Here is a 102,605-nt window from a genome sequence, read left to right as displayed (position 1 = left end):
GGGTAAGGCCCCTCCTCCGCAGGCGTCAGCCACACCCGGAGCCAGGTGTGGCCGCTGGCTCTCCGCCTGGTGCCCAGTGCATGGAAGCAGCCCCGCAGCCCTTGCCAGGCTCCGGGGGCAGCAGGGCCCCCGAGAACCACCCGAGCTTTGGAAGTGGCACCAGGTGCCCAGCTCCACGCTCAGCTCCCCACTCAGGCTTCACCTTGACGAACCTGCCCCAAGCTCCTCCCAGAACCCCGGGGGCCATGCAGTCCACGCGTGGAAGTAGGAGCCAGAGAGGTGCTTTTAATAGCTGATACTATTGCTTCTGCTGATCAAGTGTCTTAACATATTGCAAAATAGAACCAGGAAAGAGGTAGAGTTGTCGGGAATTGGAAACCCTGCCTCTTGTCCACCCCTCGCTCTGAACTGAGGCTGGGCAGAGCCCCCTTCAGTGTGGCTCGCACCCGGGCCGCCTCCCTGCCCCACGGATCCCTGGGCGGTGGGGGTGGGGGTGACCATCTCCATGACGGGCACCATGGAGAGCTGGTGGTTGGTCCACACGAGAGGCTCAGGGCAGCGGGCCGAGTGCAGTGTGTGGAATGGAGTGTGGGGCTGGGGCAGAAACCTGAGGTGGGGGGGGTGCGGGGGGGGTGGGGGGAGCTGCCAGGAGCTGGGTCCCAGCCGCCCTCTTCGTGGCGCTGAGCTGGGACACTGTGCTGGGAGGAGTGGGTGCTGCACCGGGAGCTGCTTCCTCTGGCCGAGCCTTGGATCTGGGTTTGGAGCCGCTCAGCCACTCGGGTGCCCCTCTGCTAGTTCAGGCCGCCTTCTTTCTCCTTCCCGCCTTCTTCCTTCAGGTTCTCGGCCACCAGCTTCATCTGCTGTTGAGAGAACACAGGGTGAGCCACGCTGGCCGGAGGGTGGCACCTCGGTGCTGGCAGGGTCCCCCCTGCTGCAGGAGGCCCTGGGCAGCGTGTTCCTCCGTGCATCGAGGCACCCGAGATGCTGTGGCCCCCGATGCGCCCCAGGCCTCCTGGAAGCGCCTGGCCCCTGTTTCTGACCGGACGAGATGGGGCCCAGGCGGGCGGGTGGACACGGGGAGTCAGCTGGCGGGATTCTGAAGGTACCGAAAGGAGAAGCAGCCGACCTGACCTGCTTCCGGGACCCGGGATCCGAGGAGGCAGCGGGGGGACTGAGCGCAGACAGACCAAGTCCCCGCTCTGCCTCTTGAGCCGAGCGAACGTGGCCTTTGACCTCTGTGAGCTGGTGCCACGTCTGCCCTGGGGCAGAGTCTGCAGGTGGCTGTGGGGACTCCCGTACACAGGTCCCTGGTCCAGAGCAGAGGCCCCCAAACAGCGATTTGACTAGCCCTTCGTCCCTACAGCCACAGCGCCCAGCACCCCCATCCAATGCCACGGGAACAACCTATGCAGCCCCCCCCCCCCCCCCCGGCCCAGCCAGGCTCAGAGGGAGGGGCCTGCACCCGGGGTCGAGCTACCTGGGGAGGAAGTCCTGCGCTCCACCTGGGGCCCCGCAGGTCCCAGCCTCCTCTGTCCCAGGGGTGCTGCCAACAGGACTACCAACTACTCTGGGATTTCGCTTAAAACACGGGCAGAGATTTTTGATAACAACTGTTCATGGGAAAAGCAGAACTCGGAGACCAACTGCTGGTGCTCTGGGAACCCCGCTGCCCCTTTTGGAGCCCGTGTGCCACGTGGAGCTGGACGTGGCACCCGCTCCCTCGCTCTCGGGGGAGGAAGCCCTTCCACAGACTGTGAAGCAAAGCCTCGGCCTCTTCACCCCGGTCCCCCTCTCAGGAGGCCCCACTTCCCGGGGCCGGCTCTGTCTCCACAGGGCGGTGCAGAGATGGGCTCCGGAGGCTGACCCCCTCCATCAGGGTTGAGGGGACGGCCACATGGAAGCTGGGTCCAGTGGATGGCCTGTGATGGGAAGGGGACCGGGCGGGGTCACGGGGACCAGTCTGCAGGCAGGGCAGCGTTTCCGCAGGCCGAGAGCAGAGGGTGGCATGAGAGCAACACTGGCCTCAGGACGTGCCTGCCCCCTCCCCAGGGACCGCAGCCACACTGTGGACGTGGCTTCAGCCTGACAGGACGATGCAGACCGTGGAAATGGCTCACAAGCCGGACGGAGAAACAGAGCTGCGTGCCCCAGTCTCCCAGGAGCGACTGCGCGTCTGCGCCTCCTGTCACTCACTCCCTGTCCGCACCCAGCCCATTCGGCCTGTCAACTACTGAGGTGAGAGATCCCCAGAAAACGAACATTCAGCCGATCTTCGAGGCCTTAAAAAGTCATTTTTTCATGAGAGAGAATATAAATCTATTTCCAGATTTGACAGGTAACCGTAAGACGTTGTTTAAATTGACTAAACTAGAACCATCCCCAGCTTGTCCCAGAGTCTTCCAGCCGCCCTTCCCCAGCGTTCCACACGGGGAGGAAGATCAATATGGGTTGGATCAAACGTGTTCCGATTTAAAGGCGCCTTGGAGGCTCTTTGTGAGGTGCAGCTGCTCCCTCCCCCCCGTCTGCGTGGGTGGCTGCGCTGGGAGCCCCTGGGCATCAGGCAGCACTCCGGGAGGGGCCTCCGCTCGCAGCGGCTGGGGGATGGGCCCGTTTGATGGGTTCTCCCCCCGGCACCACCGGCCCAAAGGGTCTTCAGGGGAACTTTGTGGAGTTGCCCCTTCTCTCAGACCCAAGGTTGGCCCGGAGGAGGCACTCAATCAACACCCTCTTCGCTGGGCTCCTCCTCACCTGCAGTGCCTGCCTGCGCAGGGCAGCTCCTAAGAGGATGGGCATGTCAGGAGCTCACAGGTCATCTACACTGAACTGCGCTGCTCACAGCAAAGGCAGGACGCTGGCCACAGCTCTCCCAGGCCTCAGGCCAGGTGCCAGGTGCCAGGCTCCGTCTGCACAGAGCATGCCTGCACCCCGGCCCCTCCTCCCGCCCTAGAGCAGGGCTGCTTGGAAGCCAACCAGTGATCAGTTGTGTGTTGGGCCAAACCTCCCCAGCCCCTCTCTCCATGGCTGGGCCCCAAAGGGAATGTCACCCGGGGCCTTCGCCAGGCTGTGGGAGGGACTGGGGCTTGTCCCTCTGCGTCTCTTTTAAAACAATTTAGGATTCTTAAATTAAAACCTCCTTAAACATAAGCAGGATAACGGCGCTCACTTCTTTCCTACAAAAAGCATCAGATGGAGAATAAATTCTCCCCAACTCATGACTCATTAAACACTCATGTTCCAAATCACTCTCTAAACAGCACAGACTGATTTTTTGCATCATTATTAGTAATGATTATAATAGGAACCTAGTCACTAAGTGTTGGCCAAAGCGCAGCTGAACCTGAGCGCATGCGTAACTATACACACCTGTTCCCCGTGGAGGAGGAGGAGAGAGATGGTCTGAGACCTGGGATGCTTCCCCAGACCTGGGCAGCCCTCCCCTCCCAGGCCTGGGCAGACCCTCCCTGGCCGGGCCACAGCCAGCACCGGAACACCCATGCACAGCACTCAGGAGGTCACGACCAATCGTTGACATCGTTACCCAATTTGAAATCTGTTAGCAACTACTCCGTTACCCCTCCCCCAGAGCAACAGCGACCTACAGAGGGTCTCCATCTGTGCCTTCCTCTCCCTGCTCACTGCGGGCCTCACTGCAGCTGGCTCTCTCAGTGGCTGGCCAGGAGCCTGGCTGTCCTGGGGCAGCAGCTCAAACAGGAACTGGCTTCTCTGGCCAGTTCAGTTTCAGCATCAATGCCTGGGGCCCCGGGCCTGCCCCGCCCCTCCTGCTAGTCTCAGGTGCACCGGCCTGCCTGTGGCAGAGTGACAGAGCGTGAATCCCCAGCCCCTACATCTCCAGCCCCCTCCACTGGGATTTAAGGGGCCTGGGGTGTGGCCTGGACACCAGCGTTTCTGCCAGCTCCTCCGGGCGACTCTATCCCGCAGGTGGGTGAGCCCGGCCTGAAAGGCGGCCTCTTCTCCAGCTCTGCCCAGAGGAGGAGGCCGGGCAGATGGGAGCTGATGGGGGCCCCCCTCCCGCACGACCGTGCCCATGCACCGGACAGGCACGAGCAAGGCCTCCTGGCTGTGGCCCTGACCAGGCTCAGTACCGTGTCTGAGGTCATGCAGCAGAGTTGGCGCAGAATTAGGCGAGGGCCCGGCAGCGCAGGTGAAAGGGGGAAGTAAAGAACAGGCCCCCAGAAGTACCATGTTCTGACAAAGACCCTTTTGTTGGTTAGATCTAGGGGCAGGTTTGCCTCAAACGGCAGTATTCTGACATATCCTAACGGAACGCTACAAACGCCAGCTCTGCCCGGGCCGGCAATGCCCGCGGAGCAGCGGTGGAGGGCAGGCGGGCAGAGCAGTCCCTCGGGCTGTCCTGGGAGGGACAGCCGCCGCCTCTCCCGCTGCAGGGGTGGCCTGGTTCATTTTAATGTTTGACAAAACGTAAAGACTTGCTGACAACCAAACGTGCTGGTGCTCTGAGGCCCACCTCCCCACCCCTGCGTCCCCATCTCAGGGGCCACTCCCACCTGGCTACTCAGACCAAAACCTCAGGTCTCCGTGGGTGCTCTGTGCCCAGACTGGCCCTGGGTCCCGTGGACAACACCTGCCAGGCACACCCCAGGCCCCTCACCCCCCACCCCCACCCTAGAGCTGTCGCCTCCGTTAACTGAACCGCCTCCCAGACTCCCCCATGCTTGTCCAACAGCAGCTTAAACCACGTTTTAATTCAGGCCCAGAACGTGCTGCAACACAGGCTTCCACAGGCTCTGGGCTGGAAGTTCCCTAATTTTCTCTGTAGTGGCGTCACCTGTCACCCCCTCTATTTTAATTTTTTTTTAAATATATTTTATTGATTTTTTACAGAGAGGAAGGGAGAGAGATAGAGAGCTAGAAACATCGATGAGAGAGAAACATCGATCAGCTGCCTCCTGCACATCTCCCACTGGGGATGTGCCCGCAACCCAGGTACATGCCCTTGACCGGAATCGAACCTGGGACCTTTCAGTCCGCAAGCCGACGCTCTATCCACTGAGCCAAACCGGTTTCGGCACCCCCTCTATTTTAATCCCTGCACTCCATCCATACTGTCTAGGATTTTTTGTTGTTAATCCTCACCTAAGGATATCCCGCCCTTCCCCCCCCCCCCCCATTTTTTTTTAGAGAGAATGGAAGCGGAGAGACAGAGAGGAAAAAAAACACATCGATGAGAGAGAGAGAGAGAGAGAGAGAGAGAGGTTGATTGATTGCCTCCCGCACATGCAGGGTATCAAGCCTGCCGCTGAGGTAAGTGCCCGTCAGTCCACGGGCTGACGCTCTATCCACTGAGCAAAGCAGCCAGGGCACTATGTTTTATTTTTTCCTGCTTTAAATGCTCTGTCCCACCTAGTGTGGCACCTCCCTCCGAGAGAGGCGCCTAGGGCAGCTCTGACAAGGGGGTGGGGTGGGGGTGCTCTATAAATACTTGTGGAGGCGGGACCACCAAGCGTCGGGCCTATCGCAGCACCGGAGAGGTTATGACTGGGCGGTGCCCTGATCATGGTAGGATGGGCAGGTCCGGCTCCTTGCTGTGGGTAAGTAAGTGGGACACAGCCATGTTCTCCGAGTCAGTGTCGTTCTCTGGACGACAGATTTGTCTGCCACACGTATGGGGTCATAGAGACACCCGGAGCGTGCACTTTATGTCAGAAGTTCCAGGGTTTCAGAGCTCCCGACAGTTACCTGCCCTGGCAACAACGCAGGCCTGGCCCCAGCCCCAAAGACTCACTCAGTGGGGCCTCAGGGCCTCAGGGGTGGCTCTGGCGAGGGTGAGGGTGTCTGCAGTTACAGCTGGAGGGAGGAGGAGGAAGGAGGAAACTCAGGGGCCATCAGGAAGGTGGTCAAAGTATCAGCTTGGGCCCAGCTGGAAACGATGGCTCCTCCAAGAAGATGGAGACCCAGCTGCAAGACGGGGGCGGGCGGCTCGTGCAGCCGGTGCGATGCCCGTGCTCACGAGCCCAGCACCTGCACGAGGTCATGACCTGCACCAACTGGCCCTGGGGAGGACCGCGTCAGCTCAGCTTCTAAGCAAACATTTCATGTCGACTTTTTAAGTAAGCGTTGGAGCCCTGCGTGCTCTGCATGTCTGGGTTTCAGAGCAAACTTTTCAAAAGCAGACGTGAACCTTCCCAGGTGCCTTTGGGGATGCAAACTGCTCTCTGAGGAGAGAGGGGCCCCAGAAGCCCGAGGTTTGCTTTCCGACCACTTCTAGTGCCTCTGGGGCAGGGAGCCGGGGCGACTGATTGGCTACAGCGCTGTTCAATCTGAGCTGTTAATCATGACTACCTGCCAAAGCTACAGGCCATGAGGTTCCACGGGGGGCTGGACACGCTGAACCCCGAATGCGAACGGAAAAAGACAACGCAAAGCTGACGAGAGAGGGAGCCGCCTCGCTGGGCCTGGGAAACGTGACGAGGTGCCAACAGCCTCCACCAGAGCTGCTGCTCACCTGTCCTTTTACACCCCTCCGTGGGTGCTGGCATTTTCTCGAAGCCATGGCACCCTACATGCGGTCCTTTCCATCGACCCAAAATACATGTGAGATCCAAAATACACTAAGCAGCCGACGTGGCAGCCCTTCCCGGGCAGCCCCAGGTTTCAGCAGCGGAAGGACACACGCCATCGATGGTGCCCGCAGGCTGTGAGACTCCGTAGGTGTGTCCAGAGCGCCAGCACCGGGCTCCACACGGGTTCCTCTGTGCCCGCTTCGTGGGAATCTTGCTACGTTCCTCCCAGCTTGCCATGTCCTGCATTTCTAATTGTCCTTGTGCATCGCAATGTTTTCCTCCTGCTCTGTTGACATAACTTTTAATGTCGATTATACCTCATTATCTTCCTGTTACTTACATTCACAGTGGCCAATAGCTAGATCACATTACATGCCAGGCACTGTTCTAAATGACACATTCATCAGATCCTCTGCTCATATTCGCCCTGGGAGAGACATGCCATTATCACTTTAAAGATTAGAGATGTGAGGCACAGAGAGGCTGAGAACCTGCCTGAGGTCACACAGCTCACACAAGGTTTGAGTCCAGGCTGTCAGTCTCCAGCGCCTGAGCGGCCAACCTCGCCTCAGGTGCATCCAGGTGCTGTTCTGGGTTTGTACTGTCATCACCGCACCCAGCTATCCCCGGGCCACCTGTGCTGCGAGACTCTGATTCACACTCAGCGGGGCCACACTGCCATCTTGTAAGGGTTTGCCGGGACTCTCTGGATTCTTGGTGAGGCTTCAATTTTTGTCTTGTCCCACCCAGCTCAGGTTTTTGTGTTTCTCCTATATCTCTAAGTCAAGCGAGTCTGGGGCTAGAACACACCACACTAACCCCTAACCTGACATGAAAGCACAAATTTCAGCAAGAATTTAAAACTCCAGAAAGTTTAGGAGTTAATTTTAGAAATCATTTTTGCCCTAGCTGGTTTGGCTCAGTGGATAGAGCATGGGTCTGCGGACTGAAAGATCCTGGGTTCGATTCCAGTCATGGGCACATGCCTGGGTTGTGGGTTCAATCCCCAGTAGGGGGCATACAGAAGGCAGCCAATCACTGATCCTCTCTCATCATTGATGTTTCTCTCTCCCTCTCCCTTCCTCTCAGAAATCAATAAAAATATATTTTTTAAAAAAAAGAAATCATTTTCCCCCTTAAAAAAAGGCTTCTAAAGGGCACAAAAACAAGAAAATGTGGAAAATACAGTGGAAGTTAGTTGGAAAAATCACAGATGGGAGAACTGCTGAAACCCGGAGAAGAGGTAGCGATGGGGGACTGGTGTGGGGACATCTCCAGCGAGAAAAGCGTGAAGAGCAGGAAGCCTGACGCTGACGACCGCGTGCCATGGACTAAACACGTAAAGGGGAGCAAATGCTAATACATTAACCAGGAACGAGGAACGTTCCAGAAGGATGTCTCCTTCATTAGACGCGAGAAAACTGGTAACAGATGTTACTTAACGCAGCTGAACTGAGTGGACGCATTTTGGAAGCACACAGGTGTGAATGCGGAGAACGGGAACGGTGGGCTCCGGGTGCCCGGGGACCCGAGGCCAGGCCTGGGAGAAAGGTGCTCGCACTCAGGGGCCCGGGTCCGTGTGGCCCCCACCGTGGAGGATCAGGTCAGAACGCAGACAGAGTCTGCAAAACGGAATTGCAATGGGAAAGAAAAAGAATCAGTGTCCCCAAGATCAAAAGCAAGCTATGACGAATTGCAAGGAAGTAAAATAATGTAAATACATAAGAACGGTGACAGACACTTTTGGTAGGGATATCGGCCATGGTCGTCATGACCACATAACTAAGAGGGTGGCATAGGCCAGGGGGAGGAAGACACAGAGGGGATGTCCCCCGAGGGCAGGACGAAAAGACTGACGAAGGTGACACCAATTCTGGCTGAGAAAGGGGGAAGCATTTCACATATACATGCAAATAATCATGTGAAAATAGCACATGATCAGCTGGTCCCAAATCAGAGAGAAAATGACCAGTTTCTTTCACTCTTCAAGGCGCCTCTCACTGGAGTGACCAGCTCTGCAGGGGAGGGGTCATCTCGCAGTGGATGCAGGAGAAACTCCTCTGTCCAGGCTCCCTAAGATGTGGTGCTGGGCTGTTTATCAGAAGAGAGGGAGGGGGGCAGTCTGATTGGTCACCACCAGCCCGTGAATGGGCACATCCAGTGATGTTACCCGGATGCTGACACTGCCCAGATCACCCAGACGACCAGCCACATCTGGGCTGCAGGGGGCACCCCCGGGACAGGACTTTCTCAGCATCTCTCGCTCAGGAGTGGCCACTCTTGTTGATCTGCATGTTGGCAAAGGCCCAGGAGGAAGGGTGTGCCGGGCCCTGAGGCCATCACGCCCTTCCTGTCTGTGAGCTCAGGAAGGGGAGGGGCAGCACTCTGCTCTCACAGCCCATGGGCTGAGGTCAGGGCCAGCAGGGTCCCGTGGGAGATGAGCCCAGAGAGGGTGGTGGCCAGCCGAGGCCGAGATGGCCATCTGGTCAGCCTTCATCTCTAATCGGCCTGTTTGGTGGCAGGCACCAGAGCTCCCCGAGCGAGCACAGCCTGCCCCCGCAGGGGTCCCCTGAGTCCTGTGGTCCGCCAGCGCTGGGCTCGCAACCCCAAAGAGAGTTCAGCCACACCCAGGGGACACGTCTGCCCCTTTTCCTTGCGATCCAAAATTGGATGTTAACTCTCCTCGGAGGAAAAGGGCACAGCCTCGCCTGGGAGGAAGACATGTCTCTCTTCAGACATGTGAACTGCAGGTCTTGGAGAGCAAAGAAATCCAAGACCCTGGTGTGATCAGAACACAGAGCTGGAAGAAGAAATCCGAGCATTCGTGGCTGACACACGAGTGCAGTCCAGCCAAACCCCAGCAGGTTTCTCCTGAGGGGTCTGCGCTTAGGGGAGACCTGGCCGGTGCGTAGGTGTCAGTATCAGATGAGCTGAGACCGGGTTTTCCAAACTGCAGTGATCAGTTTCACGGAGATTAATCATGGGGTGGCCTCCCAGATCATGACGCACATGTCCCTCTCTGCCTTGACGAGTCGCGATCCCAGGATGCCAAGGAGGGACGCGGAGTCAGGGTGAGGCCCAGAGATGGCGTGTGCAAACCAACACGCTCATCCCAGTTTCTGACCATATTCCAAGGTCTCTTTGGGTTTTTTCTTAGGCCCCACATGCACGGGGAAACTTAGATTTGGGTTCTTTTTTTTTTTTTACAGAGAGGAAGGGAGAGGGATAGAGAGTTAAAAACATCGATGAGAGAGAAACATCCATCAGCTGCCTCCTGCACACCCCCTACTGGGGATGTGCCCGCAACCAAGGTACATGCCCTTGACTGGAATCGAACCTGGGACCCTTCAGTCCACAGGCCAGCGCTCTATCCACTGAGCCAAACCGGTTAGGACTAGATTTGGGCTCTTTAGGTGAGGACAGTATTATTAAATCCAGCTGTGTTATTTAAAAAATAGTGAATTCAGGAAGCGAATAAAAGCTAGGACTACAGTGCTGTCGTTCTAGCCACGTAACACATCGGCGGCGTGTGCCAAGCAGGAGGAGCCGACGGAATGCACTTGATAAGGCTCCGAACCTCACAGCGGAAAGGGAGCCTGCCCAGTGCCCTCCTCACTCCGGCTCTGCTGGTTCTAGTCCCTGCTCCCAAGTCTCTACGCGTGAGAGCAGCAAGGGCTTCCTCCTCTGCTCCCATCACACACTTTTCAGCACCTGGAAAGCTCTAGAAAGATGGTGCCTAGCCCCTGCGACCAGTGTTCTCTGCAGTGCGACCTTTGGGGAAGAGATCACAGTGGCCCTGTAGGGTAAGCCGTTGGCCAGCGCAGGCCCGCGGCGGCCGTGCGGTTTCCAACCCAAAGGCATGATTGCTGAGTGCCCGAACCCTACCTTCTTGCTTCACTACCAGAAACAGGAGCTGAACCTGGTCATCGGTGTTGAGTTAAACATGCCTTCAAATATTTAGTTCTTCCTCTACCATGACTTCTGTTTTCTTGTGTGCAGCCAGGAGAACGGAGAGCAGGAGAGGCGAGCTACGTGCTAACAGGGAGTCACCTGGTGAAAGCCATGAAATAGATGGATGTTGCCTGTTGCCCTGAATGGCCTGCAAGTCGTTCTGTGATGAGGAGACAGAATACGCTGTTTTAGGAGCACGTGGCCAGGGTTTGGTGACGTCATTCTGCGTCACCAAGCAAAGCCCAGAGTTGACGCAGTTAATTTAAGTGGCTCTGGATGGGGAAGCAAACCAACATCTCCATGAGTTGTGTTGGCAAGTCCAACAACCAAGCTTGCACCCAGTAAACACTCGTGCAGTTGTGCCCGGATGGGGGTATGTGCCTACTGTGCCCTTGGAACCAAGCATTCCAGTGAATTCCCTGGCAAAGCCTGTGGAGAAACGCTCTTACTTATGTTGGCTTAGTTAACAGGGCACGGGAACCACTGGGAGGGAAGGTCCCATTCTTGTTTTCAGGAAGGAACTGGCCTCAGCACAGACGTCCTCAGTGTGTTAGGGAAGTAGGTCACTCCCGCAGCCAAGGGTCCCAGGCGGGAGGAAGCGAGGCCGTCCACAGGCGGAAAACATACTCGACGGAAAGGGAACCGAGCAAAGCAGTGAGTCAGAGCCGAGAGGCCGCCACACAGGCAGAGGGCAGCTACTTCCAAGCAAAGCCCGCAGCAGGGGCGAATGCCACCACCAAGCATGACAGCAGGGAGAAGGGACCTCGGCCAATTCTCATTCCTGCCCTCCAGGGTTGTTCTTCCCCTCAGGAAAGGAAGTCCCCACTGAGCCCGCCTGGGTGATCGACAACTGGCCGACGATGCTGCCTGCTGTGCAGAGCTTGCAGCAGGCCCTGAGCGGTGCGGGAGACAAGGGCCTCTGGCCACCAGGCTGACACACCTGGATGAGACCCTGAACTCACCTCTACCGACTCCCCTGCCTCAGGGCCTGCGCAGGGAGCTCTGGGGAAATCCCAGCTCCTCCTGGGAGCCCCGCCCCAGACCTGCTCAAAGCCAATCTGCACTGAAAAGACCCAGGGACAGGCACCTTGGAGGTGGAGACACCACTCCGTGTGCCCAGAAGCGGCTGGAGCCCTCACTTATCAATACTCTATACCAAGAGCAGCCATGAATATCTCCCACTCCTGCCAGGCACCAGCCGTCCTCAGAGCCCCTCGAAGTAGGGCTTGGGTCCAGCAGCCAGAGGTGCAGGGCTGAGGGGCTGGTAAGGGCTAGGCAGGAGCTCAGTGGGGAAAGAAGGCAGCAGTGAGTGATTCTACTTGGGACCAGGGGGCTGGGGGCCATTGGGCTGGGGTTAGGGAGCTGGGGGCCCGGGGGACGGGAGTCAGGGGGCTGGGGGCCATTGGGCTGGGGTTAGGGAGCTGGGGGCCAGGGGGATGGGAGTCAGGGGGCTGGGGGCCATTGGGCTGGGGTTAGGGAGCTGGGGGCCAGGGGGATGGGCGTCAGGGGGGTGGGGAGGGGAAAGGCTGAGGAAGGGGGGAAGCATTGACTGAGAACCATCACCATCACTGAAAAGGGCTTTCTGATCAGTGACTGTGTGACGCCAAAGAATGCAGGTGGCGGAAAAATCCAGGGAAAGGGATTGGGGTAGAGGTGGCCACGGCTGAGCCCCTGGAGGCCTGGGGTCGCGCCCCTATGTTCTGAACTGTGCTCTCTGCAGAGGCCTCTGGTTACATAAGCTTCTTGGCAGCCTCGCTTCCAGCTCGTTTGAACTTGCAGCCAAGGAGACAGGCCTGCTTTTCTCACATGGACTTCATTTGGTCAGATTTCTTTGCCTCTTCTTTTTTGTGACTGATTTTTAAAAACCAATGAAATGTGAAACCTTCAGTTTATTTTGATTAAATGTTAACTTCTCCCTTTTTACCTTTTTTATTAAAAAAATATATTTTTCATGTTTTTATAGATTATTTAAGAGAGAGAGGAAGGGAGAGGGATAGAGATAGAAACATGGTGGATGTGAGAGGCACATCCATCAGCTGCCTTCTGCACACCCCCTACTGGGGTCAAGCCCCAACCCAAGCATGTGCCCTGACCAGTTATCAAACCGTGACCTCCTGGGTCATAGGCTGATGCTCAACCACTAAGCCAAGCCTGCTGGGCTAACTTCTCCTTTTGACCTTCATCACTGAAGTCTTCATCCAGCGCAGCCCACCTCCTTTCCATCTTTTCTTTGCGTCTTCATGTCATGACTCTCCCATTGGGGGTGCACTTTTCTGACCCTCGGAGCTCACTGCAAACACTAACCTATCAGAACAAGATGCATTCCCTTCTGTTGCCGCTCAGTGCCTTCCCACCACCCAGCTCAGTGCCTTCCTCTGCTTCCTCCTTCCTGGAGGGGTAGGACCCCCCTCCCCCAGTTCACTCGAGAAGTCACAAATGCCAGGTACTTTGTCAGGCCCCCCAATAGCTGGGCATGAGCTAATAACTAAATCCTGGCCAGTGGGGCTTGAGGGGAAACCTGCTACGGCTTTGGGCAAGGATTTTCTCCCTAATATAGAGACTTGTGACCACCGTGAAAAGCCAACATCCTGGAAATGTCTGGGTGGGGAACTAGAAAGGCCTACCCAGTCCCTTCATGATGTCACGGGCAGTTCCCCAAACCTGGGCAGGCCTGTTTAGGGATTGATTGTCACACTGCCCTTCAAGTCCACTTTAATAACTGTTCTTTATATGGGAGCAACCCAGAAATATCCCAGGCTCTGAAAGTTTCTGAATCTCGTCATTCTTAGGTTCTCCTGTAAGTGACTGGGCACCTTCTCAACTAAATGTGTCAGATCTGCTGTTTCCAGTGCTCGGTCTGAAGGTTCTGTCCGGGCCAATGGTTTTCTCCCGTGAATTATAACTTAAGGGTCTCTTGATCACTTCTGACAAGTCCGTTCTCCTCGTGTATCGTGGTACTTTGTACTGGTTGTTACACAACAACATCCGAAGCCTCCCTTGGACCCCACAGCGTGCTCCCTGACACTCCATGCAGCTACTGGCTCCCTTTCCTTTTGGTTATAGAGCCTCCACCCCCAACACAGACAACACCAGGTCTCCCTCCCGTGCTCCGACCTCAGCAGAGAAGCAACCTGAGTTCCCTCCTGTGAGCGGAGCCCCCTGTGGCCGGCTCAGCCCTTGCTCCCTCCTCCCTTTCCAGCTCTCTCCCTCTCACCTGCCTTTTCCAGTGTGAGGCCATCTCCACCCCCACCAACCCTGAATTATTCTGTCCATACACAGGCCTGGGGACCGAGCTAGTCGAGCAAGAACACTCCGGGGGAGGCAAAGGTGTGGGCACTCACAGGGCTTTATAACTGTTGTTTCCATCACACTTCATTTTCCTGAGCCAGGGGAGGTTCAGGGGGACTGGGAGGGCTGGAAGTGCTGGCAGATTTGCTCTCACATCTTAGAAACAGGTGCCAAAGCGGCACCATCCTCCCTGCCTGGCGGCGAGGACACCGTGGCCGCTGTGGGCAGGAGCAGGCTTCCTGTGACCTGGGAATGTTTCTGCTTGTCCAGCTCCCCCTGGCGAGTCCAGATTTACCCTCAGTGGGAAGCCTTCTGGTCAGACACACGGCACCAGTAGCTCCGAATTTTCCTTCTCCCTTGTGTCGCATTCTTCCCCTCTCGCCTCCTGACCGAGGCCTTCCCAGGATGTGTGCTCTCCCGGCTCCCTTCTTGGATTTTTTCCATCCTGCGCAGGAATGTTTAATCCCCTCCAAAACGTCAAGGCTGGGCCTTCTTGGCTAGCAAGAACACCAGCTAGAATTTATAGAAAACAACGACAAAACAAACACCCCTTGTGCTCGCGTGTGTTTTCACGTTTGATGGACTCGCTGCCCATGCTGGCGACACAAACCAGGAGGCGATGCCCGCGCACGGAACGATGCCGCCGGGGTGAGAGAAGGCGCCTGGGGCACTGGCCCTTCTCTCTCATTCTCGGTCTTGCCCCCCTTACAGGTGCAGCAACTGACTGCAGCTCGAGTTCTGTCAAACTTTTCCCTGTTCCCACTTTACAGAAATTTCTCCACCTTTTTTAAGTTAGCAGATGGTACACTTTCTTATTCTCCAACATTTTAAATGGATTTATGCTTTTCTTATATTTTCAATTGTTTAAAAATATAGGATTTGGAAGAGGCAGGAGTAAACGGAGTATGTGAGCTAGGAAGTCCTAGCCAATGTAATAAGTGTTAGGGATGTGTGGACTCGCGTTCCCACGGAGCCGTGCCCAGAGACAGCAGGCAGAACTGGACACATGGACACGCCAGCTGGTGATGCTGCCCGAGGGAACGGGCTGGCTGGGGGCTGGGCAAGTCCGAGCCTCTGTGCTCTCTCCCGTCCTGTCTGTGAAACCTGATGTCTGTAGGAGACCAGCTCCAGCTCCAGGTTCTGTATAGGGAGCCAGCGTGGCTGGGTGGGGAGCAGGGATGCTGTTACCTGCAAGGCAGGCCTGCAGATTTTGCAAAGAACTTTTCTTTCCCTTCATCATCTTTCAGGATGGTCTCCAGCCTGCCTCTGTCTGTTTTTTAGAACCGAAGTACATCCGTATGTATGTCAATGTCTAGTCCAGTACCTACAGTACGAGGTTTTTAAAAACAATATTGAGAGATTCTGTTTCGTCCTAAAAGCATCTACAATCTTGGTCCCGCACATTTTTATTCTATTTGCTTATTTATTTTTAGTTTCCATAGTATTTTCCCCCCAAGTAAATGCTGCAGCATTTACAGAGGAACTGCCAGGGCGAAATACCAGGAACCAGCAGTGGCAAACGCCCACTTCCCAGCATCTGTAGTCATTCATGGTCCAAAGGAGGACGGAGTTCCATTTCCAAAAACAAAGAAAAACTCTAAGATTTCAGGTTCCCGTCGAGGCTAAAGTCCTGCCATTAAATCACTCTGCATGAAGACACATTAAAGCTTTTGAAAGGAGGGAAAAGGCAAACACAAAAATACGGCGCAAATACAATTCACGCCTCTCTTTTGTTAATGGGTTCTGCTTCCGCTCGAATCCTCGCTAATTCTGTCTGGCTGTTTACACACATTTTTAATTTGTTCAATCATTTCACAGACCAGCAGTTTCACGGTCCGATTCGTTTCAGGCAAAATGGACGGTTACAAAACATCCCAGACTGTTCTCAGGTTGGAAAAACGAGTGAACTGAACTTTCGACGATGCTACACGATGGCTCTTTTGTTCTAAGTACGGAACGGAGTCCTTCCCGTGCGTGGAAAAATGGCCAGGATTATGTAACAGATGTGATACGTAAGGTGAGTACAACATCTCCCTCACAGGCTCAGACGCGTCCAAGGGCCGTCGTTGGCAGATGCAGGTTTGGGTGCGCTTATGCTCCGCGAGTGCCGGGCTCGGGCACTGCTATGCCATCTTCATCTGCACAGTGGCTCCGAGAAAGTGGCGCCCTAACCCCCGTTTCACTGAGGAGGAGGAGGGCTCTGAGAGGGAGGTACCTGTGCCCACAGAAGCAGGTGCACCAGCCGGTTTGTCTCGAACACCCCCTGCTGGCCTCGTTGATGGTGGTGAGATAACTGTCATTTCAAGTGGGAAGCCAATGCCCTCCCACAAACCATCACCAAGACTCGGCCGCCATCTCCAGAGGGTTTAGTTCTGCTCCAGGCAACTCCAAGGCAAACCGCCTCCTTCCACATCCACCCAGGATTCCACACGCCTCCCCTGTCCACCCCCAGGGGGTCTGCGGAGCCTCCGGTTCATCCTGCTCAGTGGTGCCGTCTGCTGTTGGCCAAGTTCTTCCTCCGCTCGCTGCCCAACCTGCACGCTGGACCTTGCCAACAGTGAGTGCTCAGCACAGGGGGGGACCCTGAGCCATGGTTCTCAAAGTGTGCACAGAGGCACCCCGCAGCACTGCAGAGAAGTCGCGGGGGTCACAAGAGATTTTCAATGTTCCAGAGAAACACAGCACACTCAGCAGCTGTCAGATGGCAGGCAAGAGCCCGTGACAGTTAGCCTTCCTCCACACCTGTGCCTGACTCCTCCCTCTCCATCAGTGCCGAGGGAGAAGAGCCTCAGCTGGTCTTGACCTGGGGAGAAGGAAGGCACGGGGCTGGGCTGGGCGCCACAGCGAGCTGCTTGAGCAGCAGGAGGGCGGGGCTGCTCCAGCTGTGGGGAGAGGGAGAAGCAGGTGTGGCCATCACCGCACGGGGAGGGAGCGGGGTGGTTGGAGCTGCTGGACAGGGGTGCCCCGTGCCCTGAGATTGAAGGAGCATGTTCCTGTACTGCACACCCCTCCATCCTTTTCTGAACCCGAGGTGAACCCTCAGCGATGTTTTAGAGGAGCCGACTCCGTTCCATGTAGGACCTGCCAGCTCACCTATGAACTTAACTGCAGACCACCCCGTGCTGCACTCCAAGCAACTGACTTATCACAGAACCTTTCAACTTAATCAACACTGACTGAAGGCCCCCAGCCCCCAAACGATCCCCGTGCCCTGGTACCCATGGCTCGGACAGTCCCTCTGCCCGAGCGAGAGTGGAAGCTGGGACTTGCTGCTCATCAACAGACTGTGGTCAAGTGATGGGATGTCACTCCCGTGCGGGTTACAGTATATGACACAGGGCGAGGGATTCTGTTGTTGCTATATTTTCATCAGCTACTTTGCCAAAGGTGATTACTACTTCTTTGGGCCTGAGGGGAAGAACAATTTCCCTCTAATTTACTTCAAGTGGCACAGTAGTTACGGTGAAATAATTATGTTAATCATTCTTGAAAGTGTGCTGTGGAAAGGAGGGGAAAAGAAACCAGCACAGTGAAGTGGGGGCCCAGCAGCGTGAAAGCAGGCCAAGCCCAGGCTGCCACTGCGACAAACACGAACCCCTTCCCCTCCCCGGTGCGGAAACGCAGCTCTCAGGGGAGCAGAACGAACCCACCTGCCATGGCAACCGCTCAGGGCCACCTTCCGGCACCCCGACCCAGGCCTGCAGCCGGGCACAGGGTGACGCAGAGCTGCTGCCCCCGGGAGCTGCATGGGCCGCATCCTGAGCAGGCTGCACGGTCCAGCCGAGTCCGGGCCTTCGCTCCCCAAAACACCCTGGAAACACCATGAGCACATAATGTGCAGATGTGTGCACACCCCAGCTCATGTACACGCCTGGGATGCTCAGTTAAACGGACCAGGACCGCATTTTCAGAGGCAGCCTCTGCAACAACGCTCTGAGCCCCGACGGAAAGCTTCGAGGCCAAACAGGAGCCGTCACCACCTGTCCATCACTAATTTTCAACCACAGCCACACTGTTGTGCTGACAAGTTATTAGCACCGGGAGAACTGTCTCTAGCACACGTCCGACTGGCAGGAACACCGGTTATCAGTGACAGGGAGGGGCTGACGTGACGGATCATGCATGGGACAGCCAACTCCGGACGGCCCAGATCTGCAGAAGGCCCACTAGAGACAGGGGTGTTGGAAGTCTCCCCCAAGGCAAACCACTTCCTTACACCCCTGGTTACCCACAGAGCTGGGTCGTTAAAAAGTTCAAATTAATTCACAATGCTACAGCAAAGAGATGATGCGACATGGACTTCCATTTACGACATCCCTGACTCACTCCTGGCCACGGGAACACGCATTGTTGGGGGGGAGGGGGGGAGAGCAGCCAATCACGTGACTACCCTGTGAGCCCCTCTGGGAGGAGCCGGAGGTCCGCCTACCCTGCAGGGTGCACCCAGTCTCCCTGAGAAGGGCTGCCCTGGAGAACCAGGCACCTGAGGGATCGCCTGGGCCGGGGCCTCAGTTCAGTGATGAGGACAAAGCAGAGGGTCTGAGACCTGCCTGAGCTGCCATGGCTGCTCCGAGCCAGAGTTCAGGCTGGAACTCGGGCTGTTGGTTAAGGGCCCTTGGGCAATCAGTGCTTTGATTCGCTATTACGCTTAAACACAGCGATGAGGAAAACTGGAGAGGGTAGATACAGTCCGACTACAATGTTAACTCAGAACTGACTACCCTAAGGATCAGAGGGAGGCACCACCATGGGCCGTATCTATGATACCACCTTTTTGTCCGGTGATTTTCCTGTGGGAGAGACTGGCCTCCGTTTTATTTACAACCCTTCAAAAGCAGGGGGCCCTGATGCTGACAGCGGTCTTACAGCCGACGGAGCCACAGAGGCAGGTGGAGGGAGACTTCATCCCTGGCAAGCCCAGGAGGGAAGGAGAGGGGGCGGCGCTCAGTTTTGAAAAGACACCCCATTTTTTCTTTGGCTCTTTGTTCTCTAATCGAATCCATGGAAAGGAACTGAAGGGCCGCGCAGAGCAGGCTGGCGGAGCTTCCTCAGGCTCCCACTTGGGCCGCCTCCCTCCCTGGAGCAGTGCCATCGTCACGGCGCTCACAACAGTGGAAAATTTATACTCTGGCTGCAAACAAGCAGATGGTCTCAAGTCTAATGGAGGACCATTTAAAGACGCCTCAGTCTGTATTTTTAGGCTCAGACACAACTGCATTTTGGAGTTACTGTTTCTCAGAAAAATTCTTTTCAAGGGGATTAGCTATGTGCCAACCAGCCATTTCTTCCTGCCACTGTCATTGTGTTAAGATGTCATGAACTCACAAGAAATTAGGTTTTTTTTCTCTCTGCAGGGAAACTGTTCGACCCGAGCATCCTGTGTCTGTCCGTAGAAAGAGAGAATGTACGTATGCATTTTTAACTAATAAGCCCAAATAACAGGGGTGTCTGGACTGTCACAATGGACATCTGATGGCTTAACTCAGATTCCTAATGCTATGGATGGAAACCAACCAGGTCCTACAACGAAACACAAATGAATTTCAGAGCCACTCCGCCTCCCATAGGATTCTAACCCTGACCACTTAACACTCTAACCAAGGGAATCTGGGGAGCCTGAGGGGTGCTGGGTAACTCGGAGCTTGACAACAGTGGCCGATGCGGAAGCAGTTGGTTTTAAGAGAATGTGGAAAGGGAGGCAGCTGGATACAACGGCCAAGACTCCTGGTGGTTTTCTGTCCCAGGCACGGCTCCTGGCAATGCCGAGAACAGCCACTGCGGCCAGCACTGGACCAGCTGCTGGGAACAGCGTCCCGCTGACTGTCCCAGCCCCACTGGAGAATGCACTCCAGCACTTCCGCGTCCACTGCTCATCTCTACAGCGAGCGCTGCCCAAGCCTTCTGGCCTCTCGTAGTTAGAGCATTATTCTTTTTATCAAATGAAGGAAACCATACAAACGGCAAACAATCGTCTTTATTCCCTGCCTTGTAGGAACAATGAAAATTATGTGCACTATGATCTCAAACTAAATCTTTGCTATGGCAGAGCCATAAGAAAGCCTGTGCTTGGGAGTAAAGCAATCCTGAGAGGATGCGGAGGCAGCTGCTGGTAGAGCGCTCAGATCTCAGCTTTCTGCTTCCTGTTCCTTTTCCCTCTCCTCTGCCGAAGTCCACAGAAGAAGTTTTTCTCTCCCTAGAATGCATGTACGTTGGGTTCTGGTTCAATGTAGGGTGGGCTCCTTGCTTGCCACCTAGTGTGGCAACAGTTGAAAGTGAATTAGTGTGTGACCATCAGCGGAGGCAGACCCATCTCTTGAGAAAAGAGATTTAAGCTGCCTGTAGGGCTGCCTCCCTCGCAGCAGCACCTGAGTTAGATCTAGTTTCACCTCCTGGCTGTTACCAGGAAGATGGCCGGCAGGTCTCCAGGCCCCTGCAGGGACCGGCCGGCCGTACTGGGAGGGCTTCTCCAAGCATGCCCTCACCCCCCCCCCCCGCCACCCCCTAGAGAGGGCAGCCTTGTGAGGGAAGTCATCTCAACACAGAGCGGCCCGAACAGGGGTGCTGGCCGAGGGCACTGACCGCCAGGCCTGCGGCCGTTCCAGGAAAGGGCTGGAGACCACGTGCTTCAAAGACTGGAAGACAGATCCAGCAGAATTAAAAAATGAGATGCATGAGCATCTGCAAAGATAAACAGAGAGGAAAGCAAGATAATTTGCTTAAAGGAAATGAAGGAAGAAAAAGAGGATGCAAAAGTAACACAGGCACAAAGAAGGGAGGGCAGTCAGATAACATCAAATTCAAAGAATAGCCACTCTGTGTGCTAGCCTTTTCGTTTTTGAAAAACAGAAAAATAGAAGAGGTGAAGGTGGGGAGTGGAGAGAGGAGGGACAAACGAAGGGAAAAGGGTGACTGCCATACACACAAAGCTCCTGCAGAATAGATGCTCAGTTCTACCATGTTGAACTCAGAGCATTAGTCTTTTTAAAAATGTATTTTTATTGATTTCAGAAAGGGAGAGGGAGAGAGACCTAGCAACATCAATGATAGGAGAGAATAATTGATCGGCTGCCTCCTGCACACCCCACACTGGGGATTGAGCCTGCAACCTGGGCATGTGCCCTGACAGCAATTGAACGGTGACCTCCTGGTTCATGGGTTGATGCTCAACCACTGAGCCACATTGGCCAGACACACAGCATTATTCTTATTAGAAAAAAGTCCTCTAATTAATTCAAATCCACTACTCAGTGAATCTGTCCCTGAAAGAGCAAAGACTTATCCTTTCAAGCATGAGCCCAAGGAGAACCATCCACAAGAGCCTCATTGTAGCTTCTGAAGGAAGGCTGCTCTTCATTTCCAGAAACTTATTTGAAATCCAGATTAGTTTTGGTTGATTAGCATTTCAAGGTGACTTGGTTTTGGTTAAAATACAGATGGACAGCAACTACTTTTAAGGACTCACAGGCCAGGAGGGATGTGAGAGTGCTCATTGCCAGAAAGCAGGTCAAGTGTCAAAGCAGGCAGTTACTTCTCTTTTGCTAGATCTCTAAGGATAGAGCATGAAAACCAGCCACTTCCAAGGATGGAATATAATTTTATCTCCTATTGGTCAAGATGTTCTTTGTTGCACTCAACTGAGAATTCTGGTTTTTTATACCCATCTGCTCTTGTAGAAAATGGTGGGAAAGCTACTGACTCAGGGTGGCCAGCCGGGCCTGACTCTACTTGCTCACCCTGAGCCGTGTTCCTGTCACTGTGCCTACTTTACAGAGCAAGAAACTGAGGCCCAGAAAGGTTTGGTATCTTGCCCAGAGTTACTAAGTAAAGGTGAAGCTGGTATTCCTGAGACATATACCTGATTCCAAAAGCTATTCTCTTAACCCCCAAGGTTTGCAAACCCCCTTCCTGCTCTGGGCACATGACATATCCTCAGAGAACCAAAATGCTTCATCTAAGGCCAATGTTTTGGTACAGACTGTGAAGAAAAATGACAATTCCTTCGCGAGTTTCTCCCACTGTAATGGTTTAATCACACGACGTTTTCACAGAAATGATTTGTGCACAGCTATCCTGAGCAAAATGTAAATAACCCAGATTGATGCTTTTGGAAATGGTTTTCTACAACATACATGAAAAATAAGTGAACCCATTAGTCCATGGAGTCAAAAAAGGCAATCTGGATTTGTTCTGTCTCCAATCAAAACAGTATCTAGCACATGTGCAAGGAGAGGGGGTGGAGCTGCGTCTCTCAGACATTTGGCAGATCATCTTCCCCAGGCCTGTGACTAAAACCAGACGTGCAAATTAAAAATACGCCCATCTTTTTTTTTTTTCTCAAGACAACGCCAACAAAACAGCCTGCAGATCTGCCCACAAACACTGCTTGACGCTACTTGAACGGAGAAGCGAAGACAATCTGGAGATGCGTTTCTTTTCCAAATAACAAGTAAGGGATTTTTTCCAAATTGTTTTTTTTGTTTTGTTTTTTTTTAGGGGGTGGGGACCAAGAATTTAAAGTTAGAGCCCTGATAACATAGTTTCCTGGCAGATAGCAACTGCCTTATAGACTTTAAATGGACAGCCACCAGGAAAAAATAAATAAAAACTCAAAAATTCATGAGGGAAAAATTCGTTTCCTCCCAGGCACTTCAGGATAGGAGAATGGGACATGAAGCAGACTTTTGAAAGGAAAGAGAAGATGATGTACTTTTGAACTGAATTTCGGGACCCAATGGCCTTACAGCAGGTCTGGGATTCTGCTCTTTGGCCCCCACCGCCTGCTTTCTTCACCTGGCCACATCACTTTATCCCACAGACAAAAGGCATCAGCAAGCACATCACAGGAAGATGAGATGTCCAAATCCAAGACCTACTCATCTCATGGTTCTCCTGGGGAACCGCAGGAGCAGAATAATCCAGACCCGCTCTCTGAATCCAGCTCACCCACCCCGCCGGAGGCGAGCTCATGCAGTTGACACAAGGGATGGCAAGACAAGTTGTTCAAATATCCACTTCAGGTGCCTAGCCATCAGCACACTAAGTGGTTCGTACTGTCCATTAAAACCCTTTCAGGGTGATTCAATTTCAAAGGGATTTTAAAGAGAAGGTAACTCACTGTTTTAGAATCTACAGCAGTGATGGCGAACCTATGACACGCGTGTCACAAACTCATTTTTTGGTTGATTTTTCTTTGTTAAATGGCATTTAAATATATAAAATAAATATCAAAAATATAAGTCTTTGGTTTACTATGGTTGCAAATATCAAAGAATTTCTATATGTGACACGGCACCAGAGTTAAGTTAGGGTTTTTCAAAATGCTGACACGCCGAGCTCAAAAGGTTCGCCGTCACTGACCTACAGCGTGCCACTCCACAAGGAGGCAGGGACACCGGGGACATCTTTGCAGCAGACGGCCACTGAATGACCTTTTCCTCCGTCTGTTAAGTCAGGGCTTGGCACAGGATCAAGAGGTTTTTCAACTCTAACATTTGACAAATAGATAATGCAGGGAATTTCTGATAATTTATATTTTTAGCTTTGATCATAGATTGTACTCAATTAATATTTGTTGCTGAATTTTAATACCTGTATTTTAATTTTGCCTTACATATGCATTCAGTATGATTCACTATTTGTGTTCTTAGAGCCATTATTAATGCAAAGTGATCATTTTCCTTTGATTAGGTAGTATTTAAAAAACTTCTTAAATCCAAACATTTCTTGTCTTCTGCATTCTAGTCTTATGAGACAGAGGCAAATCACTACATGTCCTGTTTTTAGGGCTTTACTTAAAAGTCTAAATTTCTTAGCCTATCGATCAGTATATTTTCATCCCAATCTCTTAGGTTTATATTCACTGCATGACATAATACTCAATCATGTCTGAGGTTCTGTAGCATAGAAATCAATGGAAAATAATAATGTTTATTACATTAAATAAAAGATTTTGTTTTAGCAATATACTAGTAATTAAAAACAAAAGTTAAAAATAAAGCCTGTGGTTTCCTGACACGGTCCCTGAATCCCAAGTTAACACTCAGAAGATAATTTCAAAGTCAAAGGGCTAGAATTTAGTAATAGAAAAGGGCACAAAAGAATGAGGCTTTCACCTAGTAATGTTCACTTAATTACTGACTCATTCATTTAACAAATGTAAATTCTGTGTCAAGAGTAAGCCTGCCCCTAGGAAGCTTCTAGTCTGATAGTCACAGACAAATATCTTTGACCCTGATGAAATCAGCAATATAGTCTTAATATCCTAGAACAGCGGTTCTCAACCTGTGGGTCGCAGCTCCTTTGGGGGTCAAACGACCCTTTCACAGGGGTCGCCTAAGACCATCAGAAAACACATATATAATTACATATTGTTTTTGTGATTAATCACTATGCTTTAATTATGTTCAATTTGTAACAATGAAAATACATCCTGCATATCAGATATTTACATTACGATTCATAACAGTAACAAAATTACAGTTACGAAGTAGCAACGAAAATAATTTTATGGTTGGGGTCACCACAACATGAGCAACTGTATTAAAGGGTCGAGGCATTAGGAAGGTTGAGAACCACTGTCCTAGAACATCTGGTAAAAATAACAGGCATTTGCCTGGAAAAGGAAGACCTACTCTCACACCTGTTGCCCTCAGACAATGGAATTATTAATCTGGAACAGAATCTGAGATCTGGACTCTTAGAACTTTATTATTATTATTATTATTATTATTATTATTATTATTTTAAATATATATTTTATTTTATTTTTTTTACAGAGAGGAAGGGAGAGGGATAGAGAGTTAGAAACATCGATGAGAGAGAAACATCGATCAGCTGCCTCCTGCAACCAAGGTGTGCCGCGCCAGCACAGCCAAGGGTGATCCTGTGTGGGGTGATGAAAGGATTAAGGAAAGACAGACAAGGAATGAAAGATGGGTCTCGGTGGGACGCTGCTCCCTGATGAGGATACGGTGCCAGCGCCCACAAGCTGTGTCTTTAATTTATAGCAGATGCTACGAGGCAAAGTAAGGGCGTGATCAAGATGTTTACAGCATTCTCAACCCTACTCAACTACATGCACCTGAACTCTATCACACAGGCACGTGGGGCCACGTTTTCGGACCACAGGTTCAAGCTTACAGCTATAGCTGTTGGCTGTATTTGTGCTGGGAAGGCTCTGCCCTCCAGCTGGGACTTGCACGTGGCCACGAGAGGACTGTGCCCTCTCATTAGTCCAAGGCTTGAACCTGTCCAAAACACTGTAGCCGCGCCCCATACCAAGGTACATGCCCTTGACCGGAATCGAACCTGGGACCCTTCAGTCCGCAGGCCAACGCTCTATCCACTGAGCCAAACCGGTCAGGGCAGGACTCTTAGTACTTTTAACATCTTACCAGAATATATCTTTTCTTTTTCAATCTACAGTTTTAAGCATTCTGAAATCTCTAGGACTTATTAGAGCGAGTGTTTTCTTTACAGACACAGACACATTTTAATGACATCTGCGAACTGGCTGAAGCTCAGGTGTCTCCTCTCCCGCACAGCCCGCTGGGCCCGTCTGTGGGGAGTGGACCTGGGCCGCCAGCCCTCTGCCAACACCGCTCCTGACCCACATCCATAGGAGACCGGGGAGACGCTAACTTTTATCCTGCTTCATGGCCCCTTCAGTAACTCCTATAAGTAAAAACAAATCTGATTTGGCCGTGTTTCTTCCATCGGGGAGAATGATTAAGATACACACAGTTTCCATTTTTCTTAGAGAACCAGGGGAATAAGATAAGTAGCGATTTATATAGAAATTCACTAGTGAAGAATTTCACAGAGGTGGAATTGTGATTCCTCATCTAATCTGGTCTTATGGTACCATTTTATCCCAGAATTCCTTCCTGGTTTACCCAGTGAAGCAGGGTGCCCAAGTATGAGGTGGTCCTCCCCCTCCATCACCGTCACTATCACCGTCACCGTCACTATCACTGTCACCGTCCTCATCTCCTCTCCTGCCCCCGCCACCCCCTGCTTCCCACGGCGTCCTAGTCACACTGTTTCCCTTCAGCCTTACCCACCTTACATGTGGACATCATTTTCCTTGGTTCATTTCAGTGTTGGGGAAACGATGGCACAGAAAGGTCAAGTCGCTCACCCTGAAGCTGCACAGGGTGGTGAGACAAACCACCTGACACAGGAAGAGGTGACAGACCAGCTCAGAGGGCCACCTGGCTCCCGAAACACCAAACTTGGTTTACCGTTCCCTCGAGGGCCTGGGAAACGGACCACCTCCTCCCCCAGGACTGAGGCTCCGCGCCGCCTGCCCCCGGGTTTCTCAGAAGCCGGTCTTTCCCTGGATGCAGCAGGTCATCCTAAAGACATGCTGACAGACCAACATGTGATACATGTTCAACCGTCAAATACTTCACACCCTCATTCTACGTGTGAAACTTTCAACTTTCCACTAAAAACGCTTATTTGTCTACATAACTCAGAGCACAAACGCAGGGAGAGAAAGGTTCAGGGGCTCTGGGAGCTGCTGGAGTTGGCTTAAATACGCTGAACCTAGAGCACAAAAGCATTACCTCATGCAGGCTGGCCCGTGGCCTGCCCTGTCCAGGGTCCCACGTCTGACCTGAGGTCACTGAGGCTATAATTAGCATGTGGTGTCCTCCGAAAGCCCTTATCTTGTTCTTTCAACTGATTTCCTAGGCTGTTATCGTCCTCAAAGGCTCCATTTGGGCCCAGCTCTGCTTCTGTGGGTGTGGCTCCCTCCCGGGAGGGCTGGCTGCCCAGAGGCCGGTTCTGTGGTGACTGAACCCAGGATGCTCCAGGCCATCCCATGCCGTGACTCCTTTCTATTTTTAATCGAATCTTAAAATTACTGAGCTTTAGATTCCACATATAAGGCCTGGGTGGGGCGGGAACCAGGTGGAGGGGGCAATGGAGGAAAAAAAGGGGGGACATTTGTAATCTCTCAACAATAAAGATTAAAAATTTTTTTAAAAAAATTACTGAGCAGCCCTAACCGGTTTGGCTCAGTGGATAGAGCGTCAGCCTGCGGATTGAAGGGTCCCAGGTTCGATTCCAGTCAAGGGCATGTACCTTGGTTGCGGGCACATCCCCAGTAGGGAGTGTGCAGGAGGCAGCTGATCGATGTTTCTCTCTCATCGATGTTTCTAACTCTCTATCCCTCTCCCTTCCTCTCTGTAAAAAATCAATAAAATAGATTTAAAAAAATTACTGAGCATTGAATAAATCAATTTGAAAAGAAATAAAAGGGCATCCCCAGGATGCTATTTACTGTCTAGGATTCTTTGTAAAGGTCTCACCAGCTGAAACCCGATCACTTGAAAATGCCCTTTGCAAAGCAAACAGTTCTATTTAGCCCAGTCTGCCTCCCGCCTTAAGTATACCTACTTTGCCTATACATTCAGAAATGCCGCACTTTCCTATCTGACAATGAAAGATAACTGCTTTCAGTACCTCTCCTCCTTCAGCCCTGCACTCACCACACCCCACCATCCCGAGCTGAGGAGTAACTGGGACCCACAGAGCGCTTCTACAGGGGGGCTCCCGTCCTGCCCTAGAACCACACGGGTGCTGGGTGTAGACAGGTAAGCCAGAGCCTTCCCACAGACCATGGAGTCCAGCCTTTAGTTAACAAAACAAAAACCGAGCTGCAAAGAGGCTCCCAGCCTGGTTCCCAGGGCTGAACTTGGCCCAGGACTCACTTGTTCTCGGCACTCACCTGACCACGCCTGGGTCTATCTTTGCTGGGGGCTGGGGACTGGGGGCTGGGGGTTGGGGTGGGGACATGGAACAATAGGAAGAGTTTTATAAATGTAGGTGCCTGCCCCACTCAGATCTAGGGAATCAGGAACTTCAGAGTGTGGGGCCTAGGCACACGTATTTTTCAAAAGTTCTACATTCAGGTTGCACAGCCCAATTTAAGAACTCTGATGACTTAAATTTCTCAATTGCATTTTGTCCATAAAATGGAAAGAGAGTTGAAAAGTAGCCATTCAAATATAAACTAAATACAATATAATAACTAATCACACGTAATCATTTCTATGGACAAGCTTGCTGTCAATTTCTGGCCACTGACTAGAGAGTGTGGAGACAGGCTGGGCATTAAGGAGATTTATTCTTAAGCATGCTTTCAACAACTCCGTTTTCGATTGGGGGCCCACCAACTGACCGGAGGACGGGGCGGACGCTCTCCCGGCCTCGGATACATGGGGAAAGCCCAGTGGGTCGAAGCTCTGCCTGTTTACAAAGCAGTCTGTTAAATGTCAGATTAAAGAAAAATAAGAAAAATTCTATATCCTGGAAATGTCAATAGTTCAGCAAGTACACTGAAGCCACGCCAGTTAATTTGAGTTTCTGAAAAGCACAAAGCAGGTGACCTTCACACTTCGGACCGTCTGGCCTTTTGGGGACCTCTGGGCCGTGGCAAGATGATGACAGCAGCGTGAACGCGGGCCCCCGCGGCAGTGCGGAGCATGCACAGCATGAACACGGGCCAGCACGGAGAGAGGGGAGGGGGCAGCTGGGACAGATCTCAGCCCAGCTTCTACCCTGGATCTTGTCTTCTCAGGTTGTCACTTTAACAAGGAAGCAGTGGAGGGAGGACACCTCTCCCTGGTTTGCAGACAAGGTCCTGGAAGCCCTGACACCTGCCCACTTGATGGAGCGGAGACATGAGCTGCACACGCTCTGATTTAAAGTCACCTCTAGTGCAAGGTGGGAACGTCCTGTCTGAAGGCGTTTGATAAATGCACCGAGTCAAAGCCTTTCACACAGCTCTGTCCCTCCAGGGCCCTCACAGCAAAATCAGCACCAGAACCATGTGTTGTCAGAAGGTGATCTTAATCAGAGAATCACAGCTATGTCCATGGGAGAAAAAGGCCCAGAGAGACTTACAACCTTTTAGATATTTTTCTTCTTTTAAAATAATAGGAGATAGAATTTTGGTTAGATGAGTGTCAATAAATTGTGCCTCTGAATTAGGGCTTTGCTGCATGGTCAGGCAGGGTGTGTCTGAAGAGGTGGGACTCTAGGAGATGAGGGGACTAGAGAGATCATTTAGCCAGATTCTTAATAAACTCTAATATCCGTGAGTCCCCTGAGAGCAAACAAAACAGCTCTGTAGCAGGACTTTCAGGTAAATGTAGTTAGTACCATGAGACATGTTATTAATATCCAACATCAATAGAGACCCTCTGCTTTCAGACAAACACATGAGCACGTGACCTCCTGGTGAGAGGAGAGCTTTCCTAACACAGAGCCAGACTGGCCTTGACCTGGGCGAAGGTGTGTGTGTGCCGGCCCCAAGCTGCCTGCCCGTCTGTGACATCTCACTAGGAATGTAGTCAACGGACAGTGACGATGCTTATAGTTTTAAATTGTTTTGCTTACGTACCCCCTAAATCTTTTGGATGCTACCTGCCTTTCCACACAATTTTAAGTTGACATCTAATATTTTCATCAATAATGAAATATTTGCAAAAATGTAACTTCTAGCATACTGCAAATAATGACACTTATAAAATTGTAGATCACTCTATTAAAGATACCCAAGTCTAATAAGTACTGTACTAACGTGATATCCACCATCACACATTTAAAAATACACAAATGTTATTAATCAATAGTTAAAATTTTATGTCTTGCCTTTTTCCCTCTGAAGTCACATTCTTCCCACTTCTCCCAAAGAAATGTATCCTTCCAAAATATATTTGCTTGCTTGAAATTACAATATGCTCATAAATGAAAATGTCCTGTACTGTAAGTATTTAAAATTTTCTTCTGCACTGACTGGTCATTACAATTATACTGATGCATAAATGATTAAAATTATATAAATAATACATTTTAATAAACAATTATTGGACATACGTTTCTGGATGAAGTTTAAAAATGCATCTCGTAAGGAGATGATTCGGTTTGGTGGGCGGGAGGTTGGGGGGCTGCGCCACCTCGGTTTTGAAAGGCTCTCTGTCCCCTGGGAGATTCTCATCCTGGGGGCAAGGCACACGATAGGGTCAAGATGGTTCCTTCTGCAAAGTGGGCGGAAGACAACTGTGGAAGCAGAGATGGACGGACAGCGGGAGGAGCCAGGACTCATGGGCATCCTGGGGCAATGCTGTCTCAGGAAGGAGGACGGTGTAAGCTGAGGGTCTGAGCATCGAGGCCCCTGCAGCTGTCTGTGCCCACAGGCTCCTCGCAAAGACGAAGGAGCGTCCCTGTGTGGCGGGGCGGCTCTGCCCACCCCTCCCGTTCATCGACTCCTCTGCCCCTCGCCCGTGCGGTCTCAGCCTCGCCTTAAGTGAGAGCTGAGCAAATGCTTTGAATTCTGAACGGGGCGCCAGGTTAGCAGCCTGCGGGCCTGTCCTTGTCTCGGTCTCACTCACTCAGCCTTCCAGAGGTTTCCTGAGGAATTTACAAGCAAGTCCCACCTGCCTCCTGTGGCATCTTGGTTTCCCCACTTGATTCATGGCCTCAAGCTTGATGTCTAAAATACATATTATGGGAAAATAAATTTCACTCTAAAGATTTCATCTGATGTTTATTTTTTTCTTAAAAAAAAACATATGCATGTTTGTAAAAAGAAGGACAGAGGAGGAAGTATGTGAATGGGAGTGAGTCTGAAAATGGCATTAGGGAAGTGAAGGAATTATTCAAACCCTCACCATGAGGGAGAACTGGTAAGTTCCAGCATGGTATATTCATTCTCTCTCTCTCTCTCTCTCTCTCTCTCTCTCTCTCTCTCTCTCTCTCTCATTTCTTTGGTCTCTAGTAGAATGTGGAAGTCATGGGAAGAGGTTTCTACTTTTTGACATTTTTTGCTGTTTCTGCCCACACTTCCTTGTTCTCCCTCACTCCGCAAGATACTCAGGATTCTATTTACTCACTTCGTCCTGCTTCATGTTCCCGTAGAAGCAGACTCAGAAACAAGCACCCCAGGTGCTTCTGGGAAACCTCTGCTCTTTGTTGAATGCCAGCCCTATTCTTCATTTAACATTACTTATTTTTGTTTTGCTTAGTTTATTTCGTTCGTTAACCTGCTTGTCACTCACGTTACCAGGAGGTGGGTTTTGCGATGCCCTCCTGAACGGGAGACTTCTGTGTTTATTAAACTGGTCAGGTCGAGGCCGGAGGACATGCTGAGAGCCAGCGCTCCGAACTGCGTCTCCTGGCCTTTGCCAGAGAAAAACGTTTATTTTCAGGACAGCTGCCCTTACCTGCTGCTTCAGTGCCTCCAAAGACTCAAATTCCAATCTGGCCAGTTTCAGCTGGATGTGCTGTGGTTTATCATGGATGGCAAAGGCAAGTATAAACTTCAAAGCCAGGAGAGCGTGCTGAAAACAAGAAAGAGTACACGTTGACGTGCCACAGTCGACCGCAGGGGCAAGGAAACAGATGAGGAGCTGAGCAGTCTGCAATCCTGCGCATTAATCTTGGGCCGTTTCTAATTACTGGCCTGCAATGCATCAAAGATCAACCAGGCCCCTGAGTTACAGTTAGTCCACCCACTGGCCCATTCCATCATTACCGACTGCTTTGCTCTGTCCTTTTAAAATCAGTTATTCCCTTACATTGATGCCATCGGCTGCCCTCACCGCTTTATAGGAAAAAACAAAGATTATTCTGGACAGTCTTCCACACCATGCTTTTCTCTCTCTGGGTCTTCACGGCCAACGCACCTCAGCATCCGACATTCGCATCACTTTGTTCTTTACCCAGCAACACCCTCCTTGTGCTGTGCCTCAGGCCGAGCGACATGACGTGCACGTGTCTGACAGAGCAGGTGCCCCGGATCCTCTGCACCCCCCAGAGGGCCTGTGTAGTTTCTTTCATGAAATAATAACCAATAAATATTGATGAAGTGCCTGGTAGTGATGCACTACATTACACTGCTGGCTCCAAATACTGCCGGGCAGGTACACAGACATGCAGAGAGCGTCCTTTACACTGCGCAGAGCGTGTCCGGTATAACACGGGAAACCTACAGGGTGGCTGTGTGATATCCCTTCGACCTCAACATCGTAAAGAGGTTCTCTGTGACAACGATGGGAGGTTTATAACTCTGCTTCTCATGCTCCGGGACAGAAATAAGCCACCAGGACTGCTTCCAATGGTAAGCCTGTTAGATGCACAACCTCAACTCCCAGATGGGTCTCCAATTCTAACAGCATTTTGTGACCCAGGATCCACACCCACAGAAATCTGAACGATCAAGAAATAAAGTTGCCTCTTTGATGATAGCATGAGTCATTTAATATGAAAGGCTGTAAAATAATTTTAAAGGTAAAAAATAAAAGACATTCAGAAACATCAGTGAAGGAGATGAGACAGCCTCTAAGAAATGTTGCATTGAATTACTAACAACAACAACAAAACGACAGCTGAAAAATTAAACGAATGTTTTACTGTCATAGTTTCAAAAGGAGGATGAAGGATAAATAACATGTGGCTATCTCCATTATTTCATTCCACTAGAATCCTGGGATATCACTGCATTTAACCTCTGCAGTGGAGATAAACAAAAGACATCTTCCGTATTGTTGAGAAACTGCGTGTCCTAAGTTGTCAAAGCCCCATCATGACTCAGGCACTGGCCTCCTTGCTCTCTCCTAACAAATCTGACCCTGTTTTCTCTTCCTTGGACTCTCGGTGGGGATTAGTGAGAAGAAAGAACCGCTGTGGGCTTCCCTCGGCCGTAGGTGCTTGTAACATGTGCCAGCTGGTCACAGTGGGTTTCTTTGGATGGTGGTGCTACGGGTGATCTCTTTATCTATAGCATGTAGTGGACATGTGTGGCTTTTCATGGGGAAAAACACGTTTGTGAAAAAGAACACAGGGAACCCCCACTTCACCAATGAGTGACACCAGCCCTGTCGGGCTCCTAACCCGCCCACCTGGTCACAACTATCCCTGTGCCCAGTGCAGACCCAAACCAGACACCTGGGGACTCAGAGTCGGGCAATCATTTTTCATGCACTCATTCTGCAAATGCCTGGGGGGGGGGGGGTGTACACAGGGCACGTTGCTCAGATGTGGCCTTTGTCCACCACATCCTTACCTCCCAAATCTTCTGCCACCACGATGCCCTCCCCCGCACCCTGATTCGGCTACACACCCAGAAGTTCCACCAATCTTACAGGTTTGTTTGGTTTAAACACATCGTTTTAAAAAAAAGTGAGCACACCCCTGGGAGGACTGAGAAGCATCCCCGTTCACAGACACCTGTTCATTAATGTATGAGCTGGTGCTAGTAAACTCTTTCTCTCTGCCCTGCCCCGACCCTGACAACCTCGGATGCTTGGGAATGAATGGGGTGGGGAGGACACCATTGCAGTTTGGGGTGAAAAGAGGCAGAAATGAGCCAACACTATCTCCGTGGTCAGGAAAGGATATTTTAAGACACCCACCAAGTTTCAAAAGTTTAATTTTTAAAATCTTGTTTATATTTTCCATACAGCAAGTATGTTTTAAGGCTAAAAAACTATGCTAACTGAAGTGAGAGAAAAATGATAAAAAGCATTTCAGCTTGTTTTCATAAATAAAAGAAAACCTAAGATGAAATACGAATCTGCGCAGATTTGCAGAAAAACATACTCAAAATGAATAGTTGATGGGCTTTTCATAGTCTGTCTATGAAAAGAGAAGACAATTTCTGGGCCACGACTGTGATTCTTCACCAACAATCTTCTTTTAAAGTAAAACTCACATAATTATATCCTAAACAAAGTAAGGGAGAGAAAAAACATTTGCAGGGGGGAGGGGGGAGGATGGGCAGAATTTTATCTTTTTTTACTTTTTTGTTAATCCTCACCTGAGGATATTTTTCCATTGATTTTTAGAGAGAGTGGAAGGGAGTGGGAGAGACACAGAGAGAGAAACATCGATATGAGAGAGACAAATCAATTGGTTGCCTCCCGCATGTGCCCCAACCAGGGCCAGGGATCGAGCCTGCAACTGAGGTACGTGCCCTTGACCTGTATCAAACCTGGGACCCTTCAGTTCTCGGGCCAACGCTCTATCCACTGAGCCAAACCGGCTAGGGCAAATGGGCAGAATTTAAAAACTAATACATACAAAGAAGTTGGCAGTCCAAACAATGTGCTTCAAGTAATGATTACAGGGTGCCTTCCTTAGGGGAGGAAAGAAGAGGAGATTAGCACTCAGCAGTGGAACCCTTCCAGCGCCAGCGGTAGGTCCCACCTACTCTGCCAGCAGCACGTACTGCACCTTTGGTCACTGCAGGGCTGTCAGCCCTCGGGAGCTTGTGCCAGGTGCACAGAGAGTGAGCAGGACCATTTTATTTTACAAAAACTAGAAAACTCACGACGTGACCGACAGTAGCAGCTGTGTTTATAGCAGTGTGTCCCCAACCCTCTCTTCTGAAATAGAAAATGCAAATTAGAGTTGAATTCTTGAAATTCTGGAAAGCTAATCTGATTTCTACAGTGGCACCTCTTTCCATTCAGAGCCAGCCACCACTGAATAAAAGAAATTCCATCCGAAAAACATCCTTTGATGATTACCAGACGAATTACACGCCAAATGCCAATCCATAAATGGTTAATGGAGTCAAGATTGAAAAAAATATGTGCAATTAGGCTCTCAAGGAAAAAAAAAAACCTCAGAAATTTTCATTTTAAGATGGTAGCATGCACAGCTACTTCTTCCACCTCCCCAGGGTCCCCTGAAATGACAGAAGTATATGCTCTTAAAAAAAAAAAAAGAGAGAGAGAGACTGTAAAACAAGAGAATTTGCCACAACTTCTGATGGAGCAGAAAGTACAGCTCGTCTCCTGAGACAAAGGAAGGACCTCCCTAAGGAGCCTCAGAGAGGGGCCAATGTCATGTGCAACCCCACAAAGGAAAGTGGGCCAGGGAGTCCGCACCAAAGAGAGTGCATCAGAGGACTGTCTTCAGGAAAGCTGGGGCCACAGGGAGCCCCTTCTCATGGTGCCTGGTAAGACAAGTAACTGCAGGCTCTACCCTCGCTCACGCTAAAGCCAGGGCGTGTCCTTTAAGGAAAGCATGTGATCTTTGGGGAGAAGGCCTTGTGTAGGGTTGTAGTCCCAAGAGAGAAGCTGAGCCCAAGGTGAGCACAGAGTGAACCCTAATGTAAACTGTGGCCTTAGTTACTAACAGATCAATATTGGTTTATCAACTATGACCAATGTACCATACTAACAAAAGATGTTAATAGTAGGGGAAACTGGGGGAACTGGGGGTATTTGGTGACTCTGTACTTTCAATATAATTTTTCTGTAAAACGAAAAATGCTCTAAAGTATTAATTTAAAAATGTACATTGTACATCAAGATAACAAGGTCTGTAGCAGTACATATTTAAACAGACATATCCTGATTGCAAAATATTTTTTCAGGAAAGTATTTTTGGAAGGTGATATAATGACTTCCTCTCTTACATAACACGGCTGTGGTGGCCCAGAAAACACTCTCCCCCAGCTGGAAACCTATTTAAATAACATCAAACATTCAATCCCAGGTTTAACTCACAGTAAAAGTGCATCCAATTACAAAAGAAATATTAAGAAATTGAGTACAAATAAAACTCTTTTTTTTAATTACTTACCATAAGATGTCCCATTTTGGGATACAAAGTCTCAAATTTTCAAAATTCTATGCATAGGAAACAGAATATTCCTTGCAAGTCTACATTTTCTACTCTTGACCTGAAATCTCACTGTATCCCTCCACTGCAGACAGAGGATGGCTCTTAGGGTATACACCAGGGGTGTTAAAACTCTACTCTGTAACCAGTTGTACTAATAAAGTTTCTGTATTTGGTGCATTCCCATGGATACTCCCACATTTCCCTAGGTATAAAAGTTTTTTTAAATAAAGTTTTAAAGAACTACTGGGGGGGGGAGGGCGGGGGGGGGGGGGAGACAGATCCACTACTATTATCCTTCAGTTTACCTTATTAAGAAAGTAGCTGAGAACAACTGATGGTTTTTTTTTTAAAATATATTTTTATTGAGAAAGGGAGAGGGAGAGAGAGAAACATCAATGATGAGAGAGAAACATCAATATGAGAGAGAATCATCAATGGTGAGAGAGAAACATCAATGATGAGAGAGAATCATCAATGGTGAGAGAGAAACATCAATGATGAGAGAGAATCATCAATGGTGAGAGAGAAACATCAATGATGAGAGAGAATCATCAATGGTGAGAGAGAAACATCAATGATGAGAGAGAATCATCAATGATGACAGAGAATCATCGGTCAGCCTCCAGTACGCCCCCTACAGGGGATTGAGCCTGCAACTGAGGCATCTGCTCTGACTGGGAATCAAACCATGACCTCCTGGTTCATAGATCGATGCTCAACCACTCCGAGCCATGGCGGCGGAGCCTGATGGTTATTTTTTTAAGTGTCAAGTCAATATATAATCACATAAAAGCCACTTGTGAATCAAATGGAACAATCACAGTGTAGATCCAATCCAAGGTTCAAATGCTCCCTGAGACCCTGGGCCACTGTCCTTGTGGTGAGCTCAGAATGGGAGGGAATGGCCTGATGGTAAATTGCTCCTCGTCTTAAATACCCTTATGTCTCCCTTGCTGTCAGAGGGCTTGGCATGTGATCATGTGTAGTAGCACATGGGAAGGTGGGTGACATGTCTTCCTGTTTGGACCAAGTATAATCTTAACACAGAAGGTGCGAATTACTGGTTTTGAGCAGAAAAGGGAGAAGGATGACTGACACTGGGACGGAACCCTTTGACTCGGCAGGTGACAGCTAACCAGCCCAGCACGGGCACACATGGTGGGTGAGGGTGGGAAAGTCTTGAAGCGATTTCCCAGCCGCCAGTCCCCGGGGAAAGCAGTTCCTACTTTTTAAATTAACTCTTGAATACACTGCTTACCGTGTGCCAGACCCTCCTCCACGTGCTTCCCGTATATTTACTCACTTACTGTTCACAGCAAGAAGCTACATTCCCACTTGGCAGGTGAGGAAACTGAGGTTCGGTGCCTGCCTCTTGGTGGCTCTATCTGCTCTGATGGCTTGTGCCTACGATAACATAGGTGGCCTTCTAGGTGGAGAGAAGTTTTCAGGCACAAGTACGTAGTTAATGTCATAAATGCTTAGCTTTCACCCCAGTGTAGTGTTCTCGCTTGATATAATTTTTTTTTCTCATTTTAAACAATATGGAATATTCACACCATGCATATGTTGTAGATAATTCAAAAATAAACTGACCATGACCCAACATTTGGCAAAAGCTTGAGAAATCAAGTAGTTGAAAAAGTTTAGTCGGTGATTAGACTTCCACATTCTATCCTTATTTTAAGGTTAAAGCATCAGAAAGCAAAGCCAAGCCCCCGCAGAAGCGCGTCTACACGCTAGGGCCCTTTAGAAATGACACTGAACCATCTGAACGGCATATTCTGCACATTTCCGGAAACTGTTCTTGAGGAGACTGGTCATTATGCAAACCAAGGTTCCCATTCAAGGAATTACATAATAAAGTCAACTTTGAGTTTAATTAAAAAAATGTGTTTCTAAAGAAGAATGTTTATGCTTTATTTTGTTTCATAACAAAAAGATGTATTACCTTTCCCCTTTTACTTCAGATGAAGGGAGAACGAAAGGCAAGACTGAAGGCCCAAGGGTATTGAATTTCTCACCTTGTGTGGGTGGGTAAGAACATACTGTCCCTGCTAGTCCAGATAGAATCTAAAAGTTTCTTAGCCTCATTTCTGTTCACAGTTTTACATTTGTAGTTACTTCCATCTTCAAGTAGGTGGAGGCAGAAACAAAACATAAACATTAGACTTGGATGTAACAATTCAGAATTTGGCCGATCTAAAATTAAACAATGTAGTAAAGATGACAAATGCACAGAACTCAGTGATAAAAACAGAACTAGACAAGTAAGGACCCTCAGGGAAATGTGATTGGTACATCGCCCTGAAGAGAGCTTTAAAGAGAAGAGGAAGTTTTAAAAAGCTGCAGGCATTTCTAAATAAGTATTAGACTGAGCAGGAGAAAAGTTAATTACCAAATGGTTAAAATCAAAATGTAATACTGGGATTTGAGGCACTTCTGGAATAAACAGATGAGCTTATTTCTGCTCCCCTCTCCTCCCAAACCTCACTAAAATGAAAGCCCTCCGTGCCCAGAACCAGTGAACCCGACCTCGGACGGGCTCCTGTGGCCCCTCTCTCCTCGCCAGCAGAGCCAGCCCCCACCCACCCTGCAATGGAAATGCCATTACACTGAAAGGGGAATTCGGAGGAGACAGACAAGGCAAGGACCCAAAGAAAACTTGAGAGAAATGACAGTGCCTTCAGGAAGCAAAGTGCAGAAGACTATTTTTAAAGGGGGTGAGATCATTCGGAGGACAAAGAGCTCTTGGACACTAACCATATGACAACAGAAATAAATCCAACAGAAGAATTAGAAAATACAGTTTAGTCTCAAAACAGACTAAAACAATCAAAACAAAAAAAGGAGACAGAAAATGGGGGGGGGGGGAATACACAAGAAATGATAAATCCAGATAACGCAATGGAGGCCCAGGAATAGAGGAGATAAAAGATGGAGAAAGATACTTTTCAAAGAAATAATTCAAGAAATGTCACAGAACCGAAGAACAGGAGTTTGCATGTGTCAAGCTCAATTGATGGGAAAGAAAAAAGAAGCCCAACCCACCGAGACATAGCACCATGAAATTTCAAAACAACGTGGATAAACTTGAAAGCATCTAAGAGACTAGCAGATCGCGGGTGGAAGACAGGCTGAGCCCAGCGTCAGCCTCCCACCATCGCCGACGGCAACAGCGCAGAGCCTTCCAAATCTGGAGGGAAGCTGGCCATGGGGAAGTTTTCAGACACACAGGATCCTAAAATTTCTCTGCCATGGACCAGCCAGCACGGACGGGATTAGGAAGGGTGTTGGAGCAAAGCGAAGTCCATTCTCAGGAAGTTAGAGTGCGGGGGAGAGTCTCACAGCATATTTAGAGAGTGAGCTGCCAAGATCGGGACCGGACACCACGATTCCCGGAGTAACCTCTCCCAGGAAGACAACAGGAGGGAACACAAATAAGCTACCTGATGTGTTTAAGGGCACCGAGTTTAGGAAAGAATCCATCATAGGTACGCAGAAAACCAAGCAGATTAAATATGGGGCAATGATCAGCTCAACTATGTTTAAGGAAATATAATCACGGCACACTATATGCTTACCTGAAAGTAACAGTTACGTAGTAATGTAATCGTTCAATATTAATTTAGCCAAAAACTGCGATGTAAAGCTACATGGGTAGGATGGAGAAACAGAAGTTATGTGGTGAGTGTAAATACATTCATATTATTTAGTAGGGGAGTCAGTAAAACTGAACATGTTTTTTAGAAATGTAGATGTAACTAGAAGGGCTAAACTATTGAGTCACTGACACTAAGAAATGAGAAGAAAGCAGTGACCTGTAATTTTGTTATTACTGTGCTCTTAAAGAAATATTTGACCTTTCAGATTACAAATATGTATTACTTTCATAAACCTAAATGTGATTATCAAAGGAATCTCAATATGCTTGGTCAACCGTAAGCAGAAAATGTTGTAAAATCCAGTTTTTAAATTTGGCAAGGACTCGGACACATGTCATCTGTGCCTCTAGAGAACCATGGGCTCTCAGGGTTGGCAGCCCCTGAACGGTCATCTAGTCCATGCCACTGCTCCCCAGTGTGCAACCAGCTACTTCATGGACCACTCTGCCCAGGAACGGCTCCCAGTACACCCAGGCCCTCATCTACAACGCAGGACGCCACACCAGATGGACGTGCTAACCCTCACCGGCCCCTGAGGCCTCTTTTCTGAGTTCCCATGGATCTCCAAAGGGGCTCTCAATGCTCCCCAGGCTGTGTGACCAAAGCAGAGACCAACAACAGCTCCCAAGTTCACAGCTCCCGGCTCCAGGAGCAGCCAGACCAGGACGAGCGCCCCCTGGGGACAGTTCCAATCCCTCCAAGGAAAAGTGGCCTGGTGGCGCCTAGGCTGGGGGCTCACTGCTCATCGTGGGGCAGGGGTGGGGCGCACTTTCACCAGAAGCCACGGCTGTTTCCACCAGGAGCCACAGCTGCACCCACTGCCGTCAGGGACGGAGGCTGGTTTCCCGGAGAAATGAGTAATGGGCAGGCAATTCAATACATAGGACATGGATGTTGAAGAAAGAGACTGCTATTGAATTTGTCTCTTCAGAGATTCAATTTTTGGTCATGTTTCAGAATTATTTAATTATATCTTCTCTTAGGAGCAAACGATTTCATGCTCTGAGCTTGCTGTGGTCTGGGCACTGATGAGCGATCAGCACCCAATGCCACACGGCAGAAATCCAACAAGGTCGTTCCTTCAAAAAAAAACCTTCACCCTCTTCTGTGTGTTCATTTGTTGTGAAAAGAATGATCTCTTAAGTGACTCCATCCCAGTGAAAAAGATCTGCTTCCAGGCCCTGGGCCCTTTTCCCAATGAGTTTAGCGATCAGATATTTTTATAGCGTCGGGGATCTTGTGATATTTCCTTCAGATGCCCTGTTTCATTGCTCTCATTTGCATTGCAAAATGACATTGCATCCGAGGGGCCTCACTTCTGCAGCGAGGTTCCCGCAGTGTCGAGATTCCCACAGAGTCGTTCCTGCTGCTGCACCCTGGACAGCACTCAGCGCTCGCCCTGGCTCCTAACCATGAGACACGAAGGAGTACGTCAGTCACTCAGCACCTCACACTGCTCAGATGATTCCTAAGCCAATATTATCCTTGATTGATTACGGAGGTGGAGGCTGTACTCTCCCGCAGTGGGCACGAACAGTCGACTAAGTATTTGGACTTTACATGTCCGCAGCTGATCGCACGGCGAGTAGGGGCCTGGTGTGAACTAAAGGAACTGATTATACACCTTTCACTGCAGACTCGAGGGGCGAAAGAGGATGCAGCAAGTTCTCACCATGTCACCGCGGAGATCATACACCATTTGCCAGGATGGACTCTTTACGAACATTCATTTCAGGTGCTTAACACGTGTTGTGATTCAATTAGCCGGTGCCGTAAGTACACGCTGGAGAAAATATTTTGTGCTAGAGGAGCATTTTGCTACAAAAAGGGGGGGGGGGTGTGATTAAATAAAGGACATGGGAAAAGTCTTTCTCTCTCTCTCTCTACGAGGACAAGGAAAAAGACAAAGTGTAGTGATGCCCACAAAATCAATGAGCTGGTGTTTTGTTCACTTAAGATTGCTAATGATCCCAGGATGTTAAAATGTGACCTGGCCGGCTCATTGGGGTACAGTGTAACATCTTTAAACCTGAGATGACTTAACAAAATTTAAAACCTGTTCTAATTATCTCATGGTCATTACTTACTGATCCTGATAAAAAATAAAAAATAAAAGACTGACTTATAATAAATCAACAGCTACCCAAATAAACATTTGCAAATACAAATCGCCTTTCATTAAAGACATTTCCTATTATATGAATCATTTGATAAGAATAACCCTATAAAGTAACCTTTGTATCAACACAGTGCTTTAAGGATTTAGACGCTTTTGAGTGTTATTTCTTCTGATCCTCGTAGCGGTTGTATTCGGCAGTTATCAACATGACTCATGGATGAGGAAAAACGGCTTGTAGCTCAGAGGTTTGCTTAATTAACGTCACCCAGCTTGCAGGGAGTTGGAGCTGGAGCCAGGCTTTTAACAACCAGCCTTGTCCTCCTTTTCCTGCTAAATGTAGGTTCCTTCCCCTTCTCACGTCTCCAACTATGGATGCAGCAGCAAAAGCCTTGGACACTATATGTACAGCACCCCCCCTCCATGGATTCCTTCCGGTTGCAAAAGCTTTCAGCTTATTACTAAAACTCTAAAACTTTTCATGTAAACACAAGCAAAAAAAAAAAAAAAGCAAAACAGCCCAAATCTTGGCAGTTTGAACGAGAGGGGAAAACAAGCATTTTAGAGGCCTCCCTTTAAAGTTTAAAGCAATAAGATATTTTAAAACCACATGATAAAGGTTAAAAGCTTTGTAGTACCCAAAACCCTTATGAACATTGGACAGCAGACATCATCAGAGAACAGATACTGTGTACTCGAACTGGTCTCGGCCATAGAAAAGAATGGAAAGCTACCCCAATTAATTCTAAGGAGCTAGAATATACTTAATACTAAAACCTGATTTTTTTTTTTTAAAAGACCAGTTTCACTATAAATATAGATGCAAAAATTCTAAATACAGTACTGGCACATAGAACCCAGTAGTGAATTAACAGAATAATATTACATGACCAAGCATTGTTTATTTCACGAATGCAGGGATTGCCCACCATTAGGAAAGCTATCAACATATTTATTATATTTATATTTTTTACAGTGAAAACATTAAAACAATATCAATAAAACATAGAGGCTAAAAAACATTTGGTAAAATTAAACTGTCATTCCTAATTAAAACAAGAAAACAAACAAACAACTCCCTAAAATAGAAGTAGAAAAAGATACTTAAATAAGATCAAGGCCATTTACTAGAATCTTACAACAAACAACTTAGGTAATGGTGAGATACTGAGGCCATTACCATTCAAGACGAACACAGGGATGTTTACTATTCAACATGACCCTAACGCACTAAGAGAAGGTATAAAACAAATGGTGTAAGTCCTGGCAGAGCAAACATCTGTATTTGCAGCAGCAAGTGAGAGCTTAGTAGCTGTTGGATATAAATACTTTTTAAAAGCTTTTCTTTATACTGGTAAGAAATGGAAATTGATTAGAAAAATACTATTCATAAGAGCAATACAATTTACCAAAGGAAAATAAGAAAGGTACAGAGCTTATATGATGAAAAACAAAATTTTACTGAAGAACATAGAACAACGCACTGATAAATGGAGATCCTGAATGCAGTGTTTTTAGGCAAACTCATCACAAAGTATTAAATCTTCCCAAGATTCACATAGAAATTTAATTGTAATCAGAAACCAACCGATTTTGTTGAAATGAAACTAAGTAATTTTAAAGTTCATTTGGAAAAATAAATATATAAAAATTAGTAACAAATCTGTAGGGGGGAAGTAAGAGAAAAAAATTAGGGAAAAAATACTAAAACTTACTATAATAACTACAATCAAAACAATATGAATTGGCTCAAAAAGAGACAAATAGATCAGTGAAACAGAACAGCTTCTCAAAACATATGTGATAAAGGTAGTATTTAGGTTACTAAAAAAGATGGTTTATTTAAAAATGAAATAAATATAAATGGCTATTCCTTTGGGATATACAAAGGAGGACTCCTACTTTAAAAACAAAAAATAGTTTCCAGATGAATTAAATATCTCAATATAAATAGGACACCAGACAAACACAACAAAATTCCTTCCTGATGCTGTTTCCTGGTTACAGAAAACCCAGTCCCTGAAGAGGAGGGGCCTCTCTTTCAGGCTGTGCTCCCTCAGCAGGAAAGACCCACCTCTCTGGGCTCCCTGTGAAGTGGTCCCCACCTCGTCCCAGGTGCCCTCTGCTCTCCTGCAGACCCTTCAGATGCCCGTCGGTGTTTATAGGGGAGAAGGCTGCTCCCTGCAGCAACTTCATTGGCAGAACGGGAGAATTCGCCCCAGATATAATATTTTCACATTGCTTCTTATGATATATTCAAAGAAAGAGGGAAAACAATACAAATTAAACTAACCTAAACATGAAATTAAAGAACCCAAAGTGAAAATAATGGTACAGATCTTAACGTTGATGCTTAATTTCTAATTTTGTTGCATAATCTCTGCACTTTTTATGTGGAATGACATATATCTTGTCCCTATCAGGATGAATTCTCAGCTGCGAATCAAGTCATTAACAATCTGGTAATTACTTGCAAAGGATTTAAGTAGCATGGAATTCTCCGCTTGTACAATTTTTTAAATCAAGGAGCACCAAGTGCTCGCTCTGCATCATGAAGTGGCCTTGCAGCAGGGTGAGGCCCTGAGCGGGGACCGGCTGCGGGCTGGCTGAGGGCAGGGGAAGGGGCCACAGTGGGAGCGGTTCTCCCCTCCTGGGAAGCTATTGGGCATACCTACGTGTTCCTGCATCATCAAACAGTTCTGGACTCGAGGTTGTCGTCCTCGGGGTGTTTGAGTAAGTTCCCAGCCCTGAATGACTTCAGGTGGCGGTGCACACTGAGGAAAAAGCTAAAATCACACCACAGATGTAATCACCCTTCTCCCCCAGCCTTCTAGAGCTGGAGAGGGGGCAACTCAAGGGTTTGCCCTGTTTTTTCTCATAAGATGTCTTCATGTTCCTGACAATGGTGCTGGTAACTTCTAGTAAAATTTAAAGCACAGCTAAAATCGGTATTTACCAAGGGAGTTCCTAAGCAATGCTAGGCCTTATGGGTAAAATAACTGGAACGCAAAAGACATAACCCTGTCACAAAGAGTTTACAATCTATTACAAGTGAGAATCCAGGCATGAAGCAAATACAAAACATCTCCATGGCAACGTATATTCAAGTGTGGTTCAAATTATCTACCTCCACACAAGGACCTTGATGATAAAGAAATGCGTGGACCAAGGAAGGGGTGGCAGAGGAAGTCGTTCTCCGATTGGGCCTCAAAGGAAGCCTCGGACTTCAGCAGGCAGACAGCAGCGCTAAACAGAGGAAGGGGCAGTCCCAAGCCATGGAAGCAAGAACCAGCAGAGGTGCAAAAAGATTGTTGGAGAGGAAGACAATTCCTATCCTGCCATGAAAGACTGTTGCAATAGTCCCCTTCCAGTTTGCCCAGAGCCCAGCATAATGTCATCACAAGACTGATATTCGGCAGGATGGAACGCAATCTGCCCAGGGGATGATGGGAGGAAGCGGGGGAGAGATGACCATACGTGTTACAGGCAAGGGGAACAAGAGAGCCAGAAACCCTGGAGAGGTCCTGGCTCCAATGACTCATTCACATGCCTCTGCGACATGGAGTGGGAGACCACCAGTGCAGACAGTGGTCTCCATCCGGTGACCTCCCATTGTTACCTTGAAAGCTAGCTGAAGGCGATGGTTACCATTATGCATGTGTACATCACTGTTTGGAGGTGCCCTCTTCTATGGCCAATAAAAACAAGCTGTTAAACTTGATAGGATTCAGAAATCGGAACAATAGGGGCTCCCTCTAGTGGTTTAAAACACCTCTCACCCTTAGATATTTAAAGGAAGTTTCTACTTTATTTTGGTCATTTCTTTTTAGTTTTTGTATCACCTAGTCCTTTTCCTCTTGGAAAAATACCAGTCTTATAAAGAGCTCACTACAGTGCTCATCCCAGTAGTGAGGAGAGGGGAACAGGCCCAGGGGCCCAAAGTCACAAAGCAACTTCATCTGCTTCCTTCCAAAACAATCAGAAGCTCAAGTAGCAAGAAGCGAAGAGAGAAGGGACGGATAGCGAAGCCACGTGATGCAGGGGGACTGGGACAGAGAATGGGATTCGGCAAAGGGAAGTGAGCTGTAACCACAACATAAAAAAAAAAAAAAAATGAATGCTCTCAAAAGGCTCCAAAATCATCTTGGATGATCTTGGCATCCAGGAAGAAATTTTAAAAGGATTAGTTTCTAACAGGCTTTATGCCAATCCTGGCCCAAGTCTGTAGGATGCTGTGGCTGCTCGGCCAGCTGAGATCTGCTTGAATTTTTCAAGGCTGCCATGTAGAGAAAGGTTGCATCACTGCACAGCCATGCATCCTATTAAAAACCCCGCTCCAGTGAGGCAATGTTATGGCTGAGAGAGAAGGATTGTTACAGAGCAGCAAACCTGACCGTGGCTGTTGCCGTCTGTGCTGAGGCTTGGGATCTTATTATATAATGATGCACTAAAGTGTTGGCGATCTGCAGGTCCAAAAAAATCAATACCAACAAAAAGCCAAGTGCAAAGGATCCAAGAAAAAGCATGAAATACCTCCACTAAGAAATGTAAATAACAATTATGACAATTACAGCTGGGTAATGTAATTGGTACCTAATTAGAGCTGTGGCTGGGACGGAATATATTTTCTGCTATTGCTAAGCGAGGCGCTGCTTGTTTGTTTTTTTTGAAAAATCAGATTGGTTCACCTCGTTTAGAGAAAAAAGTCCTTTTAGATAATTATTCTTGAATCAATTCTCAACAAACTACCAAACTGGTGCAAAGTCTCTTTCAAAGATGATGGTAAAAATCATTCTGAATGAAGTTCTTCTGAACCCTCTCAGTGCCATGACAGTTTCTCTGCTTTGCTTTAGTAAAACTTTTAGTCTTACACTAAATAGCAACCATTTACAGCTGAAAACAAATATAGTCGAATGCAACGTGCCTGGTAAATACTATCCAATGGTGAACCTTGGATCCCTGGTCAGAATACAACTCTCTCTCACAACACTTTTTCTATGGGAAAATCAGTTGCAGATTGAAGTTGCTTAAATTACCAGAGCACGTGTCCTGCTTAGCATGAGGATTGCCTACAGGCTGGTCCCTTGACGTTATTTCACTAGTGAGTTGACTGAGGAGTAAGTATGTCACGAGATGTCATCATCTCCAGGGGTTTACTCAGGTCCCCGCGAGACCCCAAATTACACCACATCAAAGCCTCAACTGGTTTTCTTCCTCGGAAATGAGGTGTCACACTTTCCTCATGTGCCCTTTACAGCAAGTCATCTCTCAGATCACAGAGCCAGCACTCTGTCGTTTTGTGACAGATGTTCAAGAGAAGGAGGTGACATACACAAACGTTAGCCAGTGGGGTTTGTTTCAGTCTCCCTGACTGCAGTTTTCACACCTGTTACTTATGTGTAACAAAAGAGCACGGTCCCTCGGGCCAGCAGTTAGACCTCCTTGTTCCCCCACAGGGCCCGGAGATTAGGAGTCTGCGTAAGACGGGTGAAAGATACTTGCAGAACAAATCAATTTCATATTTCAATTTGTAGCAGAGATAGATGTACCTTGTTTCTCAGAAGAGCTAAAAAGGTAAAGAGTTTAAGATGTCAATAATTAAAGAAATCAAAGAAAAACATCTCCTGTATGAAATGGTCAGGGTAGCTTTATATGCAGTTGCCCCTAAATCTGGAATGAGCCCAGATGTCCTTCAATGAGTAGGTGGTTAAATACACCGTGGTACACGCATGCCATGGAACAATACCCGACAAGGAAAAGGAACAAGCTATCGATACACATACTAACTTGGAGGAATCTCCTGGGAACAGTGCTGAGTGAAACAAAGCCCATCTCCAAAGGGTATATACTGACCGACTGGGAAATGGAGAACAGGTCGGTGGTTGCCAGGGTAAGAGATGGAGAAGGAGGAGTGGAGGGGTGAGAGGTGGGTGTGGTTATGAAAGGATGAGAGGGGGCCTTGTGCTGACAGACCTGTTCTGTATCTACCTGTGACGGTGAACATGCAAACTACACAGGTGATAAAATGTGTAGAACTAAATCCACACAAACTGGGAAGATCTAAACCAGATCGGCAGTGATATCATCCTGATCTGCAACATGGCTCCAGAGTTCTACAAAATGTTAGCCCGGGAAGAGACTGGGGGGAGGGTGCAGGGATCTCTGTGTATTACTTCTTACAAATGCATGTGAACCTGCAATTATCTTAATAACGATTTCAATGACAAAGAAATCATGAAGTCATTATCTTGCTGTTGTCTGATGGGCACCTTCTTCTGAGTCTCTGGGACCTAACTAAGTATGCCACTGTGTGCAAGGGAGCGAGCTTGTAGAGGGGGAAAATGTGATACCCCTGATGGTTAATTAAACCGACCAGATTTACATAAAAACTCCCCAACTGTCCCACTAAGTCGGCCAGCGTTTACATTCTGCATGCTATGCTTATCTCCAGCTAGAATGGAAAGATTATCTTTTTAAATAGTAGGACACAATCATATTTCGTTTCAGAATAAGCATACTGTCCTCAAGGTGACAAAAATTAACCACCTAATGCTATCCATCCCCCTTTGTGGTTTAATTAAAGTTGTTAATAAGCAAGAACAGTAGAGTCTAATTCATGTGACCCATTAGTAAATTTTTATAAGCAACATTCAAAATTTCATTATCACTTTAATGATTTCATTTTCAGACTATAGCTTTAAGTGAAACAGATATGATTAATGCAAAAAGAGCCAATGGCAATAAAATAATGGAATGTAACATGCACAAAATAAAAAATGGGCATTATTACATTTCCAACATAATTTATTTATGCATTATGGTTGTTTAGCTGTGTTATTGCTGCTCTAGTAACAAAAATTAGATTTTTTTTAAAAAATTCACAAAATACAATCCATATATCAATTTATTTATTGACTTGACAGTATCTGCAAAATCTCAGAAAAATGTTTTAACAAGGTCCTAGCTCAGACTGCCATCTCCAATTCTATTAGCCTGAGAGTGGAGCCTCCATAAGCTCTTCCATATTAAGTTAATGTCCATCTGACATCCAATCCCTACCTCGGCCTGAAAACAACCTTTTATCCAATGACCTTACGCATCCTTCTTCACAGTCAATCACGACTGCGGACGCTCGGAGGCAGGCAGAGGACACTCGCTCAGTTTTGGCCTATGTCTGTTGGTGACATCACCCTTCATTTCCGGGCTGCCACCTTAGCACCCCACTCTTAGTTTTGGAATGGGCAGCCTGGACTGGCCTCCATACCCGAGCGGTCAGTGGCCCCTGTCTGCAGTGGGGCAAGAATGTGACCACGGGCTTCTCTGGGGGGGACTCTGCCCTCTTGACGCAGAAACCCCTCACAACCTGTGGGGCTCTTCCCTGGATCCTCAGGGCCCCAGGGCACACGATGTGGGGTACACGGCACAGGGCTAAACTGTTGTAAGCCCAGTCTTGTCGGATAAACACAAGGGGTTGCGAGCTCTGACTGTGCCTTCCTTACAGGACGGCCCGGCTGTGAGCTGAGGGTGGAGTGGGATGCAGTCGGAGCTCCTGAATGAAGGACTCCTGTCCCCGTCCCACGACCTTGACCAGGACGAGCCGCCGGACTGCAGCCTACGGTCTCCCACTTAGGTCGGTGAGTGTGATTCCACCAGATTCACTCCTGCTTCCGGCATCAAGGCTGTCACCCCACTCACTGGCCAGGGTCTCCTGGGAAGGGGCCCACCCTCAGTATTTTCCTGCGCTGACCTCGTCTCCAGGCAGGAAGCAGGGGTGCGATGGAAGATGGACATCTCAGGAGCCAGGCAGACACAAGAGAACCCCATATCGGCCCCTTTTCATTTAAGTAATACCCCTATAATGCTTAATATATACCAGGCACAAAGCACTTTAAAAACAACCATTTTCTCCCTCATAACAATGTTTCAAGGGTAGGTACTATTATCATTATTTTACAGATCGGAGGTTTGTGCTAAGTCACACAGCGTGGCTGGACCACAATGCTAGCAGTGGAGGTGAGAGAAGCAGTCAGATTTTCATTCTTCTTACCCATTGAGCTTTATTAAAAACATGACATTTTTACTTAGTAAAAATATCCTGATGGGCAACTTCTACCAGGATGGATTAACCCTCCCACCTAAAACAACATCCAAAATTTCACAAAACAACAGTTTCCAGGGCTCTGGGCGTCAGGGAGTAAAGGGCCAGAATCCCCAAGCGACAGGAGTCAAGGGGGCAGGTCATCCCGCTCACTCCTGGAAGTGGTGTCTGGGCTGCGGTCTGGGCGAGGAGACTGGGCTGAGCCAAGTGACTACCGCGGCAGCGGGAACGTGGCACCACCTGTCTGCAGGTCAGAGAACCGAAGGAGGGAGCTGCACAGACAGATGTCTGGGGCATCTGCAGACGGTGCCCTCAGGTGCTGACCGCACACACGTGAGGTCCGGGGAAGCTACATGTGGATGGACTGCAGGGACCAGCACTTGGGGCGCACGCAGGACTGAGAATGGTATATGTTCCCACCAGCCAGACTGGAAACCCTAACTCACAGGTACTCAGAGCAAGTCCTTAGAGTGACGGCGAACCTTTTGAGCTCGGTGTGTCAGCATTTTGAAAAACCCTAACTTAACTCTGGTGCCGTGTCACATATAGAAATTTTTTGATATTTGCAACCATAGTAAAACAAAGATACTTTTGATATTTATTTTATATATTTAAATGCCATTTAACAAAGAAAAATCAACCAAAAAAATGAGTTCGCATGTCACCTCTGACACGTGTGTCATAGGTTCGCCATCACTGATCTAGACTTAACACTGGGAAATAATCAGGAAGGAGGAGAAAGACAGAAGCATATTATTGTTTAGTTCTTGCACTGTACATAAAGTGGTAAATGCCTCTTGAGGGTAGACTATGATAAAATAAAAATGTATTCTATAAACCTTAAAGTAACCAGTGAGATAACAAGATAAAGAGTTACAGCTAATAATTCTAACAAAGGAGAAAAAAATATGGAAACACACACACGCACCCAGACACGCACCCAGACCTGCACACAAGCCATGATGAATCAAAGGCAGAAAAGAGAACAAATAGCAAACGGGGCAAGTGGTGAATGCAGAGCAAGGTGGCAGAATGAAATCTAACCACACCAATAACCAGATGAAATATAAATGCTAGAACACCCCAGTTAAAACTCAGATATGATCCGACTGTATTTAAAAAGACATAATCGTAACACGACCTAGAAGAAACACACTTGACATACACAGACACACACAGATTAAAAGCAAAATGTTTCTGAAAAGGTTATACTAACAGAACCACGCTTTACAAACATGAGACTGGAGAGGAAGCCCGAGGCCCGGAGGGCGATTAGATGCTCACGGACGGAAACCCCCCGGCCGACAAGGCGCGGCCACAGCAGCCGGGTGCAGGGGCAGCAGCTTAGGAAGGAGTGGATGCGTGGAGGAGGCATCCAGAGGCAGGGTCAGCAGGTGGGAGACAAAAGAAATCTCCAAAGGAAAAGAGGGAAACCAGAAAGGTTCCACGGTTTCAAAATGAGTCACCTTGAAGCTAACCATCCTATTTGCGAAGCTACACACCACAGAGAAAGAAGGAAGCACAAGACTGGGTCCCAGGGAGGAGGCCGTCCTCCATTGAGAGGCTGAGAGGGTGATGCCCGAGGGTGGCCTCGGGGAGACGTCCTCAGGCAGCGGGAGGCCAGAGCGAGCCAGCAGACGCAGGCACCCGTTCGCAGTTCATGAGCTGGCTGCACAGACAGGAAGCTACGCTGCAAGAGCAGCCGCGACACTGCAGTGACATTAAGCTTAAAGCCAGGCCTCGGCGGGAATGAACTATCCAATACCTCTTCTCTGGTTTTTAATCGAATCTCTTCTACAGAGTCAACATTTCACACAAAACAATTTTATTGAATGTGAGGATACATCCATTTCATAAGTATTTAAACTTTTTAACCTAATCCTAAGGTTTCCTGCTTCTATAGTAATATTTACTTGTGATTACATTAATGGGCTCCACTTATGTCAGCGGCAGAGCTTCTCAAACTATCTGTGGTGAAGGACCAACCTGGTAAATTCCCAGTCCCTTATGGACCTACATGTGGCCCTACAGTGCTTGGACTGGACTGTGTCCCACCCAAATCCATATGTTGAAGCCCCCCCCCTCCCCCCATGGGACTCTGGAGATAGGGCTTACAAGGAGGACATTAGGGTTAAAAGAGGTCATAAAATGGGGCCCTGATAGAATAGAACTACTGTCTTCATAAGAAAAGACACCAAAGAGCTCTCTCTCTCTCTCTCTCTCTCTCTCTCTCTCTCTCTCTCTTTCTCCACATGCACACAAAGAAGAGGCCATATGAGCACACAGCAAGATGGTGGCCACCTGCAAGCGGAAGATGCCTCAAAATGAAATCTACCCTGCTGACACCTTAAGCTTGGACATCCAGCCTCCAGAACTGTCAGAAATAAACTTCTGTGGGTTAAGCCACCTAGTCGATGGTATTTTGTTATGCAGCCAGAGCAGACTAATACATACTGCATGTAACCACATGCAGCTCACCATGCAAAGTGAACACTAGTCTAATTGGTCTATACTTGTTCAACAAGATAAGCCCACTGATCGCATGCTTAAATGTCAAGCTGTCTTAGAAGTTTCCAAATGCTTACCCTCCATTTCTGTGCTTATCTCACTGTAGACCTATAGCAAACACTCTGTGAACTAATAGCAGTCTGCAGACCATGTTTCAACCAGAATTGGTTTATAGTCTTTCTATGATTTAAAAGAGAAAAGCAATATTAGGTAAAACTTAAAATAAGGGCATGAATTTTAAACACATTAGAAACCAGATGTATGCTGTGGGGTGAGAGAAATTAGAGAGAAGTCCAGGATTCTATCCTATCATATATCATATCATATCATATCATATCATAAATCACATCATACCTAGGCAAGATCCCCCCCCAAGACATTGCAGAATGCATGTTCTTAAAAATGAACACCACTGTGCCTTGTTTATAATGCCCCTTGAATTCTGTTTCTCTTTAGAACGTCCATCAATCTCTGTAATCATATCCACAGAGCACATTACAATTAGATTACAAACTCAAAGACGGAGTATTACTTCTTCTTCAACTGGTGATATATACACTAAACTCACAAAACAGATGTCCTCAAGGGACTGACCCAGATGGATGAGCAAATTAACTCCTGTGATCCTGCCACTGAGGGAGGGCCCAGTGCAGGGATGTCCAACTGTCCAGTGGCCATCACAGAGGGTCTTTGATGGATTCTAATCCATACATTTGTCATCATTCTAAGCCACGATGGACCCACGTACATGTCTGATGAGACGGCTACTCTCTGCTCCATATGACCTTCCATGGCATCCAGTCCAGGGTCCAAAGAGTAGCAAACCCCCAGCACATGTTTGCTAATGTCTAACTGGCCAAGCCTAGATAAAGGACTGGGGGAAATAGAGTTCACTTCCTGATTGGGGGGACAGGGGGGGGGACAAAGTCATAGTGCAAAGGGCTGGCTATAGAGAGAGGAAGAATTTGTGGCTATTTCTATAATCAGAAATGGAAAATTTGTATTACTGGCATAAATAGAAGGTAAATACTAAAAATAAATTGAAATCAGCTCCATCCTGAATATAAACTGATCTCTTTCGGAGGTGTGAGACTTGACTTTCCTAAATGTTCTAGGCCAAGAGACAGGGTTAGGTTAACCAATGTTAATACCTTCAAAGAATGCAACCTAAGCTACTTTACAGAAACTGGATATCAACAGTCATATCTAAACAGATTATGTACTAACCATCGATTTGGAGGGCACTGGGCCCAACAACACAAATATTTCGCACTTTTGACAAATGCAAAAGCTGAGCCCCTGATTCCACACTCCCCACAGATAGAAGCAGCTCATTTAGGTGGCACAACTGGGATCAGTAATTCCTCAGTTAATCAAAAAAAGTTAGCTAAAATGAGGAATCATTGAAAAAGGCATATCTTTCAGATTTTAATTTAGCAAACATTGAAAGTACATTTATTTGCAAGTCTTATAACCTAGGGCCATGGCCTCTCCTTTGAGCAAATCCAGTGACTCTTTCTCACTGTCTTCGTTCATAAATAACACCCACAATTCAAGGTCAGATTCCCAGGTTCACTTTCTTTGAAAAAGAGTGAAAACAAAGACGCGTGTGAAGCCATGTGAAAACAGAATCTGGAAGCTGTCCATATTTTTATGATTTTTCCCTCATCGCTTATAATTGCCTCATCTTTACCCACTCTGATAGTAATATGTCTTTATGGAGTCTTTCCAAAGGTTTTCACAGAAACGACGGCTCTTTCTGTTTTAGCACACACATTTCATCAGCTTTCATTCCATTTAATTAAATTATGCCAATTACAGTAACATGAATGCCACACGTAAACAGATTTGGGAACAAAATGCCTTTTGGTGAGCACTTAACTTGGTGAGTGAACACAGTCCCCGGGCCCCCACCGCTGGGTGGGCTGGGAGAGCCTAGGCCAGTCTGGACTCTGCCCGGGGAGGGTGGAGAGAGCCGGCCTTCGAGAGCCTTCCACTGCACGGCGGTTCACCTCTTGGAGGACCCAGTGGGTGAGCACTTCTAAAGCCAGGGCTCTATTTAGTAATGACCGTCTTTAATCATTCCCACACAATTAACACAACACAGAGCAGTGTTTCATTTGGATAAAACCCAAGAGGGGGACAGCCCAGAGAAAAACCAGAAAATTACCAAGATTATCACAGGAGTAGAGGAAACCAAAAAAGGAAGAAAAAAAAACAGTTCAATAATTCTATTCAAAAGTACCCCACTCCGTAAGTTAAACCCTTATTTGCCTTCCCAGGAACCCAGCACATGCTCCAACGCTGGGAAGCGGTGCCCGATGAATATAGTTGGTAGTGACCAGATGAATATATGTAAGTATAATTCAATTTAAAAACTTCCCAGGCAATTTAATCAGACCTTTCAATTAGGTAGAGACTTCTACATGAGAGATGATTTTTTTCTGAAACAATAACAACAATGACTAACATACTGAATACTTAATCCTGCCAAGCAATGCAGTAAGCATACCACATGCATTCCTTCACTTATCCCTGTGACCACTCTAGGTACTAAACTCATTTAAGGACACACGGCTTGACAAAGGTGGAGTTAGAATTTGAACCCAGGGCCCACATTCTCAACCACTATATTATACTGCCTAATTCAGTTCACCAGTTCTTATAAATACTATAATTCCATGTTCTGCTTGAGAGTTTTGTTAGTTATATTTCCCAAGGGCACACCAAAGTCTTCAGTTATAAAGTTAAGTCAATTCTTAACCACCACTAACTATATGTTCACTGAAAAACACCTATATGTGACTGACTCATTCATTCATTAATAAACATTTAACAAACAATGGCTTGATCACCTGAAAAGGAAGTTAATGTAATTTAATGGAAATGTCTCAATTACTGAAGGTTACTGCATGCTGCCCTTACCCATGCGCTCAGGAAGCTGAGCCTGGTGGAAGGAACACACGTGGTCCTACAGCTTCAGTAAACGCTCGCAGCTACTTGAGGGAAGGGCTGTGGGATGTCAGGGGGGGGGGGGGGGGGGTTGGGCAGCAGGGAGAGGGTTGTATAGAATTGATCTCCGACCGAAGCATTTTTTTTCCTAAGTCATGGAGATTCCTCTGCGGACTGTAGCAGAGGAGAAATGGGACCAGCATTTTGTTTTGGAATGACCCCTCCAGCAGCAGAGAGCGTGGGGGCAGAGGAGAGAGCATGAAGACTGGAAGGCTAGTGGAGATCTGCTGTAAAAGTCTAGGTAAGAACTGTGGAATGTGCACTTGAACTGAGTAAACTATGTGGTATGTGAATAAACCTCAATAAAGCTATTTAAAAAGCTAAGTCTAGATGAGAAATGGTGAGCACCTAAACTCAATCCATGCCAACAGTAACAGGGAAGAGAGAGTAAAGAGAGATCCAGAAGTCAGAATCAGCAGGACTGGATGAGTAAAGGATAGGTGGGAGGGAGGGCTGGACTCAGCTGTAGAAACAAGACCACGAAGAGGAGAAAATGGAGTCATGACATGGGATGCAAACAAGATCACAGAGGAGGTGGTTAACATGTAAACAAGGAACCGTAACACAAACCAAACCAATTCAGTATTATGGAGAACCAAGCCCATCGAAATGAATCATCGAGCTGATGGAGACACAGGAGAGCACTGCTAAAGGGCTAACTCACTAACAACGGTGGTCACCTGTTCACTTCCTCCTCTGTATCAGACCTGGTGCCCAGCACTTACTAGTATATGCACACTGCCAATATCTTCATTCTGCCTCAGAGGAAACCACTGTAGATTCTAATCCAGCTACCTCCCGACTCCGACACCCCAAGCTATTTCCATGCTATAATGCCCGCTTAACAAATAATGATGGCAATGATAACAAAGATAATGAAAGTTCGTTCTGCCATTGCTGAGTCTGTTAGAACCGCAGCTCACATCCCTGTGCCTCGACCGAGTGCCCAGTTCTGTGTTTGGCATTTCACCAATATAACAGTGCCTATATCCTGCCTTGTAAGAGTGACAGCAAGACCTGCAATTTATTACACATGTGCTCAATGCCAGACCCTTGTGATCGGGGTTATACATGTGCCATTTCTACTCCTCAGAGCATCCCTGCAGTGGAAGCTGCACTGGCCTCAATTCTGCACTCAAGCAAATAGGCTTACAGGTCAAGGTAACTGGCCCAGGGCTGTGAGGCGCTAAGAGGCAGCACAGGGACAGAATCTCCATAGTTTGGAATATCCATGTGTAGATATAAACACAGGTGTAAATATAAATCAGTTGAGAGAGAGAAAGAAAGAATGCATATGTGGCAAAATGCTCAAAAAAGTTACTCCTAATGAAGGGTAGTAGGAATTATCTGTATTATGCTTGCATCTGTATTACACTTTTCTTGAAATCTGAAACTGTTTTTTAAAAATAGGAAAATAGCCCTGACCGGTTTGGCTCAGTGGATAGAGCGTCGGCCTGCAGACTGAAGGGTCCCGGGTTCGATTCCGGTCAAGGGCATGTACCGGGGTTGCGGGCACATCCCCAGTGGGAGGTGTGTAGGAGGCAGCTGATCGATGTTTCTCTCTCATCGATGTTTCCAACTCTCTATCCCTCTCTCTTCCTCTCTGTAAAAAATCAATAAAATATATTTTTAAAAAAATAGGAAAATAAACCCTTTGAGTCAAGGCATAAAAGAGCAGAGAGCTCAGTCCACTCTCAGAAGACACCTTTAGTCACTACAAACAACTGAGAACCAACTCCGTTTCTATGCAGCTCTAGAAAAAAAAATTACCTAACTTTTAAAAAAAAACTGAAACTGCAATTAAGGATTGTTTTTAAAACTATCAATGAAACATGCATGGTGCAGACTGCCTTGCTGCTCACCAGGACCTAATGATTAGAAGTGCAGTGTAACTTCTGGGGTGAGTAGTTAATGCATTTGCATCTTAGAAAAGAAACAGCTCTTAGCAGGTGAACTGTTAGTCTTCAATATGTTTAACTGGAACATCTTGCCAACTTCAGAATTAAAAGAAAACCATGAATGCATTTAATACTAAAATAAAATATTAGCAAACGTTTGATACTTACAAGATTGTAGGGTTTTTCTATTTTTTAGGAATTGGAGATCTGTGTAATTCTGCATTTAAAGGAGTGACCCTTTGCTTGAAATTACATCAAAGAAGTGAACTAAATTTGCCTCAAGAGTGAGAACGATGATGATTATTTAAAAGAAATTATTTGAATATTGATTTGATCCTGTGGGCTGGACTTTATGACATTGCCAGTATTTGACTATTTTTAACCTAGAAAACGGCATTTTCATGTGGTTCCAACATAGTGTTTTATATTGGTATGCTATTCTCTTAGTCAGTCTATAGGTGGACATACATTAACACACAGAGATGTTATATGATAAAGTTGTACACCTGAAATGTATATGTTGTTAACCAATGTTATCGCAATAAATTTCAGTCATTTTTGAAGGCAACACTAGATGGCAGTAAATACACAAAAGTTGTAATATGACATTGAGTTACTAGTATACAGTAATGATTTTTGCCTTCTACTCAACTATATGCTGCATTAAATCAAGTTTTACCAAAAAAAACCTAACAAATAAAAAATAAAAATAAAAATTTGCTGGCTTCAGAAATGTGAACCAGAAAAACTACTGAACTGAGCAATCATCCACAATTTGAATATGAGAACACTAGCTCTCAATCAATATCAACACCACAGTTATATTTTTTGTCTTCTTGTCTTCTTAGTTTAAAAATTTTGATAACATGAATTTATTTTAAATTTTATTTAATTTGGAGGAAAAATCTTTTAAAATAAAATATATTAAGTTACTTTTTACATCAAGATGTTAACAATTTATTTATTTATTTGTTTCTATTTATTTATGGCTTATTTATTATGGCTTTTTTGAATTAGTAAAATTTCTACTCTTTCAGGAGCCATGAATGAATATAGGAAAATACAGTGTGCTATTTATTTAATACTAGAGGCCCCAGTGCACACGAAATCGTGCGTGAGTAGCTCGCTTCCACTTGCCTCAGCTGGCTGTCCCGCCCATCACCACTAGTAGCTCGCTGCCCGGTCCTCCACTGCTCCTAGCTCTCTGCCGCTAGTAGCTCATGCCCCGCCCCACCTGCTGCAAGAGCCACCGCTCCTTTGGTCGTGACGGCATTATAGCATGACAACCACAGGCCTTTTATGATATAGATGCTACTAGCAAAACATTTTTAACTCAATAAACTAACAATTTATCTAGAACACAGGAAAAAATAGGGAATAAAATATAATTTTAAGATTGTACTCCTCAATTTGAAGACACTGCAGATCAAAGAGAAAATCTTATAAACAGAAACATGTTAATTTGATCCACTGATGATTCCCATGACTTTTCTGTAACATACTAAATTAGAATTTCAGCATGATTTTACAAACATATAGTAATAAACAACAAAACATATTTTCAAAGTTATTTGTAAAATTTCTACTTTTTAGATTCATTATAAGACCAGATGGCATTCAGCACAGGCCTCAGCAACACTAGAATAAAATTAGCTGACTTACTAATTTTTTGGTTACTTCTAACACTTTCTCTAGCTTGATTTTGTGCTGACACAGAAAATCCTCAATTTAGAAAACAAAGCGAGGATTCTCTCAAATGTCAATAAAGTAAAAACAAATAAATCTTTAAATACATTAATGTGGTAGAAGGGGAGGACTTTGTTTAATACCAATCTGTGCCTATATAATTCAACTTTTGATCAATAGTTTTTCAAAAGTCAGAAAATACATAGCTATAGTTACTACAAACATACAACCAAACAGCCAAAACAATCTTGAAAAAGAATAACAAAGTTGGGGGTCTCACACTTCCTGATTTAAAAACGTACTACAAAGCTACGGCAATCAAAGCAGTGCAGTACTGGCAAAAAGATAAATATCACTTATCTTGTCAATGCGTATAAACATTTAATATGTACAGTTTTATGTATGTCAACCATACCCCCAATAAAATGCTTGAAAAGAAAATGTAGACATACAGACCAACGGAATAAAATAAAGAGCCCAGAAACAAACCCTCACATATATGGTTTTTTTACTGGGGAAAGGACTGTCTTTTCAACAAATGATGCTGGAAAATTGAATAGCCACATGCAAAAGAATGATTTACCTTATATCATATATAAAAATTAACTCAAAATGAATCAAAGATCTAGACTTAAGACCTAAAACTATAAATCTAGAAGAACACATAGGACAAAATTTGCATGATGTTAAATTTGTCAATGATTTACTAGATATAACACTAAAAACAAAGACAAAAAAAAGAGGAAAAAATAGAGAAGCTGGGCTTTTGTGCATCAAAGGATAGTATCAACAGAGTGAAAAGGCAACCTGCAGAATAGAAGCAAATATTGTGAATCATATATCTGATAAGGGGTTAATGTTTATAATATATAAAGAACTCTACAACTCAACAACTAAAAAATAAACAATATAATTTAAAAATGGACAAAGGATTTGAATAGACATTTCTCCAAAGAAGATTTACAAATAAAAACATTTACAATCCATGCAAAGAGCTCAACAGGTATTTTCTTCTGTAAATGAACTGCTTGACATTCTCATCAATCTCTTGTGAGTCTCATTAGTTTAAGCATAAGTCAGTCCCAAAAGTCTAGTTAGCTCTGGATGTACTACAGGCAAAGACAAATTCCTAGATCTGCAAAGTTAAGGGCCATATTCTAAATCAAGAAGCTACATTATGAGCCTGGCCAACTGGCCATCCCCTGGCTAAAGGCCCCCTCTGTTTTGATCTCTCATTTCCACACGTAATAAATCAACCTTGCAAATAACTCTCCAAAATCCTGTTCAACTCACAAGTCCAAAACAGACCTACTTTTATCTGCCAGAGCCATTCTCTTTCCCCTCCTACTCACTGCCATCTAAAATCATTCTCCAACAGGAATATTCCACATATAGCATCTATCACAAGCACAGATTCCAATCCAATATGCTAAAAGAGCAAAATAGAGCAAAGCAGACTGTATTTCTTCAGCCGCTACTGGAAATGTACAAATGTACATTTGAATGTACAAATGAATTCCAGGATTTCATTTTTTTCTGGTCAGCCCTAAGTCCTAAGACCTTAAGTATATGAATCACCGCTTTATGTTCCTGCCACAGTTTGCTTTAACAAACTTTCACCACTCTCCTATGTTTTAAATATCTAAAACTAAAAGGTCACCATATTCCTGACAACTAAAATCACCAGCAACAAAAAATTGCCTGCAAATTCTTGTGATTGCTAAGTGCTTGATTTTTAAGATGGTACAGCAATTCATAGTCAGAAACATAATTAAATGGTTTCTGAGCAGTACAGAGACAGCCAGCTTGTGCTTTTTGTGTGAAACTAAGAGTCCTCCTACACATGACAGCACGCTTTGGAGTTTTAGACTATTTCACAATGGGCTCCATACCTGTTGGAAATGAGACTTAAACACGAATTTTTCTCAAAAAATATTTTCTTAGGATTTGTTTGAGAAAGTAGAAGTGACAAACCCCTAGATTAGACTAAAAAAACCCACATTAAACCTACAGAATTCTATCTATATAATAAAAGGGTAATATGCTAGGTCCTTCCGGAGGAAGCCGGGCCAGAAGCCCGGGTCCCAGGTGCCTGCCAGCGGCCAGAGGGAAGCCAGTGCCAGCAGCCGGGGGAAGGAAGGCCTACGCTTGCACGAATTTTCATGCATCGGGCCTCTAGTTTCAAACAAGATTTATCTACTCAGCTCTGACCAGGCTGGGAAAGTCACTTTCCTGTTTGCACCACGGTGACCGTTTTTCAGTCCCAGGTGATCACCAGGAATGCACAGCCTCAGACTCCTGTCTTCCCGTTACCTGAACGGCTTTGCTTTCATACCAGTCAATGCATGTTGCTGAATTGCCAGCCAGAGACATCACTGCTTTGGAATAACAGAGGCATCTGATGTAGAAACTCTTTGAAAGAGAGTTAAAGTCTTACTTACCTCCACTGCTACTACAATCAAAATGAGGTCTGTTTTTGACTCCGGAAAGAGTGCATCCACTTGTGGCGACATTCCAATCAGAGCGCAGTTAGTGACCACGGATATGACACTCATTGTTTCAAAAGCCAACTGAAAGAAAAAAGAACGTGAAATTAAAACTGCTTTGTTTTTCTTGTCTTATTATGAGTTACCTAAACATTTTTTGATATTCCATTTTGATTTATCTGCGTTTTTTAATATATTTTTATATAGCTTTCTAGGGGTTGCTCTAAGTATATATTATAATTATATTTTATACACACATATATACATGTATAGTTACATTATATTTTATATGTGTATATACATTTTTTCTTTTACTTGTTATTTATCAGCTCTAGTAAAATATAGAAATCTTACCTCCCTTTACCATTCCCTATTTATAATATAATTGCCTAAATATTTTCTCTACATATAGTATTTAGAATCATTAGATAGTTTTGTATTTTTTGTTTCAACTCTCAAACATAACTTTAAAGACTCAAGAAGAGAAGGAAAGGGAAAAGTATTTACTTGTATTTTTGTTTAGCGATTTTATTTCTTCCTAATGTCTCCAGATTCCTACTTTTATAATTTCCTCAGTTTTGAGAACTTTCAGTCATACTTTTAGGATAGGGCCCCTGACAATAAAAATCTCTTATTAGTTTCCCTTCATCTGAGAGTGTCTTGCTCTCTCCTGCGCTCCTAGAGAATATTTCCTGTGAATATAAGATTCTGTATCAGCAGTACTTTTCTTTAAGCATCTGAAAACTACTGTGCCTCTTCTGACACTGCAGTGGGGAGGGCCTCGTTATGTGAGTGAAGGCCCAGCTGGCTGCTCTCCTAGAAAACTGTCCAAGTCTTACACCTGAAAGGAGTCATAAAGATTATATTTTACCTCCCTCACCCCTACCCCCAATTTTAAAAATAAGAAAAGTGAGGCCCAGAGGAAGCAAATGGCTATTGAAGTCACACAGCTGTTTGGTGGCCGAGCAAGAACGAAATCCAGTTTTCCCAAACCTCTCCTTTGGGCTCATTGTTTTAAATCACAATGCCTCATTCTGTTATTTCTTTTAAAGGAATATTTTTTCACAAATAATTACCTGCCATACACCAATACTGGCCGAAGGCTCCGCGAATGGACGTTTGAAGACTCTGCACATTTTTAAGGCGTCAGAATTAACTTCGGTGAAGTTATTCAACACAGCGAAGGCCGCAGCCAGCGGGTAAACACAGGAGAAAAGGCTCACGTAGCCAAACTGCAGCAACAGCTCCAGGTAGTCATCGAAGGTGCCCTGGAAATGTGCGCCACAAGGAGAACACAGGCACTGTTTTAATATCGTCTAAAAAGAATAACTTACCAATGTCATCCCGCCAAATTTAACTTAAAAAAAGAAGAAGAGCCCTGCCGGTTTGGGTCAGTGGATAGAGCATTGGCCTGCGGACTGAAGGGTCCCGGGTTCGATTCCGGTCAAGGGCATATGCCGGGTTGCGGGCTTGATACTCCGTAGGGGGCGTGCAGGAGGCAGCCGATCAATGATTCTCTCTCATTGTTGATGTTTCTATCTCTCTCTCCCTTTCCCTTCCTCTCTAAAATCAATACAAATACATTTAAAAAAAGGATTAAGGACCTCCAGAAGTTTGCCCCTCAAAAAAAAGGGGGGGGGCAAAATTTGTCAGAATGAACTTTTTCAGTACTGTGAAAATTAACCCACGGCTTGTAGTAACTCAGGCAGCACTTAGTAAAGAAAAACAGCTCCATCTGTGCCTTTAAATTCACTCCAGTTTCACCTCCTGCTCCCAGGTCCACAGCAGCCTTAACAAGTAACAACAGGCACGCCCAGGCCCAGGGGGAGCAGAGGGGCTGGAGGTCTCAGAAAGCCTCGCTCCCAAAGAGAAGTCACTACCTGATGTGGACAGTGGTACCTTCTGGACTCCGCTCAGAAGGCTCATCGTTATTCAGCCCCGCTGAGTCCCTCCCAGTGCTAAGGGCTTCTCCCTTGGGGGGTGGCGGGTAAAGGGTCCTAATAAATGGTGATGAAAGATGATTTGACTTTGGGTGGTGGGCACACAGTGAAATATATGGATCTTGTAACCTAGAAACTCACATCGTAAACCTATATGACCCTATTAACCAATGTCACTCCAATAAACTTAATTTAAAAAATAATAAAAATAAAAGATAATGGCTGCACACCTTGTGAATTTAGTTTAAAAAAAAACACCTAAGTTGTACATTTTAAAATAATGAATTTTGTGGCATAAGACATTTATCTCAATTTTATTAAAAGTAAAGGAAAACAAAGCTGATCGTAACAAGGAAACTCCCCAGAGTCACCCTAACAAAAGTAGTACATACATCAAAGAGGCCAAAGAAAGGAGTCTATAGCAGAAAATAAGGAGACCATGGAAGCATGGAGAAATCCCTCTGAAACTATGTTTAAACACCTTTCCGATATGTTTTTAAAGGTTTAGTCCAAAGGAGGAGACGGGCAATAGTTGCTGTGTACCCTCAACAACTAAAGAGATACTAACAGTGTGGGGTGAGTTACTCAGGCCACACTCCAGACCTCCCCATGATCACCCTATGCACATGCGATGACAACTTCAGTTTAAGAAAAATACTCATCACAATATTTTAAAGCGATATTAAACACGGATCTTGCGAAATGAATCATTATTATTACTGCATCTCAGAGTCAGTCCTTCTCCAAGACATGCATATTAGACGCAGGAGCTGAGAGCTTTAGTATAAATCAGATTCTACTTCCGGTCAGTTTCTTTTCATATGTTATATTTTGCTAAAGTAGAGAATTTCCTAACGTAACTATAGAGTACTGGCAAGGGAGTGAGTACTTCTCTCAGATGCTTTGGCTGCTTGGATGAAGCATGGGCCCAGGGATTTCAAGTGAGTCTCTCTGGAAGTTTCCAAGGCTCGTCGAAGCGCAACACCGAGCACATGTATGTTAGGAGCTGGCCGGTGGGTGCGCAGCTGGGGACTCAGTGGCGAGCAATTTCTAAACCGCTCTTTGGTTGCATTTGGCTCTAGAAAGCATTTCCTTACGTCGTGTTGCAGCATACAGATGTGGCTTTAAAATATGCCCAGTGATATAGCATTGATTTAATTCTCTAAAGAGTGAAGTAATCAAGAGTGGGGAAAGAGTAAAAATCTTAGCAATCAAGCCGGTTTTACCACAACTCGGTCTTAAGAAACCATCATAGCCTATGCTCAGCTTTCAAAATTGTGCTGTTTTGGCTCTGCAGAGATGTGCAGATAATGTCTCTCAGATGTGCCGCCGGGCAGCCCGGCAGTCATGTCAAGCTCTGCCTGACATTTTTAGCATACAACATGCAGTGAGCAGGGGGGAGGGGGGAGGGGGGAGGGGGAGGGGGGAGGGAGATAGAGAAAGAGAGCGAGAGAGAGAATAAATTCCTACTCCAGATGAACATACAAACTAAAATTCTTAAGCATATGAGAAAAAAACTAAATAAGAAAGTTAGTTCAATAATCAGGAGATGAATTTATTCTTGATGAAAAGCAAGACTATGGAAGTTTAATGACAATGGACCCTCACCAAGGCTCTATCTCACTAAGAAGACTATACCATACCAAGAAGGTAGGTGCAGGATATAAGAAACAATGACCTAAAGCAAACATGACCCCAACACCAGTCCCCACTACAGAAGTAGTGAATGTAGTCGGAGCTCAATAAAAGTTCATTAAACACATGGTTAGGTTTTATGATTCTCCAATGATCTCCTTATAGTTCCTAAAAAATTTCAGACTTCAGGAACTCTTTTATTTTTACAATAGCACTAAGTAATTTAAACTATAAATTAATCTTCAGATTGGCATTCATTTTTAATGATGGGCTTCAATCTTTTCTTTGGTTTTAAAGAAAATTTTAAGTTTTTTTCAATTACAGTTTACATATTACTTGTATGAGTTTCTAGTGTGCAGCATAGTGGCTAGACAACCACATACTTCACAAAGTTCCCTCCGATGTTTCCAGACCCACGTTCAATCTTTTCTTTGTGTCTGAAGCGAGCCATGCTGCTGCCCCCATGGCCGTCTCACCCCCCCCCCGCGCCCCCCACCCCCCCCACCCCCCCACCCCCCTACCCCCCCCACCCACTCCCACCCCCCTACCCCCGCCGCCCCACCGGCTCTAGCTGCTGTTCCCACCACCTCGGCGGAGCACTCACAGGGTTCACCAAGCGCATCTCTGTGTTTTAGGCATAACTTCAGATTCAGGGCAGTAGCCCTTCGCTGGCTGGAGAGCACTGAGCTGAGACTGTGAGTGTTTACATGTGTGTAGGTACCCGGTACGTGACTGTTAGGCGCATTGAGTCAATGCTAAACTCAGCCAGGTTCAAGCTTACCAAATACGTCCCCATTTCTTTTTCCAGGATGACTTGTTCATATAACGTGGCATCGATGTCTGCCTTCAGAGCCTGCACCCTCTTCTTCACCTGCACGTGGTGCTTCCTTTGGAGCCAATAAGGCAGCAGAGACTCCACAACCTGGTTCAGGATCTGGGACATAATCAGGAGCGTGGCCAGGCTCTAAGGAGAAGCACATACATATTGGCCAGTGTAGCTTCATGAAACCACACCGTGTGTGCAGTTATGCAAATAAAATGGCCATTTTCAACCAATAGTATACTATTGTTATAAAAGCTAGTATCAGAAAAGTTAGGTGTTGGAATGATGTTTCTAATTTGTGTTTATTTTTCCACAGGGAAGACTTAGATTAAAATACAAAAAGATTATAATACAAATATTATTTAAAAATCAATAAAGAAAATAATAAAAATATTATTATAATAAAAAATAAACCAGTTATGAATCAGTAGAACAAATTTCCTTAAAATTGTGGTGGTTTTTTGGGTTTTTTTTTGGGGGGGGGGTTTGGTTATATCATCCTGGCTACAAAATATGAGTATCTAAATGGTGTTGCCAATTTTGGAAAAATAATAGCTTGGCCACAATGTTAAAAACATTATAAAACTAATACATCCCCCCACCCACTGTAAAAAACTTAGAAAATGAAAACTAAAAAGTCACCCATGATTCCACAATCAGGACAGAACCACTGCTAACATCTTGGATATTTCCAATCATATGTTGAAATTAAAGTAGCATGATCCACTACATATTATATGCAGCTTCGTATTGTTTCTTTCCTCTCGTTATATATTGTGAGCACTTTCCTGTGCCAATAAAAACTCTTTCTCTATTAGCCCAGGCACTGTTGTTGGATGCAGGGGTTAGTGCCAACCTGAACTATTACAAATGCTGCTCTTCAGATACCTACGTATAGGAATCTTCACCCCATCTCCCATTATTTATTAGGGATGAATTAAGGCTGCCGGAGTGGTTTCCAGAAGTGGTGTGTCAATTTCTACTTTCCCCAGACGGATATCAGTGTTTCCATCACACAACAAATTTGCTGATACTAGAATTCTATTTTTTCAAGAATCCTCTCCCATCCCTCTGTCCCCTGTTATGTGAAGGAGACTCTCTAAAGTGTAAGAAATGAGAAGTCACACCCCACTAACACTGTAGGTGGGACTGGGGAAGGTGTGTGCATCCAACTGCGTTTTCAATTTTCAAAAATAATTTTTATTTATCTTTAAATATATATTTATATTGACTTTAGAGAGAGGAAGGGAGGGAGAGACAGAAACATCAATGATGAGAGAGAATCATTGATCGGCTGCCTCCTGCATGCGCGCCCCCCCCCGTCCCTCCACTGGGGATCAAGCCCGCAACTTAGGCATGTGCCCTTGATCGGAATCAAAACCAGGACCCCCCAGTCCGCAGGCTGACACTCTCTCCACTGAGCCAAACCAGCTAGGGCTCAAAAATAATTTTTAAAAAGTAGCAATATATAGAGTGTAATTCTTAAGAGCACAACATTTAATTTACTTTTATGCAAGCTGTTAGGACCATAACTACAAAATACTAACTTTCTCTGTTATACAATTTTCTTTTAATTTCCTGAAAGATGATCCCACGTTCTCATATAAATACTAAGGAGCCTCGGCTCTGAGGCCGCTCACTAGCAAGCACAGGACATTCACACCAGGAGGGAGCAGCCCTCCCCGGCAGCTGCCTCAAGCAGAAAAAGTATTAAATATATGTCAGACTTTCTTAACACTTCCGAAAAGGATCTGCTGGTCTCTAAAGTACAACTTATAATTTAAAAATGAAATATATCAGACCTATGTAAGGCTACACCAATCACCCCCACCCTGAGACACACACAAAAGTTAAAAAAACGTTTTGTTGTTAGAATTGTTCTTACAATTCTATACAAATACAAATATATAGGAACTACATGTTTTATTTTACTGCCCTATATCATTAATTTTACAAGCTGGTTAGCTTCCATTCATTTCTTTTCAGTTGAGCACACTACACAGTGCTGATGGATTTTCTGTTTTTAATTAGAATTGGGCTTAGAAATAGACAGAATTGAAAAGGCTTTATTTGTGCAAATAGTAATGGGAAGCTGACTGCATTACCTGACCACAAGAAACCGCCTCTAAAGCCTGAGGAACGGATACCTCCCTGTTACTCACACTCACCTGACGTAAGAGCTTCATGTCCTTCAGGACGAAGGCGATGTAGAAGAGTGAGGCAAAGCAATTCAGAAAGTTGAACTGGCAAAAAAAATGGTAACAATATTTAGTGTTGCTTCATAGTACTTTACATTTACAACCATAAGTACTGCATTTAAAAACGCAACAAGAGGCTTCCAGCCCTGTTCTCCCTCCTCCTCCTCAGTGGGCACATCTATAAACCCTGCAGTGATGCAGGAGGCACCCAGAGGAGACTCAAGGCCATGAACCGGCTGGGGACCCAGGACTGGGTGAGTTACAGCACCAGGGCAGCTGACGCTCCTGTTTCTACCCTGTCCTTACAAGAGGGAACCAAGGCCCACCATGCCCCACCTCCAATATGGTAACCCAAGTGGCTCAGGTGGGTTCATTCCCCACTCACCCACTTAGAAGCTTGAAAATAGCCGGTGAACCCAGAGGAAGTGGTCGGGACCCCGCTCACAATGAGCTGCCAGGGGCCATCCTCTCCTCCCCTCCTTCCTGCAGGGCCCGCCATTGCCTTCCCCAAGGGGATTTGCCAGGATGGCCGGGCAGCACCAGCAAGAAGGACCCCCAACTCCCACCACCACAAGTAGCCCAGCCCGGGAAGCCTCCTGTGCCCACGGACCTGAGACTCCTCACCGTCACCGGGCGACGCCCAGGTAGATGAGTGGGGCCAGCAACAACCAGCCGAGTGTGGGAGGCATCTTTGTCACCACAGGCCTGAGACGCCCTGCCCTGCTCAGACACAGTTCTGGGCTGGGGATCCCACCATAACAAGTGCCATTTCTTCAAGCAGTTCCCCTGCTCAAGAATCTGCAACCACACCCTGCACTGACGGGTTTCCTCTCTGCCTCCAGCCTCATGCTGGCTACTGCCCGCTTAGCAGCATCCCTTTCTGAGAGTACTGCTGTGGGCACCTCATTAGTGAGCGAATAGGGAGTCATTGCAGAGAGTGAGCAGTAAGATCAATGCAGCCAGGGAGGGGTGGGGACTAAGTCAGAGCAGAGGTGGAAAGCGAAAGCCTGGGAGAGTGGGAAATGCTCTCCCCGTAAGATTGAAAAGGAAGGGAGAGGCCTAGCGAACACAAGCAGATCCTAACATGTGAGTCTTTCACAAGGCAGTCACCTGACAACGTATCTGAAATGTCAGAGAATAATAAAGTCCCACAAATAACTGAATTCTTCAAGCCAAATGGAGCTTTTTACCTCTAAGGGCAAAGGCTCCATATTAAAATCAATTTGAATGACTTTTTTAATGCATTACATGTTCCCCTGAATCTTACACAGAGAACAGAGAAGGTAAGTTCCTTGCTGATTCGCATCAATATTTTGAATATCAATTACTTCATGGGGCTAGAATGAGGCCTTCAGAGCCTTTTTGATATGCACAAATGTCCAAATTGCTAAACTGTTGAATTATTAGCACCTATTATGACAGGTTTTCTATTTCCAAGCCTGCTCTTGCCTCTATAAATTTACCTACTTCCAGAAACCTAAACATCTTCCCAATGGTAGTTTCTGCTCTTTTAAGGACTGAAAAACCAGATAAATAGGCTTCTCAAAATGATTTCTACAGCTAAACAAAGACTTTTTCTCAGTGGGGCCTCGATCTCTCCCTCGCGGAGTCAAGTACATGAACTGTGCTAAATAGGTTACAGTTGCAAGTTCAGAGGACTCCATGCACCTGTCTTGATTCTCAGTTATGGCACAGATGGCTGACGCCGCCTCCTGATAAGTGAGGGGCTTTCAAGCCGGCACATCTTTGTTATTTATAATGATGGTGGAAAGAGGCAGAATGTGTGAGCTTTTACACAACCTGCAAGCAAGTTACACAGTGCCTCTCTCCATCTCTCTCCTTCTGCCCATCAGAACATGCTGGGAACCTCCTCAACTCTAAGCATTCTTCACCAAAATTCATAAAAAAATAACTTAAGGTTCTATCACTAAATGAACTGTGTGTAACTGCAGGGATTGTTGAATAGTGAAGCATTCAAAGAAGTCACTGAAGAGAAGAGAAACATGACTATAAAGTAAATAATTAGCTTTTTTACATAAATAGAAATTAGCTATAAACAAATTTCTACATTTGAAGTCTTAAACCACATGCACATATACAAGACTACTAGCGGCATGGTGCATGACATTTGTGCACTGGGGGGTGGTCCCTCGGCCCAGCCTGCTCCCTCTCACAGTCTGGGACCCCTTGGGGGATGTCCACCTGCTGGCTTAGGCCGGCTCCCCAGGAGGAGTCCTTAGCGCTGCTGCAGAGCCAGGTGAGGCTCCCACCACTGCCACTGTGCTCACCAGCTGTGAGTCCCGCTTCTGTCTGACCGCCAGGGGGCAGCTCCTGCATTGAGCATTTGCCCCCTGGTGGTCAGTGTGCATCATAGCGACCAGTCGTTCTGCTGTTTGGTCAATTTGCATATTAGGGTTTTATTCGATAGGATTGAATGTAGATATAAACACACTTATTAGTCAATCCTTGTCTATTTGCTCAAAATATATTAACTATCTGATAGCTTAAAATTAGAAGCAAGTCTTCATGTTTATATTCCTAAATATTAAATGGTATTCATTAATTTCATAATTAAAATGAATTTGTACATAAAAACTCTACTTACCACTAAAACTTTCAAAATTAGATGATTCTGGTAGGCAGACTCCAATCTGTGATTCTCTAAAACATCAAAAGGAGAGGTCATTTCTCTCAGACAAGATAGCAGCAGGGAGCACTGTGGTGAGGTGAGTGAGACTTGCACTGTAGGCAGGATGTCAACTACAGAGCCTCAGTCAGTAAATGCGCTAGGCCAGTGATGGCGAACCTTTTGAGCTCGGCGTGTCAGCATTTTGAAAAACCCTAACTTAACTCTGGTGCCGTGTCACATATAGAAATTTTTTGATATTTGCAACCATAGTAAAATAACGATTTATATTTTTGATATTTATTGTATATATTTAAATGCCATTTCACAAAGAAAAATCAACCAAAAAAATGAGTTCGCGCGTCACCTCTGACACGTGTGTCATAGGTTCGCCATCACTGCGCTAGGCTGTCAATCATGCCTACTGCTCACCACCAGGAGCATCCGACAAGGAAAAAACCAAGGTTAAGACACATTTTGGGGGGTACCGCAGTATCACTGCAATCTGAAATTATTTTTTAAGTCTTACTGCTACAAAGAAATGTGGGATGTGTTGGCAAATGATCCCATAGACAGCCACCCCAAGAAGGACCCTGAATGCTAGTAAGTGGTGATGGTGAAACTGATAGCAACCTCTAAGCAGGGGTGGGGAGCATCCAGCCCACGGGCCGTAGACAGCCCTCGAAATCATTGGTCTGGCCCTGCCAAGAAATTAGAGGTGAGCTAATTAAATGTCTGAGCAAATGCAGCCGGCTAATTTTTTTTAATATATTATTTTTTTATTTCAGAGAGGAAGGGAGAGGGAGAGAGAGATGGAAATATCGATGATGAGAGAGAATCATTGATCAGCTGCCTCCTGCATGCCCCCTACTGGGGATCGAGCTCACAGGTCTGGGATGTGCCCTTGACCAGAATCGAACCTGGGACCCTTCAGTCCGCAGGCTGACACTCTACCCATTGAGCCAAACCAGCTAGGGCCAGGCTAATGTTAAAGTTGATAATTTTGTATGGCCCTCAAATGATGTTATAAATATCCAAGTGGCCCTTGGCAGACAAAAGGTTCCTCGCTCCTGCCTAAAGAGAAGGGCAATAAAGAAAGTGTTTTCCAGTGTGTGGTTTGAAAGGCTTAGCTTAAAGGGAAACTCAGATTTCCATCCTCAGCAGAAGAGGAGACACAGTGCAGGTCCCGGAGCCGCAGGACAGAAGAACAAAAGGAGGACTGCTGAGAAGAGCCACCGTGCACAGAGAGGCAGTGTTAGGCTGACTGGATTGGAAACCCAGCCCAGCCACTCAGCCACTGTTCGACGTGGGCAAGTCACGCAACCTGCGGCACTCAGCCTCCTCGTCTACAAAACAGAGCTGACACCACCCTCCTCCCAGGGTCACTGTCAGGATTAGGCAGAAGACACAACCTTAGCCCAGGATCGGCAAAGAGCACTCACCAAATGGTAGCAGTTGCTGTGCAATGACTATCAAAAATAATTTAAAATATCTTTGTGGTTAAGGCCTCGATTCTTCCTAAGGAATAATAACATGTTTGTGTGTTTGAATAAGTAAGTAAATGAAAGACTGAATGGCCTATCAAGGCTGTTTTTAAACCGTAAGCAGGTTCCTCTTTCACCGCAGACACACATGAGCACCTCCCTGAGTTCAATGGCAGCCCTCAGTGCCCGGCACAACTAGACAACTGGTTTTCAGATACTTAGACAAAGTTCATTCATCCAGAGTTTCAGGAAGATAATCCCATCTACTTTCCCCTTAGCATAAAGCCCAGCAGCACAGTACTAGGAGCACAGGTTTAGAACAGAGAGGTGGGGATCAGCCTGGCTCTTCCATCTGCTGCCTGAACCCTGTGAAGTCTCAGTATCTTTATCCATAAAACGGTGAAACGTGTCTTTCACGTGTCCTGAGGAGGTGAGAATGAGGCATGTGTCAAGTGCTTTGCAGGTACCTGGAATGGAGGAACTAGCACTCAATGAACGAGAGCTGTGGTGACCGTGATCTGGAAGCCACCGGAGCTCCAGAGCCCAGGACTTCTCCTCACGACTCTACAAGGAGCCCAGAGCAGCAGCCACCTGCTTTGCGAGGTAGCAGTTACCTGAACCCTATGGTGGAAGCGACATTGCTTACTGACGCATGAGATAGAAATGAAGCATCAAGCCTTACCCCACGAAGTTAAAAACTCGGCAGCATATCGATAGAGGCGGTTCAGGATCTCGATCACGATGGCATAGATGATGCTGGGCACGTACAACAGGACACTGGTCCACTCGGACCCGCTGTTCTCGTGGACATCCAAGGCCCAGGCCTCCAGGTCGAAGTAAATCATCATGATGTACAGAGAGAAGTAGAGGCAGAGGCACACGAACGGCAGAGAGACCAGGTAAATGCGCAGCTGCCGCTTGTAGCTGGGGTAGAGCGGCTCCTCCCTGCCCGTGATGGAGTTGATGCCCAGGACCCCGTGAAATCCTGGCCGGGGCTCCTCAAACTGCCTCTTCATGACCAGGGTCCCCCACCTGTAGGTCATGCTGGCACAGCTACGCTTCCACACTTCCAGGATCACTGTGGACCAGATCAGGTTGAAGGAGGCGAAGATCACATATTTGTCATAGTCTTCCCACACGAACAAGTAGTAAGGCAGCCCAATGACCGCCATGGGGATTAAGGCAAAAGTAAAATACTCCAAAAATCCAAAGTAAAGAGCGATCGTTTCCCCAAAGTAGCCACGGATACCATCTGTAATAAAAGGAAGGGAAAAAAAAGACCTTAATTACAGACTACCAAAGATTTTCTTTTCTTATCATTTCAATTAAGCTGATTCATTTCTTTAGCTAAGTGGGGATCACTTAATACCATAATTTCCCAATCAGTGTGTGATGCTAAACCCATCCTCCACGCAGTACAAAGACCCCATTTATCTGTATTGTATGCCTGACGCTTCCCCCAGCTTAGGGCCCAGGCTCTGCCAGGCACCCTGCGTCTATTGCCTCTGTATTTCCTCATCTGATGGATGCCTTATTCCCAAAGGAAAAAAATCACGGAGAGGTTTGTCCCAAATCTCCAAGGTCCTCCTTTAAACTCAGTCATGGCCAATAACACATTTTAACTCGCACTCCACTTTTAATTTATGCGCTCCACTTCTCTCCTACTTTAAAATTGTAGTTACAGATGTTCTTTCCAAAGATGACTCCCCATCCATTGTATCCTGTTCCCCCTACCTGAAGATATACATTTTCATCAATGTGTCATGGCAAGTCTTTCAATACATCAAAGAAAAATTAATCAAAAATGCAAAACGACATTCTACACCCTGACTTCCAGAACGTTATCTACACCTTCATATAAGCACCAGGAAGAAGAAGGTCCAAGCAATATCACTGTTAATATCCCGTGAACTTGACACAAGCTATCTAATCCAAGAGAGGCCACCAACACTGCGCCCTTTGTCGGCCGCATCCACACGGGTGAGTGTGTGGACTGTACAAGCACCCTGCCCCGGGACCAGGGTGGGATGCCAGGCGTGGGGGAGGTGCAGCAGTTGAAGTTATTTCTTGCTTAATTACACATAAAATGTAATTTTCTTAAGGTAATGTTCCAGATCAGTATATGGTTGCAGGTTAGAATAAACTGTGATTAGCTATTTTCTCCTATCCTTATTTTTTTCTCGCTAACCCAGGTAGCATTGATCACCACCTAAATGCCAAAATTTATAAACAGTGGGTATGTGAGGTTGCCTCAAATCTGAATCAGGTTGAAGAATATCTAAGCAATGTAAAAAAAAAAAAGGTGTTCATGGTCCTGGGCTCCAAATCAGATGACCGTCCTCTTTTGATCTCAAGGGGAAGTTCATTATCTGCCTGTGCCCCAGCTACAGTCACCAGTCCCAGCACCCCCAGAGGCCTCAGAACCACCACCACAGCCATGCTCAGCCTTCACCGTCAACTCCTTTTCTCCCCGTACTTTCTAAAAAGTACCTAATAAATACTTCACTACCAAGTCCTAGAAGCAATATTTAAATTTATCACCTCCTAAATGTAAAAATTTTAAAAATGTTATAGTGTAACATAAAATGACTACTGTGTCACCTGGAACTATCAAAAATAAAACTATTCCTTTTAAAGGCTACAAAAAAATTCATTCAGAATACAATTTCAAAATGTAATCTTAAAACAATTTTTATTCAGTTATAATATTGTAATAGTTGTTTTCAGAATGGAAATCAAAAAGGAAATCATTTTAGAGTGAATCCCTTAAATAAAATCAAAAGAGAAATATCCTTTAAGGAAAAACTGATAGTAATACTTATGGTGAAACCTACCAGCTTAAATATAATTCTTATACTTAAAAAAATATCTGAACCCCAAAATTCAGACATCCGTGTTGATATAAGTTTATTTATACAAAGTATGTTCAACACACACCAAATAAATTCACGGTTATTTTTATCACTATATTCACAGAAAATGGATAGACAACCGTAATGTACACCATGATACTTATAAACCTACCTCAAAAGATAGTAGGCCCACAAGTCGGCACCTAAGAATGAGCACAACTTGACTACAGTGGGGCCTTGACTTACGAATGTTCCGACTAACGAGTTTTTTGAGATACCAGCTGTCTCTCCGCTGATTTTTTGCATTGAGTTGACAGAGTAATTTAAGTTAACGATCTCCTTAACGAGCTCGGTCTTGGAACTAATTAAACTCGTAAGTCAAGGCCTCACTGTAACTCCAAATGATTAGCTCTAAAGCAGTGGTTCTCAACCTTCCTAATGCCTCGACCCTTTAATACAGTTCCTCATGTGGTGGTGACCTCCAATCATAAAATTATTTTCCTTGCTACTTCATAACTGTAATTTTGCTACTGTTATGAATCGTTATGTAAATATCTGATATGCAGGATGCATTTTCATTGTTACAAATTGAACATAATTAAAGCATAGTGATTAATCACAAAAACAATATGTAATTATATATTCAATATGTGTTTTCCGACAGTCTTAGGCGATTCCTGTGAAAGGGTCGTTCGATCCCCAAAGGGGTCGCGACCCACAGGTTGAGAACCACTGCTCTAAAGAAACAGAAATTTTCAAATACAAAATATTCACAAACTAAATTCTCATAGAACCTGTTCCACTCCAACTGTGACATGCACTCATGAAGGACACTGAACTGCCTGTGTTGTTGGTGAAATTGAGAGAAAGCCTGTAATTCAGTCCATCTAAAATCATATCAGAAATAAATAAACAGGTCATTAACCCCTCCTACTGCCCTGCCCCCTGTTGTCCAGCATGCAGCTGGTGAGCCCTGCTGGTGAGCCCCAGGGGGATGACACCACTGCTGGAGCCCGGCTTTTCACTGGCGGGTCTTCCTCTCTCTCCGGGGACGGCGTTGACACGTACCTATGGGCTGATACTTTAAACTGAACCCAGTGTACCAGGAGTCCTCCAGCTTCTTCAGGGCCTCATTGTCATGCAGTGGGAACACCTGAATCACGATGCCAGACGTGAGCAGTCTTCTCACTGCAGAGGGAAATGTGCCAAACAACATAAAATGAATCTGCGATCACTCATGATACTCTCCATGTGCTGCTACGAAGCCACTAGAGTCAGTGAGGAGTGCTCCACAGAGAGCAAGTGCACCCGCCTCCTCCAAAGGTGCATTCTCCTTTCGTTCTTCGGAATGGCACTATCTTTACTATTTCCTTTGACTATGGAAGCAATACAAGTCGATGTAAAATTTTAAACCATACAGAAATGTACAAATCAGAATTTGAGAGGCCCAGTTATTCTCTCCTTCCCCCCCAAAATAACCATTGTAAATAGCAATTTAATGTATAACCAGATTTCAAAATATATATATGTATATATATACACACACATATACATATGTACATATATGTATATGTACATTTATATATAGACATATATAAATGAGATTATTCTATATACATTATTCTGTAATCTTTTCTCATATAGCAATCCTATATAATAAAACCCTAATATGCAAATTGACTGAACAGTAGAACGACCAGCCGCTATGACACACACTGACCACCAGGGGGCAGATGCTCAATGCAGGAGCTGCCCCTTGGTGGTCAGTGCCTCCCACAGGGGAGCGCCACTCAGCCAGAAGCCGGCTGAAGAGCACAGCCGCGGTGGCGGGAGCCTCTCCCGCCTCCACTGCAGGTGGGCGGTAAGGAGCAAGGGGTCCCCGGACTGTAAGAGGGTGCAGGCCAGGCTGAGGGACCGCCCCCCAAGTGCATGAATTTCGTGTATCCAGCCTCTAGTATATATATGAATCTGCCAGTGCCAACATAAATAGAACATGAAGTGTCCTTTTGAACAGCTGCATAATATTCCCTTATATGAAATGCTATAATTTAATTCTCTACTGAAAAATATGTTCCCTTTTTTTGCTATCCTATATAATAAAAGGCTAATATGCAAATCGACTGAATGGAGGAACTACCAGTCTCTATGACGCGAACTACCACCAGGGGGCAGACGCTCAATGCAGGAGCTGCCACCTGGTGGTCAGTGCACTCCCCCAAGGGGAGCACCACTCAGCCAGAAGCTGGGCTCATGGCTGGCGAGCACAGGGGAGGTAGCCGGAGCCTCTCCTGCCTCCATGGCTGTCAGACATCGCCCAAGGGCTCCCGGACTGCAAGAGGGCGCAGGCCGGGCTGAGGAATCCCCCTCCACCAAGTGCATGAATTTCATACACCGGGCCTCTAGTTATAAATAACGTTAAAACTCTTGTACATATACCTTTTTCCACCTGTCTACTATTTCATTATTGGATATACTTAAAAGTAGAATTGTTAGGTCCAGGGGTATATGTATTTAGATTTGGACACATATTATAAAACTGCCCCTAGAAAATGTTACCAATCTATCCTCCCATTACCGTGATAGTAAGAGAATGGTTTAGTTCCTTTCATTCTTGATACTGATTATTTTCAATCCTTTCCAACTTTTCTAATCTGATAACAAAGACTTACATTCACAAACAGTGAATACCAAAATCAAGTCAAATACTTTCTACTGTCAGCAGTCATTTTGGCGAGTATGATTTTAATACTCATGCACATACCTAAAAGAGACAAACTAATTTAGCCAAAGACCGTATCTCCTAGTAACAATAAATGAAAACGGGGCACTCTCCTGTCCATAGCAACTTAGAGTGACTGGCTGGTTGGTCTTTAAGAGAAAGTGTATTCAGGACACATGGAGAACTCGAATGCCATGCCTGTGTCACACTTGGGGAGATGAGCACACAAGCTCCTAGTATTGCCTCCTGCTAAAGATTATGGCCGCTCAGTGGATGGAATCAGCATCAAGCAAAATAAGTCAGAGAAAGACGAGTACCACATGATTTCACTCATATGTGGAATCCATTTTAATGATCAAAATAAAATGTTGAACAAAATAGATCCAGAGACATAGAAGCATGGAGCAGATTGTAGAATCTCAGAGGGAAAGCAGGGATGGGTGGGAGGAGATCAACCAAAGAACTTGTATGCATATATGTATAACCCATGGACACAGAAAATAATAGGGTGGTGGAGGCCTGGGGCAGGGGGTGGGAACAGACTATATAAGGGGTCAATGGGAGGAAAAAGAGGACATATGTAATACTTTCAACAATAAAGATTAAAAAAAAAAAAAGAATGCTTTGCTGTTTTCATCCATTGATAAGCTTAGAGCTCTTTAAGGTTTATGAGCTGAACTCTTATCTCCTACCTACCTAGTCCCCAAAGATAGGTGAGGAGAACATCAGCCAACAAGTCTCTCAGTTAGGAACAAAAATAAATGTCTGCGGCGTGAAAAACAAAGCACGATTTCTTAGAAATAAAAGGAAGGATGAAAATTAAAATGAGATATCTGATACTAAAAAGTCTGGGTCTAAAAAGGTCTTAATACAGTATATGGTTCTTCTTACAATTATTTCTCATGTAAGCTATAGAGAAGAACAGTTTTTAAAAGGTAGGGTTGTAATGAAGTCCTCCTTAGTGATTGGAAAAGGTATAAGCTTTAAGTTCAATGAGCCTTTGGTGCTATCCAACCCACCTTTAAGTATTTTTATTCTAAAGTGTTTCTGTGGATTTTTTTCTTAGCTAATATTGGTGCAAGTCGATCACCCACAACGGTTCTGATTCTTCTCTTGTTCTTGGGGACGCACAACTATAGCATATTCATTCTTCCTGTTATTATCTTTTTCAGTTATTACATCAATTTTTTTAACTTTGAACTGATCTACAGCATCTAAATTATTATTTTATTATTTCTAAGTTGTGGGTTTTTTTAAATGACTCCGTTCTACTGTAGAAGACTTTCCAGCCAGGCATAAAAACCAGCTTGATGCTTCTAAAAATAGGACTGTGAAGAGACTATAAAGCCACAGCTCCTAAATTATTGGGCTTCTCTTCACCATCAACGCCAAAAACATGGTTCAGGTTTCAGCTTCTAAAAATAGAGGGTTTTTTAAAAAAAATCCTTCAACCTTCTGATGTCAGCTAAGAACGTAATTAACAGGTGCCTTACCTTCAAAGGAGAATATGATGCTCTTCGGGCCTATTTATAGAAAGGAACAACTTAAACCAGGATTCCTTCCTTCAGGAGGGCTGGAGGATCCGTTGTCAAGCACTAGGGTTAGTCCTGTTACAGCCATTTAACAATTAGCTAAACAACCCAAAATCTAATGGAAGAGGGAGTATAAGTAACCTGGCTGACAACTGAACCCTCTAAATCAGCGGTTCTCAACCTGTGGGTCGCGACCCCTTTGGCGGTCCAGCGACCCTTTCACAGGGGTCGCCTAAGACCATCCAGCATATCAGATATTTACATGACGATTCATAACAGTAGCAACATGACAGTTATGAAGTAGCAACGAAAATAATTTTATGGTTGGGTCACAACATGAGGAACTGTATTTAAAGGGCCAGAAGGTTGAGAACCACTGCTCTAAATTAAAGAATGCAATAACAATACTAACAGTACTGCTTTTGCCTTTGGCTAATGTGATGTGCTTAGTTAAAAAATAAAAACAAAAATCTCTCACACTCCTTACTGTGTCTCTGGGCAACAGGGAGGGGCAGGTCGTGCTGCCTCGAATCAGCCTCAGCAAAGGGGTGATGAGCACACAGAGTCCCGACAGGGAGAGAAGGCCCGCAGCAGCCTTTGCAGGTGAAGATGGGGCCCTCTGCACCCCTGCAGTTTTTGCAGCTGCTGCTGTGCCCCTGCACCCCCTCCCAGGCCCCACCTGACTCTAGCATTCTGGTGTGAGAGCCCACTTTTGTTTTAGTAAGGAAAAACTGCTTCTTGAGGATACTTGTGTTTTCAAAATACATTCTTATATTCCTGTATTATTTTCACTGCAAATATGTATATAGCAAAACACAGTGCATGTATACACATGTATGTGTGTGTTTATATATACAGGGTGTCCCCAAAAATGTACACATACTTTGAATAATTATTAATTCCAATGGGTTAAATCTGAAAAGAAAAAAAACATAAATTGAGCTATCAGCTGTTAATTGTGAATACATTTTTGGGGGACAACCTGTAAATACTGATATACACGCTATACCCAGCAAAATCATAAGATATATAAAAAGCCCTTTCCGTGACGACTAGGACAACCAAACGACGGCACCTCTTGGTCCCTCCCCGCGGCCCACAGGCTCTGATGGCAGCAAGGAGGGGAGCAGGCGGGGCAGTGAGTAGCAGCAGGCTACCGCACGCAATTTCGTGCGCTGGGCCTCTAGTACATATATAAATATATCAATAGCTTAATCTTCTTACGTACATGCCTGCTACGTGATACTTGAAATCTACTCTAATATTCTTATAAGGACAATTAATAATTTTAAAGACAGATTATACCTGACACTCTAATCTACCCATCTGCATATAGAAGATATTCAGAGGAAATTACCATAATGCTCTAAAAGAATAACAACATAATAAAAGGCCTAATATGAGACATGCCATATGCCATCAATCATCAGACAGACATTTTAAGACAGAGCTTTAACCTAAATAACATCCCTGAAGATACCATTAACACATAAGACATTTTTGGCTCCTTTAACTCCACTTTCTAAAGAAAATCTGTCACTCGGTTATTTGCATGACTGTTAACGATGAGGGATCAACGGGAGAAGGCAGAGTCTGGGAATACGAAGATCTTAGCTCACACAGCAAACGAGATGATATGCCCAGCAAGACAAACACTGACAACTAAGACACACAGCGCACTCCCAGGTCCCGCAGTGCTGGCTGTGTGATGGGTGAGGGAGAGCTCTGAGTGTGCAGCTCACAATACTACCTCCTGCCTCCAAATCATGTCTACAGTGACACATGGTGCCATCTACTTAATGAAAGCTTTCTATCACAACACAACATTATGGCAAGCAAAATTATCATCACTGCATTTAAAAATCAAAATCAAATTAAGCCTAAGGCAAATGAGCATGTTTCTCATGGAAGCCTTGGCCAGCTCTCAAAGCATCGTGGGGGTCACACCGAACAGGGTACAAGTCCTCCCCTCTGCTTCAGAGAGGAGGCTACCCCAAGGGGGAGCGGCTCCCTCAAAACTCAATGGTGAAAATAAGCTTTTCCACTTATCTCTCTGGATTAAACTTATTGAAAATCTAGGGCTTTAAATTACTCTAAATTTTATTACTTGGACTCTGAAAATAGTTCACAGTTTGTAATTATGCATTTCTTCTTCAACAGAAATTATGATTATAAAGTTAAAATGGTGCAAAATTCATGATGGCATATTAGAGATTATATTGTCAAAGACATAAAGATAGAGAATAATACAGAACTTTAAAATACAGACTTGGCAACTTAATATGATTCTTATCTCAGGTGGTATAAAAGTTTTTCAAATGACCATGATTTAAATGATTTTATTGTTTTTATATTTACTATAAAAAAAGAGCCCTGACTGGTTTGGCTCAGTGGATGGAGCATCGGCCTGAGGACTGAAGGGTCCCAGGTTCGATTCCGGTCAAGGGCATGTACCTTGGTTGCGGGCACATCCCTTGTGGGGGGTGTGCAGGAGGCAGCTGATTGATGTTTCTCTCTCATCGATGTGTCTAACTCTCTATCCCTCTCCCTTCCTCTCTGTAAAAAAATCAATAAAAATATATATTAAAAAAAAAAAATAGAGGAAGTGAGGGAGGGGGGCAGGGAGGAAGGGGAAGGGAAGGCCCTTGTTTACAAAAGCCTCATCTTTCCTGCAAGAAAGTTTTTACCTAAAGATGAGAACAGAGCAAATACAACCAAAGAACTCTTGACGGATGAAGAAAATTTTTCTGAAATCATGCTAATCTCTCATCTCTCTATTAAAAGAACACAGGTCTAACAAAAACGGCCACAAAATAATCAATATCAAGACATATGCAGACACCTGGAAATGTAGACAATCAAGAATGATGAGGATCAACATTCAAATTTCCTGACAGCTCCTAAAAGCCACTCAGGTCAACAAGGAGAGCAAGGAAAGGCAGCATAACGCATGTTAACAGCATTACTCAGACAGGAAGACGACAAAATCCAGTTCACATGCAAGTCAGGCAATAAAGAACCAAGACATATTCTTCTCAAGTTCACATAATGAGAAAGAGAGAGAGACTTAAGAGATATACCAACCAAACACAACGAGTGATCTATGATTGGATCATGCTTTGACAAACCAGCTCTAAAATATAGGGTGTCCCCCCAAAATATAGGGTATCCCAAAAATGCATACATACACATTGAATAAAGGCAGTGCCTTTATAATTATTCAATGTGTATGTATACATCTTGGGAGGACACCCTGTATATTTGGTGACAACTGAGAAAATTTAAATACGGACTGCTTCTTGGGCATCTATCCTCCTGGGTGAAGACTGAAAGGTAGTGTTAAATGTATTTATGCTTTAATAATACTTTAGTAATAATAAAACAGCATTAAAGTCTAGAAAGTATATTAAACTTTCTAGCCAGACTAGGGGACACAGAAGCTCACATGTTTAAAGTGTATTTGAACCCTGACCGGTTTGGCTCAGTGGATAGAGCGTCAGCCTGCGGACTGAAGGGTCCCAGGTTCGATTCCGGTCAAGGGCATGTACCTTGGTTGCAGGCACATCCCCGGTAGAGGGTGTGCAGGAGGCAACTGATCTATGTTTCTAACTCTCGATTCCTCTCCCTTTCTCTCTGTAAAATAATTCAATAAAATATATTTTAAAAAATAAATAAATAAAGTGTATTTGAGGCAGCAAAAATGCTCTGGGGCTTTGCCACTATCTGGGTTTGAGGCAAACTTGGAATTATGCATTGTAGTAAACACTTGCATTCTGCGAACCAGCATCTCATTCAAATGGAATTACCTAATGTCAGCTTTCATTCAGGTCTTGTCACCTTGTGATTCTTCCTAACCTTTCTATGTGTGCTTGTGCTCATACCAGGGAGATGAGAGGAGGTGGAGAGAGAGCTCCAGGAAAAGACCAGGTCTCCGTTTTCATTCCTCCACAGCGTTTCATTATAGGACAGTGCTTGGGCATAAAGGAAACTTTGCTCATTTTAACAGTAATATGTCCAGGTATTCACACTCAGCTTTACGCTAACTGAATGCTGTGAGACCTTGATAATAAGAAGTACAAACCATGTAGAACAAATATGTTGATCAAAAATGTGCAATATAATGTATTAACCAGTCACCCCAATAAATTCAATTAAAAATATAATAAAAATAATAATACATGCAACATAATGAATCTGTAAAGGCAAAAGATACGTTCATGAAAAAATAAGTTATTGTAAAGTTGTGTACGTTTCCCAGTAAGAGGGAAAGAAATAAAACTCCTGTAATGTGTTATTTATGTCTGTGAAGAAAAAGTAATTGCATTAGAACATGTATTCATGAAGCTGGTTGAGATAATCACTTACATAAAGATTTTCCTGGATATAGCTTTGCCTGGGGGTAACCAGGGATCATTTTTTCATCTCTGGCTCTAAGATTTTCAAGTTCATGTTTGATAATGAATTGGCGTTCTGCCATTGTGAGAAAATCATCATTGTTATCTAAAATAAAACAAAAATTTCCAGTTATTTTCTCAGTAATAGCCAAAATAAAGTTAATAGTATTCAAATAACCTGGGGTTGTGGAAATATTGATACAAACAATAAATAACTAACATAAGGAGTAAGCAAAATAGGAAAGTGGTAAATTTAACAAAATATAAAGCTCCTCATATTGCTTTTGCTTTACAATGGCAGTGTTGAACAATTGTGATTTGTATGACCTGCACAGTCTCAAATATTTCTATATGCCCTTTGCTAAAAAAGTTTGCTGACCCCTGATCTATTCATCAAAAACTTCTCTTTGATAAATTAATTCTGATGGAAACCGTCCCGGGACTCACCATCAAATCCTTTGAAGTTGTGTCGGGTTCCGTAGGTGAAGGCTCTCATGGTGTTATCATTGCACTCCTTTACCAATCCCACTGCTTCTGCCCCCAGTAACAATCTAATATTGGAGGCACCAACAAGATATAAGTTCTGGTTTTCCACTGTTTCTTTCTCATATTTATTTAACAACGGTCTGAACAACAGCTGGGCACCTTTGAAAACAAAAGGTAGGAACAATCTTAGAAAGAGACAGACATAACAGTTTCAAAGATGAAAACTTTCTAAATAAATATTATGTCTCTAGTTTAGTAGAAAGAAAATAAATTATATTAACAATTTAAATCCATTTTCCAAATAAATAAGAAATATAAGTAAGTTGGAGATGGCAGGTTCTTTATAGCTTTTTGAAATAACAGTCAAAGCTGGAAAATGCAATAATAAGTGGCTTGCAGTTACTCAAACTAGAAATAAATATGAGACAAGAATTCAATATTTATTAGTTCTATGCATAAATTTGCACTAACTATAAAGGATAAGGATATAGTTTCTAATATAAAAATAACAGGTCAAAATTTAAGAAAATTAATTTGAAATAAAATATCCCAGTAAAAATGCCTCAAATGTTCCACAATTACATTGAACTATAACAGATTGTGTGACTGATTCCCAATAGGTAAATCAATAATTTTCAATGATTTTTCCCATAAATGTCTACATTTGAATAAGTTTAATGATAGTTCTCTTCAGTAGGTTTCCAAATGTTACGAGTAGACGTTAAGCCCAGTCAACGTGGCTCAGTGGTTGAGCATCGACCCATTAACCAGGAGGTCACAGTTCGATTCCTGGTCAGGGCGCATGCCCGGGTTGCAGGCTCGGGTCCCCAGTGTGGGGCGTGCAGGAGGCAGCTGATCAATGATTCTCTCTCATCATTGAGTTTTTCTCTCTCTCTCTCTCTCTCCCTTCCTCTCTGAGATAATAAAGACCAAAGAAACAGACATTAATTTTAGAAATATATCTATTAAAAACTACAAAACACACTTGAAAAAAATGTTTAGTCACTGAGCATGAGTAAGTCTGAGTAATATTTCTTTTACGCACCTCCATCTTTCTTCCTCATGGTAATTCTGTTTTTCAGCCATTCCTTGGTTTCATCTTTGACATCCTGAGCAAGCTCTATGACTACCAGGGGCGTGAAGGAACTCTCGAAAGTATCCAGAGCTGATAAGGTCACTTTCATCTTTGATAAACTTGCTGAAAATTAAAATAAAATAAAAGGCACACATGGGATATAATGGGAAAGAGAAACATATAAATTGTATTTGCATTTTCTCTTAGTTACACCTAATTCTGACTTAGAAGATAAAGCAAAATGTCTCCTGATCCTGACAGGTTATATGACCGGCTTAACCAATGGTTCAAGCACACGTGTGAGCCGGCCCCTCTACCAAGATGAGGTAACACCATCCATTTCCGTAAGCAACTCAGAATACAATAGGGAAGACATTCAGGTAACAGAAAAGTAACAGTATAAAATGTACTCTCACACAAGAGGAGTTAGAAACTATTTACAAAGGACGTGACAGCAGAACAGGATTTAGAAGAATGAATAGGTGTTTGCCATACAGACAACGGAAGGCATTCTAAGTAGAGAAAGCTGTATTACCCTACAAACTAATAATGAAAAATAGTCCACCGGTGTGGCTCAGTGGTTGAGCACTAACCTATGCACCAAGAGATCACCGGTTCAATTCCCAGTCAGGACACATGCCCAGGTTGTGGGCTGGGTGCTGCAAGAGGCAGCTGATCAATGTTTCTCTCTATCCCTCTCCCTTCCTCTCTAAAAAAATCAATAAAAATAATTTTTTAAAAGTTCATTCATTCAATAAATATTTTTAACAGAAAATAAAATAATAAAAACTAGCCAACACGCTCAGAAAAGGTGCATTATCTATGTGAAGGGTGGAGGGAGGATGGGAATGAGCTGGTAACTAACAAGGGCCCATGATTACAAAGGAACTGGGCTTTGTCCAATGTACGCTGGGAGTCACTCATTTGTTATGAGAAGGGAACTGACACAGTCCAATTTCATGTTGTGGTATAGAGTTGATCTCCCAGCATCAGCTTTCTCTGTTACCTTTACTTCTGTTACCAAGCTTGAAAAATAAGAGTCAACTGGAGACCCACAAGTGCTATTAGTCACTAAGGCCTATCGGCCTCTGTAGAATATTTCTCATATGAATCTCTCTGACCCAGTGATTCTCAGGGGGCGATCTTCAGACTTTAGACTTACTTATTCTACCTTTGAACGTGGTGTAAGTTTTAATGACTCCAAAGGATAAGTATAAATCAGTTTTCTAGAACAATCACAAAAGGAGTGACCAACACCATACAACGAACATCTACCCTCTCTTTGGAGGAAATCTTGCAGCAAGCTGATCAAAGAGATCCAGGTTGTCTAGCTTGGACTTTATAAGCTTTGTTTTTTTTTCTCTAACAGAGCATAAGTTTTGTTTGGGGCAACACAGGTATTATAAATCAATGTTATTTTCAAATTATACTACAAATATATCAGGAATACTATTAAAGATACCAACCAAATCAAAAGTCAGCACACTGGGCTCTATGAAGGAAACCAGATCAAAATAGGACCTAATACTCACCTCCAAGCAGCTAATGATATAGCCAGGATTTATACAGCTGGCAGTTAGAGCTATGGAACTCAGAACACTTCATGTGTCAAAGTTTTGGATCAAGCAAAGGGAGAAGCTGTGCTACACAGGGGAATAACGCGTATAAATCAATAAAGTGAGACTCAGGACAGTGTAGAACAAAATGACTGCAACCACTTAAGAATACTTAATGCTATCATTTACATCTGACCCAATGGCCAGTAGGAGTCACTGTCGGTTTCTGAGCAGAGGACTAACTAGGTGTCAGAGTGATATGACTCCCAATAGGTAAACTTGGGGAAGAAGAATATGGGTGATCTTCCTGGTATTCTTTCAACTCCCCTGAACTTTTGGAATCTTTCATTTAAAAAATGTTGGGGGACCATGTTAATCTACCAGTAGACTATGAGATAAGCATCATCATCTTTTAAATGAAAATATCAAACACAATCAACATTAATCACGTGCATACTGTGAATCAAGCTGTGATAGTCTGGAAAGTACAAAATAAATAAGGTCTCCATCTTGCTTTTGAGGAGCTCCCAGTCTAATAGCAGAAGCATGTGTGCATCCAATCATCCTGACACCTGAGCTAAATACCTCAGCAATAACCCAGGGTGGAGGGGCCTCCTGAGGAGGGGGACAAACTTTCTGGGAAAGAAGGAAGAGAACTAGACAACCTACAACTTGGAAAGATAAATGGATGGCTCCAGGGTTCCTAACTGGAGGCATGGAAAGAATAACTGTGCATGAACAAAGAGCAATGATGAGAAGACTGGTTAGGCGAAGGGAACAATAAATTGCTCAGCAGGGCATATGTAGATGGCATCAAAGGTCAAAGTTTTCTACCAAGTATGCACTGGCAGGTAATAAAAGGCCTACCTCATAATTGCCGGGTCATAAAACAATCTTTCTGAGACATGAAAAGCAGGCTTCAGTTTTAAACGTATATATGAGCGCTATTTACAAACTCATAGTAAATATTTGCTCATTGATTTATTCTCATTTGAGATATAATCTCCCTTTTATTCCTCAAGGAACATTCTTTTTCCATTAGAGCATTTTAATTGTGTCTCATGTTCAAACTCCAGCCCAGAAGGAGAGAGAGAAAGAGAAATGATCCATAAGTGCTAGATATACTTATGAGGATATATATTAAACTGGAAATGCAACATTTGGCAAATAAATTGAGAAGTTAGGCATGACATAGTTTTTTCTCCTACAATGTGTATATACATATATATATCCTATATAATAAAAGACTATTATGAAAATTGTCCCCTTGACCAGGAGTTCGACCAGGGGGCAGGGCCAGGCCAACCGCCCACGTCCCCTCCCCTCAGCCAGCCCCACCCCCATCAGCCTCCCCACAGGGGGCAGGCCGGCAGGACCCCCGTGCGCAAATTCATGTGCCGGTACTCTAGTACATAATATAAAAACAACATATCCTAGATGTACTAATTCAAAAGAATATAATTTGAAAGACTATATGTACCCCTATGTTTACTACAGAGGCACAACCTTAGTAAGATTTTCAGTACATTACAGACAAAAGTATCACAATACATGATATACGAAGAGTTCTAACAAATTCACCAAAATATCTCAAAAACACTGAAATCACAAGTCACAAAAGAATGTAAGTGGCTGACACACATTTAAAAGGATATTCAAATTTACTAATAAAAAAAATGCAAAAGTAACAAGGAAATACTTTTCCTTTCTCAGATTTGCAGAGATTGAAAGATAAAGAGAACCCAGTTACAAACAATCAGGCCTTTTCACACATTGATGACAGAGATAATATGTGCCATTCATTGGGCCACAGTGTACTGACTGTCTGGGTTACCTAAGAGGCAGGAATCCTCTTACACCACCTGTGCTCTCTTTTTCCTGTCCCTGCAACCCTGAGCACTACTTCCTGTGCCTTCTGCTCAGGAAAATTGTCACTGTACAGTAACACCCCTGGGGATGCCCTCTCCTTGGGAGATCCCTGCCCCTCTCTGTATTGGGCATGCACGGGATACAGGCAAGGCAGACTTGTACTCTGCAGTTCGCTGGCCAGTGGCATCCAGGCCGGCTCTAATCCCACTTCTCCCCAGTGATGTGAGTATCACGTGCTAGATGATGGAAATTAGAAGCCTCATGGCAGCATTGGTCTAAGCTGAGTTCTGCAATCTGCTTTTACCAGAGGGTCTTAACGGGAGCTTGTTCACCAGCATTATGGTGAACATGGGAGGAGTACATGGGACCAACATACCAGATAGGGGCACAGGGCACTAAGGGTGGGTACAGGAAAAGGCCTCATGGTTTCAGTTAGGGCTGATCTAAACAAGCATATTCAACATATGCAGACGTCTTGAGCACTGGAGGGAGAATGCTTTCCACTACCATAGCCAACACCCCCCTTTTATCCAGACTGTCAGCCAGGACAGCAGCCAGGAATGACTACAGCATGGAGTGACAGGTTCCACACAGGCCTTGGGGCACAGGCTCAGCAGATAGCCACCCCAAATTCTGTTCTTCTTTATCATGTGTACAACGGCACACAGGGCCGGAGAGAGCTCTACAAAGGAACTGGATTACTGATTTATGTGTCTTTTACATTAGCCACTGGAATCACTTAACTACAGAGGTGAATCCTGACTATGGGGATTGAAACACATGAAAAGAAACCCACTGCGAGTTCAACCATGTGTGTGTATGGGGGGTGGGGGGAGGCAGGGCGCGTAGCTGCATATTTTATCAATGAACAAAAAAATAACAGTGGGCGCTTTACTCTCTTCCTGAGTCTGGGTAAAGGGGGGGGGGGGAATAAGTGGAATTATCATAAATTCAAAGGCCAATAAGAGAATGCACAAGGCTGTCTTTAGGAATCAACTTGTTCCAGACCCAAGGAGAAGCGTGAAATAAAATGACAAAACCACTCGATCATGAAGCAGAAGGGAACACGTCCGTGAGAGAAAAATGAAGGGCCACGCTGATGGAGCTGGAGGACGAGAGGGCTTCCTGGGGAGGAACGCTGTCGTCTTAGTGGCCAGGTCTAGAAGGGGGACGGGACTCCCCCAGAGACAACCCAGCGGCATCCTCTGAAACCTCCGGCAGGCGGTTAAGTTTGAGAGCCATGGTGGGACACTCCCTCCTTGGGATGTAGGGCAGCCGCCTCTCAGTTATGCAGGAGATGGGCAGATAGGGGAGTGGCCATTCAGCACTGCACACACCCACCCTCACTAGGTTTCTCAGTGACACCCACGGTGCAGGGAGGCTGGTGAGGCCCACTCCCCGAGGAACGTATGTGGGAACCTCGACCAGCAGGAAGTTGGAGATGAGACAGGGCACTCTGAAGACAGCCTGGCCACAGGGGCCCAGGCCTGACTGCACGACGCACAGTCAGAAGGCTTAGTCACCCAACTGAGTCTTGCAGGGAGTGTGACCAGTGAGGCGAGACAAGACTATGTCCTCCTCTCACTCACACTTTCTGTCTACTGTCATTACTACCGAGATTTTGGTCATTTGGGCTGGATAATGTCTAAAAATCTGGGGCAACCCTGAATCTCACCTCAAAGTACATGAGCTGGCCCACAGTTGAAACTCTGGTATGTGATAAAAGAATGAATTCATACGGCCAACTAAGTGTTACACAACCATTTAAAAGAATTCGTAAAGAGCATTTTGAATGATCCGGGAAAATGGTGAGGAAAAAACAAAATAATTATCAAGTAACAGATAATATAATCCCAATTCAGTAATAGGTACATTTAAATACACAAAAAAATACCAAAAAAAAAAAATTGAGAAGAATTGCACCAATATTTTAATGGGCTTTTCATTTTCGTCCTTATACTTTTCCTCTATCTTCCAAGTTTTTTATAATGAAAAACAAATTTCACTGTTTTTTTAAGGGCACACACTCTCCAATTTACCAGGCCTTTTCTATACCTTTACATTTTAGATCTTTTAAATGTCATTCTTCATGGCAATTCTAAGATTCTTTCAGCGGTAGGATCAGATTTTTTAGAATTACAACTCCGCAGGACTTAAGCCAATGTGATACAACTGCTGATGAGACTGAATAAACCTCAACTACACTTTTAAAATCCCGGACCTTCATGCATTGTCTCATCTGCTCAAACAGGGTTTTACAGAAGGCAGCGCCCACGAGTGCTGCTCTGCGCAGGCACCGGGAGAATGAGAGCCGCCGGAGGAGGACCCCGTTCCGTCCATATTTCTCGTGTGTCCGCGGCACTGCCCCTCACTTGCACCTACTATTCAAACCGTACGATGTGTCCCAGTCAGACGCCTGGAAACCCGATCAGCCCGCCAGCCCGCCCCGCCACACCCTTCCTGAGACTCCCTGCACCCCAGATTGCCAGGGGAAACGTACATCATGGGCCTCTGCGAGCTGGTCCTTCCCATGATTCGCTGACTCCTCCACCCGACTCACGACCACCTTCCCCAACGTTCTGAGCCTCCCTCCCCGAGGAACCCCCATCCTCAGCTCGCCACCCCAGATTTCGGCCTCACCGCCTCTCTTCCACTCCATTCCTCAACCCTCCACGCCCAGACTCCTATCCCCTCCCCCTATCTGCGACAGCCACTCCCCCCCCAATACCTTCACGCCTCCCTCTCCCCACCTGGGCACCCCCAGCCCACTGCCCCATTCCCGGGACCGCCAGCTCGGGGAGGTCCCTGGGAGGAAGGGCGGCGGTCGGGAGGAGTCTCAGGAGGCGTCCCGGGTTTGGATTGGGGCGCTGGCCCGCCGAGGGCGAGGGGGTCCGAGGTTCCCTCCCCCACTCACCGGCCGCGGCGGCGCTCCACGTCTTTGGGGGCGGGCCGAGTGCCGGGGAGACCGGGAGGCGGGGCGGGGCGGGGCCTGCGGGGCGGGGCCTAGACGCGATTACGCGCCGGCGGGGGGCGGGACCATGGTGGGAGGCGGGGCCTAGTGCGTGTCGCTCCAGGAGAGGACCGGGTTGGCCTACTTGGCCTGTCACGTGGAGTGGTAGCGGAGCCGGGAAGGGGAGAGGCGTGTCTTCTGGCCTGTCACTCTGAGTGGGGGCGGGACTACGGTAAGACAGGCGAGGCCTCGCTGGGCTGTCACTCCGAGGGGGCGGGACCACATGCGGGAGGCGAGGCCTGTCACTCCGAGGGGGCGGGACCACAACGGGAGGGGCGAGGCCTCCTGGGCTATTGTACTTAGAGCCGGTAATACTTCACCTTTTCCTCTTTTTCCATCGCTTAAGGTCCAGAATCCAATTTTCTTGTCGCTTTCAAGTATCATTTTAATTGTAACTCACTTTCAGGTGGTGAAACCCCAAATTCATATTATTATTATTAAACCTCACATCCAATAACGCCAAATTCCTTACAGTGGTAGGGTCTCCCAGCCCCATCATCATCCCTTACGTCTCAGAAAACCCCTTTACACGCCCTTTTTCTCCGCCCCAGGCACATTGGTCTCCCTCCTCTTCCTAGAACTCACCTGCCACCCTCCCACCTGCCACCTCGGCCTTTGCCCTGGCTAAACCCTCCGCCTACAAAGCTCTTTGTTGATTATGGAGATGGTTTTTCCTCCTCCCCTTCCTCAAAGGAATCGACTCCCACCTTCTCATTGAGGTCCTTTCTGACCATCCTGTTTAATAGCTGCTCTCCTCCCACCCTGCCATCTACCTTACCTGCATTCCTGTGTCTTTCATATATTAAAAGACCTATCGCATCCTTCTAGAAAGAAATATGTATTATTTCCATTCTCCCCGTGTTGAATACAAACACTATTGGCTAAAGTAGCCGATAGGTCATGTAAGTATTTGGAACATTCTGGGGAAAGTGTTCTTTTATTTCTGCTGTGTTTGACTGGAAACCTGTAACCTAGAGCAATGACCATGTGACATCTGCCAAGCAACCAAGGACATAATTTAGCTCCTAGTGTTATTTCAATTTCTTATCTTAGCAGGGAACAGGCTAAATGGCTAATGGGTCTTTCCTGTGTCTTCTGTGTATCTAATACATTCCTGGAATAAAGCCACTGAAATAATAGAATTTCTCTATGAAACTGCTCACCTGAGGAGAACTGCTCATCCTAAATATTAGATTTTGATTAAGATGGGTATCTCCAACTATCTCAATCTATATCATTAGTGTCAAGAAATACAGAGGGTATAACATTTTACCATATTTGTGAGCTAATAAATTAATCTCACAATTTCATGGATGCTGAAAGAAGACAAGAAACTCCTGGGTCAAGACAGAAGACTTTATTACTCACTTCATAGCAATTGGTGTGAGTTCCATGTTGCCTCAGCTCCCCTTGCCCCCAAGTTCCAAAGGGGGTAATGTGGAACAGCCCAGGTGGATTCTGCATACTCACTGGGTTTGCATCGTAGCTAAGAATCTCTGAGTTTAGGTAACCCTGGTCTCTTAAAGGAGCTGTTAGCAAGCCTGTTCAACCTTACTTTTGAGGGAGATATCATCATACACAGGAAACAAATCTAACCTCTGTTCCATAGGGAGAAACTAGCTCTATCATCAAGGCTATTTGCTATGCAAATATCCTTCAATAGGTAGTTTAGAACAGTGATGGCGAACCTTTTGAGCTCGGCATGTCAGCATTTTGAAAAACCCTAACTTAACTCTGGTGCCGTGTCACATATAGAAATTTTTTGATATTTGCAACCATAGTAAAACAAAGATTTATATTTTTGATATTTATTTTATATATTTAAATGCCATTTAACAAAGAAAAATCAACCAAAAAAATGAGTTCGCGTGTCACCTCTGACATACGTGATAGGTTCGCCATCACTGGTTTAGAACAATGATGTCAGTGCCTTTACTCAGTAGATGTGCTTACACACAAAAGGCCCAGATAGAATTATCTCCCAACAATTAGGAGTAGCCTTGCTGTCAGCACAACTGAGCCTTCCCAACAGAAGCATATTCTACAGTCCACACAGGTCGCAGACCTTTAGAGTTACACAGACTTTGTAAGAGGACAAATGATAACTAGATTTCCTTGTCACGTGTCTTCCAATTTTAAAAAAAGTTAAATAAGTAACACAGCCACAAGGCTACAAGAGACTAGGTCTCTCTTCCTATCCCCAAACCACTCCGTTTTTCTCCCCAAAGGAAACCAGCTTATTTTGAATTTCCTGGAGATTTTTATATCTATCTATCTATCTATTTATCATCTATCTATACACACACACACACACACACACATGAACAGGTTGGGGGGGATGTATATACTCATCTTTCCTTGATCTGAAATTCTTGTCTACTCTACACATCCTCACCCAGTAGACACAGTCGAAATGAAGACAGATGAAAAATCTAAAACCAAAACCATGTTTGTTTCATCCAGTGACTTTCAAAATTCCTGCATTCCTTTATTTGCTGGAATAAAGGACCAACTCACTGGTGACCACTCGCTGAGCTCACACATGTCTAGGAGAGCAAGGCATCTACATACACAATTATAACATAAATAATTAGAGCAGGAAACAAATCAATGTACTACAGGAGACCAGAGGAGGGATAAATTACTTGGAGCTAGAAGGGACTGCTGGGGGGATGGGTGGCAAATGTGACATCCGAGTGCTGCCCTTGAGGAAAGGAGAGGATGTGGTCCTGTGGACAGGTGTAAGATGGGGGGTGGGGTGGTGGGGTGGAGCAGACAGGCATTCAGAAGGAAGAAAGACATGCGCACATGTTCAGAGGCAGAACACAAAGCATGTGCTGGAGAAACAAGGCGCAGAAGGTCATGAGGAAGGGAGAGAAGGAGGAATCATTCATGGCCAGGGCTTCGAATGTGGTGCTGCTGCCAATAATGGTTTTCCTGGGGATCTTCTTTGGTCCCACCGTGAGACCAGGGTACAGAACTGCCATGTGACAACTCATGCATCATTTAGGACACCTTATTGCTGGCATCTACTTCCTTCCTTCACGGCAAGCAAAACATTCTGAATCTAACTTGAGCCCCTGAGCCCTGGTGTCTACCATTCATGTCAAATGTTAGTGCTGAATCCTGCAAGGCCCTGAAAATGTGAATTTCCTATTAAAGCATTTGTGACCTGAATGGGATTTTTAACTCTCAAAACCAAAACAATTAAATGCACATAATATTGGCTACTCAGTCAGTTCAATGGGATATGGATGGGATGTGGTGACAGATCTTTTTTCTGACCTTAGTATTTCTGAAAAATAAAACATCTATTAAAATTGAAGTGTGATGTTAAAGGGTAAAAGTACTTAACTCACAAGTATCCAGAGAGCAGCTACCTGGCACTCAGTGTGAAACCATGGTCAAGGGCCCAATTCCCAGAGTGCACTGGGGTGGAGTTATATGGCCTCTGGCCTCTGCGGGTGAGACAGTTCTCTTCACCGTGTATGTAGCTGAGCAACAGTACCATCTGGTAGGTGCTATTTAACAAATTACCCCCAGACACAGCAAGTTAAAACAACAAAGATTTTTTATCTCACCCAGTTTCTAAGAGTCAGGAATGCGGAAGTGGCTTAGCAGGGTGGTTCTGATTCAGGATCTCTCCTGCGAGTGCTGTCGAGATGTCAGCGGGGCTGTGCACCCTCATCCAAGGTGGCTCGCTCACCTTGCTGTTGGCAGAAGGCCTCGGTTCCTTACACGCAGACCTCTTCATAGGACTGCTTACATGTCCTCCTGACGTGGCAGCCGGCGTCCAGCAGAGGGAAGGATAGGAAAGAGAGCAGGCTGGAAGCTGTAATACCTTCTGATGGCCTAATCCCTAACGTCACATACCATCATTTCTGCTTTGTTTTACTTGTTAGAAGCAAATCACTAAGTCCAGTCCCCAATCAAGGGGAGGGGAATTCAGCTCCACCTTTTGAAGAGAAGGTCAAAGAACCTAACATTTTAAGCCACCTCAGTACAAGCTCAGGAATCAGATGACTCAGCAAGCTTTCCCACAGGCACCAAGCACTCCCATCCATACCTTTCTGGGAATTTATACTGCATTCCTAGAACTGATGCTTAAGACATAGATCCTAATGCCACACATCTAAAATAAGGTAAGGAATCCGTTTGTGATGGGAATACAGACAATTCTGCTCTTCCAGAAACTAGATTCTAACACGTTAGTACGTTGAGCTTGTTTGGATGACAGAGAATTTCTCCAGCAGTATTTACTCAACACAATCAGTTAAACCCATAGGAGTGTCCTTAGCCTGAGTAACCGGAGTCCTGAGAGTTGGGGCTATAGACATGTATGTTGGGGTAGCCAGGATGGGGGTACTGAAAACAGTGTTCCTGGACAGTCACTTCAAAATGAACCACATTACAACACTTTGCTTAATATGAAGAACATATTAAGGTTACATATATATATATATATATATATATATATATATATATATATATATGTAACCTTAATATGCAAATAGACCTATCCGCAGGACAACGGAACTCAACCAGTCGCTATGACGTGTGCTGACCACCAGGAGGCGGGCATCCACTGTGGCAGGATGGTGGAGCAGCTGAGTGGGGGACAGCTAGATGCTGTCATCGGGGCAAGTCACTGGTGGTTACTGAAAATTCTTTGCTCCTGTGCGCCTTGGTCCCACTGGGCACTCACACCTGCTGCCAGTGCCTGATGCAGGCCCCGATCACTCCTGAGGGCTTCTCCACCTCCCCCTGCTCCTGAGGGGCAATCAGGGCAGCAGCCGCCACTCACACCCACTGCTGGCACCGGCCCCAATTGCTCCTCACTGTCAGAGGGTGTGACTGGGGCCAGACCATCAGCATGTGGGAGTGGTGGTGGCAGGAGCGGGGCTGACAGCAGACAAGGGACCAGGAGCCGTGGCGGAAGGGGCAGGCAGGATGGGCCGAGACCCGCCCCTGTGCCCACCACATCCTTGTGGCCCACAGGTCCTTTCAAGGTGCATGAATTCATGCACTGGGCCCCTAGTTTAAACATAACACTCATTAGATACATTTATATTCAATGGGTTTATATTTCATAGTACCTCTCACTCCTGGTTGTATGTTTTGAGGGGGTGAGGGAGGAATGGTTGAAAAGTGTGCCTCCAACTTATACTGTGAAAAGTTTTTTTGAAGCTGCTCCACTCAACCAATTCCAAACACAACGCTTCTCCCTCACCAACACCCCAATCAGCACGGCCCTCTCCTTCCAGGCCTCTTTGCACAGGAGTTTATGGAGAGCAGGCACCCACAACCCAGGCACCAAAGACGACTCTGGAAGGTTTGCTTCCAACATTCCTGTTTTGACACCACATAGCAGAAGGGTGGATTCACACACACCCAAATAAAATGGTGGCTTCTTGTGCGTGCAGACTTCTACTAAACAGAACTCTTTTAGAATACACTTTCCATTGCCACATTACAATGATAAGTAATGTTCACAATAATGACCTTGAAGGTCTGTCAGACTCTGAGCAACCGTAATGAATAATCAAGAGAATGAAGTGGCTTTCAATAGGATTTCATGCTTGGTGTATTTGTATTCTAACACTTTTAGATAGATGGTCACGGTTGATTGTCTATCCCCAGTCATGCGAGCAAACAGAAGATTTACTCTTTTTCAATTGTCCTGCCATGGTAGGTTATTTAATATGCATGGGAGCATATTCAACCAACATCTGAGGTGTGTTACACATCCTCAGCCAACTCCGGCATAGCTGTACAGGCTACCACATGAGTTGCAGCCACAGGGAGTGCCCACCGGTGCTGTATGCCAGTGTATTTTGATAGATTTGTCTGATTTACTTCTTTAATAAATGCGTTGCTTTGCTTCCTTCATCAATTAACTACAATGCTGCTGTTTGAATTCTTCCCCAGGAGCATGACAAGAATTGAGGAGGGAACAGCCCTCTCCCTTCGACTCAGGGGGCTGGTCTGATAATATCTTTTCTGGTGTTTCTGGTGCCCTATAACCCTTAAGGGCTATTTTCTGGCCCCCTTGTTCATTCTCTTCTAAGGGTATCTAACCTGCATGACTAGCAGCATACCAGGGGAGGAAAGGTCAGGGGAGGATTCGAACCGCATGACCAGCAATATGAAAGGTCAGGGGGTCTAAGCTACAGGACCAGCAATATGCTCGGGGAGGAAAGTTTGCCCGGGTTGGGGGGTGAGGAAAGATCCTTGTTTTCCCAGTTTTGCCCGTTGCTAGACCCCTGGGGCTTTCTGCCCTGGTGACCTTCTCTGTGCCTGTCCCATGTTCTTGCTCTGCTCATGTCGGTCTAACTGCCTGCCACAGAACCACTCAGAACCCATCCTTTTTCTTCTAGATTGAAAAGAAAATAATTGTTGGAATTAAGGATAATTAAAAATAAAATCATATACCAAATATTGTTCTTATACTTGAAGAACCATTTGTCACCCTTATCCATTCTAGCATGCTTAAAGAATGTGACACAAAATTGATGTCAAAAAATTATCTGGAAAAAAATTATCCTACTCCAGGTGTCACTTCATATCCCAATAAAGCCTCACTCCTCTCTCTCTTTCTCTCGCTCCACTCCTGTTATTCTTAGATGCAAAACTCTATTTGGAGAAAACTCAAAATCACAGAAACTTACAGTGTAAAATAATCATGTCCAATCCCTATATTTGGCAGTTGAAAACTTAAGATCCCTAAAGGGGATGTGACATGTCCAAAGCGACATTCCAAGTTAGTTATAGAGCCTCAGTGAGAATCCGTATTTCCCAATTCCAAGCTGCGTCAAAGCCAGTAACTTCTAATGAAAGCTCTCACCTATCACAGCCACACAAAAAACACACAAAACAAAACACACAAACGAAAGCACCAGGAAGTGGTATTTCAATAAATGCATTTGACTAGTAAGGTTGAAGTCCCAGGTGCTCTATTTTAAATATCTGAATTGAAAGGATATAAGGAGCCGAAACCGGTTTGGCTCAGTGGATAGAGCGTCGGCCTGCGGACTGAAGGGTCCCGGGTTCGATTCCGGTCAAGGGCATGTACCTGGGTTGCGGGCACATCCCCAGTGGGAGATGTGCAGGAGGCAGCTGATCAATGTTTCTCTCTCATCAATGTTTCTGGCTCTCTCTGTCTCTCTCCCTTCCTCTCTGTAAAAAATCAATAAAATATATTAAAAAAAAAAAAAAAGGATGTAAGGAGCTTTAAGCAGAAAATTAGAGCACACGTGGCATTATCTATTTTTAGGATCTCTAAGCTTCGGGGACATGCAATTTAGTAATTTCGATCTTTTTATGAGTGTTCCTCCGGGCTTTGGTTCGTCTTCAGAATGGAGGCCATGTGCGCTAGCAAGTGTGGGCAGGTGGAGCTAGTTCTTCGGAGATTATATCAGGTGCAGGAAAGGGGACTACTTGTTGCAAGAGTTAGATCCTTATCACTCATCCACCCACCCACCAACCCACAAGCACACAGCTGAAGCATTTGAAAATAAATGGTACACTCACACCATTTCATCACTAAATATTTCAACACCCATCTCCTAAGGATAAGGACATTCTCTTTATTGGTGAGAAATGATATTTAGAATCCAAGATCTGGGGGCAAGGAGTGCTCACTCCCACTAGAGTAGCATTGGTTCTAGGTTCTTTCGGTGGACAGATCTAGAAAAGACATATTTATTTTATTTTTTTAATTTGTTGATTTTGAGAGAGAGAGAGAGAGAGAGAGATTTGCTGTTCCATTTATTTATGTGTTCACTGATTGATTCTTGTATATGGCCTGACCAGGGATCGAAGCCACAACTTTAGCGTAGTACCCATGCATAGTTATTTGGTTATATGTTTTACACTTGGATCTCTGATCTGTTAGGAGTTTATTTCAATGTGAGGTTTCCAAGTGACTTTTCTATTTGTCCAACCACCATTTATGCAAAAGCCCATTTGATTCATTTTTAGACATTAACTTGATATAATGCAGGACACAGAGACTAAGGAACAAACATCTGGGTGGAAATGAGATCCACAACTAGACATTTTTACTCTACTGTGGAGCAGAAATTGCTCCGTGGTGCTTTGGAATAGAGAGAAACAATGTTCACAACAGTGTATGGGCATTGTCCGCCACGGACCCCTCCAGATCCAGTATCCTCCTGATCAGCTGCTTCCTCAGTCCCACCAACACCACTGCTGTTAAAACGGCCTCCTAAATCCTTTCTCTCAGGCTACTTTGGCCTTAGAGCATGACTGATACCAACAGATCACAAAAACATAGCAATCTATCTGCAGAAAGGTAGGTGATGGGGGTCTACTCCACCATCTCCAGATGAAGTCCAGAGGGGTATTATTTCTCTTGATTATCTTCCTTATTCCATATGCAAGGCTCTGGTTTAATTCACGATTGGTTTCACAAATCAAGCCCATCCTCAAAGGTTTAAGGTTGAACTGGACATCAAAGATTGTGTTCTTGGGGGTAAGAGGGAGAGATCAACCAAAGGACTTGTATGCGTGCATATAAGCCTAACCAATGGACACAGACAACAGGGGGGTGAGGGCATGAGTGTGGGGGGAGTTGGGGGAGAAATGGGGGGATGAGGACACATATGTAATACCTTAATCAATAAAGAAATTTAAAAAAAAAGATTGTGTTCTCTGCCTCTGAAGACGATTCCACTAAAGCATTCCTTAAACGTCTTGAGCTGGTATTTTCTCTGGGTGATTGCGTTGAAGTCAGACACGAGCATGTGCAGGCTCCAGTCCGGTCAGTTAAAACACAAAATTCCCTATCCCCATAGAGCCAGGCCCCGAGTGCTACTTCCTGAGTACATGTCTTTACTCTGATATTTCTGTACTCAGCTTTTCAAGGTCTGTAGCATCATTATTTAAGTGCCCCTGCCTGTTATTAGTTGCCTCATTGATCAGTGGGAAACTTCCAAGGAAAGTTTATTGTTCAACTGCTGAGTCATGTTCAAAGTTATGACAGCTTTGTTTCAGTAAATACAAACCTTGGGAATAAGTTTTTAACTGTCTCATTATACCATGATGTAAAAACAAAAGTTCTATGTCCCATGTTTGTAAGAGGGACACTTCCGTCTCTCATTTGGAGCAGGGGTAATGGGGACGGGGAGAGAGCAGACAGCATGCACTCCTGCCTGTTACCTGCCCTGCTCCTTTTATTGCTCCAATCCTATAGTAGATGTCACTCCGAAGCCGAATCTGCCTTTGAGATAAAGGATTAATACAACAGCGTTAAGGTGGAGGGGGCCTTAGAAGTCATCTAACCCAGCCTCCATGTTTCACAGGGAGGGAACTGCAGGCCTAAGAGAATGTTGAAGAGTCATGGACATTCGGAGTTAAGAGGTTTCCTGTATGGACCACGGTGAGTGTTTACTTCCAGGGGTTACTTCAACCCTGAAAGGGGAAGTTGGTACTGGTCACACAAAACCCTTCCTTCCAAGTACTGCAGAGTCACCCTGGGGGTTCAACATCTGGAAGACGGAGGCTGGTTTGCTGTAAAAGTGGGAAAAAGGGGAAGCTCTCTCCCTTCCCAAAGGAGAAAATCCTCTTTCACCTCCCAGCAGGCGATGTCTAGAATTCTGCCATTAGAGCATCATTCCTTCAACTGTTGAGTCCAGTCCAGGAGACAAGACTACTCTGTAGTTAAAGTATCCAAACCCCCCTACTAATTCCACATTATTTTCAGCCATGTTCCCTGGGGCTCTAGAAGGAGACAGAATTTCAAGCTCTGATGCAGTCACCAGCAGTGTGAGGCTCATACGCACAGATTTAACTTTCCTGGGTCTCAGGTTCTTCACTTGCAATTGGGGGTAATAATAGCTTAAAACGCACCGATTTACATCGGGATTAAACAAGCTTCGTACATGAACAGTGATTAGCATGGATGTAGCCTCAACAACCACTTCCACTACCATGAAAGGCCTTCAGCTGCACCTCTACTCCAGCTGTTGTGCCTCCCTCACTGTAGGGCCCCTGCATCTCCTCTTTCTGGGGACTCAGCCTCTAGCTACTCCTCAGAGCTAGGCTGAAGCCTGTCACCCCCAGGAGGCTTCCCTTATCCATGCCGCCTCTAGGACAGGGGTGGGCAAACTTTTTGACTTGAGGGCCACAGTGGGTTCTTAAACTGGACCGGAGGGCCGGAACAAAAGCATGGATGGAGTGTTTGTGTGAACTAATATAAATTCAAAGTAAACATCATTACATAAAAGGGTACGGTCTTTTTTTTCAATAGTTTTATTCATTTCAAATGGGCCATAGTTTGCCCACGGCTGCCCCTAGGATCTCACCATCCTTTAGGATCCTACTAAATACAGTTCTATATTTTATTTACATAAATACAAAATTTGACCTTATACCTGTCAAACTATATATGCTTATTGTACCTGCTCCTGTCTTTCCCCATGAATTCCCATGTAAGTCAAGGGACAGAAGCCATAGCTCCTTAGGGAAGCACTGTGCTGAAGCTTAGAACACCTGACATGCTCGCTGAATACATGGCGGGAGTTCACTGGGAATTTGTATAGGGGGGCAAATTACTTGACCCTCCCTCAGGCACCGAACACAAAACTGTTCTAGGTGGCCGTAAGCAGGGTGGTGAAAGAGTGGGAGACCACAGCACACCCAAGATTTGAGCAAAATAAAAGTAAGTAGGCAACAGTAATAGTAACTAATCCCCCAAAGTCACATAGCTAGTAGGTGACTGAGGTGGGATTTTAACTCAGGCTGTCTGAGCTCCAGCTCCCATGACCTTGATCAATCACTGTGCTAATTAGGAGTCATGCGCTCTTGCTATTTCTTCATTTAACAACATTTATTTAGTGACTACTATGTGTCTAGTGGATTGGGAAAGAATATTTATTGCTTTTTAGTTTACACTGTTTCTTCCCTCGATTACATGAGGTAATGTATTTAATCCTTACAGTGAATAATCTGTGAGGTCAACAACATTATCCCCATGTTACAAAAGAGGAAAGTCATATGCAAAGCAGTTATTTATACAATATCACCTGCTGCTAAAGCCAAGCCAAGCCAACCTACGTGGCTCCTGCCTCAGGGAAGCTGCCTCCTTCCTGCTCCCTGGTAGAAGCTAAAGTTTCTCATCTCCCACTTGCCTTTCTTGAATTTAGACTACTATAACCTGCCTCAAGGTTAGAGAATCAGGCTGAAAAGTGAAGTATCAAGAATGCATAATTCAGGCCTGGCCACTGGCTCAGTTGGTTGGAGCATTGTCCCATATATCAAAAAGGTTGCTGGTTCAATTCTGGTTCAGGGCACATACCTAGATTGATCGGTTTGATCCCTGGGGCGCATGTGGGAAACAACCAATAGATGTTTTCTCTCTCTCTCTCTCTCTCTCTCTCTCTCTCTCTCTCTTCTCTTTCTTCCTCTTCTTCTCTCTAAAATAAATAAAAAACAGGTGAGGATTTTTTTAAAAAAGAATACATAAACCAGTGTGCAAATGATGTTTTATTGAGT

The 102,605-nt window shown here is 45.6% G+C and overlaps 1 protein-coding gene across 4 annotated transcripts; it reads right to left on the bottom strand.

The window, feature by feature from the left end:
* Positions 1 to 265: 265 nt before the first annotated feature.
* On the bottom strand, positions 266 to 91,058 carry ANO10 (anoctamin 10). Of its 4 annotated transcripts, XM_059664374.1 has the most exons (13): positions 90,996 to 91,058; positions 84,627 to 84,779; positions 83,543 to 83,740; positions 83,067 to 83,201; positions 75,519 to 75,638; positions 72,281 to 72,850; positions 70,094 to 70,149; positions 67,459 to 67,533; positions 65,249 to 65,431; positions 61,969 to 62,160; positions 60,848 to 60,976; positions 31,016 to 31,132; positions 29,587 to 29,916 (listed from the first exon to the last, which is right to left on the bottom strand). In XM_059664374.1, exons 2-13 carry the CDS (start codon positions 84,763 to 84,765, stop codon positions 29,602 to 29,604), a joined length of 2,229 nt encoding a protein of 742 aa, XP_059520357.1. In that variant the 5' UTR covers positions 84,766 to 84,779; positions 90,996 to 91,058; the 3' UTR covers positions 29,587 to 29,601. The 4 variants fall into 4 exon arrangements, with proteins under 4 accessions (XP_059520358.1, XP_059520360.1, XP_059520359.1 ...); XM_059664375.1 differs by lacking the exons at positions 29,587 to 29,916; positions 90,996 to 91,058 and adding an exon at positions 266 to 860; XM_059664376.1 differs by lacking the exons at positions 29,587 to 29,916; positions 90,996 to 91,058 and adding an exon at positions 10,563 to 10,592.
* Positions 91,059 to 102,605: the final 11,547 nt, after the last annotated feature.

Source organism: Myotis daubentonii, chromosome 14 (assembly GCF_963259705.1).
Source record: "Myotis daubentonii chromosome 14, mMyoDau2.1, whole genome shotgun sequence".
In the NCBI taxonomy this organism is placed as follows: domain Eukaryota; kingdom Metazoa; phylum Chordata; class Mammalia; order Chiroptera; family Vespertilionidae; genus Myotis; species Myotis daubentonii.
Note: the sequence above shows the minus strand (reverse complement) of the source record. Positions and strands in the feature narration are given on the sequence as shown.

What these genes read in the sequence shown, in the direction of transcription:
- ANO10 (XM_059664374.1), bottom strand. Translation starts at nt 84,765, where the DNA reads ATGAAAGTGACCTTATCAGCTCTGGATACTTTCGAGAGTTCCTTCACG. An exon ending in ACATGAAGCTCTTACGTCAG is followed by an intron (nt 65,432 to 67,458) that starts GTGAGTGTGAGT and finishes GCTTCTCCTTAG; the next exon opens with AGCCTGGCCACGCTCCTGAT. An exon ending in TGATTGTAGTAGCAGTGGAG is followed by an intron (nt 31,133 to 60,847) that starts GTAAGTAAGACT and finishes TCTTGTTTTCAG; the next exon opens with CACGCTCTCCTGGCTTTGAA.